General features: G+C 53.7%; 31 protein-coding genes across 31 annotated transcripts; 15 read left to right on the top strand and 16 right to left on the bottom strand.

The window, feature by feature from the left end:
- Nucleotides 1–3,209: 3,209 nt before the first annotated feature.
- COL26b_004443 (uncharacterized protein) lies at nt 3,210–5,633 on the bottom strand (the record flags this gene model as incomplete). The annotated part of the gene is made up of 2 exons (XM_053177320.1): nt 3,210–3,922; nt 3,998–5,633. The coding sequence occupies 2 exons, from the start codon at nt 5,631–5,633 to the stop codon at nt 3,210–3,212; spliced, it is 2,349 nt and encodes a 782-aa protein (XP_053038679.1).
- Nucleotides 5,634–6,780: 1,147 nt separating this feature from the next.
- On the top strand, nt 6,781–10,513 carry COL26b_004442 (uncharacterized protein; the record flags this gene model as incomplete). The annotated part of the gene is made up of 3 exons (XM_053177319.1): nt 6,781–8,595; nt 8,663–8,940; nt 9,001–10,513. The coding sequence occupies 3 exons, from the start codon at nt 6,781–6,783 to the stop codon at nt 10,511–10,513; spliced, it is 3,606 nt and encodes a 1,201-aa protein (XP_053038678.1).
- An 855-nt stretch (nt 10,514–11,368) lies between these two features.
- Nucleotides 11,369–12,001, top strand: COL26b_004441 (uncharacterized protein; the record flags this gene model as incomplete). The annotated part of the gene is made up of 1 exon (XM_053177318.1): nt 11,369–12,001. The coding sequence occupies one exon, from the start codon at nt 11,369–11,371 to the stop codon at nt 11,999–12,001; it is 633 nt and encodes a 210-aa protein (XP_053038677.1).
- Nucleotides 12,002–16,761: 4,760 nt separating this feature from the next.
- COL26b_004440 (uncharacterized protein) lies at nt 16,762–17,570 on the top strand (the record flags this gene model as incomplete). The annotated part of the gene is made up of 2 exons (XM_053177317.1): nt 16,762–16,782; nt 16,839–17,570. 2 exons carry the CDS (start codon nt 16,762–16,764, stop codon nt 17,568–17,570), a joined length of 753 nt encoding a protein of 250 aa, XP_053038676.1.
- A 1,039-nt stretch (nt 17,571–18,609) lies between these two features.
- On the bottom strand, nt 18,610–20,041 carry COL26b_004439 (uncharacterized protein; the record flags this gene model as incomplete). The annotated part of the gene is made up of 5 exons (XM_053177316.1): nt 18,610–18,701; nt 18,769–19,187; nt 19,413–19,792; nt 19,876–19,946; nt 20,008–20,041. The coding sequence occupies 5 exons, from the start codon at nt 20,039–20,041 to the stop codon at nt 18,610–18,612; spliced, it is 996 nt and encodes a 331-aa protein (XP_053038675.1).
- Nucleotides 20,042–21,973: 1,932 nt separating this feature from the next.
- On the top strand, nt 21,974–22,939 carry COL26b_004438 (uncharacterized protein; the record flags this gene model as incomplete). The annotated part of the gene is made up of 2 exons (XM_053177315.1): nt 21,974–22,109; nt 22,182–22,939. 2 exons carry the CDS (start codon nt 21,974–21,976, stop codon nt 22,937–22,939), a joined length of 894 nt encoding a protein of 297 aa, XP_053038674.1.
- Nucleotides 22,940–24,342: 1,403 nt separating this feature from the next.
- On the top strand, nt 24,343–25,239 carry COL26b_004437 (uncharacterized protein; the record flags this gene model as incomplete). The annotated part of the gene is made up of 2 exons (XM_053177314.1): nt 24,343–24,438; nt 24,673–25,239. 2 exons carry the CDS (start codon nt 24,343–24,345, stop codon nt 25,237–25,239), a joined length of 663 nt encoding a protein of 220 aa, XP_053038673.1.
- Nucleotides 25,240–26,510: 1,271 nt separating this feature from the next.
- On the bottom strand, nt 26,511–28,116 carry COL26b_004436 (uncharacterized protein; the record flags this gene model as incomplete). The annotated part of the gene is made up of 6 exons (XM_053177313.1): nt 26,511–26,905; nt 26,976–27,293; nt 27,353–27,522; nt 27,578–27,650; nt 27,716–27,975; nt 28,055–28,116. The coding sequence occupies 6 exons, from the start codon at nt 28,114–28,116 to the stop codon at nt 26,511–26,513; spliced, it is 1,278 nt and encodes a 425-aa protein (XP_053038672.1).
- Nucleotides 28,117–29,703: 1,587 nt separating this feature from the next.
- On the top strand, nt 29,704–29,970 carry COL26b_004435 (uncharacterized protein; the record flags this gene model as incomplete). The annotated part of the gene is made up of 2 exons (XM_053177312.1): nt 29,704–29,921; nt 29,958–29,970. 2 exons carry the CDS (start codon nt 29,704–29,706, stop codon nt 29,968–29,970), a joined length of 231 nt encoding a protein of 76 aa, XP_053038671.1.
- A 1,674-nt stretch (nt 29,971–31,644) lies between these two features.
- Nucleotides 31,645–38,172, bottom strand: COL26b_004434 (uncharacterized protein; the record flags this gene model as incomplete). The annotated part of the gene is made up of 3 exons (XM_053177311.1): nt 31,645–35,478; nt 35,544–35,644; nt 35,703–38,172. 3 exons carry the CDS (start codon nt 38,170–38,172, stop codon nt 31,645–31,647), a joined length of 6,405 nt encoding a protein of 2,134 aa, XP_053038670.1.
- A 1,233-nt stretch (nt 38,173–39,405) lies between these two features.
- On the bottom strand, nt 39,406–40,759 carry COL26b_004433 (uncharacterized protein; the record flags this gene model as incomplete). Its single annotated transcript, XM_053177310.1, has 3 exons — nt 39,406–39,734; nt 39,845–40,566; nt 40,647–40,759. The coding sequence occupies 3 exons, from the start codon at nt 40,757–40,759 to the stop codon at nt 39,406–39,408; spliced, it is 1,164 nt and encodes a 387-aa protein (XP_053038669.1).
- Nucleotides 40,760–48,455: 7,696 nt separating this feature from the next.
- On the top strand, nt 48,456–50,006 carry COL26b_004432 (uncharacterized protein; the record flags this gene model as incomplete). Its single annotated transcript, XM_053177309.1, has 1 exon — nt 48,456–50,006. One exon carries the CDS (start codon nt 48,456–48,458, stop codon nt 50,004–50,006), a length of 1,551 nt encoding a protein of 516 aa, XP_053038668.1.
- A 554-nt stretch (nt 50,007–50,560) lies between these two features.
- Nucleotides 50,561–52,664, bottom strand: COL26b_004431 (uncharacterized protein; the record flags this gene model as incomplete). Its single annotated transcript, XM_053177308.1, has 2 exons — nt 50,561–51,393; nt 51,449–52,664. 2 exons carry the CDS (start codon nt 52,662–52,664, stop codon nt 50,561–50,563), a joined length of 2,049 nt encoding a protein of 682 aa, XP_053038667.1.
- Nucleotides 52,665–57,463: 4,799 nt separating this feature from the next.
- On the bottom strand, nt 57,464–58,804 carry COL26b_004430 (uncharacterized protein; the record flags this gene model as incomplete). Its single annotated transcript, XM_053177307.1, has 3 exons — nt 57,464–57,628; nt 57,851–58,388; nt 58,497–58,804. 3 exons carry the CDS (start codon nt 58,802–58,804, stop codon nt 57,464–57,466), a joined length of 1,011 nt encoding a protein of 336 aa, XP_053038666.1.
- Nucleotides 58,805–62,479: 3,675 nt separating this feature from the next.
- Nucleotides 62,480–64,176, top strand: COL26b_004429 (uncharacterized protein; the record flags this gene model as incomplete). The annotated part of the gene is made up of 3 exons (XM_053177306.1): nt 62,480–62,634; nt 62,702–63,860; nt 63,937–64,176. 3 exons carry the CDS (start codon nt 62,480–62,482, stop codon nt 64,174–64,176), a joined length of 1,554 nt encoding a protein of 517 aa, XP_053038665.1.
- Nucleotides 64,177–66,021: 1,845 nt separating this feature from the next.
- COL26b_004428 (uncharacterized protein) lies at nt 66,022–68,423 on the top strand (the record flags this gene model as incomplete). The annotated part of the gene is made up of 4 exons (XM_053177305.1): nt 66,022–66,146; nt 66,204–66,263; nt 66,333–68,081; nt 68,228–68,423. 4 exons carry the CDS (start codon nt 66,022–66,024, stop codon nt 68,421–68,423), a joined length of 2,130 nt encoding a protein of 709 aa, XP_053038664.1.
- A 433-nt stretch (nt 68,424–68,856) lies between these two features.
- COL26b_004427 (uncharacterized protein) lies at nt 68,857–70,056 on the top strand (the record flags this gene model as incomplete). The annotated part of the gene is made up of 1 exon (XM_053177304.1): nt 68,857–70,056. The coding sequence occupies one exon, from the start codon at nt 68,857–68,859 to the stop codon at nt 70,054–70,056; it is 1,200 nt and encodes a 399-aa protein (XP_053038663.1).
- Nucleotides 70,057–75,180: 5,124 nt separating this feature from the next.
- On the bottom strand, nt 75,181–76,437 carry COL26b_004426 (uncharacterized protein; the record flags this gene model as incomplete). Its single annotated transcript, XM_053177303.1, has 6 exons — nt 75,181–75,476; nt 75,538–75,732; nt 75,788–75,901; nt 75,954–76,094; nt 76,143–76,221; nt 76,279–76,437. The coding sequence occupies 6 exons, from the start codon at nt 76,435–76,437 to the stop codon at nt 75,181–75,183; spliced, it is 984 nt and encodes a 327-aa protein (XP_053038662.1).
- A 1,562-nt stretch (nt 76,438–77,999) lies between these two features.
- Nucleotides 78,000–79,007, top strand: COL26b_004425 (uncharacterized protein; the record flags this gene model as incomplete). Its single annotated transcript, XM_053177302.1, has 1 exon — nt 78,000–79,007. One exon carries the CDS (start codon nt 78,000–78,002, stop codon nt 79,005–79,007), a length of 1,008 nt encoding a protein of 335 aa, XP_053038661.1.
- A 266-nt stretch (nt 79,008–79,273) lies between these two features.
- On the bottom strand, nt 79,274–80,133 carry COL26b_004424 (uncharacterized protein; the record flags this gene model as incomplete). The annotated part of the gene is made up of 3 exons (XM_053177301.1): nt 79,274–79,539; nt 79,616–79,839; nt 79,901–80,133. The coding sequence occupies 3 exons, from the start codon at nt 80,131–80,133 to the stop codon at nt 79,274–79,276; spliced, it is 723 nt and encodes a 240-aa protein (XP_053038660.1).
- Nucleotides 80,134–82,449: 2,316 nt separating this feature from the next.
- On the bottom strand, nt 82,450–84,114 carry COL26b_004423 (uncharacterized protein; the record flags this gene model as incomplete). Its single annotated transcript, XM_053177300.1, has 1 exon — nt 82,450–84,114. The coding sequence occupies one exon, from the start codon at nt 84,112–84,114 to the stop codon at nt 82,450–82,452; it is 1,665 nt and encodes a 554-aa protein (XP_053038659.1).
- A 9,208-nt stretch (nt 84,115–93,322) lies between these two features.
- On the bottom strand, nt 93,323–94,454 carry COL26b_004422 (uncharacterized protein; the record flags this gene model as incomplete). Its single annotated transcript, XM_053177299.1, has 2 exons — nt 93,323–93,861; nt 93,917–94,454. The coding sequence occupies 2 exons, from the start codon at nt 94,452–94,454 to the stop codon at nt 93,323–93,325; spliced, it is 1,077 nt and encodes a 358-aa protein (XP_053038658.1).
- A 784-nt stretch (nt 94,455–95,238) lies between these two features.
- COL26b_004421 (uncharacterized protein) lies at nt 95,239–95,735 on the top strand (the record flags this gene model as incomplete). The annotated part of the gene is made up of 2 exons (XM_053177298.1): nt 95,239–95,314; nt 95,374–95,735. The coding sequence occupies 2 exons, from the start codon at nt 95,239–95,241 to the stop codon at nt 95,733–95,735; spliced, it is 438 nt and encodes a 145-aa protein (XP_053038657.1).
- Nucleotides 95,736–96,791: 1,056 nt separating this feature from the next.
- On the bottom strand, nt 96,792–97,892 carry COL26b_004420 (uncharacterized protein; the record flags this gene model as incomplete). Its single annotated transcript, XM_053177297.1, has 3 exons — nt 96,792–97,088; nt 97,143–97,335; nt 97,396–97,892. The coding sequence occupies 3 exons, from the start codon at nt 97,890–97,892 to the stop codon at nt 96,792–96,794; spliced, it is 987 nt and encodes a 328-aa protein (XP_053038656.1).
- A 4,944-nt stretch (nt 97,893–102,836) lies between these two features.
- On the bottom strand, nt 102,837–105,075 carry COL26b_004419 (uncharacterized protein; the record flags this gene model as incomplete). The annotated part of the gene is made up of 3 exons (XM_053177296.1): nt 102,837–104,012; nt 104,066–104,890; nt 104,947–105,075. The coding sequence occupies 3 exons, from the start codon at nt 105,073–105,075 to the stop codon at nt 102,837–102,839; spliced, it is 2,130 nt and encodes a 709-aa protein (XP_053038655.1).
- Nucleotides 105,076–105,775: 700 nt separating this feature from the next.
- COL26b_004418 (uncharacterized protein) lies at nt 105,776–106,684 on the top strand (the record flags this gene model as incomplete). Its single annotated transcript, XM_053177295.1, has 2 exons — nt 105,776–105,928; nt 105,983–106,684. The coding sequence occupies 2 exons, from the start codon at nt 105,776–105,778 to the stop codon at nt 106,682–106,684; spliced, it is 855 nt and encodes a 284-aa protein (XP_053038654.1).
- Nucleotides 106,685–106,952: 268 nt separating this feature from the next.
- On the bottom strand, nt 106,953–107,728 carry COL26b_004417 (uncharacterized protein; the record flags this gene model as incomplete). The annotated part of the gene is made up of 2 exons (XM_053177294.1): nt 106,953–107,301; nt 107,352–107,728. The coding sequence occupies 2 exons, from the start codon at nt 107,726–107,728 to the stop codon at nt 106,953–106,955; spliced, it is 726 nt and encodes a 241-aa protein (XP_053038653.1).
- Nucleotides 107,729–108,282: 554 nt separating this feature from the next.
- Nucleotides 108,283–110,006, top strand: COL26b_004416 (uncharacterized protein; the record flags this gene model as incomplete). The annotated part of the gene is given in 2 exon segments (XM_053177293.1): nt 108,283–108,407; nt 108,422–110,006. 2 exon segments carry the CDS (start codon nt 108,283–108,285, stop codon nt 110,004–110,006), a joined length of 1,710 nt encoding a protein of 569 aa, XP_053038652.1.
- A 313-nt stretch (nt 110,007–110,319) lies between these two features.
- Nucleotides 110,320–110,633, bottom strand: COL26b_004415 (uncharacterized protein; the record flags this gene model as incomplete). Its single annotated transcript, XM_053177292.1, has 2 exons — nt 110,320–110,348; nt 110,420–110,633. The coding sequence occupies 2 exons, from the start codon at nt 110,631–110,633 to the stop codon at nt 110,320–110,322; spliced, it is 243 nt and encodes an 80-aa protein (XP_053038651.1).
- Nucleotides 110,634–111,201: 568 nt separating this feature from the next.
- COL26b_004414 (uncharacterized protein) lies at nt 111,202–114,579 on the top strand (the record flags this gene model as incomplete). The annotated part of the gene is made up of 2 exons (XM_053177291.1): nt 111,202–114,341; nt 114,399–114,579. 2 exons carry the CDS (start codon nt 111,202–111,204, stop codon nt 114,577–114,579), a joined length of 3,321 nt encoding a protein of 1,106 aa, XP_053038650.1.
- A 599-nt stretch (nt 114,580–115,178) lies between these two features.
- Nucleotides 115,179–116,141, bottom strand: COL26b_004413 (uncharacterized protein; the record flags this gene model as incomplete). Its single annotated transcript, XM_053177290.1, has 1 exon — nt 115,179–116,141. One exon carries the CDS (start codon nt 116,139–116,141, stop codon nt 115,179–115,181), a length of 963 nt encoding a protein of 320 aa, XP_053038649.1.
- Nucleotides 116,142–116,466: the final 325 nt, after the last annotated feature.

Here is a 116,466-nt window from a genome sequence, read left to right as displayed (position 1 = left end):
CGCCAAGCAAGAGTCAACACTGAGGTGGCAACGATCATGGGACAGATAAACAAGCGATGAACGTCCCTAAGGGTGCTCGGCGGCGTCTGGAATGGTCAATGAAATGTCAACTTCCAGCTGGAACCCGGCTATCCGAGACCGTGGCCTGGCTGATGAGCTCCACACATAGCCGGAGTCATTGGAATCACAGACTCTTCTACATCAACCTCCAGGAGTGTTCAATAGCTTACGGGGCCATGTTTACCATGCGATAGAGGCCCAGGTACGGGCTACGATAAATCAAGGAAAGAAACAGGATTGATTAAGCTCTATCATACAATTCTTCATGTTTGTTTATCAACGCTATTAGATTCACGATGATAGGTGTTCGTAAATTCAGGGTTGATCAGAGAAATAGTCTTGTCATTAGGTTGGCAAGGTGTCATGCAGTCGATCTCATCAGCTATCTATGTCGTACCACTAGGAACAATGTCATCTTGCCAACATTTTTCTCTGCCACCCGATATTTTCCTATCAGACCGTGCGCTGCAGTACTAGACACCAGGCCTGACAATGCTGAGACCATTACCCACGGAACACAACTATCCCTCTTGACGATGCCTCCTCTAGAGCTCCAGCAGTGGCATCGATTCGTCGCCTCCTATATGAGTCGTTGTTCATCGTCCATGAAGGTGGTCAAGTGCTAGTTCCCGCGAAGTTTGTGAGGAACGACTCAATCGCAGCTTTTGCTCTCGAAATACCCTGGTCCTTGGCGGCCAGAACATCGCCGTTCTGGTAGGAGACTCGATGCATATTGCCTTCGGAAGAAAGACTTTGTGTTTCGAACTCGACTTGACGGCGTCTTGCCAGAGTCGCCTGCGATTCGACTGAATCGTGTGCGTGGGCTGCGTTTGCCGAATTGACCCTGTGGATGACAAGTTAGATATTTTATTTCTTATGTCGTTTTAAGACTTAGAGAAAGAGGAGACAGCAGGATTACCTCGAGTGGGTTGACTGTGCCGACCGAGTACTCATATTCACTGAGCAGTTCAACACGTTCTTCTTTCTACAGTTCAGAAAGGGAGAAGTAAGGTCTCCTTGAAGTGAAAGCACATGTACTGGTTCGTGCGTCTCAAATTTCAGGTTGGTGATGGTTATCGCGATGAATTGCAAGATGAAAAGACAGGAATGGGCATCAATGCTTTCAATGCAGATTTCGTCGTGCATCCATTTCCGCCTCACTGAAAGTTTGCTGAGAGTCACACCGCATGGTTGCATGGCGTAAAGCCTTAGATCAAGATAATTACTAGAATTTATATTGGGGAATACTTTCATAGTATGCTAAGTGAGATCGCATCGCATGTGGGCAAGGGTTAGGGTGATTGTCTGTATCGGGCGTGTGCTAAGTGAGATCGCATGTGGGCAATGGTTGATGGCTACCTACCTAACTATCGTTTTAGGTGTAATACAGAATGAGGGGTTTCATGATATAATGAAGAGCTACCCCGAAGCTAATTAAAGCTGGGGAGATATTTTGAACATATTCTCGTTAAAACGATCAGCAGGCGTGGGTAGCCGAGGTCATTAATCAATGAACAACGGTGTGTTCACTCGTACTATGGTTGATCTAATTTGTCCATTGAAACTTCAGTGGATTGTGAACCTGAGCTCCTCTGAATTAGTTGTAGCGCTGGTCTGGGATGGCTAAGCGCCTATGGGTCGCGTAGTTGTTTGATTCCCTGCGAATTACGATTTTCACAATGATGATACGCTGCGGTAACCAACGGAGTCCTTTTCCCCTTCTAACTTTTCCTTCAACCAACGGAGGAAACTCATCTTCGGGAAATCTATACAATTTGTTGTATGTCTTTGGCACAAACTGCTTAAATTGAAAACATTTTGAAACACAGACTGAAAGTCATGAGGTGTTTCACTCGAAGCGGCTGGTTAGGACTTCGTTTGTGATAGGGCGGTTGAGTTTTCTAGAGCAGCATCCCTACCGCATTCAGAGTTCCGGTTTTGACAGAGGGATAGGTCGTGTCTAGAGATAACTGGCAGTTCATGTTCGTACATGTGCCATCCTCTGCTCGAAAACCGGCCTGATTGTTTCGAGCAATCTTGCGCTGAGTGCTGTGAAACAGGTTCAGTCAGCCGATTGATCCTTCGGCGCAGCCATCACATGACGGGGTCTATTGGAGGACCAGCCAGACGCCAGATGTACACATACAACTTTACACTGGAAACCATTGCATGTATGTATGTATTCAAATTTATGTTTGCTAGATGAATGACTGGGTCCAAGAAGATCCTGATCCAAGAAGACGAACGGTGCTGGTCGGATTTATGTGAGGCATCTGGCCACCCGTTCATGACCTCCCTATATCTCACCCATTTGGATTATCTTGCCTGTGACTGTCAGCAGACACCGAAAATCCTTCATAAATTCTCAAAGCATCTGGATATACCTGACCAAAACAGCTAGTTGTGGGATGAGACGTTCAAACAAACCTCTTCTCACTCTCACATGACCCTGTACGCTAAGCCTGGGGTTAGTGATGCAACACTTGGCAGCGTGAGCATCTCTTGGATCGCACGTTGGAGTTCGGAAGGAAATGTTAGTATTAGTATGTACACTCTCAAGCGTCCCCAACAGGCATATATTGATCTAAAATGACTCTTCTAGCGGCCCCTTTTAATGTCTTCTAGCCGACCTGGCGGTCTGACCACTGACATTCGGGTTGGTGTGAGTCAGAGAAGAAGGTATGGCCCCGGCGTTCTAGTTGCAGTAGCAGCATGGAGACGGGAGATCTGAACTAGGCCGTTATAGCAATAGAAAGAGAGTTAAACCATGGTAAGTTAAAGAAATGAAACACGTTTTTCAAAGATGACATGAGTGCTTGGCAGTATAACAGTAAGCTGCAAACGAACCGTGCCGGCCCCGCCCCGACGCTGCACAGGAACATACAGCACAGAATCAAGAATTGGAACATCGCTGGTAGACCAATGGAGTGGTGGGCGGAAATAAATTATAGCGGGCTATATTAGAGTAATCTGCTCCAGAGATGGACATCAGGCCGGAAGACCTCAAAGAATGGCCGCTGTGTGACTCACGAGCGTGATAGGACGTGATTGCGGTCAATATAGCATTGTCCCAAAAACACCTCCCCCTCCCCCTCCCCCGATATTTAGCAATCCAATCTCAGACGCGCCTTTGGAGCAGACGAGGACGCCTAAACACCAACGCAGACGGCATAATCAGGCCACAAGTTCTGGCAATCAGACCCAAGCGCCGGGTTCCACTCGACAAACGTCGCGTAGTCGGGAATGCCGTACTCCTGCTGAATGCCCCAGCACCCCTCCCCAGACTGGACGAGGTGGTACTTCTTGCAGCTGGGCGTGATCCCCTCCTGCGTGGGCCCAGGCGGCTCGACCGGCTCCGACCCGCCGGGAGACGCAGGGCCTTGGACGCAGTAGGCGTACGTCGGCCACAATCCCGAGCAGTCCCCGTTGAGGGCAGGATTCCACTCGTAAAAGTCGGCGAGGTCGATGCCGTTGGCGTCGGCGATGGCCCAGCACCCATCTCCGGACGCGGCGACATAGTACTTCCGGCATCCCTCGACGATCCCGGGCTGCGTCGGGCCGGGGGGCTCGACGGGATCGGTGGGCGGCGTGCCCGAGCCGGCCGTGTCCCTGACGCAGACGCCGCGCTCCGCGTCTTCGGCGAGGTCGGCGTAGAGACCCGCGTCGCAGTCGGATTCCTCGCCGATCCACGTGTTCCACCTGACCAGGTCGCTCACGGTGATGTTCCTGTCCTCGGCAATGTCCGCGCACAGGAACTTGCCGGCGTTGAAGCCGCTGATCTTGGTGAAGCAGGCGCAGCCCTCGACGGTGCCAGGCTCCGGGGTCTCGACGTCGAGGCAACTGCCGTCCGAAGTGTCAGGGGCTGCCGTACGTGTTCTCGTGTTAGCATACGTTTCACAAAAAGGGGGGAATTCATTGCTCTTAGGAATAATCTCACCAGTCGTGTTGCCGTACGCTCCGCAGTATCGGAGGTTGGGCTGCAAAACACACGGATCCACGTTTCTCAGGCTCGGGTTCCACTCGATGAAATCCTCCATCGTGATCCTCTGCGCCGCGACGACGTAATCGCAGGCGTTGATGTTCTTGGTCAGCTGCGGCACGTCGGGCTGCTGGCTCTGGTCCTTCTGCAAGGGGACTTCGACGTGCTCGACAAATTCGCGACACCCGCCCGCCTCGTCGCGAGAGCCGGAGGCGAGAGGGTGCTCGACGACAGGCGTCTCGCTGGGCGCCACGGTCTCGATAGCCGGCTGCGTGGTGGTGACGTAGTCGGGCGGCGTGAGGGTGTAGGGCGGGGAGGTGGAATAGGGGTAGGAGGGGTAGGTGTTGATGTCGCCGACGGGCTGGACGCAGTAGGACGTGTTGAGCCACAGGTTCCCGCAGCCGGGGTCGTCGACCGACGGGTTGAGGAAGAAGAAGTCGCGGAGCTCGACCGAGTTCTTGATCGAGATCATCTGGCAGTAGTCGCCTGTGCGGATCTCGTACCACGCCGCGCATCGCTCGTTTGACTCGGCCTTGGCATTGGAGGGCCTCGGGACTGCCGTCGCTGGCGGCTGCGTCGTGGTCGGCGGGCCGGAGGGGACGGCGGTGGCGTCGGCCAGTGTCCTCCCCGGGGGACTGACGCAGATCAGGTGCCCGACTATGTCATCGAGGTTGGTGCAGAGGGGGCTGATGTTGGGGTTCCAGGTCAGGAGGTGCTGGGCCTGGAGACCGGGGACGGCCTCGAGGATGTCCTCGCAGCTGTCGTCCCACTTGACGCGGTACTGGGTACACGCCTCGGGGAGGCAGAGCTGGGTGCCTGGGACGAGGTTCCTGCAGCCGGGACCGGTGATGCCGGCCCTGATGACTGCGTTGGTCGACACCTTGCGCGCCGTGGCGATGGAGTCGCACGTGTCGCCCGGCTGGACGGTGTAAGGCGAGGCGCACGCCGGGCCGTCCGTGGACGTCGGCGCGGGCTTGGTGGTGACGGCGTACGCGGCAGGCGTGGTGAAGTCATAGCCGGCGGCGCCGCAGCTGGCCGTGCGGGACTTGAAGTCGGCTGCGAACTCTGCATCGAAGCCAAAGGGCGAGTTGAGGAGGACCTTGGCGGTGCCGAGGGAGCAGCCGGAGCAAGGGCCGGCGGCGGTGCCGTTGGCCAGGTTATCGAGGTACACCTCGTCGCAGTACACGCCCGTGTTTCCATCCTGGGCGCAGGATAGATCATAGGCGTGGATCATGCGGTCGACCATGTAGGTCGCGGGATACACGACCCGGTCAAACTCGACAACGTCGGTCTCGGCGCCACAGTCCGAGGCGATGGTCCGGCGGGCGGCAGCCAGGGACGACTGGCAGGTCGGTGTGCAGAGGGCCTCCAGCATCTGGGACTCGAGGCGGGGGACGGCGGCGGCATGGGTGGCCAGGAAGCCGGGACAGGACTGGACCGTCGTGTTGAGAGCTTGGTAGCAGCTCTCGCTGAGCCCGGGGTAGTGGGCGTAGCCCAGCTTCACGTCGGTGAACTGTTGAGCGTCGACGAAGTTCATGAGAGCAAGCAAGTGAATCGCAAGGGGCAGAGCCCACGAGCGAAGAGACAGGTCCATCGTGGAGAAAGGGGAAAACGAGCGACGGAGACAGCAAAGAGTCAAAAGAACGTAAAGATGGGCTGTATAACGAGCATGAGACCCCGAAGGTGCGAGGGTTCTCGACGAGAAATTTCTGGGATCAGGCGACGCCGCCATAAAGAGGGAAGTGAGATGGCCCAGGAAACGAACCATGATGCCTTCTGCCATCACAAGCCCATTCCAGTCCAGCTCGGAACATGACATGTCCGCCCACATCCCTTCGTCACCTGCCGACCTTTTCCTCATCCCATAGTATGTCCCCCTATTCTCATTATCACGAGGCCTCGAAAGCGACTGATCTAGGCTTGAATGTGATCATAACCCATATCAATAGCTTATCCTGGCAAGCTTTCATGGGTCGCACCTCGGTGCAACGCTGACAAGCAACGCTGACAAGGCCGGTCATGGTCACATCCGGGATGGGCCTCTGTCTTGCCTTGCCCCTGCATCCCGCAGCCCTCGGGCTGACCCTATTAAGTCTAACTTTAACTCTATCCGTACTTTTAACCAAAATCGCCGCGATGTTCCCGACGAGGCTGATGCCTAAATGCAGCCAAGGCTGACGCTTGATGCAACGCTTGATGCAGCCAAGGCTGTGTGGCCCAGGAACAGCATCACAAGATTCGCCCGTCAGCAGCTCACATGCAACTGTGCAATTTAACGAGGGTCGACACCCTATGATGATCCTTCCTGGTAGTTTTCATCGAGCTTCCTCTATCGGAAAGGCATGAGCCCTAAATGAGGGCGCGCGATATTCTCACGAGACATCCGTATATCGCTCAAATGACGGGCGAGCTACTGCCAAGTAAGACTCCGTCAGACCAGGGTAGTATTCGCTTCGAGTCCGAGCCAGAGAGAATGTCGGATGATTCCCTGCGTGAGCTGAAAATGGAAGGACCCTGAAATGCTGGGAGTTCGCGGTTCGGGACGAGCAAGCCACAATACCGTCGGCCGACATCGTTCGTGGCTCTTTCGTGATAGTTGAGCTTAAGAGCACGCATCCCCAGGGCGGCCAATGCCCGTTGAAACCAGGCTCACCCAGACGGCTCACCTTTTGACACTCTTTCCTGAGGTCGACGTTCGTTCACTTCTTACTTATCGTGGGACACGATCCATCCCAGAAACCATGGCATCATCCATTAGGGACCGCCGCTCCACTCTCTTTACCCTCTCTTCGCTCATTCCTCTCTTCTTTCTTGCCTTTTATATCGGAAGCAGGCATGAGAGCGCTCCTGTCGAGCTAGCTCACCTGAGTCCCAGGGCAGACAACTCAACTGCTCAGCCCGTCATCGAGGCCACCACCTCTTCCGCTTTCCCTGCTCCGTCTGGCAACCTGTCCGTCTCGGACGCGGAGGCCCCCTTCGGCCTCGCTGTGCGTCTCGACGACGATCCCTATACCTGCGGCCCAGGCCGCCCCTGCTCCAACGGCGCCTGTTGCGGCGCCTCGGGCAACTGCGGCTATGCCCCTGCCTACTGCGGCGCGGGCTGCCAGTCCAACTGCGACGCCAAGGCCGAGTGCGGCCAGTACGCCGTGAACCCGGGGCAGACCTGCAAGCTCAACGCCTGCTGCAGCGAACACGGCTTCTGCGGCACTACCTCCGAATTCTGCACCGAGGGGTGCCAGTCTAACTGCATCCTAGAGCCTCAGCCCCCGGGCGGCTCGCCCAAGGACGCCGCCATGGAACGTGTCATAGGCTACTACGAGTCCTGGAGCTACAAGTCAAAGTGTAACCAGAAGTCGCCCTCGGACCTGCCCCTCAAGGAGCTTACCCACCTCAACTATGCCTTCACCTTCATCGAGCCTGAGACCTACGAGATGGTCACCATGGACATGAAGCACGAGGATGACCTATGGCAGGTGACCGTAGACAGTAAAAAGTACAACCCTAATCTCAAGGTGTACGTCGCCGTCGGCGGCTGGACCTTCTCCGACAACGGCACCGTCACTCAGCCGCTGTTCGGCGAGATTGCCAGCACCCAGGCGAACCGTCAAAAGTTCGCCGACGGCGTGGTCAGGTTCCTCGATAAGTACGGCTTCGACGGCCTCGACATCGACTGGGAGTACCCCGGCGCTGGAGACCGCGGTGGCAGGGATGAGGATACCCCTAACTTCGTCTTGCTGATGAAGACGCTGCGCAACACTTTTGATCGGTCGTCCCGCAAGCTCGGCCTGACATTCACCATCCCCTCGTCCTTCTGGTACCTGCGCTGGTTCGACATGCCCGGGCTGTTGCAGTACGCCGACTGGACCAACCTGATGAGCTACGACCTCCACGGTACCTGGGACCGGGACAACCCTATCGGGGCCATCGCGCAGGCACACACTAATCTGACGGAGATCAAGCTCGCCACGCAGCTCCTCTGGCGTGTTGGCGTGAAGCCTGAGCAGGTCGTCCTGGGCTATGGCTTCTATGGGCGCGCCTTTGAGCTTGCGGATTCCAGCTGTACCAAGCCTGGATGCCCATTCGCCGGCGGTGCCAAGAAGGGCCCTTGCTCCAATGAGGCCGGCATCCTCATGTACTACGAGATCCAGGCCATCCTGAAGAAGTTCCCGGACCTCGAGCCGGTGTTCGACAAGGAGGCGGCGGTCAAGTACATCACCTGGGACAAGAACCAGTGGATTTCGTATGACGATGCCGACACGTTCAAGCTCAAGCTCAAGTGGGCCAACGAGATGGGCTTTGGCGGTTCGATGATCTGGGCCGTCGACACGGACGACGACAAGTTCACGGCCATGAGCGGGCTGATGGGCCACCAGGTGGCGCACATCAACACCGATAAAGTCGAGGCTCTGGAGATGACCAGCTCCAACTTGATCGAGACCATCAAGCTGGAGAACGGACAGGGCTGCTACGTGTACAAATCTGACGGCTGTAGAGAGGATGGACACTTTGCCTGCCCCAATGGCGAGAGCCTGGTTGCCGTCGACAGGCAAGGATGCGTAAGTGACGCTGTTGACAGGGGTACCACTGGCGAGGCAGACGTGCTGACTTTTGTATGTGTTGTAGGGCTCTGAAGACAGCAGCAAGGGCATGCCGGTCTGCTGTCCCCGGGACTCGACAAGCTCGTGCACCTGGCGAGGCACGCCCGACGACGGTGGCGTCTGGGGTGACTGCAACGGGCAGTGCCACACTGGCGAGACTGCCGTTGTGTCTTCCAAATGGGGAGGCTCTCCCTCGGCCGACACCAAGTGGCCGCGCAAGAACTGCGCGCGGGGGTCCAAGGTGCTCTGCTGCGAAGCCCCCAACTTCAAGAGCATCGTCAAGGACTGCTATTGGACGGGATGGTGAGTTCCCCCCGCCTCTGTGATGGCTTCACATCTGAATAGGGCTGATTTGGTTTGTAGCATCCAGAGCAATGAGTGCTCCTCGACGCACACGAAGGTGGCGACCAAGACGGGAGCATGCCCCTTCAGCGTCGTGCAGAGTTACTGCTGCCCCCGGGACACGGGACTGTACGAGTGCGGGTGGCGCGGCACCTCGCCCGACTGCGTTGACGGCAACTGCAAGGCCCTGGACAAGGACAACAAGCCCCTGTACGAGGTGCAGATCGACAGCCACGCCAGCGGTGACTCGTACAACGCCTGCAGCTGGGACCGGGAGAAGGCGCTCTGCTGCAAGGTCCGGGTGGAGGTGCCCAAGCCGTTGACCTGCACAGTCGACTCGTGCATGCTCGACTACAACTTTTGCTCGCAGACCAACCGCGACGACTGGGGCAACCACATTGAGCCGCGCGATGAGGACAGCGAGACGGGTGTAGCTCTGGCCGAGGCGGCTAATGCTCAGAAGGGCCCCGGGGTATCGCTCGTGATTCGGCAGGAGGATGGCGAGTTCCAGATCCTTAACAAGCGCGATTACAAGTGGCTGGCGTCCTTCGGCATCGTCATTCTCCAAGAGTCGCTCGCATACCCTCCGCCATCACAGCTCATGCGCAGGCTCCGGGAGGGTTTGGTGAGGGTGCTCCGTCGGTGGGCGACGCAGTCGGACCATTGCGGCGACCCGGGGATCGAGGCGCTCGACATTGACCTGGACAACGACGCGCCTCCTCCCGACCGAGGGCAGGTAGAGCACACGATTCCGCTGGTCATTGTAGGGCGATTCGCTTCAGTGGCGGAGCACGGTCGGATGTGGGCGGCTCGGCCGGCGGGATACGTACGCGAAGACGGCACAACGGTGGGACAGGCTCATCCGCAGGGGAGGCTTACGACGGCGCGGCGGGTAGGCAACCAGAACTTCTGGCAGAACATATGGGGCGACCCGGCGGGGCTACCGGCGAATTTGCCCCGGGTGACGCCCGACTCTCCTGATATCCGGCGGCCGGTGGGGCGGCTGTACGAGGCGCTCGGGTCGACGACGCACCCGACCGAGTTCACGTTCTTGCAGGACAACATCAACGGGGTCAAGGGCCGTGTGGAGATATTCAACGCGCCGATGGGGTCGAACCTGTTTGGAAGGTTCCTCCGGGACGCGGTGGACCGTAGCAACGACTCGCCGCTGACGGACATCATGTCGTTCATGGCGCCGCTCCGCGAGCTGGTGGCCCTGTTCGGGTACCTGCGGGACGACGACGTGGTGACGAGCATCGACAACGGGGCAGCGCTGTTCCTGGCGCAGCTGCAACAGCTCGAGCTCAACCTGCCGGACGCGCGCGGTCTGTCGGCGCAGTGGAACGAGTTCTACCCGTCGTACTTTCGCATGGTGACCGAGTTTGCGCGTACATGGGCGCGGGCGCGTATCCGGCAGGTCAGGCGGGTGTACAACAGCCGCAACAACCTGAACGCGCAGCACAGGGCCGAGGTATTGGCGGATCTGCAAGAGATTGAGAATGACATTCCCAACTGGACGCACCCGGCCGAGTGAGCATGCTGGCTCCGAGAGTGATCCGTAGGAGACTGGCGTGTCGTTTAGAGGGGATGTGATGGTACCAGACGTTTATCTGTTGTTGGTGCCGGGCTAGTAGACAGTTTACTGTGTAGAAAGAGATTTCTTGATTGATGGATGGATGGATGGATGGATGGATGGACGGATTGATGCATTGGAGAGAAGTAATAATCATCGCGTTGGGAAGGAGGTTTGTTTTTGACTGAAAGTGATGATGATGACTTAGTGGGCAGGTAGATGGGTGGCTTACCCTGCCACGTGCTGCCAGGTGTCCAGATACTGGTAGATTGATAACCTTAACCCCAATCGCGCGCCTGCTCTGCTGGCACTCACTCTTCTTGCCAACTGCCTGACCTACCTACCCTTAGGCAGTTTGGTAGGTACATTGTATATGGCATCATCTGCGACACTGCAGGGTCTAATGATATTGATCGGAGCTGAGCTCCAGGGAGAGCCGAATGTCACCATACCATATCATGTAATGTGGCCTACATGTATTTATTACCTACCTAATGTAATATCTCGTTTCTCCCCTGCCCGTTAGCTGCCCTTGGCGGCCCGCCAGTGTCACCCTACTGCATTTGATAAACAGACTACATGTAGCCTGTAGTTGCCATGTAAGTGTTCCAGCCCAAAGTCCACTGAATTAAATACTCTCATGCATCCTCCAAAGCCAGCATGCGCTCACTGCCTAGGATTGTCAACCAGCACCTCCGAACAAGCAACATCACCATTGTCCGACGACTACCGACCCAAGCCATCGCTTCGTCACCTGCTAAATTTTCCCTTACATTTCTTCATCATCATCACCACCGTCACCATCACCCTCACGCCATGTCCTCCCCACCACCCTCAGACTCGGGCTCCGACATATTTAAAGCGGACGACGACGAATTCCCCGAACCAACACCCGAAACCAACATCCGCGACTGCGGCTATCCGAAATGGGGCTTCGTCATCTACCGCACAACCTATTCCCCCGAGTCAACCTCCAAATGGGACCAGTTCAAGGCCCTCGTCCTCTCCAACCTCCGCAAACGCATCGCCGACTCCCCCGCCCCGGAAATCCTCCAAAACATGGACTTCATCTTCGTCGACGACCCCTCCCTGGACAACATCTCCATCGCCGACCTGCAGCGCCGTTTCCGCACCTGGGTCGAGTCCGAGGGCATGCTCCCCTTCAAGCCCAGCCAGAGCGACCCGCAGGAAATGGTCTACGTGCCCCGCGGCGCCAGGTACGAGTTCTTCATCATGGTCGATGAGCTCGCCCTGGCTTCCCCTTGCGTCAAGCTCGTGCGTGGCTTTCCCGAGCCCGAGAATCCGGGGGAGGTCGGGCGCGAGCACGCCAAGGTCTGGCACATTGCTGTCGGAACCGAGCTGTACGATGAGCTGGGCGACCCGAATGCCCCTTATACCGGCCGCTATTACAGGTCTTTGCCCAGCCACCTGGTCGCTCAGGGCTATTAGTCACGACGGACGTGATGCCCAAGTCATCCACGGCTTTCAAAGGACTGCAATGAGTCCCATGAAGCCCCAGGCGCGGCAGACGTTCTTGACACTTACTTTGAAGCGCGATGCCATGTACACAATGGCACCTGTGGTATCAAGGAGCTTCACCAGCTCGTAGCCGACGCCCGCGTTATCGCCTGTGACGATAAAGACATAACCATTCTGGGGCCCGACGTGTTCCCCCGTGAAGGAAGGCTTGGGGGAAGAGTGCTGCGTGCGCCAGTTATACAATGCGACAAGCGACATAGTTTCAGTAGCTTGATATCAATATCACTTCAGGCTAAGGCCTCGATTCAAGTAATGGATCAATTCAGTCGCCATGGCCCGCCCATTGAATGGGTTGTAGCTAATACATCGCTATGTACATCCTCCTCCTGAATCAAGATAGGACAGACTGTCAATGTGATGGCCACCATACCACCGCGTCATGTAAAAACGGCCGCCTCGTTGTACGGTTCGTTGATTCAAGTGCTGGCTCCGCTGATGCAACCTTGGGGTCATCCGCCAGTAAGACAAGGGATGCATGAAGTCAGAGGCTTTTAACCGCGCCTTGCATCGCATACCTCGATTTGGTAAACGACGCAATCGTTGTAGACTGTGTTCACATCTGAGACTGTAACCCGGCAGATTGATATCGCTGTGGATTGACCGAGACACCTCAGGCATGTCTGCTATTGTTGAAGTCCTTGTCGAAGTCTTTGATTGCCTTGTGTGCTATCGCCACACTCTGACACTTGGCAGCGGAGGCGCCGGTTCGGTAGGCGACTCGGTGCGTATTGCCGTCAGCAGACATAGTTTGTTGCTCGAATATGACTTGTCGGCGCTTTGCTAGAGTCGCTTGTGAGTCAGAAGTAGGTGGGTGTGGTGGCTTCGTCGCATCGCGGCTGCGGATAAACAGTCAAACGTCTCGTTCATTTTCCCCACGGACGGTTCGGAGAAGAGAGTTGCCCAATCGTACCCAGTGTTCGCTGATTGTCCTGAGCGAGCGCTCATGGCTGAAGGGAAAGATTATTATGTCGTTTCTTGTTCCAACTTCGACAGGAACCTTGGCTCAGAGGTCAACGTGAAAGGTGTAGGGCCGGTGCTTGTCATGCCTTAGTCGTGGTTCAAAATCCAGGCAGCTCGCGAATCCCACAAGGACTTTATCAATCCATCTCCCACAGTCCGCCAAGCCCGCCAACAGCTCAAGACTCGGTACTTTGGAGCGCCTCATTACCAGCGGGGAAGTGTTTGACGTACAACCGCTCATGTCTAGCGTCTCGAGGTAGCATCGAGTTCGAGGGGTCCGAGGGGAAGATCTTCCGTACCCCGCAAGAACGCCCGGCCTGGACTTTGAAAGTGCAAGAATGCTTGCCGGCTCGTATCATTTCCTGCAGAGGCAGCCGCATTTTGAGAAAAGCGAAACTATATCCCACATTCGCTTTGCCAGAATTGCACGAAGAGATGTTGATTGGTTGAAAATGTCGGTGGTGAGAGCGTATCCTCCTGCGGGGGGTGATCCAGCGACGGAGTTAGTGACAACAACAAGGGGGTGACATGGGTAGCAAGTAGACCTCTATGTCACAATGGTAGCATGCAGCGACCGCAACACGTTTTTATTTCTCAACAATGGCACCGTGTTGCCCGGCTTCAATCCCCGGACACTCATGACTGATGAGAATGAGCCACCGTTTAGTTAACCTTTACTGGTATGAAAACGCGAGGCACGCCGTTCCCGGTCCCGACCCGGGGCCGACCACCGATCGCCGCTCCGGCCATGTAAAGGCAAATGTGGCACCGGATCACGGTCGCCAGCGGGCAATTTGCCTCCGCCCCCGGAAGAAAAGAAAAACGGCAGCAACAGACTTTTCAGCCATTTTGAGATGGAAATTAGTGCCACGAATGCACTAACATCGTGACATTTCGAATACTCCGGCTTCCATGCCGTCAACGTACAAACTTGTAGCGTTAAACCCGGCTTGGTGGCAGCCTCATCTTGAGGGCGGCTTGAATTTGACGAGATCCGACCAGCATCGGTCTAGCCTTCGGTATGCGCGGTACCGACGACCTCAGCTCGGCGTGAGCAGAGAGCGGTGACGGGATGTTCAATCGCTGTCCGATTGGTTCCGTGCGGCATAGACATCCGCAGCTTGGAGACAAAATGGAAGAATGAGGAAGGATCAAGGAAATCGTCGATCGTGTTGGCCCTGGTGTGTCGTACGGCATCGACTATTGGTTTCAAGTTAACAATCCAGGTGCTTTTGTCCGAGTTGATGCCATCCAACGGTGATAGTGCGATGGGAGTGACGTGTCGTACGCTGCATGGCTGAGGGTTGCATGCAGTTTTCCCGTGCCTTAGTCGTCGCCCGACTAAGGTGACCCCACTCTTTGCCTTGCCGCGATCAAGTTCCCAGGGGCATGCGGCGGAAAATCTGAATCGTGATGCTGCTGAGAAAATCTGCCTCGGAGGGACGATTCGGTTGCCTTGCTTGCCTGACTGTGGACGGTTGTTCGTTCGCAGCTTTGGTTCGCCTTCGAGGTTTCGATCGGAGCAAGTCGAAGTATTGCAGTGAAGGAATCCACCATGGAGCTCGATAGCAATGCTTGCTGAGTAAGGACCATGGCCATGGGCAAGCCACCCGTGAATCGAAGCTCAGCTGTGCAGAGGAGGGTTTGTCGTAGAAAGAGCGGAAAATATGGTAGAAACAAGTCTTGGACTGCGCGTGCGTGATAGTGTTGCTCGCAGCAGCAGAAGATTCGAAATTGAATGGGAAGCTGTTAAGCTCACTCGAGGACGGTGGTGGGAGTATCGCTGACTTTATAGATTCATTCTCGGTCAATACAGGGGTATCTGGTTGGTCAATCCCAGGGTCGCACCCAAATTGTGAGCCAATCAGATACCCCAGACTCACCGAAATCTGCAACCGGATCATGCAGGAAAGCCACTTTTCGGCTGATACCCATCCATTTGACGACCGCGACTACGCCTTTTAGTGCTGCTGATCAACAGGGAATTTTGCCGAATCAGACCTGCTCAGTGAAAGCCCAGTTTGCAAATCGGGTAGCCAATCATCATCCGAGATCTCTTTAACGCCAAAAGTCGACCTGTGGACGTCAAATAGATAAGGTAGGTAGTTAGCGACTTTGTTTTCAACGCTTGAAAGCTATCATCAGTCCCTTAATTGCTGTTAATCATAAGAATTAGACAACAATCAAATGTGTAAAATGATGATGAGCATGAAATCCGTGATTTTGAAGCCTCTGAAAAGATCAATCTAGACAAGATACCTTAGCGGTCGGCTTCAGGAGCTGGGCCAATCTTAGTCAGCCAACTGTTTGTTGCGTTTTATAGAGCTCATGAATTTTCAGTTAGCTACTCAGATGTACTAAGAGCGCTCTGGGAAGTCACGCATCTCCCGTACTCATGAGAAGACTGAAAGACATGATTATGGAAGAAAGGTAACCCCGCAAGTGCAGCTTTGTCTTCGTGGCGGGCAATGAAACAATTGGATGGGAGTCATTCATATTTCACCTCAATCTGCAACCTGAAGAAAGTACTAGGATTTTCTCAAGGAAAGAGTATACTCATGGCCAATCTTGCTAGCACTCGCAGCTCAAATTCACGGATCTTTCTTTGCGATCCTCAGAGATTGATGCAAAGTTAGGTCTGAAAGTTGACTTGCACTAACACATCATGGCGCTTGTGCTGGAGGTGTCTGCAGGGGTCAGGAATCGTGTGCGATAATAGCCTTGCCTAGAGCCTTTCTTGCATTCCCGAGAATAACAGATGATATGTGTGCTGCGACGAGAGTTGCGGAATAGAATTTTCAGGATGTTGTAGAGCTTCTAGTAATGTCAAATATGAAATAGTGATTTATGTTTCACAGAAACTTGGCGCATAGTTGAAGGGGGTGGCTCCGCCTTATTATCCAGTATTTAGAGGAGGCATCGTGAGTAACAGCAGTTCTTGAGATAAGAGACGATGTAATTATCCGAGGAAATTGTACTCATGTATGCCAAGTTAACAGGCCTTGGAAAGTTGCTATTCATCTTTTGGAAACCTCTATACTTTCTTCACTTGCTTGCGCGAGCTAGCTACATTGTTACTATCTTGCGAATCAGAAAACCACAGAATAAGAAATGAAAGTGACTGGGGGCTTGTTTGACTTGAAGCAGCTGGTAAAGACTTCCTTTATGACTCCAGTCCTTCTAGCTCTTGCCATGGGTATGTAAGGTGGTTCGTAAACCATGTACGGGAACTAACTAAGACACAAATTCGAAGAAACTTCACCCGATCTAGCTCAAAGTCGAACTTTCTCCAAAGACTTCTACTGTAACATATATACAGGTGTCGCACTCGCAGTCAGTATGGGACAACCCACGACCGGATGGGAAGAGTTTGCACCTATTCGCTTCAGGTGACCGGCACGCATCGTTCACCGCCATGGGCAAGATTTCTACCCTTGCACCCACTTCTGGGACTCGCCCCCGAGCTGTCTACATCACCAGAGGCGTGCACGGGTGTACCTCTCTTCAAGGCAGAAAGGCCAGTCTTCACCTTTTGTTAGACTCCGCTGTTCTTCTTTCCAGTTGCGCAGACAGCGATGATGGAATGCTGTGGCATATTACTCCTGGAAGATACCAGCAAAGTCCAATGTTACCAGTGTGGAGACGGAGCGAAGTTAGTGTTAGAATGAGCCATCCGAATCTGAAACAGCTCGGACAGTGTTTTCACTCTGATGCTTGGATTGATCGATTTGGTAAGATCTTGGCTTCTTTGAATCACAGGTGCTAATTCGTCCGCTCTTCAGCCCAGAACGCCATCCGGTCTCTTCAAGTCGAGAACACCGATCGCTCAACACAGCAGCTTGCGGGCCAGTTTTGTTCCCGGCTAGTAGAGTTTCTACTGGGGACATGGGTTGACGTGGATCCCCCTTCACGACATAATTTGCGAGTGGTATTGAAGAGCAACCACGCTCACGGTCCGGCAGTCTATACACGCAGTTCTGCCATCATCGATCATTCCTGGGAGCCCGATGCAAGTTCAGAAGACAGAAAAGATGACGAATCAGGTGCCAGCGAGCTGGACTCCATCGTGTCTCAATTTGACCGCGAATCCGACAGCGACTATGATCCCGACAATGATTTTGAGGATGCCCTTTCTTATGCCTCATCTGGATTGTCGGATTACGAGTCTTGTCTGGAGACAACGAGCGATCTGGATTGGGACGAATACAGTGACACAGGCGGCGATGAAGACGGCGACGAAGATGACAGCCTCGCAATACATGATGCCTCTTGTTGCCAAAGGAAGTACCAGGCGGTGCGCGCCGTATTCATGATCTGGGATTTCCCCGGCTTCGTCCGCCTGGCGCATGGTCCACATACCGTCGAGCAAGAAATGGAAGACCCGATGGAATCCTTCAGGGCCTACAACTACGAAGTGGAGCAGTTTACCATTCCTTCGCACAACCGAGCCACGAGACTTCTGGGAAAGATTCGCGAGTGCAAGACGTCATTGAAAGCTGGAAACAAGCAAACATACTGATTCCTCTGCTACAATGGCCACGGCAACATCGAAGGCGACGGAAATGATCTCGTGTTGTGCGGGTAAGTGAATAATGCGACTTCGCGTCTAGGCGTTTGTTTCCGTTATTCTAACCTACTGAACATGTTGCCATCCATGAAAATACCAGCTAATAGCTTTTCTAGTGAGAAGTCCAAAATCCACTGGCAGGACATCGTTGAAGAGATCTACGACTTGCCATGCGATGTCCTCGTCGTGCTTGACTGTTGTCATGCTGGTGCATTCGTTCAGAACCGGAAGGCTCGCAAGCCATTTCTCCCGCAAAACTGTGGGTTCATCAAAGAGATCTTGTGCTCTAGAGGTTTTGAGAGAACGGCTAGTTTCGGGGGACGGTACTCACTATCGCCGGTGATGAGCAAGACGTTGAATGAATTTCGCCATCGAGGGGGATTGAATGTCGGTCATCTTTTCGAGGAGCTTTGCTACCAGAGGAAAGAGTACTACCAGAAGTTCTGGCAGCATGAGACATCTAACACTCCCGTCAAGCAGCGACTGATTGAAGGTCGCCCGGGATCAATCCAGCTGCACCCACTACCTAAGCCAACTAGTGCTCCAACGAATAAAAGACTGGCTTCAGTAGCGTTTCCTCATTGTGGCAAGCAGCCGCCTATGAGACGTCAGAAACTTAGAGCATACGAACCCCAAGGAGAATGAGAATGAGGTCCCGGGCAAGGAGAAGCGGCAAAGCTACATACCTATTTGAGGTTGAGCGCTTGACGGTCTGCATTTGTGATAGTGTTAGCTTCGTTTGATCTTTGTCCTCGATTCTGCTGCACAGAATTTCTTGTAATCGGTCAATCCATTGCTAACTGTTGAGTCTGGAGACGTCCCTCTCAATCTGATTGTCTATGTTTGACAACACTGCTCGCAACGACTTGGCTTTTAGTGATATGGTCAAGACATTCATCAGGTTAAGCTAATACTTGCGAATGGCTTGGGATTGCACTGTAAACATAGAGCTAAGGACCATCAGCCCAAACTGTTGAATTCACCAAGACGCTCACTTGCTGTAAGAAACCTCGGTCTCGTGTGTAACGTTGATTTCCCTGCCATCGAAGGCAACGGAGAGATTGGCAAACGACGAATCGGTGTCTCTATTCCTTTCATTCGATAATTTGGCCCCAACAATATGAGTGCTCTGTCTCCCCCCCCCTCATACCTCCTGATTGTATGACGATCTCTCGATGATTCGTAGCATCCTTGCGGAGAACACGTCCTGACCACAATTTTGTCTCATCGTCCACCTTCCCCGAACCTCCCTCAGATATGTCTTCCTGAGACTGGAGCTCGTAAGATTCGGATTGCATATTTCTTCGCTTCTTGTTGTTCTCAATGACAGTGTTGTAAGGGAGAGACTTTATGCCAGTCCTGTTGCTGGAACCTGTAATACGCGAGGAAATGAAGCTAGGGAGGTACCGCATGAAGAACGGCTTGAGACCCGGCACAGACGCGCATACTGTGCCAGCGTTGGCTTCGACAAAGGACCAGTTGAACTGTTCGGCAACGTCCCAGCTATAGTCCAGACTCTTCATCAAAGGAGGAAGAATTATGGTACGCTTGATTGCTGCGGCACAGACACTACAGTAATGTCAAGTCAGCTGCTCTGAGTCATTGTTACAAGTCTTCGTTATCTGCGTGGATATCTCACTATCTGTTCAGATGATGACGGGACGAGGTGTGCAACACCAATAGTCTATGGCATTGCAACATCCCGCCCGTGTGTCTGTAAGTGAGAAATCCACGGAAATAATAGGACCTCTGTGAAGTTGGGATTTGGTGCAAGCGACTGCGGGAAGAACTCACAACGTTCCAGTTGCGAACAGCAGAATTACCGACGCTTTCTGCCGCCTCGCCATTTGAAGAGGGATGACAATCTTCAACGGCAGCATAAGGATAACGATATCCATAATAATGTTGGCGATACTGAGAACCATGTAGACTGTCTCCTTATCGACACAGCTCGCAGTCTTCAACGCCACCGCGTCCCATGAAGCATAAACAGGGCGGCAACCGAACAGGCTGAGCAACTGATACGCGATCGAGTATGCGGTTACGATTCCGATTAACGTCATGACAACGATACGGAAGCTCTGGTCAGGACATAGTCGTAGGTAGAGAAACAGAAGTGACAGTTTTGCCAGAACAACAGTGAGGGAGTAGGTCATGGTCGTGCAAGTGCCGTACTGCGGGATTCTGTTAGCATAGTGAGCGCTCGGAGACCAGACAAGAGTTGGAGGTCGGCAGAAACGTAGACATCGCAACTTACAATCAGAAACCCGGGATCATAGTCGGCATATTTGACCTGCCAAAAGTGGGATCCTACACCAAGCTCAATCACTGAAATGAAGATATCAGCAACTGTCAAACCATGAAACAGTTTTTGATCTACAGGACGTACTCTTGAGGCCAGTGGCCAAGAACCCGAGGCTCATGATCATCGAAGCAATGATCAAATATGAAGTTTATGTCAGCTTTCACGACATAATCGAATGACCGATGTACTTACAATCATCGATTCCCAAGCTTCGCCGCACAATAAGCGCTCTAGTGAAGATTCGCAGCACAACAAATACCAAGGCGACGATGGTGGTAGAGATTCCTGCAGCAACCATGCCGGATCCCACGCTGCCTGCAGCAAAGCGATCCTCCCCTTCCGGCGGATCTATCATGTAGACGGTCTCCGCCCCGGAAGCCATTGCACAACCTCTTGGGTCCAAGATTCGAAATGGTGCGTAGAGTAGAAGTGAAAAAGAACTTTCAGAACTAGCCAACTGCAGCAGAAGAACCAAAAGAAAAGGCAGCACGTTTTTGCATACGCAGAGGCTTTGTTGGCTCTAAATGAACCTCATGATATTTGCACTGACGCGAACACCAGTCTAGGTGGCAAGGATAGATTCCTTCTTTCGACATCAAGTGTCTGTTTTGCCGTTCTACCTCCGTCAGATTAGACGGCTGTCCTACCTCTGCGTTCGCTAACGATTCTCCCGAGGCTGCGGCCACTGGTCAGGAACCAACAAGAACTTGGCCAAATCCTGGCCAGCCTTCTCAGTCATACGAGTATGTGGGGAACCAAGTAGTTGCTGGTGATGAGATATGATACAGGGAGCATCGTCGCGGGGAGCGGGGAAACGCTTCCGCGAGATCAATTTGATGCGCGTTTTGGCTGCACATGTCCAGCGCATTGAGGCTTCTTCAATTTCCTGGCTGCTTCACATCCAGATTATCTTGGCCTTCGAACGAATTTTCGTTATGGAGCTTACGACCAACTAATTGGATCAAATCTCTCGGTCAACCTTACGCTCCTTCGGGAGCATCTATCAATGAACGTGAAGCAGACGTCGGTATTGGTGCCTAGTTGTTACATATGGAAAATGTTCAATCAGATTGCTCTGGAATTCTCGCTGGCGAGGGGATCACTTTCTCAGGTTGCTTATTCCCGGAATCAAAGGTGTTGGCATGATGGCACTCAATGTGTATTCCGGATTCGCTATCAGGCTTGGATGACAATCTGCTCGCACCAGGACGGATGACACTGACAAGGGTTGCATTTTCCCAAGATAGACATTGCCCAGCGCTGTTGGTGGAGGATCCGCGCCGCAGTCTGCAGGGGATGCGTTTAATCTTGCTCAGTTCACCCAGCACACTGCTAAAGGCCACCAGTAAGATGTGCGAAGATGGCAAGACATTGGAAACAAACCCACATTCTGGGTCCATTATCTCGCTTAGGCTCTGTCCTGGGTAGCTAGTAAATCAGTAAATCAAGTGTGCAGCAAACATATCTAACACAGCAAATGCAGGCATCATATTCAGCTGCCCAGATAGGAGAGCACCAACAGCGTCATTTCATTCGCCAGTATCAACATTCGTGGCGGAGGGTAAGCCTAGATCGTCGGTTGTTGGTCTGCGAGCCGGTCAGTGTGGACCAAGCGGAAGCGAGGTCCAGAGTCAATACTCTGGGCGGCCAGAGGGCCGTCTCCAATGCCTCACCGTCGCTGGTCCTTCGTGGCCTGCCTTATTTCCACCGCATGTTTGCTTGAGTGGGCCGGAAGATCCTTCGATATGGAGAACCAGGTTCATCTCAGGCGTGGATGCTGGGGTACGAAGATCCAAACATTCATGGGTGGGTGACGCTGGGCATGCAAGAGACTGTTGGAGCCGGGGTCATAATCGTAAGACAATGCAAGAAGTTCTAAGACACTTGTCCTGGTGGGTTTTGCAAACCAGACGGAAAACCAGACCGTAGGGCACGAAGACGGTTTACTTGACATGCGGCCTATATCTAGTATTCGCTCCTCGATCCTAGGTGGACTTCAAGCTCGAGAGTTTCCATCCTCGAAAGCTTCGACTTTCTGCCTTTGCCCACCATGTCTCGAATGCAGACCGATGAAGAGAAGCACCCGGAGCTTTTCAAGCCCGACCTCAACATTGACCGCCGAACATGTAAGCGAGTCGTCCCATTGGAGGTCCTGGCCCTTGGCATGTCCAAGACGGGTACATCATGTAGGTATCCGCGATCTCCTTAGAGATCGCCCCCAATACTCTGGAGCCCAGGCTAATGACATGGACACCCAGCAATGCAACGGGCCCTTATGATTCTCGGCTACGATGACGTTTACCACGGGTTTTCTATGACATCCAACATCTGCGAGGTCCCGCTGTGGACCGAGGGCATGCATGCGAAGATGAACCCACAGCCGGGTCAGAAGCCCTTTGGTCGCACTGAGTTCGACCAGCTGCTCGGCCACTGTGGGGCCGTCTGCGATCTGCCGCCCAACTTCTTCGGTCCGGAGCTGGTCAGAGCGTACCCTGACTCCAAGGTCGTCCTCGTTGAGCGGCAATTCGAGTCGTGGTACAAGAGCTTCGACGAGAGTATTGTCAACGTTGCTTTCAACCCTGTCTGGAGGACGCTTTCGTGGCTGCGCGCGAAGTATGTCGCGGAGATCGACGACATCACGTTCACCTGGCTGCGGTACCAATTCAACTCGGACACCAAGGAGGGTATCTTGGCGAACGCTCGCGAGGGATACAAGAGGCACTATGACACCATCCGTAGGGAGACACCACCCGAGAGGTTGTTGAACTACAATTTGAAGGACGGTTGGGGCCCGTTGTGCGAGTTTCTGGGAAAGCCTATCCCTGATGTGCCCTTCCCGCATGTAAATGACCACGAGGCATACCACGAGAAGCTTCAGATCATTATCAAGAAGGGCGCAAAGGCTTTTGCGCGGAAAATGGTGTGGATTGCCGTGCCGGGTCTCGTCGGAGCTGCTGCTTATTACTTTGGGACCAAACCTGGCATGATCGAGCACGCGATGCAGTTCCCGAAATAATTCAAACATGTGCTTTTTTTACATTCATATTGAGCCAACTTATCATTGGTGTGATCAAATTCCATCGTTCAGATTGATTAGAGCCTCTCCAGTTTCAGATTAATTCTCATCGTGGGCCGACAGGCACCAGTGACAATGGGCTGGGAAGCCGCTTGTTTCGCTGGATGCTTCGATCTCCTTTGTTCCAGTTCTTTGGGTTGGAAATGCATCGAAGGGAGACTGTGCTGCTGATAGGTGAGTGAGACATGGAAGGAGTATGATCAGGCAGGTAAACTCGCCCCCGACGCCTCCTTCCTTCCCAGGTGTTCGCAACCAAACACCATTGGGCCACCATACTCAGGACTTGGATTGATTTCCACGATTTCAAGATGTGCATCTGAAATGATAGATCTTGCTCTTCATTTGGTTCGTACTGTAATAGTTGTGGACACGATAGTGAGATAGAAAGAAGGGACATGGTTTCACCTTCACGTCGGGTGCCAACATGATGAAATGGAGGGGTTTGCAGATGTCTATGTTAGCAATAGAATTACGCATCAGGTAGAAAGTAGGGTGGTACCTGAACCTCTCCTGCCTGCCCTTTGCCTCAGTGCTTGTCTGTTGTACTGGCTTAACACGTGGACACCCAGAGTGCCTGCCATACCTACTTAGGGAGGTTTGTGTCCAGAATTGGCAACCGGCGGGTGGAGAGGTGACAGTGAATATGCCGAGTGTAGCCCAAATGCTAGCTCAACACCAAGTTATACTATCCAACGTTGGGGCCTCTGGGTTTGATTCTCTTTTTGATCACTCCTTTTTTGGTTTTGTTTTTCGTTCCCTGGTCTCATAGGGGTGCACCTGCTGGAAGTATCGAGATATTTCACACAAAGAAAGCTGCGAACAGCTTGGTCTGGATCATACTGGCTTAGAAGCAGCTGCGACTTCCCAGTGCTTTCCAAATCTGGAGACATCAAGAAAGCATCAAAGATTTTCATGACCCAACATTTTTGCAACACTTGAGAATCACCCTTCCTCAGGTTCACAGTCCGGGAAGTAGCAGCCTCTCTTGATGCCCAGCACTCAGGCCTCTTTCCTGACTTTCTTTCAACTCTTCCTCTTCCGCTCACTTCCATCGTCTACTAAGCACATCCAGTCAGGGCACACGATAATCTTCGCTCCTGCCCTAACTGAAATCTCCGCTCTTCCCTTCCACAATTGCTCTGCCTGGAAATTTCTCTTTTCTTCGAAGTCCATCTCTTGCCAGAGTTTTCCCACCTTCCCTCCACCACCCACCTTCACACAAAAACAACAACACACCTTCTCACCACTCACTTCTCATCCCCATCTTCATCCCATCAACACTTGCACTTCACTCTTTGCACCAACAACTCAATCTCCCACCTTGTACTTCATCACAAGTCATCATGTCTTCTTCGGACAGCGCCACCAAGAAGGCTCTCACCGAGAGAGAGCTCGAGATTCTCAAGAATGCATGGAACTGCATGAAAACCCCGCCTGAGGTAAGAACACACCCTGCCCATCGAGATCACTTCCACTTTTTCGTCCTCTCCTGTGGTTTCATATTCTACCTTACTATCGTCGTTGTCGTCGTTGTCGTCGTCTCTCGTCGTCATGGTCTCTCGTCGTCCTTCGTCGTCGTCCTTCATCGTCGTCCTTCGTCGTCGTCCTTCGTTATCATCCCTCGTCGTCGTCCCTCGTCGTCCTCGTGTTTTTAATACTGACGGTGTGAATAGATCGACTACCCCAAGCTCGCCGAGGCCTGCGGCATGACCAACCCCCGGTCTGCCTCCAACGCCTGGAGCGCTATCAAGAAGAAGATCTTCGCCGACATGCCCGCCCCTGTCGCCAACGAGGACGGCACCGCTACCACCCCGGCCAAGCGCAAGCGTGCCACTCCCCGCAAGAAGGCCGCTCCCACCCCCTCCACCGAGGAGGACGACGAGGAGGCCGACGAGCTCACCAACGCCACCGAGGAGAAGCTCGTCGTCGAGACCCCCGTCAAGAAGAAGCGCACCCCCGCGAAGAAGAAGGCTGCCCCCGTCGCCGCCAGCCAGGGCGACGCCGATGCCGAGGACACTGTCTCCCCTGAGACACCTGCTAAGAAGAAGCGCGCCACCCCGGCCAAGAAGCGCACCCCTGCTAAGGTCAAGAAGGAGCAGGAGGAGGCTGCCGCCGCCGCTGAGGAGGAGGACGAGCTCACCACTACTCCCCAGGAGGAGTCCAAGTTCGAGGTGAAGGAGGAGGCTAAGGCCAAGGAGGACGTCCAGATGGAGGGTGGCCAGGACAGCGCTGAGATCTAGACTTCATCTGTCTTGCTTGCTTTGGGTTTCCCTCTCTGTCTTGCACGATGATCACGACTTTCTCTTTTTCTCATATGGTATTCGCGTTGGCTTTCAAGCGGGTGTAGCAACTCGGCTAGATGGGCTTATTTGGATGGCGTTTGGGATGTGATATCGTGGTTCTTTTGGGATGGACACATGGTTTGGTCACGGTATGGCTCTCGAGAAGAGCTGAATTTTCGGATGGTACCTTAGCTTGATAAGATCGGTCAAGAAACTGGTCAGGAAGTAATCGGATCAAGCTTTACACACATTTCGCACCATGGTGATTCGACTTTGCCGAGTTTTCTATTCCATCGTTGGCTCTTTCCTTCGTCCATGCCGTTGTTCTTCCCCAGGAAGGACCTGCCCATCATGGTTATCGTACTTCCGAAGCATCAACAAAAAGGACACCAAGCAGTAATTCCGATGATGCGCCTCATCAATTGAAATGGCATGCTCGAGCCCTGAGTCCAAAAGACAAATTTCGCTCATAAAACAGTCCAAACCACTAGCTGTTGAGGGTCTCGTGAGACCCGCATCAGGCCGCCCTGGCTGGAAGGGATGTTCACATCCCTAGAAGCGCCTCCCTTTCTTTTTCCGACCGCCAAAATCACTTCGTCAAGACATCTTCATCAAAAAGCAAGTTATCTTCATCAAAGCGCATCCAAAAATGGCTCGAATCGTCGCCCTGCTCGCCACCATCGCCGCCATCTCCGGCGTCGCCTTCGCGGTGACCTGCACTCCGAGCGAGACATACTGCGGCTCCCGTCTCCTCAAAATCGGTCTGATTCTCATGTCCTCCCTTCAAAATCAGCGTCGAAGCTAATCGAGAACTGTAGACGCGAATAATCGAAAAGCCGTTAAATCTTCGTTGGCTGCGGGCAAGCAAGTCGCCGACGACGCCCACGTGAGCCAGTCCGTTTTCTGGTGCGTCCCGTCGGGCGTGCCTGCGGGCGACTCAGGGCTGCTGTTCGTCACGTACTGCGACCCGGCGAATGCCTGCCAGGAAGGGGGAGCACTGGGTGGTGTCGGCGATGCGTGCTCTACTACATCGAGTACGACCTCGCCCAAGATTCGTCGGTAGACCAAGAGGGTAAAATGTTTCGGGCTCAAAGCATATATACGATCTCTCTGACAGAGCACACGCAAACGAAGGATGTATAAACAAGCCATTTTATCTATTCACACTCTCCTTTAACAGATATCGTTCCAACATGCATGATACATGGTGCTCAAATCCAACGCTCCTTCTATTCCTGGATGTACTTCTTCAACCCACGCAGCCTCTGCTTAGCAGTCTCAAGCACGTCATCAGGCTTGCAGACCGCAAAGCGGATGTAGTCCTCGGCAATATGCGCGTTCGAATCGGTGTAGAACTCGGTGGGCGGGATGGCCGCGACGCCGACCTCCTGGATGAGGAACCACGCGAGCTTGAAGTCGCGCGGGCGGCTCGCGACGTGCGCGGGGAAGGGGTAGTCCTCGGGCAGCTTGACCTTGGCCATGTTGACGAGCACGAAGTAGCCGCCCTCGGGCTCGGAGTAGGGCATACCGAGCTCCGTCCAGACCTCGTTGAAGCGGTCCATCTTGCCCTTCATGTCCTTGATGGTCTCGTCCCAGAAGCCGTGCTTCTCGGCCTCTTCGAAGCCTGTGCGATAGCGTGTCAGTTTTTTGTTTGCGGCTTCATTGTCCCACAAAAAGAGGAGGGGATCACGTACCGACGGCGCAGGCCTCCTGCAACGGCGAGACGGAGGAGTAGCAGATGCGGGTGTGTGCAGCGGAGACGTGCTGGATCAGCTCGGCAGGGCCCATGAGCCAGCCGACGCGCCAGCCAGTGGCGTAGAAGTTCTTGCCGGCGGAGCCGACGGTGATGGTCAGGCTCTCGATCTCGGGGGAGAGGGTGGCGATGCGGGTGAAGGGGACGTAGAAGAGACGGTCGTAGACCTCGTCGGAGAGAATGATGATTTCGTGCTTGACGCAGAGGTCACCGATCTTTTGAAGCTCGTCCTTGGAAAAGACCTTGCCGACGGGGTTGTCTGTGTTGGGAGTCAGTGGCCATTGTCAGATTGAGATGACCGTGGCAGGGGTGACAAACGCGGTGTGTTGAGGACAATCATCTTTGTCTTGGGGGTGATGGCGCGCTCGAGCTCGTCAAAGTCGATGGTCCAGTTGGCGGCGGAGGAGGTCTTCTCGCCGCCGTCCTTGGGAGGATGGAGAGGCACGTAGGTGATCTTGCCGCCGGGCATCTCGATGTTGGAGATGTACCTGTTCCAGAGTCAGCACTTACATCTCACTTCCACCGCTTTCGGTGCTATCTCACTGGTCGAAAAAGGGCTCAAAGACGATGACCTCATCGCCAGGCTCAATGAAGGCCATGAAGGCGCTGAGCATGCCTGGAACGATCGTCAGCAAGTCTTCGTCCTAGGAGATATCTCTCAAGGGACGGAACACCTCTTACCCTCATTGGCGCCGGTGGTGATGGTGACCTCGGTCTCGGGGTCGAGCTTGCGGCCCCAGTAGGGAGAGTAGGCGTCGGCGATGGCCTTCTTCAAGCGCGGGCGGCCCTTGGTGGGACTGTACTGGTTGCACTCGACGCGGTCCAGGGCCTGCTTGGCGGCATTGAGGATGAAGTCGGGCGGGTTGTAGCCAAAGAAGCCCTGGCCCATGTTGACGATGGGCTGCTTGGGCGAGGCGGCGGCGGCCTCGTTGACGATGGACCTAGCGTCAATGGTCAGCACCGGTTCACGTTTCTGAGGGTAAGAGTCACTGCTGACTCCTCATCGAGGTCCTATCTCACCAAACATCCTGTCTGCGTCCGGCGACTCTGGCCGCGGGCTTGATCTTGCTGCTAAGACTCATCGTGGCCGTCGCGTGGAATCCTCTTCTGGCGGCGCTGCTGGGGATGCGAGACCGGAGGACAGGGAGGAGGAAAGAGTTCATGGAAGGATGGAAAGAAGGGAATCAACCGGAGGCAGGACAGGACGGCATTTGAACAGACTACAACTTGCGCCCTCCTCAATTGAGCTTCGAGTTAGAAGTCAGCGAATTGCACGACGCTGATTGCTTGACGGTGCTTGGGCCCCATTCGGTGCTGGATTACGCCATTTGCGACCCGATTTTCGGTCACTTCTGTGGCATCTGCAGCGGGGTGAGCCGCCCGTTTGTCGGTGCGCCGCTGTGGCTCTCTCTCTTTTGGCGGGGTAAAAATGAGTGAGGGGCACTAAAGCCGGGATGATGACATAATCACGGTCTTAATTCCGATTTTCCCAGTCCCGACTTCGGCTATTCACGGTCATGACTTGGCATTCTTTCTTCAGCTTCAACCAGAAAAGACATCTTATCACGATGGTGTTCTACAAGCCTCTATGCAAGTGGCCAGCGCGCCAAAAGAATCCCCTTTAAGTTGCATCTAATATGACGACAGCATTTCTGCCATGGCAATACGGGGAAGCTACCTAGCTGCCTGTCATCAAGAGGTCCAATCATGCATACCCTCGCCAAGAATAGCCCCAGACTTCGACAGAGTTCGGGCGAAGCTACCAATTACTTGTGAAATATTATTAACCACATGCGCAGCAAAATAGCGCAACTTTGTTTTGGACAAGGTAGCAAGGCGTTTACTTGAACACTGCCTAGCGAATTGTCGAAAGCGATACGCCTTGATTCAGCCTACCCGCGGGTGCCCGCGAATCGGACGGTGGATATGCAGAGACAAGCATCAGCCCCCATCGCAGATCTTTTAGTTGAGACTACTGCCAGGAACACCAACCCCTCCCGCGTCTCTCTCAATCAATGCACTCCCATGAATGGCATCCTACTTGTCGCTACTGTTTCTGCTGCCTTGGAAGGATTCCGTCCCATGATGAGTTCGGTTCCTACACGGCACTTACCCGCCATTTGGGAGACAGATGCAGGGGGCTCGTATCGTGAGCTAATGACATTTGTAACTCCAAATTCTTTGGTGAGAGTCTCCGTAGATGATCATTAAGCCGACGACTACCTAGGTAAATGCAGCGAGATTGTTGTACGCATAAGTACAGCGTCTCCCTGAAACAGTGACATCTCTCACGTCAGCCAAAGTCCTTTTGATAGATCTGCATGTAAATCCATGCCAAGTATCGACGATTTGTTAAGTCGGGCCTGTGAGTATGCCTGGATACTGTAATGTTTGGTGGCACGATGAGAAGGTCAAGGTTTCGCGCTTCATCTAATCATCATGACATAGGATGCTCAGCCCAGGGGCTTCACGACCGCAGCTCTAGGCTTCAGTAGTTACACCATTTGAGAGGGTCTCAAAAACATATAAAATGACGGCTTGTTTTCCACTTCAAAGCTGTACTCATCCAGCATCAGTATCAACATCTTCATTTCTAAGCCTCAACAATTATAATAATCTCGATCGGTTCTCTGTACCTTCCATCAGCATCTGACATCCACACCTTCAACATGCAATTCTCTATTACCACGGTCATGACCGCTGCCCTTGCCTCTCTGGCTCTCGCAAACCCTGTTCAGCTTGAGTCTCGCCAGGACCATTCCAAGGTCTCCTCCTTCAGCGATGACCTCTGCACGAACGGCGAGCAGGTCTTCGAGGTCACCGGCGTCGGGGCCCGTCGCTGCATCCCGGTCTCCAACAAGCGCTCTATAAAGGTCGCTGATAAGCGGTAAGAAACGACGGACCTTTTTTTCGTGATTTTTAGTTTACTGATATGAGAAACAGTGGTTGCACAATCAAGACATGGAGTGGTTCCAACTGCGGGGGCAGTGACTTCACTCTTCCCGATGGCGATCTTGACTGCCATTCCGTTCTCCACGCCGCGGTGGAAATCATTTGCTAGAACTTGGGGACCATCACATACAAGACTGCATAAAGATATTTGGGAATTCATAGCTTATCCTCGCGGCGCACATGGAAATTCTTAGTTACTCTCATTAACAACTATGTTGGATTCAAACGTAAAGTCCAAGCGTTATACTAGCCGGGCAGTGTCAACTGGCTATCCACGCAGTGTCCAGATCAACGTGTGTAATCCATATACTCTGCTGGACCCCTGGACATCTCTCGGCTTGTGTAGTCGCTTACGCTGTCACTGTCGTCGTTGTCGCTGTCGTCGTTGTCCATCGTTACGGTCTCTCGTCCTCATGACTTCGCTAATCCTATTGCTTTCCTTGCTATGGTTGTTGTTTTGGAAGTACTGAGTACGCTACCTTGAGAGTCATAGCGGACCCTGTCCGGCTAGCAAGATTCAAGTATAAACCCACAGCAAGCATGTTGTGTCTCCTGATTTGTGCATCTGAAGTTCTAGGCGGATGTAGACACTAAAGGATGAGTACTTTCCATCAACTAGGCGTACACCTTGCTGGTTGAAATAACTCGATCAGCCTCCCACACCCAATAGGGACGTTCATTTCGTGGTTTTGACAACTCCCTTGATAGCCCAGGAAGAAAATTAAACCGAACCCTTTCCCCTACAAAGCCAATTTATCACTCTACACACCACTCGGCAGCCATCATGGCAGACCTTCAGCCGCCGACTGATATCAAAAAGCAAGAATCAAGTGAACAGGATGAGTCTAGGGCTTTTAGTTCGGCACATCCGGGTATCAATGAATGCCGGAACCATACTGGCATGGCGAGGTTCATCTGTCGTCTACTCACAAACCTGCGAATGTACGTCAGACCCGGCTGTCACTGTTTTCCCGCTGATTCATTAAGTAGATTCGGTTTCCTCATCTTGTTCTCGTGGCTTGCATACAATGTAATGGCAACGATCCGCGTTGGAAATCCATTCTCGAATGCATCGTGGTTCGGTGGAGACATGGCTCTGACATGGGTCTTCACGATCTTTTACGCCGAGAGGCTTGTATACTTCCTCTTTCATTAGGCATCCAGAAGTTCGTTCTGAACTGTTTTTGTCAGAATACCTAGACGAAGACGAGCCATTGCTGGCGGAAGTTCTTGGGATTCAGAGTCTAGATCTTCATTTCTGCCCCCATTTTTTAGGGACAGCTACACGGAAACCTCATGAAGACCGGGAAGACTCAGTCCCCTTAAGACTTTCTAAGACTTTCATCAAAAGGTGAAATTAGGATTATAGGCTACCAGTAGGGACTGTGATTATGTACAGCACCGTCCTGCCTTGACGCAACGCGAATGCTCTGAGACGAAAAGTCGGCCGTAATCTATGTTCTCGAAGACCTCCAGGAAAGACAATGAGTTTTGCTAGCCGGGCAGTGTCCCCTATGACGTGTATAGTAGTAGAGAGACCAACGACGAACAATAGCGATGACTACGGCGATAACGACGGTGATGCTTTAGCACGAGCTACGGATTACGCGCGCGTGTGTGGACAATGTCCGGCTAGAAAATCTCAACACAATGGACCATCAGGACAGTCCAACATAATCTGCCAACATATCCAGCACCTGATTGTACAAACGACTCTGGGCGATCAGGGTCGGGAAGAACCTCAGAACGTGAGGCTTCAAAGTGGTCGCGAGATTTCCCCGCGAATTAGCATCGCGTGCAAATGGCTCCAGCTTCTGGATCAACAGCCAATTGCTGCCAATGTCGGCCAGCAGGGTCGATGGCTTTTGTTCCTTGGTATACATCGCGTCCCTTGTGCGGGATTCAATCTTCTCGGGTATGCGACTAACATATGTGCAGCGATGCAGGATGCGCCAGGCCTTCGTGCGTGCATTGCCGGTTTCGTTCTTCAGTCCTTCGCGCAGAGTCCGCAGCAGTTGAGCATTGGGCTCCGGTGACTCCTCAAGCCAGACATGGTTCAGTACGTGCTCGAAGAAAGTGTCCGTTGCCTCCACGCTTGGCTCAAGCCAAAAGCTCATCCACCTATACGCATCAACGGCACCAGGTGTCTTGAAATATTTGCCGGTGCCCTTGTCCTGGTACCTGATGTCGACGGATGGAGGCAGCTCTGTGGCTAGCTCAAAGCCTTCCTCTGATGACTTGTCCTTCGTCGTCACAAAATTGAAGTGGGCGCTGAACATAGCATCAACGGAACGGTTTGCGTTGATATTCATAACCGAAACCTCCTCCTCGCTCGAGTCAACTAGGCTGGTTTTGGTGTCCAAGTTCCCCCCAACCTCGGACTTGACCATGTCCAGGGTTGAGTTTGTCTCTTGAAACGTTCCTCCGTCTGCGGTCCACACGTATGCATTGCAAATATTTCGATGCGTACGTTGAGGGAGTTCATCGGTATAGAGCAGCGACTGGCGGTCATATTCGCCTTGGAGTTGTTCCTCAGCCCGACGAATACGCTCCCGGAGTGCGTAAGCTTCCGTCGGCTTGAAGTATGACGCATCCTTTGGGGCCGAGGACAGCGCAGGGTAGTCCAGGTCGTTGGTCGCACCACGACGGCCGTCAAGGCAACCCTGTTTGGTGTAGGTAGGATTGATCTCAAAGGAGACAAGGTTGCGATCTTTGGGAATGTCTGGATTGGGTCGCATCTGGTAGGCGACGACAGGCGCAATCGACCCACGCATCTGGAGACGAAGCGCGAAAACATCCGCGACCTCACTCTCAATGAGAGCAAGACCAGTGTTGGACGGCTCAAATCCTGCCTGCTTTTTGGTATCGTCGCCGTCCTTCCAGACACTAGTCAACTGGACGCCCATCTCCATGTTGATGTTCGTCGACGATGCGTGGACTTCGTTGTTGACCATGCCGGCCGAGACATCGACGGCGCGCGTCCTAGATACCCCAATACTGCCCTCGGCTATCTTTGTCTCGACGCCCATGCCTGCCTCAACCTCCCAATCGATTCCAGCACCCACTTTGGAAGACACTTCTTCACCAGTGCTTACTTCCGCTCTCGCGCTGTATGTGTAGGTGCATTTTGTGGTCTGTTTAAATTTCACAGATGACGTGGGTGTTTTGTCTTTGCTGATGAAGGAATCAACAGGGACAGGTGGGGCGCCTTCAATGAAGCCAACGAGGGTTGGCGAGGTTTGAACCTGACTGACCCATTCAGTCTTCAGCGCGCCGATACGAAAGCCTGTCACTAGACACCATTCGCCGTGCTTGTCAATGTAGGCGTAAGCTCGTTTATAACTGCCTTCCATTGTGCCGCTCGCACTGATCTCCATGTCACCATACTCGGCCACAGAAGGTCCAGCAACAATGGTGGCCCCTTGAGGTGGGTGGATATCGGGTCTCAGTGTGTGGTCTACGCAGGGGGAATCCTGCCCAACAGGTGCTTGGGATGATACTGCGTTCGCTTCAGATCCCAAGAGCGGCGTAAGATGCCAGCAGTTGGCTGAAGTGTCTGTGAGCACAGCATGCGACCCCTGAGGCGAATTCCCGGGTGAGTTAACCGCCCTCTCATCATGGAATGGAAGATAGACAGCAAGATCCGCTGTGGTCTCGGTCAATGAAGTGTTCATTGAATCGCAGATGTTCTCTCGGGTTCGCGGCGTATTCCAAATGCGCAGCTCGTCAAATTCGCCACAGAATCCCGGCCCGGGGCGAAGAAATCGACACTCCTCGTTCCCGTAATCCATCAAAACGTTTCCGATTGACAATTGATGCGGTCCTGTGGGAGAAGCCTGCTCAAGGAACCTCATCTCCTTCGCCTCTGGCTGCTTATGCTTGACTTCCGAAGCATTGATGTGAAACGAGAGCTGGGAGTCTGGGTCATACGGACTGCGAACCCAGCTCAGCTCACCCTGGAACTTGCCATGGTTGCGATTCAGATCATCCACAAGACTGACGCCTCCTCCTTCGCGGCAAGACCAAGAGCCGATCATGCCGTTCGTACTTTCAGAGGCAGCGCACAGCTCGAACGCCGATTCAGGAAGTTTAATGGCCAAGGAGTACAGTCGGATGGATCCAATTGCGCCTCGTAACCCGCTTTCTTTGGCCCACGACGCTCCACCGAGAGAGAGAGGTGCCTGATTCATTTGCACAGAGCCGTGAATCTGATGACCTCCATCTTGGCGCTTGAAGGCAACTTCATCGCTTTCAAGAGCCTGTACGCTCCTCGGAATCATCTCAAACTCCACCCCTCCCTTCGAATTCCACGCACGCATAGTGACCTGCTGACACGGCCTTGGGGGCTTGCTTCTCGGTGGTTGGCCGGGCTCCGAAGGTTCTTTCTGAGACACTTGTACGAGCTTGCGAGACAGAAAGACCTTGTATGCCTTGCCAGCATCGAAGGCTTTTGGTGATTTGAACACACACCGTTGTGGATTGGAGCCATCCTCATCCATAGCCCAATAGGAGAGTTGAAGTCGGTTGCTTGAAGAGACCTTGACATTCAAGGGTGTTGAATTTGCATTGCTGTCACCTTTCACAAGTATGCAATGCTCCCTGTTATCGCCTTCAGACTTCTTGTTGAGTTTAAGTGTGAATGCCAGCGAGAAGTCGGAGACATTCCACTCTTCCGATTTGCCAAGGTCAACGTAACCCTTGCCCGAACTCATGAGGGCGAACACACTTTGGCTTGAGCAAGCAAAGTGTGTCCACTCGCCGAACCTCAGGGCAGAGGGCCGGCTGACTGCAAATCGCGCCCCGTTGACGTTGCCAATCACGTCGAACGCAGCACCTCTCCCTGACGGCTGAGTGATACCAAGCACGAAGGTCTGTTGTTCCTTGGCCAACCCCTCAGCGCGTGGCAACCGCTCTGACGTGTAAGCGACTGCGATAGTATTGATCGATTCCGGTTCAACCTTAATCCAAGTTTCGAAACATATGCCAGCGCAGGCAGCCGTCGCCACTGTATCCTCCAGCATGGAGTAGCATTTGGTGCGACCATCAAGTCGGAGAGCAGTCGAGCGAGGTGGGGAACCGAAATATGGGCTCTGGCTGCTACCGCTGATGAAGCTAGTTCCAGGGACTTGGATGTTTGCTTCCGATGCTTTGGCGACCGCACCGCTGATCACGGCCGATGGGGACCAGGCCATGCTCACGATTCCGGATCCAAGTGAGAAATTGCCAGCAGATTTGCCTTCGCAGGTGACCAGGAGTTCATGCTGATAGCCCTTGGCCGTCACCTCTGCACTTTTACCAGGTGGGCTCCCTCTCGGTCTCTGATCGTTATATAAAACGGCCACGAGATTCTTGTCTCCAGATTGTGCGTCTTTGAGAACAAAGTAGCTTCGCATACCGATACTCAAAAATGTTCCTGCGGTAACGGAGTTCGTGAGAACATCCAAGAGAGCAATTTCAGTTGGCGCTGTCTCCATGTCTGCGGAGCCGTTTGTCTGTTTCATGGAGCATATTAGAACAAGGCCGAGAGAAATTCAACATGGCTAGTAGGCAAACTCACGGTAATTTCTACCAGCTGAGCCACATGGCCGATAGTACGTGTTGTCGCCAGTTTGGTGCCGTTAATCAGGCTGCACAGCTCTTCCAACTTTGAAGGAACGCCTGAATCGTTTCCAATTAGCGCAGAACATGAAGCCCAATTCGCACAAAAGGTTCTTACCTGCCCACGTCTCGACTATCTTCTGTCCATCGACCATGTTGGCCGTCAGCGTTAAGTTGAAAGCCAAGTTCTCAGGCGCCCAGGGGCACAGATCCGTCTGAACGACTACGTTCTTCGCGTGTTGAAACTTGCTCGTTGCCAGCAGGCCCTCGTTTTCACCGAGAGTCGATGCACAAAGCTCCGTGGCCACAGCCTTGCGAGCTATGTTGTAATTCAAGGCTGAGAAGTGCCCCTCCCCGGAAGCTCCTCGTGACTTGAAATAGACTGTCACGGTTCCTGTGGCAGATTCAAAAGCATAGGGCGCCGAGGGCTCACACCCAACCGCATCAAGGGCAACAACTCCCCCAAAGATCTCCATGCCTTCGCTTCCGACATACAAGAGAGCTGTTGGCACATTCAATCCCACTATGCCGACCTTTGCGCTGGCAGAATTCGAGGAAGCGGCCGTTAGCGCTGGGGGGTTCATCAAAGCTGGCGTGTCGGCAAGAGTGCCGTCAGATAGCAAGCCGAAGTCGAGGGCCGCCAAACGCAGCGGTGAGACGTCAGTACCAGAAATGAAGCAAAGGAGCACTCTGGCGCCACGCTTCATATGCTTGGGCTGCGCACCATCGCCTGACTTTTGCTTCGAACTCGATCCCCCTTTCGAGTCGGTCGTCTTCTTCTCGGAGACGGCGACTTGCTCGTTATAGACTGTGGCGCAAAGACCGCCTTTAATCTGCAGGGGAGCAGATACACGCAGTATCCGTCGCGAGAGTCCATAGCTTGACACCATAGGCGCAGCTGATCGAACCCAGCTGTCGGAAGACGGTGTACTATATTCAGGAGAGACGACAATCAGTTCACGACGATTGGCTGTCGCGTCGAAGGCGGTCGTGCCGGAGTCTTCGTCGAAGTGCCAACACGATTCCAGATCAGGCTCTAGACCCGTGGCGCGCTTATACATCCTATCTTTGATAGCAGATGGATGAAGCGGACGGCTCCAAACACGTACTTCGTCGAAGAGCGCTGTGAAGTAGCTTGTTGGCCCCTTTGGTTGCAATCCGATCCCTGAGAACGAGCCAGGATGGATACTGCTGATGGCGGAGCCTGCTGCCGCTCCGTTGATTGCCAGTCCATAGGTTGACGTTGTCGGGTTGTAGGTGACAGCAATGTGGTTCCATTCATCTGCCTTCAGAGCTATTTTTGATGTAACGATTGCCTTCTTCTCACAAACCAACTGAATGGTCAGTCGAAGTTCTTCATTGATGAAAGTCCCCGGACTATTGTCTGAAACACGAAACACTGGGAAGCTAGAGTCCTTTGTCGTTTCCTCCGTTTCGTTGTCGGCGGATTCGGGTTTCACCCAAGCCTCCAAGGTGAAGCCATCAAGCAGGCTCGAGAGGTCGACAGGCTCTCTCAGCCGAAGCCCTGCATCTCGGCTCAACTCAACGGCACGCTTCGACGCCGGTGTCTTGGGCATGATGGGAACTCTCGCTTTCGAACAAGTTCCGCTACCGTCGTCTTTTGCGGCTGTGCAGGGGCCTGGGCCATTGGCGAACACCTTGATGGTTGGATGTGTATGCGAGTCGCACGTGTAGTAAACATGTCCGTGGAGGTCGAACAACCCGTTGGAAGCTACATCGGTGCTTAAACACTCGATCTGTTCCATTTTGCAAGAATAAGCGAAGATCATCCACTTAGTGACATTATTGGTCACAGTGGGTGCTCGAAGAACGCAAAAGCGACCGTCGACAAGGTCTTGAACGAACCGAAGTGAATGCGTAGGTTCGTAGAACGGCTCATCATTGATGTCTTTGACACGAAGTGTATCCTGCTCATTTAGCGGGATCTGTTTCTGACGGCTTCGCTGGTACCGTGTCTCCAAGGGCTGACTGAGAGTGGAGCCGACGAGCGCAAATCGATCGCAAAGGAGGTTGTTGTTAACCGGTGGCTTTCCGTCATGGCTCTCTGACATGAATTGATTTGGCCACTCGCCCTCCGCCAATGCGCTCTGGCGGAAGACATATACATATCGGCCATCGGACAGGACTTGGAAGTCAAAGACCTTCTGGTTCATCAGACATAGGGAAGATGAGAGCCATTGGTCCAGCTTCTGCTTTTGGCTTTGCGAGCGAATGACCTTTCGGTAGCTTCGATCGACAGCTGGGATCTGATAGACGGGAATTGCTTCTTCGCCAACGACCCTGACCTCAGACGGAAACTGCAGCCTCTTCGCACTGCTAGACCAACACTGCGAGTCGAGCTTATCAGTATCGGCGGCTGCCGTCGTAGACTGGCCCTTGCTGGTCGTGGCCCCGTCCTGGAGATCAAGAATTGAGTAGTCGAAGAAGAATGAATTGCTCTGTGTCTTGCCTAAGGCTATGGCTATGGTAACGCCGTTGTGGGTGACGAGTCGAGTGCAGACGTAGCGACCATTCAGCTGGGCTGTATAACGTTGCAAATTCGGCTCGAGGATATCTTGAAGTGACATAATGAATCTGGATATTCAGAGAAGTTGCTTTGAAGTGTAACGGTGGTTGAGTAAGTGGTTTGTGATGTTCTCGACGTGCTAGAGAAGTGGAGGTTTAAGATAAGATAGATGCGTGTATGCTCTCTTGGCGCAAGGACGAAAGCTGTCCTTGGCCGCACGTTCTATGTACCCGACATTTGACCTTCTTTTACTGTGACATGATCGGAATACTATTCGTTCGTTGCAGATAGTGTTACCCTGTGAGCTAGCAAATCTGGGTGCAAGTATTTGGCTTGGCAAAGCCAAGTTGCAAGCCATCTTGAGACAGTGCATTCGTTTGGTACAACCATGACGCCGGATTCAGTCATGCACAGTAGTTAACGCGCACTTGCTGGCGTTCCAGGCGTTCAACCGCTCGTGGCGATCCATCCCACGGCCACGTTAAGTGCAGCCAGAGGGCAATTGTCGCGATTAGCAGCCGCACGAGGAGAAGTTTTCCAAGAGCGGAGTGAATTTGGAGAATCGGTCGCGCCTGAGCTCTAGCCTAATGGCTTGAGCCCTTTACGTCACCGTAGTCATTACAGTCGGGATTTGTGACTACTGACCAAAGACTAGCTTTCTCTTCTTAGTGGTGAACATGTGTGTCACCGTGCACTTGCGACATGGTCCCATGAACGCCGCCCCCTCATCACTGCCACCAAGGCTGAAGGAATATCGAGATTCGCAATTTTTGATACGTATTGAACAATATATCGTCTTGTTGCTTATAGTGTGTAAGATGCGGCTTAGAGATGAGAAAGACTTTGCTCCAGTTTGCGGGCTTCAATTAAGTGACAGGGTCCTCCTTTTTCGTCAAGTGATGGGTTGTTTCAGCAGAGACGTGGTTCAATGGCATCAGGTGTGACGAAATCGCAAGCAATACACACATTTTTATCGAGCCAGATACCAACGCCCCGTGGGTAATACGGTCAACAAGAAAACACCAACTATCAACTAACCTCAACTTTCGCCTGGAAGGGGAAAGATGGTATGTAGCCGCCGTGATAGATATTATCTACGTTAGCAAGAACTATCCTCTTCCGCCTATCTTGCTGCGGAATCCCCGCCCGAAAGACGTATTCGAATTGCGGTGGCATCTACTCTCCTGAACTATTCACATTACAGTGGAGTTCTGGCACGAGTTTGATAAATATCAGGAGAAACAGTAAAAAGAGAGTTATGAAGGGAATCATCGACAAGACCTCCTGCACGACCCTACACCTGAGCAAGAGCAATATAACACCCCTTGCACTGGAAAAAGCCTTGCTCGTTATCCCAGGTGTTGAACTCTGCGTACACCCTCTTCTCGTCACAGGTCGCATATAAATCTACTTGGAGATTTCTGTCGGGCTCCACATCAATATGCGAAAAAGCATAGAAGAGTTGAGCAGGTTTCTCCTTCATTGGGAAGTTATAATCGCTCGTGAGTTTCACATCCTTTGTCTGGCGTTGACCGAATGCGATGTCGAGAGGGCCGGAGCGGATAGACCACTCATCTGGCTCGTGTGCAACCCAAGAGGCCGTTATGTTGTAGATATTGGAATCTGAGAAGCGGAAGTTAGCCTTCAGATTGAAAATGTAATATATCGGCACCAATACAGATGTTTTAGGGGCTGTCCAGACAAAAAGAGAACGGGGAAGAGGAGAGACTAACCATTCCAGGTCTTCAGATGGACTGTAAAACCGTTCTTATCAATGTCCGAAGGCGCCACGTCGATGCGCACGACCTTGCTCTCTTCAGTGTCAAATGCACTAATGAAGACAACGACATTCGGGGTCTGATTGAAAGCTTTCCCAAAAGTCTGTCGGGTCCATCGCTCGTTTCCTCCAGTCAGACTGTCCCATCTGGCGCTCCCAGTCTGAACTCTTTCATCCGCCGGTTTGAAGGAAAGAACGTTGCAAATGGCTGCGTTCAGGCATGTCTCGTCCCAAGTTCCCATTTTGACTGTGTACCCAACGCTGTCGACGTTGGAAACCTCGGACTTGAGGCGAAAGTTGGCATTGATACCCATGTCCACTTTGCGAATGCCAGTCACGATGTTGGCGGTACAAGATGTGCGGAAGAAGTGTTTGGCGATGGAATCTTTCGAGAAGTCGGATGTATCGCATTGAAAGAACGCAGCCTCCAAGACCTTGGGATATAAAGACTGCACGAGACTTCGAGCCTCTTGATCTATGAAACAATTGCCTTGTCGTATTTCAGTTGTGCTGTTGACTAGTCGAGCTGGGACATCATAATGCATGATCGACTCGGGGTCCGGTAGCTGGTCACATCCTTTGGCGTCACGGAGCAGTTGAGCGTTGAACGTATCGCACTCCCGTTCAAGTTCGACCTCCTTCCATGATAATGGCCACTGATTCAGCTTGGCATGAGGCCTAGAACGCTGTGTCAGTTCACTGCGTAGTTGCGCAATTCTGCTGTTAATTTCTTTATTCAATCAGGAGGCTTTACTCACAGCCCAAGAGCGTGACCAAAAAGATGAAGAGCGAGTCTCTTGATAGAGGCGTGCGAGTACACAGCCTTGGAGCTCTTCCATCCCCCAAAGTTGAAGTTCATCGTAGGCTCCATCTGTGAGGGAATACTATCAGCTGCCACGGCCCCGATGCAGCTCCAACTTGGCATGTCGGTCCGAAATGATATGCGAATGTCTGCGAGCTCGCCAGCGCGAGCCTCTCTCAATTCAAGCGTTTTCCCAAGCTTACTAAACCACTCGTTTATAGCTTCTTTGACAATGTCGATCGCAAACTCGGGTGTCTTGCTCTCTTTTCGCGGTATGATCGAATAGTTGAGCTGTGAGCCCCGGGGCCATTGTACAATGGTGTCGATTCCTTCAGGGGAAATTATTGGGTAAACCGGGTCGCCTGGCACACAAAACAACGCCGGTGTGGCGTTCATGTACGCGAAGCTGGGCGTCTTGGTGATGATAGAAGTAGTAGACATACTGGGCGGTTGGGTTTGTTCAATCTTCCCTCAAAATTCTGTCGATAGACAATAATTTTGTAGTCAGTGTTGAGTGAAGCAGGCTTGATCTGTCGAGACTATGTTTGTATAGAAGCTGGTCGTGGTGAGCATCCCACACAGAATGCACATGCCGCAAAAGTCCGGCGCAATAAAGTCCCAAGAGGGCTGTACTTTTACCGTACTACGCTCTTCCTCATTGCTCCGGAACGGCGTCTAATCAATAATGCCTCTACTCCAAAAGCCACTTCCCACTAGGTGTAGCCCGGGATGGCCTAGACTGCTCTTAGAATACATGAGGATGGTTGGTCTCGCACGTTGATCCAGTACTTCTCGCCGTTAAGCACGATCTCTTGTTTTCGCACAGTAGGCCCAGGCGACTTGATGATCGTCTTGTGGCTGTGGAAGAATGACAGCTGAACGTGGGATCAACAGACTTCCCCACGAAACCAAGACATTGATCCCCTACCTACTACCCGCCAAGAAAGGCCGGCCATATTAGCCACTCGGGTATCATATCACCTTTCGGCTAAAGGCACCGGACACAGCAAGGCGTTTAGCTGTTCGAAACGTTTGCGTAGGTGGCTCTTCATGTGGAGGAGGCGGCCGCTAAGGTAGAGCTTGAGTTTTCGAAGATCACTAGCTAATATCGCCACGAGGTGCTAAAGCGGGCGCCGGACGTTCAGCTCTTCGCGTTGGCGCCCTAGTAATACCAGTCTAAACTAAATCTCAACTTCAGTCGCCCATCATGCTGTTCAGCTCCAGACCTTTTGCCAGTGAAAATGGAGCTCAAGGTATTCGCGTCCAGCCTCTTGCGTAGATGTTTTAGGCGTTGGGCCTTGGCACATTGGCAATCGAAGGGGCCACTAAAATGCGCATATCTCGGTACTTGAGGTGATCGATCTGCTTCCATGGCGATCTTGGCGCGGGATGTTCCGTGACCCGGTGAGGGATACAGCTGGTGGCGGGGGCAGTTCCAGTGCGAAGAGAGGCGTTGCGGTTACATGTCACATGGGAGTCCACCGCTTGAGCGGGTATAACATGTCACACAAGCACCTCAGTGAAGAGCGCAGCGGATGGAACCGGTCGATCATGCTAATACCAAGGAGGTGAGATGACGTGAATTGTCATAGAGTCGCGATGGCGTCAGGCCGAGGTAAAAATAATACTTTCTCCTTCATAAACGTTTTGATAGTGACCCCCTTGGTGTATATGACCCATGAGATTATAAAGAGGAGATGGTAACAGTGAGGTATCTTATTCATTACAGAAGCGTCTACGAGGACGTTTTCACTCTTCCGGAAACCTTTCGAAGAGTGTCTATCATCCCCAACGTCTGCGATCTCAGACCATAACAACTAAGATAGTACTAGAGACGTTGCTTATCATTTGAGCGGAATCATTCTGGCTATCCGGGCGGATCGTGATGATTTTTTACCAACGACATGGTCGATGTTAATAACGTTGACGACCACAATAACGATAACACCAGCAGTAGCAGTGTTCATAGAAAATGATACGACAACAAGAATACTAAGAAACTAGATGTTACCATGATAAACAGGTCCAGATAGATAATAAGTGGTTCTTTGCCCTGGTTAGCTAAAAGCATCCGTCCGGATAGCCAAGCTCTCAGAGAACATCACGGGTACAATAATTGTCCAATCAGACTCACTTTTTCCGCTGAAGATCTTAGCAGCGAATACATTGCCCCACGCAATATCCCAACAAGGCGCTGAATCTCAACGATAAATCAATGCTCTCCAATATTCATCGACCAAATCAAGATTACAGAAAAGACTTGACGTTATCTTAACATTCGAAAGCCCACCGCGTCCGCCCACCAGAAGAATAGCATGATTGACATCACAGCTCTTTGTCGGTTAAGCCCAAGCGGAAGATCGTCGGGATGTACCACTTCTCCGATTTACTGAGTTCAATGTGCCCTTTGGCTTCCTAAAAGATGCATGTTAAGGGAGACCTTGGCCCTACATGCGGGATGTCAGACTCACTGGATCACAAATGCATGCATTCCCGACATGGAACTTGAACGGGCTACATCGCCTGACGGTAACGTAGATACACCCTATGTTTCCTGATTGGTTCGCCTGTTTATAACGGCTTTTCGCGAAGCAGAACCACAGCTTTCAAACCCAGAGAGAACCCATCTCAGCTTGCAGGAATAAGATGCTAAGCGCCCTGGTGGGTAATAAAGGGCGAAATGATTGGGCAGATCCTGCACACGTGAGGTGGCTCAGATGGCAGATGGACCAACACAAGTTGTGCCCTTGGCATTAGGCAGCATTTTAAAGATTCTGAACTCCCTTGTTTCCCGGAGAAAGCCGCTCCTGATTTTCTTTCTTGTGAGACATGATAATATTCCCAGACTCTAGGCTCCGGCATCACCCCTTCCACCCATTGGATCGTGCCACGAGAGGCCAGGAAATAACTCAATTCAATCAACATGGAGGTGCTCGGCGCCGTGTCGAGTGCAGTCGCCTTGGCAGAAATCTTCGCGAAAAGCGTACTCACGACAAAAAAGCTTTGGGATGAGGCACAAGATGTCCCTGAAGAGATCAATCGACTGATGAATGATCTCACGCATTTGAAACCGATGCTGGAAGAGGCCGAGGCAGTCTTCATCAATCAGGCTCAAAACCCATCTACCGATACGGCTCTACTACTCATGCATAACTACAAGGAGGTGTCTGGAAAGCTTCACCTATTGGCTGCGGATTTGAATCAACGGATTGTGACAGCGAAAAGGGGGAAGAGGAACTTGATGAAGCTGAAGGCAATGTTGAGTAAGACCCTGATCCAACGATATCGATCAGAATTAGACAGCATCTCCCGGACACTTTCGTTTTTCTTCAATGTGCATAACTTGCACTCACAGAGGGAGTCACAAGCCTTGCATTTGCAATCTATTAGCCTCCACAGAAATACGGACGACAAAATTGGTCAGCTTTTGTGAGTTCAAGAAAGTGCTAGGTGTATTCACGATGTTAATAGTGCTATTTAGGTCCTTGGTTCAGTCTCATCTGCTGCTACAAACCGTAAACAATGTCCAGCCCGATCGGCTTGGAGAAGACCCAAACAATTCCGACGGCCGCATGGTGGAAGACCTAGTTGAGAAATCAAACTTCAACGACCTAGTCCAAGGAGGAAGACGTCAGAGGAGGCAGAAGCCAAAGCCGATCGCGTGGCGCCAGCGACGCTTGTTGGGCGGTTACACCTACCAGATTTCAAAGCATCCCGGAAAACCGACAGCACAAGGTCAGTGCGTACGTTTCCAATGAAAAGAATTTGTTCCTGACGTAGAGAAGTTCTTCAAGTGCGGGTTGAACTCCCATGGTGCCTGTCTGGAAGAGCCTGGGACTTTGAAGCATACAGTAGCCCAATGGGGTGGAACGCGTCAATCAGACCTTGGACTACCCGTCCGAAAGGCGATCGAATTTTCGACCTTGTCAGACAAGGCTCGTGGCCTGAAGTCGCAGAGCATTTGACTAGTGGTCGAGCGTCCATACTAGATCGCAACGAATTTGGTCATTCTCTCTTGGATGTATGTTGCTCCTTAGTTGAGCAGTGGTACCGCGATGCAAATCACACTTGGAAGCTGATGATCAAATGAACATACAGATTGCCTTGCGAGAAAGCAACTTTAGTGTTGCCAGAAGCCTCGTAACTATGGGCTTTCACATCGAAGGGTCGGGACTGCTGGAAACTATTGAATACACTTGGATTCAAGCGGATCGCCATCAAGACGATGGCGTTTTGCACTGGTTCAAGTTTGTAGCTGAACTTGGGCTTCTGGGAACTCTCAGCGACAAGTTGTTCAGCCTTGAAAATGTCCAGGCTCTAGGCCTTGTTTATGTCTGCCACTACGTTTGGACAGTTCCTGGACTACTAACACTTTTTGTTGGGGAGAGAAATGCTGTCAACGGCGAGGTTTCGATTTTTGAACTGTTTCGAACCCTATTCTGGGAACAGACGAACCCTCAGCTTTTTCTCAGACTCTGTCGCAACAAAAACGTCAGCCCACAGTTTTTCAGAGAAAGCATACTGAAAGGTACATGGGCGGCAAGACTTGCCAACTTCACTAGCGAATATTTCTACCTCGCATCTAGACGACTCGGTCCAGACAGTAACAGATGGTCGGACAGAGAGGCTGACGTGACAGACTTTAGAGATTGGAAAGAGCTCGCAGTATGGCTTCTGACGGATATCTCGATGGATGAGCTAGTGTGGCAACCATCAGAGAGCTCAGCCTCATCTGCATCAAGTCTTTTTTTAGACGGCCTGCAAAACAGGATTGATCATCCGGGCTTGCGACACGAATCAACTAGTAATATACGCTTGAAAAAGCGTCAATTAACTCGGACCATGATATCTTGGCTTGAGGACGTCCATGCCTCAGGTCATGACTTGTCAGAATATGGAAGGCACCAGCTAGCGATCTATGAATCTAGCCATAGAAGCTGCACGCGCTGGTGGAAGCTGAGTATGATACTGCCGGGAGACCGTAAGTGGTTGTATGGTCCACGACTGATGTCGTTTACTTTTGGCTCTCGCCCTCAAGATTGGGAACTGATCTGGGACGCTGATGTCGAGGAGTTTGTGGGAGACTTCTGGGAGCTAACCGAGAATCCGCCTCTCCACCTTCCAGGAGCATACCCGGAAGATGACTGAATGTACCGGAATACGGAGGGAAAAGCTACTGCAATGGGTTCTCCAAAATAGAGAAAGCGATCTTATGGTATCCCATTAAATGTTTTTTCTTTTCTTTTTTGGTGCGATTCACAACAGATTTATTGCATCTTGGAATGTGGTTTAGGTAAAGGTCTTTGTCGGTGGATTTGAACCTAAGACTCTATTTTCGTTTGGGGTTCATTTGCAACCTTGCAAAGAATGTAAGATCACTACTCAAGGCTTTTTTCGTGTTAGCATGCCTCGGAAGTACGAAAGAATACTAGAGAGAAGACGTGAGAGAGAATGTGCAGGGTTGCCCAGCCTGTCACCTCGTAACGCCCCGGGATGTGTCCAAATCAGACGTTGACTCCAGTCCAGTGCTTTGTCTCTGATCCCTTGAATGTTAGCTGATCAACGACAGGCTACGTTTGAGCAAGTCCAGTCTCTCATGGATCGTGTGGAACTTGAGGAGTTAGAGAGTAGCTAAGTTGCTTTTGCCTGGGAGGTCAGCTGGCCACCTTTGCTGAGTAAAATGCAAACATCAAAGTTCTTGCTAAGCATAGGTAACAGAGAGATGGTCTCCTACTTCAACCATAGAATGACCTTCAGTGAGGGACGAAAAGATTTTAGCAAGGCCTAAAAGCGCCGAGGATGTCGAGAAAAGCCGAATAGAAGTGAGCCTCAAGAATGCAGTCTCTGTTCTAAATCTCCACCACATCCCTTGGCATGAACAACCTTGCAACATAATGACAGACTTCAAGCTTCACACTGAAATATCAGGCGACTGCTTTCCAAACGTCATAATTATTTATCTTGGGACTCCCGGTGCCTTGGAGCCTTTTCCAGTCGAGGACAGTTCTGAGAACCCAGTATCAGCAGCATGACCACCGCTATCTCTGAGTTCGCTCATCTCTCCATCTTGCTCCTCACACGCCCATAAACAGCTGCTTTTTCTGGAGACTAGACATGCCCTTCGTAAAATCGCTGAATACCCCCGCATAAGCCATAGCGACCATCCATGCCCCTAACAAGCCCTCGAGAACCAGCAATTTGATAAGAACTTCGTCTTCGACCTTGAATTTTGTAAAATGGCATCGAGCAAAGCTAGTGTTTTGAAAATAAAGATGATGCTGTCCCCTGTCAACGATCTACGTCAGGCTTCAATTCACCGTGTAAAGGCTTCTTACGGCAATCGACTTCGGCCAATGTCGTAGACAACGCCGAGGATGCCATTGGGTCTTGGCTTGCTCCTAGGCTCCGGCATTTCATCGCCTCGATTGCCGTCGTGGACTGTCAAGATGTCGTTTAGTTGCTTGTCCATGATCAGTAATTTCAGCCGTGTGTTGCTTGCAGATGTCGGACTAGGTTCTGAGCTTCTGAGATGAATGACCAAAGAGGTGAATGGAGATGATTTACTTGAACCAGTGCGGAGTAATCGCCCGGCAGAGCTTCTTGAGCACATGTCTTCTGAGTTCCTTGAGAGACATTAAATTCTTCTTTGTGGCGCACAAAGTCTAAATTGATTACTCAGTCTTCTTGGAGGCTCTCACTACGTTCATTTAATTGCCTCTCGAGACTGCGGACAAAAACTCCGGTTTATTGTTGAGACCGCCTATTATCCGTATGCTAGCCTGGGCGACTACTTCTCCTGTGTGCTTGCTATCATCGTTACCGTTGTAATCGCTATGGTCGTTACTATTATTATCACTATTATCGTCGTCATCCCTTGTTATCGTCCTTATCAAAGCAAGTGCCTGATTAGGAAAAGTAGTCGCTTTAGCACAGGAAAAAGAGATAGTTTGTTATTTCTCCATGACTGCACTGATAATAGATACACAAAGTCGACATCCCGGGCGCGTGCGACGACAACGTAACGCAGCTTGCGCCGTGAAACCAGCTCGAGCTTAACCAGCCAACCTTGTTCATCCTCTGCGACTTCAGCAATGAATATTTTGGAGGACACAAAACGCCTCACGTCCAACCTGTACTAGAATGTGTCAAATTATGACGTTCATCCATGAAATAAAAGCTTGCGTACGCAACCCAAATCCCCTGCCCCTGCATCAAACGGGCTCCCAGGCCGGACGCAGGCACACCCCGGTCCAGCACCGCTGCCGTGCTCCGATCGTCAAGCTTTGCGGCTGCTCAATTGGTCGCCCGAGAAGCGGGACGCCTAACAAGCTGGGCGTGCCGTCAGCCGGCCCCGAAAGCGCGCTAAGCCCCTCCTGTAAAAGTTTCCCGAACAGCTGCCTCAGCCTGGCGCAAACTCCCATGTCGACGAGCCGCATTTTCGCGTGCGTTTCCACCCTTTCCACCACCCACCCACCCGGGCCAGCAACAGGGAAGCTGCATGATCCCATCCCACATTCGGGGAGGCGTAAGACGTTACCTATCTCCCGCTGTGTGACACGACACGATACGACACACGGCACGCCGCCTCGAACGGACCAACAAAAGAGACAACACCTCCCGCTGCCTCACCTCGTGGCAACCTCTCCGGCCGCAATGCCTCCCCCTCCACAGCGCCGTCGACCCAGCGCCGACGAAGATCTCCTGCTCCTTCCCATGCGCTGAAGGATTCCAACCCAGCAAATCAGCCCCCCGAAAACCCGCGACAATGATCGCCCTCAACTCCCGCCTCCGGAACATCCTCCCCGCCGTCTTCCTCTTCGCCCTCGTCCTCGTCCTCGTCCGCTTTCGCGAGAGCATCACCACCACCGACTCCCTCTTCAGATCCTCCTCCGGCGATGGCAGCAAATCCTCAAAACCAGCCGAGACGCCGCGCTATAAGCCCGCGCCGACGTACACCCCGCCGCCCGTAATCGACCCCTTCCCCCTCCTCGCCAACACCGCCTCCCCGCCGCCGCCCGTCCCCGCGCACAACCGGCCCCGAAAGGATGTCCACAAGGAATACGGCCTCGAGGCCATGCCGCCGCTCTTCATCGGCTTCACTCGCCAGTGGCCCATTCTCCTCCAATGCGTCGCGAGCTACATCGCCGCCGGCTGGCCGCCCTCCTCCATCCACGTCCTCGAGAACACGGGCGTGCAGATCGCCAACGCAAGAAACAAGCTCTCGCTGCAGAACCCCTTCTACCTCAACCACACAACGCTCTCCCGACTGGGGGTGAACGTCGTCCAGGCGCCCGCGCTGCTCTCCTTCTCGCAGATGCAAAACATGTTCCTCCACACGGCGCACGCGAATAACTGGCCGTACTACTTCTACTCCCACCAGGATGTCGTCGTCTTCTCCGCCGAGGACGGGCGCGACGACACCCACCGGCCCGGCGACCGCCCCTGGGAGTTCTACTCGGACGCCGAGCGCGAGGAGGTCATGAACCCGCCCGCGGCGGGCGAGAAGGGGTACCGCACCATCTACGAGAACTGCCTGCGCGACCTCAACACGACGCTAGAACGCAAAGAGAAGTGGGCGTTCCGGTGGTACCAATACGACCACCTCACGCTCGTCAACCGCGCAGCCATGGACGCCATCGGCGGGTGGGACTCCCTGATCCCCTACTACGCGACCGACTGCGACATGAACGCGCGGCTGACGATGGACGGGTGGACGATGAAGCACCGCCGCGTGGGCATCGTCAACGACGTGTCGACGCACCTGCGGGATCTGGGCGTGCTGTTCCGCGTGCCGGGGGCGAAGGCCGAGTGGGTGGACCCGAACCCGCCGAACCCCGCGGACGTGAAGAAGGAACAAGAGGCAAAGGCCAAGAAGGCTGCAGAGGAAAAGAAGAAGGCCGAAGAAGAGAAGAAGAAGAAGGAAGAAGGGGAGAAGAAGAAAAAGGCAGAGGAGCAGATGAAAGCCGCCTCCCGCGACAACGCGGCCTCCAAGCCGCAGGCCGACGACCTCGAAGCAGAGGCCGGCGCGCGGGAGTACTTCCGCTCCGTCGTGGCCGTCGTGCTGGAAATGACGAACTACAAGTACAGGGGCGGCAACGACCACAACCGCAACTCGTGGCAGAAGAGCCAGCGCGGCGGCGAGGGCGAGCCGTACTACTACAACGCGGAAGGCTTCGCGGAGGCGTTCGAGGTGCTCGTCGGCGCGGGGCGCAAGATCTTCGAGATGAAGTGGGGTCGGGGCGGTTGCGATATCGCGGAGGGGTTTGGGCTGAAGGTTGCGGATCAGTGGAGGGTGTTGCCGAAGGAGGGCAAGTGAGGATGTGGCTTTAATGAGGAGGATTGGCCAAGAAGTAGAGTAGATGTGCTGGAGAGCAGAGTAAAATTAAGGCGCCGGAAGGTATGCGGAGATTCTAGATGAATTATATCGATAGACATGGGTACGCTCTTGTCTTTAAGGCGCAATGTACAAACATGCACAACACAAAAACACATATATGATGACGATGAAGGAATGATATTGGCATATGTGATCATGTCTTGGTATTCCGTGGCCAAAGCCATCTATGCTAACTCACGCACGCAAGTCTATCGCTCATATTCGAGGGAAGGCTTTCTAGTGCTGCCGCCGCCATGCTCATGCATACATCAAACAATAAAAAGGAAAAGGAATAATTGGGAAATCGTACACGTGCTCTCCAAATGCCCACCAAGACGCCATACCCGTCTATCTAGGTATCCCGGGATCCAGAAAAGTTCAAAAGCAAAAGCAAGCACACACGCAGCTCGGGGCCGTTCTAGCCGCACCGTCTGCGAATGCTTCAGATACACTCCATCCATACATACACACACTACACGCATACGCTCTCATGCTTATGCCTGGGAGGTAGCGTTCCTCGCCAGCGCACCGCCGGCCTGGATCTCGCCTAGGCCGACCTTGATGCCGCCGGAACAGGCAGCAGCGGCCTGGGGCTTGGAAGGAGCAGGGAGGGCCTTGGCACCGCCCCCGCCGCTGCTCTTCAGCATGTCGTCGCGGGTGACGCCGAGCTTGTCCTGGGACAGGCCCATGGACTGCAGGAAGCGGACGGTCTCGGACCACTCGGCGGCCTTGCGGGCGTCAGACCAGGCGAGCTCCTCGGCCATGACGTCGATGACGCGGGGCAGGGCGCGGAGGGCGGACTCAGCGTCGAGGAAGGCGAGGCGGGTGCGGCGGGAGATGAGGTCGGTGGCGGTCATGGCCTGCTCGGCGCGGACGCCGTGGCGGATCTCGCCCTCGACGAAGGGGAACTCGGGGAGGATGCGGGCGGCGGAGACGGCGGCGACGGACCAGGCGCGGTCGCCGTAGTTGGTGGCGAGGTGGTGCGCGACGTCCGGGTCGAGGGAGAAGTGCGAGATGAGGTGGCCGGTGAGCTGGGTGGAGAAGCCGTGGGCGCCGAGGAGGGGCACGCGGGTGGTGATGCAGGAGCCGGTAGTGGTGAGGCCGGGCAGGCCGGCGCCGGAGATGTCGGGGAGGACCAGGCCGGACTGGGGCTTGAGGTTGAAGGCGGAGATGGCTTCGTCGACGGCGTCCTGGGCCATTTGGCGGTAGGTAGTCCACTTGCCGCCGGCGCAGGTGAGGAGGCCGGAGTCGGAGACGGTGACGAGGTGGGAGCGAACGAGGGATTCGGTGTTCTTGGCCTTAGGGTCTTTGACCAGGGGGCGGATTCCTGTGGTGTGTTAGTGGTGTTTGGTGAGATGCGTAGGTTTCAGGACGCAACTTACCAGACCAGGCAGCCATAACATCAGAACGGGACAGAGCAGACTCGGGAGTGATCATCTTGTTGACCTCGGACAGGATAAAATCGATGTCCTTGTCTTGCGCGATGGGCTCCTTCTCGACGGCACATGCGGTATCAGTGGTTCCGGCGAGGGTGGCACCCTGCCAGGGGAGAACGAAGATGACGCGACCGTCGGACGAGGTTTGCAGCAGACCGATACCGTTGGGGCAGATGTTTCCAGGGAGCATGATGTGGGCGCCAGAAGCGGGAGCGACGATGGACTTGTGGTTGGGGTTGTCCATGCGCTCGATGGCGTCGGCGAAGGGACCGGTGGCGTTGATGACGCCCTTGGCGCGGACGGTGAAGGACTCGGAGGCGGGGTTCAGAACATCGCGGACCTTTGCGCCGCAGATCTTGCCGTTGGCGTTCTTTTCCAGAGAGGTGACTTCGACGTGGTTGGCGACGGTGGCGCCGTACAGGGCTGCGGTGAGGGCGAGGGAGACGTTCATGCGGGAGTCGTTGTGCTGGCCGTCGTAGTAGGCGAGGGCGCCAAAGAGGCCTTCCTTACGGAGCAGGGGGAAGGCCTCGAGGGCCTTGGACTTGGACATGAAGTAGGAGCTCTCGAGGCCCTGGGAACCGGCGAGCAGGTCGTACATCTTGGTGCCGACCCAGGCGTAGGGGGCCCAGTACCAATCCTGGACGGGGAGGACGATGGGCAGAGACGAGGACAGGTGGGGGGCGACGGTGAGGAAGGTCTTGCGCTCGTGGAGAGCCTCCTTGACGAGCTGCCACTGGGCGTAGTCGAGGTTCAGGATGGCCTTCTCGAGGTAGCGGACGCCGCCGTGGACGAGCTTGGTGCTCTTGGAAGAGGTGCCGGCGGACCAGTCGTCGCGCTCGACGAGGGCGACCTTGAGGCCGCGGGTGACAGCGTCCAGGGCGATGCCGGTGCCGGTAGCGCCGCCGCCGATGACGAGCAGGTCATACTCGGCGGAGTCGGAGGCGTGGGCGCGCAGGTCGGCGAGCTGGGCCTCGCGGTCCTTGACGGAGGGGAAAGACGGCGGAACGATGCGGCCCTGGGCGTCGCGCTTGAGCTCGACGAGGGGCTTGTCGACGGTGTGTGAGGTGCGGTTGGAGAAGGCCGCGAAGCCGACGACACCACCGGTTGCGACAACGGTGGCGGCGGCGATGGGCTTCGCCAGGCGGGAGAAGCGCGAAGCCATGCTCCCAAGGTTTTGTAACGTCTTTCTTTTGACTTCGTATGCTCTCGGGGGAGTGTTGGGCCGAAGTGTCCAGAAGGACCGAGAGGGCGGCGGTTGGAGAAGGGCGACTTTCCCAGTGACAGGTGGGAGTCGCGGCGTCTTCTCTACGTTGGTGATGTTGTGTTTGTTGCTTGGGATGCGACAGGTGGTGTTCCTGGTTGAGAAGGGAAGGGAAGAGGAAATAATAGGGAAAGGGAAAAGGCGCCACGGGCTCAGCTTAAGAGGGTCAGGACCAGCAAGGTGAATGAGGATGTATAGGCATAGGTATAGGTAGCGTAGATCGGTCTAGGTAGAGGAGAGGTTCGGGCTGGGCCGCCTCACCCGCAACTTTGGGCTTCGATTCGTGGAATGACACCCCGAGGAGGACCAGGAATGGTTCCGTTCGGCGCTACTAAGAATTTTCCGTTGGTCTGGGCAGGGCAAACAGATGCATGCACAGAGAATGAGGGAAGAAAAAAACAAGAGGTTAAGTGGGAAGGGCCGGCGGATGGAGGGGAGGGGGGGATCAATCGGAGATCGCGTCGTTGCTCTATGTGGGAATCCGGACGGGAGCTCAAGGGTGGTCACTTTTGGCTACCTTTGGCTAGGTAGGTACTCGTCTCAGTCCGTCCTTCCTTACGCAAATAGCAGCACTCGGGGTCACTCGCATTCACCACCTCCAGCTACCCCCACGTGGTGTCAGGCCGGTCGAATCTGTGGTCGTTGGTCTGTCAGTCAAGGCCTCGTCCGTGCTCCTGCTGACCCTGCCTCACATCGCATTCCCGAGTCACTGCGACGCACCGTCTTGCTGGTGGTGGTGGTGGTGGTAGTGGTGGCATTGCACACTGTCATTGCATTGCCAATGCTGAGGCCGTCATTACACCAGCAGCAGATAGCTCTCTCTCTCCTCTGCGGACCTTACTCGAGCTCCAGACTGGTACTTGACGGGTCTGACATCATGGGTGGTATAAACGTGGCACTGGCACCGAGCTCAGACCGAACAAAGAGTGACTTCACCCATCAGTGGCCCAGTGGGTGACTGACTCTTCGGCGGCGGACCACGACCATGGAAGAGGCAAGGCAGCGACCCGCTTGTTCGTCCATGGAGATGGAGAAGTGGAAATGAAAATGGGGAAAGGCACGAAATGTGTCGGGGCCCCGGGGTGATGGGCGTTGGCATTGGCAGGCGTTGCAAGCGTTGCGGTGCCATCCCATCCGTGTGGTGTTTCCAGTCAGAGCCTCAAATGTCATCCAGGGGCCGTCATGCACCTCGGTGTTTGAGCCCCGAGATTGGGTGTCTTCGGTGATGAGTCGGCACTCTTGAAACGAACATCCCTGTCTCGGTCGTTTCGGTCCTGCCTGCCGAGTCAGAGGCTAAAGAAAAGAAAGAACACAGAAAAATTGCTGCAGAAAAGAAAGAGTGGGTCCGTCTCGCAATGATCGGCGAAACCCTCCGAGCCCACACTGCGATGGGGAAGGTGGAAGTGGGGGCCCGGTTCCATTAGGATCCCGTCCCCTGTCTCGACCCTTTCCTTCTCCTCCTCCACCTCTGCCCCCTCTCTACTCCGATTGCAACCACTCAATCGACTCCGTCCAACTACTCCTCACTTCAGCCACCCCCTTCTCCAACTCGCTACCCCTCGGTATTCTCTTCCCGTCCCTCCCTCACCACGCGCAGAAATCGACCTGCCTGCTGGATCTTACACACGCCTATGCGGCCAAGCAGCCACGCTTGCACAATCTTCAATTCGGGCCGCCCAAATCTGCGTCTCCTCTCTCGTCTCCATCGTGGGATGTTTGCCCACTCAGCGCCACGCCATTTGGCACCCTTCGTCTTATCCCTCGCGAGACTGAGGCCGTCCCAGGCCTGATTACTCTGGGTCCCGTCGCCGTCCAGAACTTCAGGCCCGATTACACAAACGCCGAAGTTCGTCTTAAGAAGAGCGGCATGCCTCCTAATGCGGACCGTTTTTGGCTCCCGAGATGGACGGCAAAAAAGGCTCGAACCATCCGTCATCTTGGGCGTCCCAAAGCCATGGCTTCTTTCGCCGTCCATACCATCCAACACGAACGACATGTCGCCAAGTACGCCAGAACCTGCTTCAGCCTACCGAGTCGTTTCCCATGACCCAGCTATTCCCGCACCTTGCCCACTTCCATCGGCCGAGATCCGGGCACGAGTAGCGCTACTTCGACGGTGTACAGTACCTGTACGTACACACGGCCAACTTCCCCCATCAGGTGCTGGATGGTAGGGAACATCGCTGTGTGCAACGCCTGCCACACCACACCACAACGCACATTCAGCAGCCGTCAGCACGCACACCCGCCGTCCGTCGCCGCCACTTTTTACCGCACCCCGACTCCATCTACGCGGCAAAGTACCTCGACCGTCGCCGAACATCCCGGGCCGCTGCGCTGTGCAACGCGTGGAAAAGTGGACGAAGGAACATAAGCTGGCCACGGTGGAAACGGCCCCAAAGAGCCCACCGCCGGCCTTGCAAATGATCACGATGCAATCATTGGGATGGCGAATGATGCTTCGTGTCCCAGGCTTCCCGGTTTGCCTGGGTTTCGCTGCAGCTGCTCGACACTCGAAATACACGCCATCACCCTCGCCCATCGACTTACACGCAAGACAGCACTCAGCCGTGTACTCAGAACTACCGTTCACTGCACATTCAAGCAATGTTTCGAAACTCGGACATTGCTGCGCCCCACGGCTGCTGATTGCTTCTCATCCCCGAGACCTATCAATCTGAGTAATCGGCACCAATGCCAGGTCCACGGCCCATGACGAGCTGCCAGCATGCCACCATTTCGTTGGCTGCTGGGCACTAGTCTGTCTGACAGCGCCATGCTACCCCGCGGGCACCCCAAACCTACTCCAAATACGCAACCTAATCTTTGCGATGTGCAGCCTTCGTCGATTCGTTGCACTCTGACTAAGACCGCTGGCACGCTGGTCCATCGAGTCAGACCCCGCGAACCTTGGGGAACCCCCAGATTCCTGGACGTCGACCATTGTCGATTCGAGGTTGCTATACACAGTCGGGACATCGTTGACTAACACGCAGAACAGACACTGACAGCAACTCGGACAGCGTGGCATGGAACACTGCCCTGATTCCACCCAAACTCTCTGGTCACCCGCGACAATGCCCTCATCGAACCAGGACGTGTTCGTGGGATGCGTCTGAAGTGGCTTCGATATCACCTTCGTCGCCACCCGTCCAATCCGCGTCCTCTCCCGCACCTGCTTGGACAGAGAGGAGTTCAGGCGGACAAGCTAGCGCCAACTCTGCCCGTTTTTCTTACATCGATTGCGCAACACCCACCACTTCTCCACGAAGCTTGACACCTGGCCAGTCCGTCCGATCTCCAATGCCAACAGCTTGGCGCGGGAAGACTCGTCGGTGACCGTCAACCGCCGGACGCGCCTCCGAATCGTGCAGCCATGCCTCCGAGCGAAGCCATCGGAGCTATAGGCCCAAGTCTTCGCGAACCCCCTCGTCCGTCTGCTGCCAGATCCACCGTCTACTGCCAACTCGAGCAATCATACGCGCAGGTTAAGCTGGCTGGGTGAGCAGGAGTCCGAAGCAGCCATCATCGGCTACAGACGGACGGGGCCCCGCAAGCCACGATGCACTCAAACTGGATTTGCATGCGCAATCAATGCTACCGGAGAACAATCTCAAGGCCTTCATTCGTGAGTCGTGGAGGCCGTCATCTGCGGCCCCCATGCAATTGCCACACTATTGGACCTCTGGACAAGTTCCAGCTGCAAGACCATTCCAGAACCTCAAGCCCCTTGCCCTGTCATTGCATCTGGAAAGCCATTCCGGCAGCATGGCTCGCTGTCTTTCTCCAGGCCCAGCCCAGTGGGTGGCTTCTGCTTTCCTTCCCCAATCTGTTGGGGCAGGTTGGGGGACCCCGTAATTATTTTCCTGGCTAAAATCGCCGACACGACGGAAGAATTCCCAGGGCGCCAGACATGGCCCGCACCTCGGGGCGTCGTGACAATCTTTCAGCGAACCAAAATCGCAGGGCTTGCAAAAACAGGGCGATTCAGGGTCCTCGTTGACGCCTGACAGTACTAATTGACTGCAACATCCGTAGTCGGGCGCGCGCCTCATCTCGTCTCGCCTCGTCCGTGGTTTTGTTTTTGACGTGAATGGCTTTTGATCTCTTCTCTTCTCACGTCTTGCAACAGCATACATTTGTTTGAACTTGAAATGGTATTGTGATTGATCAATTCTTTCCTCTCTCTCATACTTCATGCTGCGAGCGAACCCGATAGCAGCGACAAGCCTCAACTCAACCCACATCAACACCGCAGAAAAAGATCGACACCGTTCATTCCGCCTCCAAACACGCCCGCGCCCATTCAACCCAGCGGAATAGTTTCGCTTGTCCAACAAGAAACTGACACTTGACTCTCGACATCCAAGCAAGCAAAAACAAAAAGCCAATTCATCAACGTCGCTTTTTTCTTTCGACCGTGAGGTTTTTGTTCGTTTTTTTCGTTTTGTTCCGACGAGCGGTGAAGGGACCTCTCACTCCCAATGGGAGCCCAAATGCCTGGATTGTCCCTCTCTCTCTCATCCTCTGTTTCTCTCATGGTATCATTGCTCCCGATCTTCTCTTTCATCTTTTCCCTTACTGTCTCATTCTCATGAATCTCTGGTGACACTTCATACCGGGTTTCTCTTTCTCAAGACCCAGGGACGTAGTCGCACTCGAGTTGAGTGTCAAACGACACAACGCAAGAAGCAGCATGTTTATACCTTGCTGTTATACGTGTTGGACCAGACTTCACGACGGGGCTGGAAGAGGCGCTTGAGGCCAAAGTAGGGGCTGTTGATGGGGCTCTCGCCCGTGTAGAGGAAGACGTCGTACAGGAAGCCTCCGAAGAGGGTGCCGAAGAAGGGGGCGACCATGGGGATCTAAATTCGACGTCTATCGTTAGTCACGGGACTTTTCCACGGAGAGAAAAGGGACTTTGGTGGTGGATGGATCTCGGGATTCTCGCCACGCAACGGAAACAACGCAAGACCGAACGCCCATCTCCGAGGCAGGGAAAATACGGAGACGACCGAGGCACACGACAAGCAGGGCAAGAAAAAAAAAAGAGATAGGGGAGGATGGGGGCAACGACAGCAACGTACCCAGAAATAGTATCCACCGGCGGACCACACCTCAGGACCGTATCCGACAATGTACGAAACCAGGCGGGGGCCAAAGTCACGAGCGAGGTTGATGGCGTATCCGGTCTCCCAGCCCCAGCAAGCGCCGATGCCGAAGATGAGGAAGAAGAGAGCCAAGGGCATGAAGGGCCCCGCGGCGCCGTTCGCCGGATCGGCGAGGGCGAAGATGACGAGCTGGAGCAGGCTCGAGCAGATGAACTCGGAGAAGAACATGCCGGTGCGCGTCATGAACTCGGCCGGGTATGTGCAGAAGATGCCGGCGGTGGCGTTGGGGCCGGAGACGGTGCGGATGCCCTTGCCCTCGAAGTTGTCGATGGCGGACATGTAGTTGCCGTAGAGGATGAAGGCGGCGGCCATGGCGCCGAGGAGCTGGCCGATGAAGTAGATGGGGAACTTGCGCCAGGGCATGCCGCGGTACACGCAGTTGGCGAGTGTCACTGCCGGGTTGAGGTGGCCGCCGGATTTCTTGCCGACGTAGACGCCCAGCATGACGCCCAGTCTGGGGAGATGTCAGTACATGCTGTGACATCAATGACGCGCTCTCTCATCGATGAAGTCACGATGAAAGATATGCCCATGTAATGAACATCAGTCTGCGAGAACTTACCCCCAACCCCAGGAGATACTCTGGTAGTCACCCTTTGTCGAATTACTGAGCACGACCTGGGCGACGACGCCGTCGCCGAACATGATGAGGACCATGGTGCCGAAGAACTCGGAGAAGCCGTCTTGGAGGTTCTCGCGCACGCGGGACCACCACAGCTCTTCCTCATTGGGAGGCGTCATGGTGCCCGCGGCGTGCTCCTCGTGCGTCTCTTCGCCTCCCATCTCGGACTTGAAGACTGGAATGTGTTGCTTGCCGACGGACGACGAAGACTCAGACACCGATTCCGCTGTGTGAACCACGATGGACATTAGAAACACCGCGATAACGGAGGGATACTGTCAAGGCAGGATGACGACGAAAGCAGAACGTTTTGAGTTTTTGATGATGGAATAGGTGAGAGTTGACAACGCCAAGCAAGAAGGGAAGGGAGAGAGAGAAGCAGAGAGAGAGGGAGAGGAGAACGCGGGGTGGTGAAGATGAGACGAAGGGACGGACGATGGTCTGGCCAAATATCATCCCACGTCTCCCATGGGGAAGAAGCAACTCTTATGGTCCCCACGGGCTGATCACATCCCACGGGGCTGGATGACCGTTGCACCCGATCCGCCGGGTTGACAAGCTTGGGGAAAGAGGAGATGGAGGAGAACGAAGAGGGGGGCACGGGCTTCGGGGGTTGCTCGCAAATGCACGAAAGCTTGACGCTTACCCATCTTTGATCTTGGGTTACTTCTCTTCCTTCTCGTCCTTTTTTGTTTAAACTTGCTTGCAGTGTGCTGCCGACTCTCGTGTGGATCTTCCGGACCCGATGAGACTCTGATGGTCAATCTTTTGATGGGACACACAAGGTGGTTCCTAATCCTTATCCCACCCCCGGGATTCAAGCAGCCACGAGGCTTCGAACGCAGGAGATTGGCTCCTGCTTCTCCTGATCCGGATCTTTGGGATACCAGCAAGTCGGTTACCGACGTGCTTCACGAGGGGAAGATACGAAGAAGGGGGGGCGTGTATCGTTGGTACGCGGGCCTTTGCGGATGAGGAGGTACGGGAAAAGCGAAAAAATCGAACGATGTGGGCAAGAGGAAAAAAAGAAGTCGCTCAGGTGGCCTCGGTGTTGCAGAAGGCAGAGAAGAAAGGCAGACAGAGACGGTGGGACGAGGGGGATGAAGGGGAGTGCGATGCAGTTCGGTGGCTCACACCGAAGTTGAGGTGGTTGACGGGGACGGAGGAGACGTTATTACGGACGACGGCCGAGGTTTATTCTGTGAAGGAATTCTGGATCTGGAGACTGGGATCCGGGGCACCATGGAGACGTTCCTTTTCGTCTCCCCTCTTTTTACCCCCTTCTCTTCTGGTTTTTGCTGCTCGCAGGTCTTTTCCGGGGTTCGCCAAGATGCGGACGGGACACACACACTCTCTGCTCCTGGGATGGGGATACGCAGGCAGAGTGGCAGGACCAAGACGCACAGGTTGCGCAAAGTAGAGGTACAGAAACGTACGAAACCCACACACACCCGCGCCACTGATAGGCTTCACTTCCTAGCAATTCAGCAATGCAGGGTGTGCCTGACTGCCTCTCCTCTGGCGCATGGAAAACGCGGAATGGGTGGTTCTCCAGAGGTAAGCTTCTGGGGCGGTTCCCACGTGTGGAGAGGGGCGTCGTGGGACCGCAAAAGATTTGAGCGCGTGAGATGAGGACCTTTGCGCCGCGGCCGAGACAAGAGGAGCGCAGCTTGCAGAGGGTAGGTGAAAGAGGCTGGATGGAGTTCTGGCCGAGGATGCCAAGGTAGGTTTTCGGTGCGGCTTCCGGGAGACCCGTTTTATTCGATCCTCCGTCCGCTTTTTTGCGCAGTTGCTTTACTGATTGCGGCGTCGTATGCAACTCTGTCGTGCAAGGCGCTGCAGACTCTGCATTTGCATCTCAGCTCCCGAGGTTGTTTGGCAGTTTGCTGTTCTTTCTCTACTAAGAAAAGATCTGGGGGAAAGTCAAAAGGTCGGCTGCTGGGTAAGTTTGCCTCTCTTCCCACCCGGAACTTCGTGGTCTTACCCCATTAATACCGATGAAACTTTGACTGATCAGATCGAAGATTGCCGCTTTTGATGATGGCATCCCTGGACCAATCTGGGGCCCGGGCAAAGGACGCCAAGGGTTCAGGGTGTGGAGCACCCTCTCTGGTCTTAGCCCTCTCTCAATCCGACAGTGACGAGCGGCCGAGAGAGAGCCCACACCACTCCCGAACTATGTAACCGCCGCGGCAAACGTCATACACGGACGGGTACGTCTAACACCAGCACCACCACCAGCACCACCAACCACCGCAGCCGACTGACCTCGCAAGCAGACAAGTAACACGTCGTCGTCCTTTTTCTTTCTCTTAGTCGACAAAAGGTTTCGATTACTAGCCAATTGGGCCAATGACGTGAGCTGCCCACACTGGCTCCCGCAAAAAAAAAACGAGGAATCTTGAGCCGCGGCTCGTCGCAAAAAAAAAAAAAAGGAGGCTTATCCCATCTCACGCATCCTTGGTCTGCACTGCATCGCGGTTGGAACTTTCGCCTCTTTCCCCGCAGTTTGTCGTTCGCAGACGGACGAATAAGACTGATGGTGTGAGCGCGAGTGTAACGTAGTGGAGGGGAACCAGGTCAGCATCGACGGTTCTTGACCAATTTTGACAAGATGACAAGCGGCTTAGAAAAGTTCTAGTCGTCGAAGCGCACGTCGGCACATGATCTGGTGCATGATCGGGTTGGATTGGCGCGTTCAATTGGGAAGTCGAAGCCGTTGGTTCGTTTCAACTCGTTTGCGATGCCATGTTGGTTGGAGACACTGCTGTGCCGCGCGGCGGCCATGTCCGAACGGACTTCTGCCCACCCTCATGTCCACGAGATCCTCATCCCATGCTGCTCTTTTCCCTCAAAGCCGCACGTAAGAGGCGGGGGATCCAGCCCGTTCAGCTCTAGCCCGGCGAGTCTTGGACGGCCTTGGTCTGCAAGAACTGGTCCAGGTTGTTGTGGGATCGTGTGCCAGTCTAGTAGTTCCGCACGCCAGTGACACCACACACACACCGCGGGCTATCCGTAGCATCCCGTGGGACCATCATCTCGTCTGGTCTTCTCGTCCTTCTTTTTTCGTGTGAAGAACCCCGCTCTTCGGGCGACCGGTGCTCGAGATAACGGCCGGCATAAGGCCGGACCCACCGGCCGTGGAGTTCGCCCCGACGCAGACCGAAACTGATCTCGTTGCACTGCGCCTGGGAATGACATCAAGCCCGTCCTCCCCCGCTTTTACTCGCTGTTTGCGGCCGACATTGCCTGCTCCCCCCTCGAACCATCGGCCGACCAGCTGCGGCTACTCGGTGTGCCCACCCCGAATCCCCATCCTGCTGCCATCCCGGAATTCCTCGCGTGCAATTGATGAAGGATTCGGCTGCCTGTCATTGAAGAAGTACTTGCATCCGCATCCCCCCGTTGTGACCCGTTCGCATGCCCCAGTGGGGGATGATCCTGCATTTCCGGGGCCCCCTCGTTGACAGAGCTGCGGTTCTCCCAGTCCGGCCTGTTGGTGCTCATCTCGTGACATCTCCACAGATCTGGGGATGGGGTAAGGTAGGTAGAGATGGGAGAATGAGGGGTAGCTTTTGTTCGAGAAAGCTGTCTTGTTCCTGTTCCCCATGGAGGGAGCTAACCCGACGCCGCACCTAAGCTGTTGGAGGAGCTGAGCTGGGTTTCCCACATGCGCCGCGCACATGGTACTGGGGCCGGAGGGGAACTCACTACAAATATTTTGTCAGCCCGTGAAACTCAAAGCTCAACCGTGAACCTGTGCTCCTCTCCTTCTTCCCTCCTCACCTCGTTCCTCAAGATACCCAATTGTCCCTTCTTCTCCTTCTTCAGCTCATTGCGCCCGTCGCCGTCGTCGTCCTCGTTGGTGCCATTGAATGCTCTCGTCCCTTCTTCCCAGGCGTTTCAAACTCTCCTCCAACAAAATGTCTTCCTCTGCCGCCGCTAACGGCCAGAAGCCGTCCTTCGTCGGTGCCATTGACCAGGGCACCACGAGCACGCGATTCCTCATCTTCAACCCCCACGGTGAGGTCGTTGCGACGCACCAGCTTGAGTTCAAGCAAATCTACCCCAACCCTGGGTAAGTCGCGCTCTCAATTGGGTAGCTCTGGTCGCAATGGCGCGGAAAGCTAATTAGTTTGCGACAGCTGGCACGAGCACGACCCCGAGGAGCTTGTCTCTTCGGTTGAGGCGTGCATTGATGGCGCTGTCCAAGCTTTTGAGACTCAGGGCCACTCCCGCGACCAGATCAAGGCTGTCGGCATCACCAACCAGAGAGAGACCACCGTTCTCTGGGACAAGACCACCGGCAAGGCTCTGTACAACGCCATTGTTTGGACTGATACCCGTACCAAGGACCTCGTCCGCAAGCTCAAACACCGCCTCGGCGCCAGCGAGCTCACCCAGCGATGCGGTCTTCCCCTTTCCACATACCCCTCCGTCGGCAAGCTTCTCTGGCTCATTGACAACGTTCCCGAGGTCAAGGATGCTTACGAGCGCGGTGTTTTGGCTTTTGGTACAGTCGACACCTGGCTGGTCTACAAGCTCAACGGCGGCCCGTCGCGCGATGTCTACGTCTCCGATCCCTCCAACGCCGCCCGTACCATGTTCATGAACATCCACACCCTGCAGTACGATGAGGACCTCATTGACTGGTTCAGAATTGACCCCAAGAAGGTCAAGCTGGCCAAGATTGTGCGCTCGTCCGATCCCGAGGCCTACGGTACCCTGGCCAACACCGCCCTGAGCGGTACCAAGATTACTGGCTGCTTGGGTGACCAGTCCGCTGCTCTGGTCGGCCAGAAGGGTTTCACTGCTGGTCTTGCGAAGAACACATACGGCACTGGATGCTTCCTGCTGTACAACATTGGCCCTAAGCCCGTTATTTCTTCTCACGGTCTGCTCACCACCGTTGCTTTCGACTTTGGCCCCGGCAAGACCATGTACGCCCTTGAGGGCAGCATTGCTGTAGCCGGATCTAGTGTCAAGTTCCTCGTGGACAACTTTGGCTTCATGGAGTCGTCTTCTAAGCTCAGCGCCCTCGCCGAGACTGTCGAGGACAACGGCGGTTGCACATTCGTTACCGCTTTCAGCGGTCTCTTCGCTCCTTACTGGATCGACGATGCGCGGGGTACCATCTTCGGTATCACGGCATACACCCAGCGTGGTCACATTGCTCGCGCCACCCTCGAGGCCACCTGCTTCCAGACCAAGGCCATCTTGGACTCCATGGAGAAGGACAGTGGCGCCGCTCTCACCGAGCTCGCCGTCGACGGTGGCATGTGTAACTCCGACCTCGTCATGCAGGTAAGAATAAGCCCCGGACCTTTTCCGAGCCTCGGCGCGGAAGGAACAAAAACACAGGCGCTGACCCTTGTAACAGACCCAGTCCGACATCATTGGCATCCCTGTCAACCGTCCAGGCATGCGCGAGACCACTGCCCTCGGCGCGGCCATCGCGGCAGGCTTCGCTGTGGGCGTATGGAAGAGCTTCGACGAGCTCAACGACGTCAACCTGGAGGGTCGCACCATCTTCAAGCCCCAGATCACGGACGAGGAGGCTGGCAAGCGCTTCGGCCGCTGGGAGAAGGCTGTCCAGATGAGCAAGGGCTGGTCAAGCTAAAAAGATTATTGGAGGCCATCTTTTCTTTTCATGATTAATTTTTTTGCCATATACCACTGTGTTGCTTGGGGAATCCCATCACGACGGCGGCGCGAATGAGGTTTGGCGCCTGTTGGAGACAGCTCCGAGTTGTATCATAGGTACCATGAGGGAATGACGCATTTTTGCCTCTTTGTCGAAACGTGTGTGTTTGTGTGCTGGATCTCGTGCTCCATTCGTGTGCGCCGGCCTGCAATGTTTTCAAGACTGCCAAGTCGAGGTTTTCAAGGAAACCCGCAGTCGCAGCATCATCGCGATCCATCTCCACGTGCGGAAGTTCCCTGTAACGTACGGATGATCGGAAGGCGGGCTGTCCCACGTCTCCATCGTGCCTTTGACTGAGTCGTGAAGGCAGCGGCCCGCAGGGAATTGGTCGTCATTGCTGCCACCGTGGAGGACATTCCGCGCCTCTCGCTCTCCTCGGACGAAGACCGCGGAGGGTCGCGGGTGACGATCGCAAAACCACCAGCCATCTCATATGGTGCCCCGCGGTGGGAGACATCGTCGAAGCCACTGCCGTGGCCCCCACCTTTTGACGGCTATGAGACCGCATGGATGATCCTCGCAGAACCAGCCTTGACAGGGGAAGGCAACGAGCGGGGTGCGGGTTCGGACTGGCCGGGGTGCGGCGCTGTTTGCCAAATAGGGTGGGAGTTTTCAGTTGTAAACTTGGAGACAATGAGGGGAATAGATGGCGGTAACGCGGTTCCTGCGTCTCTTTTGCTGTACCAAGAAGCTGTAATAGTACCTTTGTTCCGTCTGCCCATTGTGTGTTGCGACAAATGTCTTCGGAGATGACCCTCGTTATCGTAATCGCCCCCCAGGGACTCGCGGCATTGGGCGCAACGATCTCCCCTCATCCGTTCCGTCCATCCCTCGTTGCCGCGGGATGACTTACTGTGCAACGGTTTTTCCGTGAGAGACGAGGGCGCAGCGGCCACGGGACCGGTTGGTTCGTTGACTTGGTTGGCGCGCGACGGCGGCGCGGCGGAGTCTTTATTTCTCTCTTCCGCCGTCTTCCGTAGCTTTTTTGCGACACCAGATCCAAGCTCTTATTGTGGACAGCAAGTGGGCCCATGACTGGACCTGGACCGGTTTTCTTCTGCGCATCCTTCTTCTCTTTGTGTGTCGGGCGAGAACACCGAAAAGCCCCGTGGCTCGCTGGCACAGGCACCTGTGGTCAGAATTTCTTCTCACTCAGACACACCACAGCGCTCAGTTGCCTGCTGTCATCTCGCGGACAAGCTTTCCCGACTCTTTTCCCCCTAGTCTCGTCGAATCTTTGCCTCTCGCTGAAGATTCGGTAGTCTCTCCCTCTTCTCCTGTTTGCCGTATCGTCCCCTCAGTCTCGACCCTGTGCACACCACCCTCTTCAGACAAGCCCTTAGCGCAGCACTGCAGACAGACAGACAAGCTTGCTGCAGGTTCGTGCACTCAACTGGAACCAGCTGCCCACGTTGCCTGGCAAAAGTCCAAGACTTTGCCCTCAACCCGGCCAACCACGGCGGGCAACGCCGGATTATCCCCATATGCGCATCCAGCTGCTGCGGCGCATCCTCCACCATCCCGGCCGGCTGAGGCAATTCGTTAGCCTGCCTTTTACTGCTCGCTGCACGCCCGCATCGCCTAGTGAAATGACCACTTTCTGACATCAAATTCGGCCCTGCTACTCAAGGCTCCATCCAAAAGGGCCCTGATAAGAGCAAAACACTTCACTTTCTGTCAGAGTAAAAAGGGGAAATGTGGAGTTCCCACGAACATGGGACAGACATGATAGGAACGAATGCAAATGCACGTCCGCAATCAATGGCCGAGGAGGAAGCGAACTCGGTCTTCAGTCACGACGAAGGCTCGAGTGGTGATGAGACAGCCAACAATGGCTCGGCCGGGCCACCGAGAAAGCGCAAGAGGGAGAAGCACCAAAAGACGTCGTATGTTGTTTGCTTGCTGATGGATGACGCTGTAACACCTGGCTGACCGCGCTTCAGATGTGAGCTGTGCAAGGCGAGAAAGGTGAAATGCGATCGCGCAGAACCGGCCTGCTCATGGTGCGCTCGACACAACCGCACGTGTGTCTATCTTGAGAGACAGAAGCCTGGAAGCCGCATTGGATTCAGTCTCGAGCTTGAGGCCAAGGTCAACAGGCTCGACGCACTCCTACAGGCTCTGGGTCGCCGAGTGGAGGACCACATCGCCAATGATCACGTCGCCAATGGCAACACCCAGGCCCTGTCCCCGGCCATCAGTAACCAAGCATCATCTCAGGTCGAAGGATTTCATCATGATGGGAATGGCGTCAGTGCCGCGACCGCTATTCCACGGTCAGCATCAACAGCGAACGGGAGGACGCCGGCTTTCTCGAGTCCCTTCTGGCAGGGTGGCGATGCTCAGGAGGCCCTTCAGAACGGTGACCGAACCTCAGTACAGGCTCTCCTAAACCTCTCGGCTAGTGAATCTTTCAGTCAAACAGGTGCATCTCCCAGCATTTCTGGGCCTCGGAAAGATGCATCGTCGTTGTCGACTGTGTCAGAGTTTCCGCCACACGACATGCTCTACACGCTTGTCGACCTGTACTTCAAACACTGCAACACATGGTGTCCTATTCTTGACCGCAAGACAACATTCGGCGCCTTCTTCGGCTCGACTTCCCTGACCGAAGCCGACCGTGTTCTGTTACACGCTATTGTAGCAACGACACTGAGGTTCATGAAAGATCCGCGACTATCACCCGAGATGCGATCTCATTACCACGCCTTGTCGAAAGGACGAGTCCAGATATACGCGATGGAGAATGTCAGCATCGCGGCGTTGAGAGCTTTGGTCATTCTGTGCTTGGATGAGCTCGGTACCTCCAACGGGCCGCGTGGTTGGAACATGCTTGCGCTGCTCTCACAGAACGTGAGACAGCTTGACTTGTGCGAGGAAAGCAGCGTATACCTCACGGCCGAGGCCGAAGATACACCGCATACCGGGTCGATACGAAGAGTTGCAACAGGGCGTCCGGAGTCGTGGATCGAAGATGAGGGCCGGAGGAGACTGTGTTGGATGGTATACCTTCTCGATCGATATGCAACGATCGCAACGACCACATTCGAATTCATGCTCGACGACAAAAAGATGAAGCGCGGGCTTCCGTGTTCGTACGACTTGTTTTCCCGAAATGTGCCAGTCGAGACGAGATCATGGAGCCCGTCCTCCGATCCGACAGCTCCTCCAGCGATCAACAAGCCGGACAACTTGGGGAGCTTCTCGTATCACTGCGAAATTCTCCGGATACTCAGCAAAGTCCACGATTTTCTGAAAACACCCATCGACGTAACATCATCGGGCGAGATGGCCGTCTGGCGCAACACATACAGGTCACTAGATGGTGCGCTCGACAACTGGTTGCAAAGCCTGCCGAGTGAATACAGCAGGATATCGGCGCTGTGCCACTCCGATCCAGCCAGCCGTGTCGCGAACTGGTTCATGCTGCATAGCGCGTATGTCACGTCGGTGGTGCGCCTGCATTCCTCGGCTGCGTACCCCACCGTGAGATCTCACATATTCGTCCCGTCACATTATGCAATGCAGCGATGCCTGTCGGCCGTGCAAAGTCTCGGCGACATTGCCCAAGACGTGTTCGAGGCTAATGGTCTCGACCTGCTCGGGCCTCCTTTTGCCTTCTCCCTATGGGTTGCTGCCCGGTTGCTGCTCGTCCATGCCGCAACCGTAGGCTGCCCGGTTGATCCCAAGATTGATTTCTTCATCGAAACCCTCAGACATGTCGGCCAATACTGGGAGGTGGCAAATAATTATGCCAAAATCCTTGCTCGAGTAGTCCAGCGAGGACGTCAAGGCGACATGAACTTTACTGCCATGAGAAAGTCAGTATCCCGTGTTCGCTATCCCTCCAGCGCCCGGACTTTGCTGACAGTGTGATTCCCAGGAGTGCTCATGATTTGGTGACTTTGACATCCTCAACACGGCGGTCTGGTTTGGAGCCCACATCGACCCAGGTAACGTCGTTAAGCGAGCTGGACAACATCGACGTGTTCGACTTCTTCAATTATCCGAAAATGTCGGACCCACAAACGAGAGCCACCAACGGCCAGACCAATATTTTGCAAGCGCAGGCCATGAGCGGGCTAGGAGGCGATCCCATGAGATGCACAGGCGTACCAGACCCAGAATCAGACTGGCTGGGATTCAATACCCCTTTCAATTGAGGCGGTGTCGGCGGATTTCGCGACCCGCGAGGTTTTTGTTGCCGGGCTTGACGTGTCGTGGAAGACACCACAATACCACTTGAAGAAAGCTGTGGCTGGCGCTGGAGGATTGGACTTGGAAGAGGCGTTTCTGGGGCGCTGTAACCTTGATTATTGATGGATCTCCTGTGGCTTCGACATACAGCCGCAAGGGAGGTCGGCCCAATTGAATTCGCTGATCCCCGCACAGCTGACGAGACACACTCCACCGTGATTGGGCTCAGCCACTGGCCGTCCGTGTTCGCCATGACGTTGAAGTTGAAACGTTGTCCCCTGTCCGCCCTCAACATCTTGGAACTGAGCTTCACAACCTGCAACGATCTCATCAACCATTGAAACTGACACAATCCATTGTGAAGAGACGAACATACCACTTTCTACAATTTAATCAAATATGGCGCCAAACCAGGGTCTCGTGCACCTCAAGGAGTACGACATCAAGGACAGCAATGTCGAGCTCATTGGCTCGGACATTGACCATCGCGTGAAGTACAACTCCGCCGCAACCGAGCCCGCATGGAACGACGGAAAGGTCGGCCAGGAGGCAGGCCTGCACATCTGGCGCATCGAGGAATTCGAGGTCGTCCCTTGGCCGAAGGAAAAGTACGGCCAGTTCATGGACGGCGACAGCTACATCGTCCTCCACTCGTATAAAGTCGGCTCCAAGGACGATGCTGAGAAGCTAGGCCATGAGATCTTCTTCTGGCTCGGAGCCCACACGACGCAGGATGAGGCCGGCACCGCGGCGTACAAGACGGTAGAGCTCGATGAGTTCCTGCACGGCGCTGCGACTCAGCATCGTGAGGTGCAGTCGGCGCCCTCGGATGACTTCTTGGAACTCTTCCCCAGAATTCAGATCCGCTCAGGTGGTGTTCGATCAGGATTCCGCCACGTCGAGGAGGATGAACCCAAGGGAGAAATTCTCACGCTCCTGCGCATCTTCAAGAACCCGTCCGTTGGTGCGAGTGGCGTTGTGGTGCACGAGGTCGAGCCCACGTGGAAAAGCTTGGACGACGAAGACGTCTTCGTGCTGGACACTGGCGACAAGATTTGGCAGTGGCAGGGCAAGAGCTGCAGTCCGATGGAAAAGGCCAAGGCTGCTCAAGTCGTCAACGACATGACCCTGGCGAAACACATCGATGTAGAGGTGTTGACACAGGAGGAGTCGAGGTCCCGCGTCATCGTCGGCTTGCTTGGCGGTGACGACGACACCCCCCAGTCCGGATTCAAGTGCCCCAGACCTGTCAGGTCGGCGTCCAAGGCCCACGCGGGCGAGAGGCCCCAGAAGCTCTTCAGGCTGAGCGACGCATCTGGCGAGCTCAGATTCGACCTAGTCAAGGACGGCAGCAAGGCCTCGATGTCAGACTTTGATGGCCAGGATGTCTTCCTTTTGGATGATGCGGGACGTACCGTATGGGTGTGGGAAGGGCAGGGTGCGAGCAGAGGCGAGAAGGCAAACTGGCTAAGAGTCGCCCAGGCCTACATTCGTCAGTTGCAGGGAGCAGACGAGGCCAACGAGGCGCACCTCACGCCCGTCGCCAAGGTGGTCGAGGGTAACGAGAGCCGGGCTTTCAGGAAGGCCGTCCAGGCGTAAGAGATGGACCGGGGTTGTCGAAGTATTAGAAGCGTCTTTTCAGGCGAGTGGTAAATCGAACACACGATGTATTTGTTCTCGCAGCGTTTGGAATTGATCGAGGAGACGCGACCTCATACTTGAAATGTGTGTGATCCAGTTTGACGTGACGTCGAGAGACGCGGGATCGTTGAGGCAAAGGTTGTGAAGGCACATTCCTGCCCTTTGCAGCTTCCCTCAGTGTCATCGATTCGGAATGGAAGGCGGTGGGTGAGCTTCTGAAGGAGGCACTGCAGGAAAGCGCGGTCCTGCTGGACGGTCGTCGAGGCAGGTGGAGTCCTGCCTCAAGTAGAGCAATACCTCACGCTTGCCGTTTATTATTCACAATTCACGTCCTTACTGATTGCTCGATCAAAACAGTGCTATACAAGATCTAGATACTACGACTATCGTTGGTTAGTCTTGACGTATGAAATCAAAGTTCGCTAGGAAGGAAATTGCCGTTCTGACATCCTGATGAACACTCCTGGGTGCTCCGGAGAAAAGACAAGAGCATAAGCGATAACAGGGCAACGTAGCCAATTGAAATGACGGTAAAATACGACAGAGCCAGTAGAAACAACAAAAAATGACAGGAACAAACAACCATCTGCCCGTTCAGTAGGGCTCTGCTCCACAGACTCCAAACTCGGTACTTCGACACGAAATCATGAGACCCTAACACGGGTATTGGGTGGCTCGTCGTCCGACTCAGCCGAGCTGGAAGGTCTTGCTCTCTTCTCTCCTCTGGCCGCCGAAGGATCGGGCAAAGAATGTAGCATGATTGGCCGCCGACGTCCAGATATCATTCGCAAAAGACCAGGGGTGCAGGTTAAGGGCGTATCTGGTACGTAAGTGTCCCTTGCCCTGCATATGGCCTGTCTATGCAGCAATTCAGTGTCCAGGTCCATTGTGTGAAGATGGCGGTCCAAGATGTCAGCGATTGCGTACGCCAGAGCGTTCTCATGCCCCGTCATCGAGACATTCTCAAAGCCGGACGCGTTCAAAACCCACTTGACGTAGTCTTTGTTGCTTGCGATGAAGGGTTGCAGTAGGTCTTCACTTAGCGCCGATGCTCCAGCAAAGCAACAGTCGAGAATGGTGAAGACGTCGGTCCTGACTTGGAGAATGGCCTTTGCTACATCACTCCAGCGGACACGCGTGCCACCGTTTCGATGAATGTGGCTTTCAGTTAGCAGGGACGCTCTCTCTAGAGAAACAGAACAGATGTAGGCTTGTGGCTGGGATGGTATCACTCCTACCTGGCAAGGGTCAAGCGATTCTCACCATCGGGCCATGAACCGCCATGCCCATAGTACCAAATGATCAACAGTGTGTTCAGGTTCGGGTTTTCCTTGATGTCCGCAGCAGAAGCGCGAATCTTGCTTGTCAGGCTCTGCAAGGGCTCGGATTTCGGAATTCGGAACTCTTCCACCTTGTAATTGTAGGATTCGAGGGCTTCCCGCGCTCTTATGACTGAGGGTATGTTCTTCCCACCTGATTAGTAAAGCTCGAATCTTGTCGTACCGCTTTTGTCCTTTTGTGAAAGGTTGAGGACCTGACGCTGATGTCGACAGTGAGGAGGCGAACAAATCGTCCCCTTCGCGATCCGTTTCTTGTTCTGGAATGAAGTCAGAAAAGGCGGTCAACAGAAGGGGGCAGATCCCAGTACTTGGAGACAGCTGCTTGGTGGTCAAGGAAACGTCATTCAATAGCTCGTCCAGAGGCCTAGAGCTGTCGTCCCGAGATGGTTCCGTTTCGAGAAGAAGCTGGCCAAGCTCTTCACAAAATAGGATGCATTCATCTTGAGCTGAACCCGAGTTCTTAGTTGCTCTGACATGCCTCATGGCTAGACGGGCTAGTGACCAAATTAGAAAGCAGTTCAAGTTGCGCGAGAAAGGGAGATACTTGCCGAGACTGTCAATGGCAGAATCTTCGATCTCGAAATGCCCAAGTAGGTTGGGCCTGAAGCGCTGCCAGGTGACCTCGACTTGAACTCGTTTCCATATCACCGGCCGTGAGCTTTCTTCGCGGGTGGCGTACCAGACGATTCCTTTGCTTTCGTTGATGGGAATGACGAGAAGTGCTTGGGCGAAGTGAACATGGAGCTTGATACCGTATAACGTATGGGATACTGCGGGGCCCTGTAGGCGACTCAGCATGTACACTGATCGAACGGGAGTACGCCTTGGGGACATAATTTGCAGCTGCCGTGATTTCTCCACCAACTTAAATCAACTTGCAATGATGTTTTGAGATCAGAGGGTATTAGAACTGTGATTAGCATGGTTCTGGCGAGTGTATTTGTATGTACGGCTTTTGTCTCACCAATGTGACGATAGGTGGTTGATCTTCAAGAGGAAAAGTCAGGGAGCTGTCACCAACGTTTCACTCTCAAGCGGCTGCTTGTGGTGCATTGCCGAAACCTCCATCGTCATTCCGTCGGGAGCTCAGTTTGATTCCAAACGTGTCTGTTGAGCGCGATAGAGTCAAGATTCAGTCTCAATAAGACCCAATGGCCCCAACCTCATCACGTGCCGGTAATGGCCGTGATGTTTCGCGCATAAGCTGAACCAGGGGAAACGGCCCTTTGACAAGTTCCACTAAGTTTCTCCAGAACCTGAGTTACCATTTGTTGTTTCATGTCAGTAAAGAACCCTAAAATAATCCCTGGAAATGCTCCAAAAGAAGCATCTGCAGCAACTCAAGCTGATTAAGCTCTCCCTGCAACATTAACAAAGGCTGTGGGTGTATGAAGGGGACTTAGAGGCAACAAGCGCGTAGGATTCGAAAAGACACGAAGAAAACTGTTTTCCTAGAATATCCGGGAATAAGCTAACCGAGAACATTTTAAAGAGAATGCAAACAGAAGGTCAACATAAGAAACGGTGCGCATTAGAACGTACATTGTTCCCCATCCTTCCATAGGTAATGATAATTAGTAGCTATGTATCCACAGCGCCCTAGCAAGCACCGAATGAAGACGAGAATGCTGTCAGTTGTAAGCCTGAAATAGTATCTAATGTTGACATTAATTTTATACGCGATGTTGTTCAGCTTAGCATGCAGCTATTCTCAGCACTGATCAATCTATCTCTTCTGCTTGTACCCGTGACGCATTTGTTGGCAAGGGTAGACTTCTATCAACATTCATCAGCACACAACGATATGTCTTATCTACCAGTATTCGCAGATGCTGGTAGCCATCGCCGAATTTTGTGCCTGCTATTCTGACAATTTCCACCAAGACATCGATCGGACCGACATCCATTGCTGACCAAACACTGCTTGGCGGATGCGGATTAAGTGACAGGACGTCAGCTAGTGAACATCCCACGTCAAAAACTTTCTCCAAAATGGCAACTCCGTTGGCTTCGAAGGCCTTTGACGGTAGTAATCGGGAAATGAGGACGGTTTCGCGGGCTATCGACGAAGGATAGCTGAGCGACATGCTATCTCTACTATTTATGCTGCTTGATAGTAGGGATTTTGACACGCAAATCTTCCAGACGATGATCTTGAGCCACTCTCGAGTAACTAATAAGTCTGCTTGCTGTGCCTCGGGATAGTGCGATATTTTGGCAAGACAGGTCGACAATTTGTCCTGCAGCCGCCTGAATTGCGCTGCCTTTGTCGTTTTCAACGCCGGAGAAATAGGGAGGTTCATAGTGGTAATAAAGTCGAAGTCAAATGGAAGGAAAAGCGAAACCAGGTCAAGGAACCCTGCCAGAATCTCGGCGTCAGGACTAAGAGGATCGACTTCGGGCAGGTTTATCGTGGGTAGTAGCGTCAGTGGTCTTTCTCGCTGTATTGTGAAAGACCGTTCCGTGACGAAGAGCGTCCAAAACATCCGTCGAGCATATGTAGCCACGGTCTGATCTCTGATTTTGCTGTATGTTGCTTCTTCGTGGAGCCGAAGCGTTTGCAGGATTGTAACAGATTCTCTGAGATAAACCCACGCGGCATTCCCGTTATTGAGACAGAAGAAAGCATGCGAGAGAAAGAATGACGTGTAGATGTGCGTGAGGGATAGACTTTCGGCAAGATGAATATGCCGTCTTGCACGAAGCGTTTCCTGAACGAAGAATTCGGGCGTTGGGAGAATTACGCTGGGCTGAGCAGACGATAGTAGATATGCTGGCGTCGGTTCAAACTTTTGTAACAAAACTTCTGAATCCAAAGCTATGGTTGCACAGCATGATGTCAACAACCCGTACTTTTCGGGTGACTCGGAATATGTCGAGACGCATTCTTCCATGCAATTGCGATCCAATATGGGCGTGATGGGATATTTTCGTGTGAAGTAAACGTCCAGATATCGTCTGAACAGGTCGGCTGAAACTAGAGGTGACGGTCGAAATTCGACCTGAGTTTCGCTCCATGATGCGGCTTCCGTAGTTCGAGCACTGTCGGAACCTGTTCACTCCGACTTAGTTGCCGAACCTGGAGTAAGTTGCCGCCCGATGATGATATTTACGCTTAAGTCGTGGCCCTTTTGGTCCGGTCTTCTTGGGCACGGCGTTGTAAGTACAGTCAACCCTCGCCAACCGACAGTTCATGCACGGACGGCGCCCGTCGCATCTAATCTTGCGGGTATGGCAGACATCGCATGCTTGTCGTATTCTGGAAGACGCCTTCCCTGCCGTTGGATAAGCGACTTTGGGCGGCATACTCACCGTTCGCGTCTGGGAAGCAACGCATTCGAAAATTTTCTAGATGGTTATATTGTGATGATGAACAGTGTTTTGGAGAACGGACTTTTCGTCAGTCCTTTCTTATCGTCTGAGGGCTAGATTTAGACTCGTCGCGACGGTTTCAGATTAATCACCTATCAGCGAAAGATTCAACGACGAGCGTAACTAAAATAGAGTTCGATAGACCATTCTGCCCGAGTACGACAACGCTAGGGAACCGACGCCTTCGACGAGTAACAATTCCGGCAGGCAAACGAACATCAATGTTCTAGGAAGGCCATTGGAAGAGAACATGTGGTCCAGGTCGCTATGCTTTCTTAGAGCCGGGCTTGTCTGAAAGTGCCGAACAACACTAGTGAAAAGTTTCATTCATTTGACACCTAAAGCGTGGTTGCGCACTCCACAGCCTGATTTAGTGCCCAACCAGAGCCTGGTGACTGGGGCCATATCTAGTTCCATGAGGCTTAGCAGCGTCAATAATCCTCCTCATCTCCTTCTTTTCTTCCTCTGTCAACTCCACATCTCGAGACGCCCAGTTTTCCTCGAGCCTCTTGGCTTTCGTTGTACCGGGGATGGCAATCATGCCCTGAGCAGCGACCCACGCGAGGGCGATCTGGGGCAGAGTGCAGCCCTTCTTGTCTGCAAGCTTCTTAATCTCATCGACAATAGCCTTGTTCTTGTAGAAGTTCTCTCCCTGGAATTTGGGAACTGTTTTAACCAATGTCAGCACGGTGCACATACAGTAGTCACTTCAGACGAGTCAACTAACCACTGCGACGGAAGTCATCCGGGGCAAAGTCGTCCGGGCTCTTGAACGGGAAATCGTCGACCAGCCAGCCATGACCCAGAGGACTATAGGCGACATACGCGACGCCCAACTCCTTGGCGGTGTCAATAAGTCCGTCGGTCTCGTGGAGAGTCTCAAAGGCTGAGTACTCTGCTTGAACCGCATCAATCTTGGCGACTGCGTGTTGTTAGCTTCTTCTGTTGAATCTGGTTTGAGATGTGCCGAAACTCACTAGAGTTGGCCTTGCGCAATGTCGCAGCTGAGCATTCGGACAAGCCAATGTACTTCGTCTTTCCCGCCTTGCGAATCTCATCCAGTGCAGGGATAGACTCCTCGAGTGGCGTGTCTGGTATTCGAGTTAGCTTAGAAATTCAAAAGACTTGGACAGAGTGACATACTAGGGTCAATGCGGTGAAGGTAGTAGAGGTCGGGGGCGAAGCCAAGTCTCTCAATGGTTCCCTCGACGTATTGCTTGATGTGGGACGCAGAGTTGGTCACTCCACCTTTTCCAAACACATCAAAACCGCACTTGGAAGCGACTGCAAACAATTAGTTCCAGTCCAAATTGACGAGTCTCGTAGACTTACTGAAAACCTTATCGCGAACGTTGTGTTTCCTAATGAACTCTCCAAGGAGCTTCTCGTTGACACCTGCTTGGTAGACCACCTAGATGAAATAATTAGAGCCCGCAACTGCGACTGCGAAAGCTCAAGTAACACTTACAGCAGTATCCCAGAATGTGCATCCCAGCTCAATTGCCTTCAGAAGCACGGGCTCAGCCTCCTCAAGACTCAAGTTGGAACCGAGACCAAAGCTGATACCCATGGCACCAAAGCCAGGGGAAGGGACCTCAATGTCTCCGAAAGCTAGTGTCTTGACCATTTTGATGGGTTGATCAAGTGCCGTTTGATAGTTGAATTGAATTATTAAATCGCGTGTGCCAAGCTCTTTACTGACAACCAAACAGAGAATGAAGCTTGGCAACTAGACCTCTTTATATATAACAACAACTTGTACGATTGAGACTCTCTTGATGACGTACAGCGCGCGGGTGAATGAGAGAGCGCCGCGATGCACTGACGGAGTTCCGGCGTTAACATGCGGGTCGCTGACAACCTGGCAAACCGGCGCCACAAAACACGGCATCGGGACCACCCGGCGGCAAACATATTGGGGCCCATGAATCGGATTACCGAGTAGAATGTTTTCGAAGACCGGATTTAAAGCTTTTACCCGCTGACATGGACTTAAGATGGAAATATCAATGATGTATTCACTGCAATTGAAGTGATTGGTAGGTCTTCTGTCCGCCATGAGTGACTGAGATAGTCGGGATCATTGCCCGCCCCAAGATCTGGTAAACGCACGTGTTTTAGGTATCCTGTATCTTATTAAGAATGCGGATTCCCAGAAAATGTCTTTCTTGGCCAGGATTGAACGCCGCCCGTCTTGCCTTCCCTTCACTACATAGATTTCTCACTCAGCTTCTCTCTGTCATCACAGATGTATGACAATGAGGATTGCAGTCTTACAATCCGACATGAGAGTCCCCATCCTGTCGGGATTGATGACTAGTTCCATTTTCAAGATGATATCTAAGGGCCCATGAAAATCGGTGCACCCGTTTTAGGCGGGCAGCAAAGCTCTGCGAACGCAGTATCGAACTGTCATCTCGGACAAGGGCTTCAAATGCCTCGGTACCTATTCAACGAGATCGCCTATCTTTCCTGTGCTAGAGCGACTACTTTTCCTGTGGCTAGACTCTACCTTACCATCGTTCCCTTTATTACTTCTGTCGTCGTCATCGTTGTCGTCGTCGTCGCTATCACTGCTATCGTCTTCAATAGGAGGGAGTAATTGCAGCCACAGGAATGCCGCGCAGACATAGGAAAACCAGGTGGTCTAGGTGATCCCCTATCCAACGGACCAACCCATCTATTGCACTGACTATGGGACGTGTTGAACTATTCAATCTTTGTTCTTTTCGCCTCGCCCCGTGGATGCCGTGGAAAGCGCGGGGCTGGATGTTTCCTACTCACTGTGTTCCGGCAATTTTGCCCCGAAGGCGTTAATTCTTTTTACTGACGCTTGCGCGGCGGCTCGCTTTAGCTGGCAGGGTCAGTAGTTTATTGCAACGAAACAAATTTTGTAGAAACAATAGTAAGTGGTGAGCTGCGGACGTCTGGGCCCATTGAATCGTGTGCACCTTGAGGGCTCGGACTTAAAGTGCAAACACCGTTCATGTCATCTTGCTCAGAGTTCAATTCACGACCAGCTCATGGCGATTTGTGTGGATACCTAATATCTCTTGACCAGGTTTTTTGGACCTTAGTGCTTCTTTGTCGATACCGCGGCTTCATGCCATAAAAGCCAGTACTCCCCCGACTCGATATCTCTCGTCAGGTCTTACCCCTGAAGTCTGCTCAACCAGAGATCCCCCAGCCATGTTTGTTCCGCATACTGTTCTTCCGGCCTTCGGGCTCGCCGTCCTCTCTCTGGCTGCATCAGTTCACTCTCTGCCTTACAGCTATTGCAACGGCAAGAAAGCGAACGTGACGTCGGTTTATACGGTACCTGGCACCACAACACTCGAGAACCTCGCAACGCGGCGCAATGGCAATATCCTCGTCGCCTCCATTTCATCGCCGATCCTACATCAGTTGTCTCCTACGAACGAACACCCTCCGATTCCCGTTGCCAGCATAGACGGCGTTACCGGTCTTCTTGGAATCTCCGAGATGGAGCACGACTCTTTCTACGTCGTTGGATCGAACCTGACGTCGACTGAGAACTCTAACGGAGTGTGGAAAGTCAATCTCCGCAACTTCGAAATTTCCCGAAACGGCACTGTCACCCAGCCTGCCGAAGTTTCATTGGTCCAGCGCATGCCCTCAGCAAAGCAGCTCAACGGCATGACCCGTCTGGCAGCGAACGATACGAAGAACCTTCTTATTTCGGATTCAAGCGCGGGGACGGTCTACCGTCTTGATGTCGAGACTGGAGTCTTCGATACGGTTCTCGAGGAGCCTGAAATGGCTCCGTTGTCTACCGGTCTCAGCATCGGCGTCAATGGCATTCGCATTCGCGGCAGCGACCTCTTCTTTGTGAGCTTGGACCAGGGTCTGTTTGCAAAGCTTCCCATCTCCCTTGCCGATGGATCGGCAGCTGGGCCTGTCCAGGTTCTAGCCTCAAACATCACCTTCGGCGACGACTTTACGCTGTCAAAGGACGGGAAATGGGCTTATGTTGCCACAAACGGTCCTCAAGAGGTTCTCAAAATCGATGCAGTTAGGGGCGGAAAGGATGTTCTCGCATCCTCACCCTTTCTGGGGTCTGCGTCGTCCGTGGCTTTGGACAGATTTCAACCTGAAAGGATTCTCTATGTGACCGGCGCGGCAACGGCGGGTAATAGTACTATTGGCCAACTTTCTAGGGTTGCCCTCCAGTGCTGAGGCGATGTCAAAATTCATCATTTGCGAAAGGATAGCTCCCGACACGAAGGATAGCTCCTGGCATGTAAGGCGGGGAGCGACGCTTGACCTACCAGAAGAGTGTGTTGGCGAGGACCTGAGGGGTGACAGGGAAACTCTAATTGTTAGTACTTTCGATATGGCCGAGTCACGTTAAGGTTGTGAGGACTTCACAATCCTTGTGCAAATTGTGTGCATGAGTGGCCTTTGCGTTATACAGAATGAAAAGGGGTATTTTATCCATGACGCTATCTAATGGTTTTCTTTCGTTGCTCCCACCAGCTGTGTAGTGGAGGTGCACCTGAGCACAAAATGTCTATTGGTGTGTCCAAGAGGAATTTGTCGATTACTTCTGGCGGGGCGATACCGAGGTCGTCCAGTCGAAATAGACGTTGTCCGAACTTCCTCAACATTGCGGAGAAGCCAGGCACGACTTCTGCTACTTTGAAGAGTTCGTAGCCTCTCTCGAGCATTCCAGTGCCTGTCATCGTGTCCATGATCGCCCTTGCCGCTCCTAGTGAGCAAAAGTTGTTAGCAACTGTAAACTTGAGACCCGGATTCCGGGCTGTAGCCAAACGTCTGTCACTTACCGATGCCAAACCTCTCCATCTCTGTTTCCGTTTCGATGATTTGATACTTCGTAAACATTGGGTTGGTTGTCTCCAGCTTCCGTGCTTGAACGTGCATATTGTAGAGACTGATTTCGAATGGGGAACCCCGAGTGGCCCAGACAGTCCAAAAGTCCTGGTTATGGGTGTTCTCCACGTATTGAACGAGATCGTCGATGACTGCCTTCTCAAATATCCACTCCACGCTGAGAGAAGAGTACGAGTTAGTTGGTGTGGTTGGCAGTTGGGTCCGCGAATCTTGCCTACCTCTCCAAGTTCCAGAACTTCTGCCCAAACGACTCAATGTCCCGATTGAGTACGTTCGCAGAGCTGCCTATGATGGCTCGCATGAAGTCGGTGTTGGTCATTTTAGACCTGAATATTGTTGGGTTCTTTATGTAACTGTCGAAAGTCTGCCTGATGCTGAACGGCTGCACAGCAATGGCTTCGGAGTCCAACCACAGTGCCCAGTCATACTTGAGTTCCATAGCCGCGGCCATCTTTTTGATTGTTTGGTACTGATATTTGTTGCGTTCACTTATCAGCGCCGAGGTGTCTGCGCCCGTGATCTTGCCTTTAGTCAAAGTGTGAAAAACTGGCGGCAATATGTCGAAAAGGTTCACAATGTTGAACTTCGGTTTCGGTCCGTTAATGTTCGCCGGTGGTGTTTGGAATATGCTAAATGTTTCGCCACAACTCTTCAGACCGTTCAAGGCATTTTGGAACTCCTTCACCTCATTGGAGTCAGAAGCGATTACGTGGATGTCGATTTCTTGGTAGTCGGTGCACAGGCACATGAATGACTGGAAGAACTCGATGGCCAGCGGTATATGTTTTGTCTAGATGCCAAGCATGTTAGTCCATCAGTACTCAGCATCAGTGCCTTCCCGTGAAGAGAACCTACGTATGTTGGAAGGATGATGGCATATTTCAAACCGTTTAGTCCGGCCGGTTCTGCTGTTGTTGAATGACTTGGAATCAGTGAAAGAGTCTCGCCATCGTCGGTCGTATTCGTTGTCGCATCGGTATTGTGCGTCGACTGGTAGTCATGTTGTGTCTTCGAGTGGCCCTCGGTAAAGTGAAGAGAGCCCAAATCGAATTGTGGCCATAGGTTAAGGCTGAAGAAAACCACCAATATTACCAAACAGCTCAAGCAACTCAAGTACACGATGCGTGCCTCTCGCGCTTGCACTGAAAACCTCTTCGTCGATATCATGATCGCAAGTCGGCCATCTGTGGAGGGATAAAAGTTTCTGCCCGGAGGCAACAACAGACGGTTTCTGCACGCTGTCCTTCATCCTATATAACGCTGCCCACGATAGGGTTGCTGGCGTAATCGAAGTTTCCATCCTCCTGCTCGCAACCTTGAACTAGGAACTGGCCCGTCAACTCGTTGTCAAGGGTATATGGACTTGAGTTGAGGGGCTGAGTCTTATCGCAAGTTGATGGGAAATGTCGATGTACATTTGACCGTTTCAGAAATGAGACCAAGCTGGGGTTCAACTCATGATATTGACTTTTCTGCTGAAACGTTCGCATTCCGTCCATCCCGTCTGGCTGAGTGGCCCTTTCACCAAATGTCCGTCCCCCACAACTCTCACCCCGTCTTCTCTGTCATGACTTCGGCGAACGGCAAACCTTCATGACTGGACATGTCCGCTTCACTGTACACGTCTAGGCTCATCCTTGCTCTCTCCAGAGCAACTGACAAAGGGCCACCCTCCGCGGCGCACCCCTCATGCTAGCCGGCGCACCCTTCGGTGGCTGGAGTGTGGCTAGGCATGTGTGAAGTCCGCTGCTGTACTGCTTTACTAGAGGCTGTCGTGTAAGCCTTGCTTACTCTGCCCTCTACCCTCCGGCCTGCCCTCCTTCTGGGTTTCGCTCTGCTAGCTTGCCCTAAGCCCTGCCCTCTATAAGTGAGGCCTTAGAAGCAGAGGAAGGCCAGCCAGCAGAGGGTAATCTAGCAGGTGAGTAGCAGAAAGTAGGATAAAGACCGTGTTTTCACAGTAACACAGAACTATCGCGAGTTTCCTAAGCAGCCAATCGCCAGTGATTACCTCAGCGTCAAGCCACCGAAGGGTGCGCCGGCTAGCAGGAGGGGTGTGAAATAAGAGCCCCCTTGACAAATTGAAGCGCTCCTTGTTTCCCCTTCGCTCCCAGGCTAAGCCTTGAAGGCCCTATCCGCGCGGCTAGTATCCGTCACACAAGCGTCACCTAGGTCGTCGTTGAAAAGCTTGTTCCTCACTTGGCTATGCGGAGCAGGCCAACCCCTGTCAGTGAGACCCCAGGTTCCAGAACGTTGGACAGGTGTGTATGGTACGGGTGATGGATGAAACCCATCATCTGTTCAATGGTGTCTTCGTCTTGAGAACCGTCTGAACGGCGCCCTCATCTGCGGTGGGATCATTGCAACGTAAGCTAGTACGCGATTCCGAGCGTCATTCGGAAACCGATTCGTGCTAAAACTTGACAGTAGATATCCTCTGCCGACCCAACCGAGTCCGATATTGATGCTTCGACGGATAAAGCGTTCAAGGCTTCCATGGTGACCAGGACAGGCCACCCACTTCACGGAGTTTAAAGTTTCCCGGCCCCCGCCTTGTGTCTTCTGAGAGCGTTGTAAGTGCGCCCACCGGCCTGCGCTTACATCGTTTGCAGGCGAGAATAATAAAGTCTGAAGTATTAACTCCAAAGTTTGAAGGGCACTAAGAGTAAGACAGCAAATGGAAGAGAGGAGCGTCGTAATCCACTGACTACTTTGGATCAATCAAGGAGAAGCATACGATTATTTCCAAAATCCTGCATCATTCAGCCCTTTATAAGTCTTCTCCACCATCCTTCGCCTTGCCCGAGTGATCGGATTGCCCAAGGCGATCGACGTAGCGATCTTTCATAGGCGCACTCTCGTAAGCATCCGAACCCCCCGCTCTCTGATACCAGTAAGCCACCACCGCGTACAGACAGTCATTCCCAGGCCCCCAATTGTTCGGCTTGTACTTCTCGATGTACGCTTCAAAGCTCTTGTGAAACGGTACATCGTCGCATACGTGAAAGCGACAGACAGAGGTGTGACCATTGGCGTCCAGTTCCACGTAGGGCTGGCAAGCGTAGGCACTGTCGAAGGTTGGGAAGGGCGGTTCGGCCGCCCACGCATATCCAACGTAGTCCTCGGACCCTGTTCCGAAGGTCGACGGGAACTTTTCACCGTCAACGAAGAACTTCTCATCTCCTTCTCCCCACCACCAGTCAATTGACTTCTCGCCGCCGACGCCATACCACCAGTCTTTGGCCGGCACTTTTGGTTCTTGCCAGTGATTCCAGACATGCATCTGCACTCCACAGAAACGACCAGGGCCATCGTCCAAGATAAGGAGTGGCCAGTCTATGTCTCTCCCTTGGCTGATGGGTCGCTCTAGGAATGCGTCTCGGTGCCACTTGGCGTGGAACCGTAGCATGTCCTTTGCAGACTTTTCCAGCGGACGGTGGCAGATCGTTAAAAAGAGTTTTGCCTCTTTCTTCCCATCGTTTGTAATCTTGAGCAGAGCACGGTCGGAGAACGGCATGAACCAGTGACTGTAGAAGCCGCCACCGTCCGTTGACCCTTGGGTTAAAGAACGGTAGGTCTGAATACCAGGAACACTTCCGAAGAAGTCCCCGAGTGGTGCCCAGACGCTTGGGGTCTTGTCGTTGTCCCATATGATCTGGAAAACCAGCTCGCGTAAGATTTGAGCAGTTTCCTGGTGAGACTCTGGAAGATCCAACGGAACAACCCGCATTCCAGTAATAGCCCTGTTTCCAATGATCTCCCGGACGGCATGTGTCTTGCCAGGTGGGATGGTAACGGTGAGGGTCTCCAACGTGTCATCTTTGGATCGTGGGAGTGCGGACCATCCACGCTGGCCGAGTTCGCGATCAGCAGCGGCGAGCGCTAGACAAGCCTCTCGGTCAAAATTCCCATCAAACCGTGGCACTTTCGTATCTTTAGGGAACTTGGTGTACGTGAAGTGATAGTATGCTCCCCAGCCGGGACCAAGACGAATCTGTGCATACTTGTTGTAGGGGATGGGGATGAAGCAATTGCGGCCTCGTGACAAGGTCGGTGCAATTGAGGGGAAGTTGAGCGGCATGCCTTGAAACCGATCAAAGAAATCTCGGAAAGGCATGTCAATCACCGGCTTCTCATTATCTCTGTCGTCGATGAAGACCTGGATGCGTCCCATGTCAGGCATCGCAGACCAAGTTCGCCAGATGACTCCTGGGCCTTCTTGCTCGAAAGCGACGACCCATTCTCCCTCCTCGCGGATGATGCCTCGGCCATCGTCATTTGCATCCCAGTCGATGTAGGTGTCGGTATCCGGGTCGTACCGAGAGCGACGGTCATAGCTCGACATGCACCCACCGCGCTCCTCCGCCTCGGGCGGTTCCGCAAGACGCTCGAGGTCGTAGAGCCTTCGGACAATATCAGGATATGTCAGCTGCATTTTTCTGTTTTCTCGTCGGGTCCTCGAAATAGATGGACAACCTAGGATGAGGGGTCAAAACATGTTGCTCAGGTCGGCATTGATGCGGTTCCCGAGGTCTTATACAGTTGGGGTAAAACAACCCGCAACTGCACATGACTAGTTTTAAGGTTTGTAACAGACAGAGAACATCACCCCTGCCATAGCCAAAAGCGTGAATGGTGACATTACATCAGCCCATTCTTGGGTCATCCGTAGCTCGGTTACGTTGATGAACACAGGTGACAGGAGGGTCAAGCGTGGGAAAGCCGAGCAGCCATATGACATTGCATTTAGGTATGTGTATGATTGGCATCTCAGGCTTGGGATCAAGCCACCCCCTTATTTTTAGTGATGTCAAGACATCACACAAGTGCCATCTGATCCCCAACTAGCAACCCTACGTACTCGTTATCTCAGCCATTATCTATGGACTTCTAAGCCAGCAACGCTTTCAACAAGTTCCAAGCCAAGCTTCTTCTCACGATTAGTGAATGCAAGTAATTAAGACATCGCTTAATTCTCCTATGTCTCAGTGGCTATACTTCCTGTGCACTTAGTAACTTTGATGAGGATAATTGTAATAGACGACGACGATAGACGACGACGATAGACGACAATAACAGTAACGACAATAGTAACAAAAATAATAATATTAGTAGCGACGATAGTAAGGTATAGCCACAGGAAAAGTAGTCACTCTAGCACAGGAAAATAAGGCCGTCCAGTAATTAATGCAGGTAATCCTCGGCAACGACCTACGAAAGCAAATTTACGATATGGCCAGTTGATTCATAACAACATTGTCTGATGGGTGTTTTCCATGTTCATTTCTGTGTATGTGTATCTGAAGCCCGCATGGACAAGTAATACGTCAGATTCTATGATGTTAAACACAAAGGTGTTGTACGAGAACTTGCGGTTCCAGACACACGGCCTTCGCAATTAGAATCTTTCAGTCACGGACCAATGGTAGTTTAACAATAGTATTGTGGTTTAATCCATGGCTTATTGTGTAGCGGACAAAGGCAAATAACAGCATGAGTCCGTTGTTTCAATGGCTCAGTCTGGACATAACCTGCAGCCAAGACGCCTCATTATCTTCGTATCACAAATGCATTCATGAATGAAACCCTCAAGGCCTTCTCTATTCTACCTTCCTACCATATAAACACGTCCTGAATGTTGTTGGGTTTCTTGGCAGCCACAGACCCACATCATCCCACTTACCAAAACATCAACCCGAAGCAACAACCAAGCATCATCTCAACCAGCCTCGATTAACAGCGAAATGTTATCACAGACTTTGTCACCAACTTCTCCGATCGCAAAGCTCGAGGCCCTACCTTTTGAACTTCTGCTTCAAATTGCAGAATACCTCGCACGCCATGACCCTCCCTTACAAGAAAAGTGTCTGGTTGGACAATACCTTGCCAAGGGGGACGAAGAACGAAGTGAATGGACCGGAAAAGTTTGGGAATTGACACCGTCTCTGGACATCAGATATCCTGGTGAGTTGTTGGTGTCTTCGTTCCAAGTCTCGGATCTACTCAACTTGGGGAGGTGCCACTCACGGCTGCAGGCAGTCTGCGCGGAATTCGTCTATCGTCAGCCGAATTTGGTTGGCAACAGAAAGGAAGGTCTCCCAAGATTCCTTCACACCATCACATGCAGAAGACCCGAACTCCAAAGCTCAGTCACCGATTTGGCTGTGTCGTGGTTGAGATCCGGGAACTCTGGCCCTGGATACAGAGGCGCGGACATGATCAAGAAGTATTTGCGACCAAACTTGATCAATCTCACCAACTTGAGGGCCCTAGACATTGAGAACCACCCATCCGACGGGACAGTATATCTTTCTCGATGGTGTGCTCTACTTCCGCACTTTCCTGCCTTACGTAGACTGTCAATGAGAGGCTTTCGCAAACAGCTATCAAAGCTCTTGCCTCGGCTGCCGCAGGTTGATGAGGCATGGTTCTATAATTGCACGGTTTCAACCAAACCGGAATGCCGGCGAGTTATCGCCTGTCTTCCAAACATTCGTACGCTAGTCAACTTTCGCAGCCTTCGACATCTTCCTGAAAACGCCCTCGACGAGATTTCGAATAAGCTGGAGACCTGTGCTTGGCTTGTGCCGTCGAAGAATATGGCTGATTGCAACAAAGGTCTGCGCCGATTCACAAAACTGAAACATCTGAAGATCATGGACTTGGAGGCCTTTCTCCAAGGCAATTTCGTCAATTTCTCAGATACTCTGGAGACATTGGAGCTAGTGCGCGGTCCCGCCTCAATGTGGCATCACGGTCCGTTGGATCAAGGTTCCTACACCAGATTGCGGTCCCTTCTTGTGCAGCTTGCAACCCAGTGCGCGCAGATATACAAAACGATGAGGATTGTTGATTTGAGACGCATTTATGCTGACCTTCTTGGTAGCCATCCGAGCATCCGCCGCGCGATGCAACTCTTCAGGTACTTCATCGAAGATAACTTCCTCGAGAACGGCAGTCAACTTCTTCTTCGCGGCGAAGATAAACCAACGCTGGGTAGCAGCTTCCGCTATAGGCTACCTGTTCCCTCTTCCTCATTAACTGGTTAACATGAGTGAGTGATGAAAACGGTGTTGAAGTTTCCTATCTCATCGCACTAGATAGGCGAAATAGTGTAAATTGGCTCTTTTGATGCTCAACATTTTTGCCATCACTTCTGCCAATGCCTCCAAAGAAGCTTCTGCATCTTCTACATGTGCTGCACTGGATTGGATTCATCGTAAGTTGGTGAGAGTGAGGTCGTTGGCAGGAATTCCAGTAGACCTTCGACACCTGATCCTACCCAATGAATCTTTCACCAAAGTGTTTCTGTGCATAACATCGTACACGCCATTTTCTGATCCCATGATACTATGTGTCTTCATTGTCATGTTCCTCAAAAATTGAATTTTTAGGGTAGATCCTTTCGCCAGTTGATGTAGCTTCTGTCTCAAGCGAAGCCGCTGCATTCCACTTACTTCACGACGTGATCGGCAATACCGATTCTTGATCTTGCTGTTCTCCGGTACCTGAAAGCTATAATACGGCTTGCATTCATTATTAAAGCGGCATTTATTTCGTGAAAAACTGACAACCATCAGTCACGGCATCAGGAACCTGAGTGACAAGAAGGGACACGTTGCATTGGTTTGATAGATGACCTGATTATACGGACTTCTGTTGAAGTCAGGTAGCATCTATGCATGTTATCCCTTGTTCCGTCGTCTTCATTGTCCCTGTTGCTGTCCACGCTGTCGTGCTCTTGGTCGTCACAGTCTCCATCAACTGCCACTTGAAACTAGTGAGATATTCATCCACTTTGAGCTCAAGCTTCCTCTCTCAGCTGACAACCCGATTGGCCTTGATGTGTACCTCGCGGCCGGGTTGTATGTCCAAATCCGATCTCGCCTTTTTAGAAGTGACCCCAGTCATACCTGCAATGTCACCTGCATTGCAGGGATCATATTTTGCTCCGATCTCAGACATAATACAGATCATAAAAGGGAACGTCATAACTGTGATACCACTCCTCCTGCGTCAAGGCACGATCCCTCGTCCACTGCTTTCTTTCTTTCTCATTTCCCTCATAGGGCCAACATACTCTGCCACGTAGCCTGTCCTTGTTTTTGAAAGGAGTTCTGCTCGGGACAACCAGGTCTATATGAAGTATGGTTGGACTCAGGTGGATCCCCAAATTTCTTGTGGTTTCCGTCCATTTTGTGTTCGTTTCCTTGTCCATTCGAAACTCCCAGGATGATTCAATTGTCATCTTTGCAGTATTTCCTCTCCTTTCATATCGGAAGAAAAATTGGTGTTTATTCTCCTCGCAGTGCCACAACTCCATGAGCTCCAGCTTGGGCATCCTGCTTGCCGCTCGTGCAGCAAGATGCAGCAGTTTGTTGGCGCGTGTATACTTCATTGAAGCTCCAAGCCTGGGCGATGTAAGAGCTAAATGTCTCAGCTCTGGCCAAGGCTGAGGGCCTGCCGACAAAAAGAGATCCAGAGCATCAAATACACACGTTGCGTAGAGCGTTTCAAGCTGACGACTTGCCTTGGCCGCGGCCGTTGCTATGTCAAATATGTCTGGCGCATCGGCTCCGGTGTGCATCCAAGGATGGCTCTCTTGCCAAAGAGATACCCTTTTAACTTCCTTTGGCATCTCGGTTAGAAGCGTCCAATACGCCAGACCAAGCAACTCATCATGTCGCTGGTCCATCCCACGCCAAGGCTCGTAAACAAGCTCCTCGACATTTGGTAACATTCCAATTATATATTCGAGAGCTTGTGGAGATGGGGTTCTGTGGTGTTGCAGGCTGATGGCAAACCGCGAGACAGCCGAGATCTTTGCGCTGCTTAGAAACTGCAGGTCGTCGTTGTCGGGAAGAACGAAGTCGAGGAGATTTCCAAGCATCCGTTGCGTATGCTCACGACCATGATCCAGGCTGCGCCTGTCTAGAGACTGCAGCCTCTGCGGGTCGTCTTTGTCGGAAAGACCAAAGTCGAGGAGATTTCTAACCGTCGTACGCATCTGCACACGGCCATGGTTCCGTTGGCTGATCTGTTCGACCCGCTCTCTTCTTCGTGGTGTCGGTACCATTCAAATCGTGCAAATTATTCACGTCCAAATTCTTGAGTCTGAAATTTGGCCAGGCATGCAGGGTATCGCTTGGGGAACTTGCGCTCAACTCAAGCGATAGACCGCCACATCCCTGCCATCCCGAGAGGGTCTTGAAGAGGCTCAGCAAATTCCTGCTAAATGCCTGGTTGTTGAGATGAATTGTCGTCTCGTCTTCTGCCACGCCGTAGTCCTCGGGCACGTACTTTTCCAACTCCACGTGGAGATGGATCTTTTTGACGAGTCCACATCGGTGGCCGTGCATAATGTTACAGAAGTAGGCCACTTCCTCTTCTCGAAGAAGATTGAACGAGTCGTAGAGGAAGCCTTCGAAAAATACCTGCCATTCTTTGCAGACCATGGAAAGCTCGGGGAACCTTCTTCTCTTCGCATCGGTTCCGGCAGCCTCGTCTAGAACCGCCAGACGGAGTTCTGTTGGCAGTTCACTCCATCCTGTGAATGTAACCACGGTTGTGCTGGTTCTGTGTGTCTGGCACTCTGTAGTCTTATTCGCATGCCCTGTCTCTTTAGAAACGCCGGCTGCATTTTTAGTAGTGGATTCGAGAACTTTTCCGGTAGTTTCCGATGATTCGCTGCGGACGTTCATTTTTGGTGCTTCCAAAATAAGGAAAGTTGATGATGTTCTATGTGTAGTATGATGGTCCTTGGTGTATCAAGCAGAAAGGCTTTGCAGATGTCAAATGAGAGTCAACTTTGTGGCTACTATCAAATCTATAGGTCATGTTCTCCAAAATGTCTCACAAGGTCAGTCGTTTTAACGTTTACAAACATGAGGGGCAGGAAGCTTTATGAAACTAGACCTTTATGGTCTCGGGACAGTTAGGTTACCACCAGTCACTTGTGAACTTATCAGGATGGGTCACTCTACGGTATACCTTGAGAGTGGTGCGAAGGACACGGAAGCGTCATCATGTACAGACTCACGGGCATGGCGGTACTGGATGAAGCTTTGCTGTATTAGGATAGCCCTGTTACAATTGTTGAGAAGCATCGTCCGGCTGATTGCAATTCTTTTCTTTGAGTAACTCAATACCTATTAAACAATGATAGCTGTTGAAGATCTTGAATGCAAATAGTAGGAATTGAACTAAACTACACCCTTACACGGGCTTGAGAGGATGTCTTTTCTTCGCGCGTCCACTCTAGATGCGAATTTCCCCACATGACGTGGTATGCTCACAGTCACAATCACAATCATCCTCGCTGACCTCGAAATCTGAGCCCCTGTCGGAGCTGAGGTCATCAAATTCTGACATGCATTCCTTATCCGTTAGGAAAGAGTCGTTACCTATGTCCTCAGGCTCCTCTTTCATCGTGCTGGAGGTTGATATGAGTTCATGATCAGATAAAGTCTCGTCCTGTTGAAGCTCCTCTTTAGGTTCCCGTTCAGGTTCCTGTCGAGGCCCCTGTTGAGTTTCATGCTGAGATTCCTGTTGAAATTCCTGTTGATGTTTCTGTTCATGTTCCTGCTCAGGTTCCTGTTCAGGCTCCGGTTCAGGAGCCTGTCGGGGATACTCAGGAAGAATACAAGTGACCCCAATTTCTTCAAACCTCTTTTTAGCAGCGTCAAACACGGGTTGCGCCTCACATTTGTACGTCCCCGGCGACGGAATGTACTCGATAGAACTGACATCCACCACCCGAACGCTCGTGTAGTTCAGTTCACAGCTCTCCGCCAACCTCCGAAGCATGCGTTTCCAATCACCCAAATTTTGTTGCGGCTCGTCCGCTTCTTCATCCCATATCCCTTCTGCGGGATATACATATTCCACAGTTTCCAGAGTAGAAAAAAGGTTGGATGGCTCCGAGCAAGCAATCTCCCCTGCGACTAGACTGTTGTACGCATTTGACTTAAGGTGTTTTAGTTTCTTCAGACGACGAAGGGCATTCTGGCAGATGAGCTCGCGGCCAGTACCTGTCCACACGAGCGTGTGGAGAGTGTCTGCAAAGGGCTCGAAGACGTCTTCCGGGATATGGCCCCAGACATTCTTGCTGTTCATGATGAAGAGGGTATGCAGAGAAGGGAATTTCTGGAACACTCTCCTGATTGAATTGCCATTGTTGGCGGAGTGTCCCAGCACCGAACATTCGTTAAAATGAGCCTCCTTGACCTGCGGTAGGTAAGGAAGCTCGCATTCCATGTACTGAAAGCCTCTGAGAAACAGGTGGGTCAGCGCCGGTAGCTTTGGCAGCAGTTGATACCATTCCCAGCGCTGGCTGGAGTCGTGGCAGATGTCAATTTCGAGACGGCGTAAGTTTCTCAAGCCCCGGAGGTCATCATAGAGCTTGTTCCTGATTCCCCATTTCCATTCAAAGGTGTCATGGATTTGCTTTCCTCCCGGGCGGCAGGTGTATCTTACAGAAAGCCTTTTGACCAGCGGCTGAAGGAGCTCTCCATTCCGGGCAAGGGTGTCCAAGGCGTTCCATATTCTTTCGTATGGAGCGTCTAGAAGAACCACATTGCGGTAGATTTCCCTATCGCAGATCTCTGACACTCTGGGGTTTGTCCTCGCAAAGTTGAGCAGGTCGTTGTCAACGTTGAAGGAGAGCCATTTTGGAACGACATGGGCCGCGCAGAATTTCTCCAAAGGGTTGGAGTACCCGACGTATCGAGCAACTGACCAGTATGCTTCTGTTTTATCGCCGCCCTTTCGTAGCGCGTATTGAGCTTTGATGTCGGAGGTTAGGTCGGGAAAGGTGATCCATTTTGGAATGAGGTGGCTAACGATCAACGCCAGTATCTCAGTCGGGAGCGTGGTCAAGGTCGATTTGATTTTCTCTGAGACAGCTCTTTTAAGCGTAGAATCGCATGACAATGAGATTATTTTTGGGTTAAATTCCAATCCTGGAGTTTGTCGCGGGTTTGTCGGGCTTTCGGCGCAGTTAGGGCAACACATGGCTGCTTCTTTTGGACGTCTTAGTTGGTCTTTGAAATGAATGGAGAATTTTCTCTACGAGTTTCGGAGATGTGAAAGGAGAAACCATCACGGCATGTCTGCTAAGTTTGCTTCGATCTATATACGTAGCGGCGGGGTCCATACCCTAACACCTGGATTGTTGGTAAGAATGGCCCCGGAACTCAGTGTGCAAGGGTTCCTTAGTTGAGCAACAGATGATCATTCACTATCCAAACGCTCAATTTTGTAACTATTCTATTCTAGAAAGTATGGAATGGTTCAAGTAGAGGGGGTTTACAAATAGACTGAGGTTGTGTTACACGCGTGTTGTATGATAAGCTTGTTCACTTGAACACGTAGCAGGCAAGAGGCGAAGTTGTTTCTCTGTTACAAAGCAAAGCTTTGTTTCCAGAAGAGTCCTACTGCTTTTTAACACAAAAGGTCTGAAATGCCAGCGATGAAATGATCATTACCCGGACGGTTGGTTGACGCGTGACCATTGAAAAGTTTATGAGAGTCTGATAGAATGTGCGGAGGAATGGAATGAACATGAAAGAGATTTTCAAGTGAGACGCCATTTCCGGCTCGAGTTTCTCGAGACCATTAAAATGACCTTGAGGCAACTTTTGTTATGAGGAGTTCAGGCTATGACTGAGTGTGGCGCTTCGGTCCAGCAAGTGAGTGTGGCGGTTCAGAACCACTCCAGGTACATCAACAATAAACATCAAGCATCCAACGTGTCGGTAATTAGCAGCTATCTTCAAACTCCTGACACAACCTCAACGACACCAGCCTGGTGACAAACAGGGTATGTGCGGTGCCACGCCGGCCGGCCACGTGCCGCGCAACCGACGCCATTACTGTCCCGCTGGTCCATTCGGCCAGGGCGAGCGTTCGACTTTGCATTATCCTGAGGGGTTGTTTGCTAGCAGGATCGTCCAGGACTTTTATACTATTTTCCTTAAATAGTAGAGAGTGTGAATCGAAGTGCCCGGATAACTGTTTCACAAATTATGCCCGCGTTGGTGAATTTGTCGTAGTCGTTCATGGGGTTTCGAAGGAGCAGTCCAACGGTCATACATCGGAACCTCAAATCGGACAGGACGGGTTCTGGAGGACGTACCTGCATGTACGCCACACGCCGCACATCTACCAATTCAGGGGGGTTCTCGGGAGCGAACCTCGCGGAGGTTGTTAATTGCAAGCAAGGCAATATCCTCGACCAACAGAACATTGCATAAGGGCTGCGCCGTAACTATCAGCTCAAATACGAAGACATATCGTACATTATCACACATAAAACGGCCTCAAATGTCTACTCCTCACCTCATATTATTCCCCCTCCACCTTCTACTCTATCATAACAGCAGACGGGGGCTTACTGGTCCTCGGGAGGAGGAGTGGAAAGATAAAAGCTGTTATAATAATAAAACAAGAAAAAAAAAGGAAATACTTCCTCGTCAATAATGCCCGTCACATCCAACGTAAAATGCTATTGAACCCCCTCGCCCCGAGAACGCCAATGGAAAAGGAACCACCACCCACCCCCCCCCCCCTCCCAACCCAGAGCGGCAACATTTCATTTCACAGTTCTAGTAGTCTCTCATCCTCATCCTCATCCCCGGATCCAATCAACCCCTTCCGACGCCGTACTTGTCCAGCCTCTTACACGACGGCATCTCGTACTCGTCCGCCTTGCGCATCTTGTCCGGGTCCTGGAAGAACCACCCGCTCGCGGCGTCGTACATGCGCCGCTTCGCCATCATCTCGTTCTCGCACTCGTACCGCAGCGTGCGCACCAGGGAAATCTCCGCCGTGCGGTCCAGCTTCTCCAGCTTGCCCTTGGTGTACGACTCCACCTCGGCCGGGTTGACAAAGTAGCTCGCGCCCAGGTTCGGCGTCTTGCGCTGCAGCGTGTACGCGCCCTTGGGGTTGTCGTACACGATGTTGGGCGTCGACGGCGTCGAGCCCCCGCTGAAGAGCGACGAGATGAGCGGGAACACGAAGAGCAGCAGGATCGGCAGCAGGCCCATGAGCGTCGACATGCCGCCGCCCTCCTGCTCCGTCGCCTCGCGCGGTCTCCTCCGCGGCCGCGCGCCGCCGAACTGGTGCACCCGGAACCCTGGCCCGCCGCCAAAGTTGAAGACGAACTGCGGCCCCGTGTCGAAACCTGCGTTTTGTCAATTAGCCCTTGTCTCTGCAACCCGCACACTGAGAATTCTCACCTCCACCAAACGGCCCGCCTCCAAACCCACCCCCAAAGAACCGCTGGAACATCTCCTCCGGCGTCATCTCCTCCATCCCGCCGCCGAACCCACCACCACCTCCTCCGCCTCCCCCGCCGCCCCTCTGCCGCTGCGCGAACCCACTAAACGGGTTCTGCGCCTGCGCCTGCCCGAAGCGCGAGTCCGGGTCGGTCCCGAAGCGGTCGAACTTCTCCCTCTTCTCCTTGTCGCCCAGCACGCTGAAGGCGCGGCTGACCATCTTGAAGGCCTCGTCGGCGTGCTCGTGGCCGTTCTTGTCCGGGTGCGTGAGCAGGCTCTGCTTGCGGTACGCCTTCTTGATCTCGCCGTCAGAGCACGTCGTCTTGACGTCCTCGAGCCCGAGAATGTCGTAGAAGGCCGTCGGCGAGCACTTGCGGATCCGCAGCACCGCCGCCTTCTGCTCCACCGTGTAGCTGCGGCCCTGGTTGCCCTGGTTGTGCTCGCGGTTGCGGGCGGCGTTGCCGCCCGTGTCGGCCCCCGAGGCTGTTGCGCTCGGCATCGTGGCCGTGGGTGTTGTTGTTTTGTTTTTGCGGGTGGTGGTGGTGCTGTTGCTGGGTCGATGCTTTCACCGATTATTCAGGTCCGATTGCGAGTGCACGAAAACAAACAGCGTCGTCGAGGTACTTCCGTGCGATCGTCGCGAGGGTTGTATGTGACGTCGTCGAGGGGGGGTGCTGCGCGCGCAGTGTCTTCGGCTGATGCGATGATGATTGGTGGTTTTTGCGGCCTATCTGGCAAGATGGGCGATTTTGGCGTTGGACAAGGCTGCGTGGGAGCTCCGGAACGATTCCCCGCAACAGCTACGACCAGGTTTCCGAAGAAGAGGATGCACGCAAAAGCCCGCGTGATCGATGCTTTCGTGTTGTAAATTAGGAGCGGCTTCCTAGGGAAGAGATATCTAGGATTTCGTCGAGGAGGATTGTGTCGACCGTTGTCTCGCGGGAGCCAAAAAAAAAAAACCGTGGACCGTCCTACAGGAGAAAGGAACAAGACACTCTGCAGCAACAGGCCCCCAGTCGCAGTCCAGGCCACTCGCAACGTCGAAGTTGAAAGAAACCACGGCCCAGCTGATTGGGTGCGGCTCAAGCTTAGTCAACCGTGCGCAGGGACCATCTCTTATCGATAACCCACGTCACTTTTTTGGGGTGTGGGGAGCAATTGGTAGCTCTACGAATTGGTCGGGGTCTAGCATCACCACCACCATCATCATCATCGACACTCACTTTCTTCACCTCCAATTGCCTCGTCGGAACCGGGCCCAGTCCTCCGCAGAAACCACCACAATGGCCTCCGACAGCAGCACACCAGCAGCCGAACAGGCCAAGAACACCCTCCTGCAAAACGTCCACGAGTACGGCAGTACGCAGCCACCCCTCCCCTCCTCCCGCACCACTTTTCAACTAACACCAACACCACAGCAAACCCCCTCCCGCCCGCAATCCACGCCATCCTCATCGCCGCGCTGCACGGCCGCCCCCTCAAGCTGCTCCCCTTCTCCTTCGCGCCCGCCCTGCTCTTCAGCAGCTACGTCAACCTCGCCGGCTTCCCCACCGACAGCGCCGGCTTCACCTGCGCCCTCTCCGGCCTCTACGCGCTCCTCGCCCTGCGCCGCCGCCAGCCGCTGCGCGCAAAGTTCACTGCCCGCGGCGCCGTGCGCGGCGTCGCCATCGGCATGGGCTTCGCGAACTCGGCCGCTGGCGCGTGGGTCTACGCCAGCGGGGACCGGAAGAAGGACGAGGCCGAGAGGAAGGCGAGGAACCGCTGGGGCGGAGACTCATGAGGGGAAGCTGTAGTTGATGAAGACGAAGAGAGCCCGAAAGAAAAGCATGGACGAGCAAGAGCTGGGCGCGGCCTTGTAGACGATGCTTGGCCTGCTTGGGATTCCGTTTCTCCTTGGGTTTGTGCCTGGTCTTGGCCGCGCCTCGAGCTGACACGACCCAAGATGCCAAGCCCAGGATGAGCGGGTTTAGCGGCAGTAGGGAGATGATGTACGACTACAGACGATGTCTATCAGACAATGGGAGACGTCGAGTCATGAGACGAAACGTCGACATGCGAAACGGCGTCTGGGGGAGGGAGGGATCGACGTGGGAAATGCTCCGGCAAGCTCCAAACCACGGGGCCTGGGGACCGGACATAGCATAAATAGCCTCCTTTGCAAGAGTGCATTTGTATAAGCATAATCTCTAAAACACCAATGTAATAAGACACGCCAGTCATCACATGAAGCCAATGATATCTGCGGAGAAGAGTCTTTTGCTCTTGCTAATCGGCTGCCCACCACCCTACTGTAGCTATTGTACAACGCAGGAGAAAGGAAATATCTGTCCTTGACTGAATGCCAGTTCTGGTGAAGCCTCCCCGTCCTTCCACGAGTGTCAAAAGTGTAACGCCAAAAGGAGACATCTCAGCTCTTGATGAGTCCCCATATTCTGTCTATCCACACAAAGGAAAAGAAAATGCAGCCGCCATTCCCAGGCCCGGGCAGCCTATAGCTGTACCTCGAGGCAGATATGAACGTCCCAAACTTTTTTGTCTTTTTCGGATTCCCTGATGTCTTTTTGGTCCCAATCTTCCCCGGTTACGTCGACCACTTTTTCTGTCGATCAATTCTGTGTCTCGGCAGTTTCTTGGACTACATAACTCTCCTTTCTTCCACTCGCCTATGCTTTCTCTCTTGTCTTTGTTGTTGCAAAAGGGGTATTGTTGCCCAGCTATGAGGCCCCGAGTTTCTCCCGAAGATACTGGCCGCGCTCCACCGAATCCAGACTTCGGCAAACATCCGCCCAACGCCAAGAATTATGCAAGGGCCCGAGAGGTGCGACAAGGCGTCTTGTCACCTCACGTCTTTGACACGCCTAGCCGTGTTTGTCATTCTATGTCCAGACAGCAGCCAGACAAAGACAACAAAGACGCTGAAGAGGGTGACCCGCGCGAAATGGCGTATGCGAAACCTCATGTTTGCCTCGTGGACGAACAAATTGGAGAGGTCTGATAGGTCAAAGTCTGTGAGGTACTTGATGTCGTTCTCTCTGACCTTGGGTTCGGCGTATGTTCGATACTCATCCACAATGTTGGTCAGCTCCCAGCCGGTCACCTTGCGGATCACGCCAACCACACAACCAGTGCGGTGCTGCAACCTTGTTAGTGCCTGTGTTCAAAAGGTAGTGAGGTGTGGAAAAATTACCTTGCCGTGGTTGCAGTGAATGAGAACCGGGTGGTTCTCGCGGTTGAGCACCAATCTTAGAATGGCCTTCATTGTGCGAAGGGGAATAGCCTCCTTCTTTGTGCCCTTCATGTTGATGACATGGTGTCGGATGCCATTGCTGGACATGAAATTCGTGTAAGGCTCATCTACATCGTCCTTCTGAACCAGGGTGCTGTTCCAGTGTCAGCCAGGTCCGGGGAGCCATCAGGATTTTCAATGGGATTCAACTTACACAATCGACTTCAGTCCGAGGTTGCGGATGAAGCCAAAGTCCTCGGGCTTAGGGTAACTACTCCGGTAAACTCCCGGGACAACCACTCCAAAATTGATGGGTCGGCCGTCGATGGGCAGGACTCGCTCGATGCCCGGAGATATCGGGGCCACTAGGGGCGCTTGGAGCTGGTCCGCGACCTTGAGCAGTCCGTCGTCTCGCCGCACGGCACCCTTCTCGCCGCCACTCGCGGCCTTCAACAATTCTTCTTCCACTGACAGAATGACTTGCTTCTGCACGTACACGTCCATCGTGGCGTCGAGGGTTGCGACGGATTCGCGCGAAGCTTGTCGCGATGGTCCCTTTGCTTGGTAATTTTCGGCAAGCTCGAGGGGGATCAGGTCGTCTTGCTTGGAATTGCGTCGCGCGGGCCTGTAGGTTGGGTCTTCTTCTGGGTGGCCGCCTGCGTCCTCGAGATACATTCTTGTGCTTCGTTTCGAGACCATTTCACCAGCCATATGTGACTGTGGGGTGACTGATGCGTCGTAGGGGGGTTCGTGGTTTGGAGACTTGCTCGCGTGACTTGTTGAGGATCGCGGGGATAGGTATGGCGGGGGTCGATTTGTCGATTTGATTTCAGGTTCGGAGTAGGGTAGAATAGGGTAGGTGGTCGTGTGAGCAGATTGGTAGAGCGGTTGGTTTGGTGGAGGATTGCAGTTGCGAATGTCAAAAGGCGTGTGTAATTGATAGGTCGGCGTTTCCTCTCGGGGGGAAAGACAGACAAGAGGCGTGTTGAAGATATTCCCCTTTGCGTAGGCTTAAAGGATACAGGCGAAGACCTGACGGGCGGCAAGTTGGAGGTCCATCTTGTCGAGAGCAGAGGGTGTAGTTGGGTGTGGTCTTTTTGGTGTCGCAAGGCACGCGGGCGAGAGTGGTGTTGGTCTTGTGTTTTTCGCAGGGCCCCTCGGTGACGGACTGGATTGACAAGCGGAGATGTGTTGTTATTTCTGCTCTCTCTCGGTACTGGTTCAGGGAGGCAGAGAGGTAAGGTAGGTTTTTGGGGAAAATGAGAAAAGTGAACCCTGGAGGGAAAGCGCGGGAGGAGCGGGTTAGTAAATGAGCATCGTAATGGAGTGAGGAGCGTGGATGGTGAGGCGGGACGTGGGCGGAGGAGGCACAAGACACCGCCGTGGAAGTATTTCTTCGCGGGAGACGTGGTGAAGAAGTACAGAGGTACCTGGCGTACCTACCACCTACCCGGGGGGGCTCTGTCTGGCTGCACCCTGTGGCCGTACCTTGTGCTTGGTGCGTGGTGCTTGGCGAAGAGGAAGTGAATTGGGGAGATCAGCCTTGGGGGCGTCTCAGGTTCAAGGCCCAGGTATTGGCTGAATTCTGGTACGGTAGGTACGAGAAAAGACGGGCTTGGCTGCGACCTAGCTGGTGGGAGAGGGGAGCGGAGAGGGCAGCCAGGGCAGGACCAAGAGGACTCAGGAGGAGTGCAGACTGCAGAGGAGAGGAATGCTGAACTCTGTCACTCTCACACACACTGGCTGGGGAGGATGGGACGGGGGAGGAAGGGGTGGGGTGGTGGCATCACAAATTTGGGGAATGCCACACTGAGGGTGCTGGAGAACCCGGGCAGCCAAGGCAGTCCAGCGGAAGGCACCTGGAGACCGGAGACCTGCTCCGAGGAGACTTCCCTGAGACCTCCCTCAATGCCTGTGGATGACTGATGAAAGAGAGGTCCATGGATGGAAGCGAATAAAGCCCCGGGCGGCCACTGGCGGACCCCTGTGGGGCCTGGCCTGCGGGCTGGACTGGACCGCTGCAGGGCCGACTGCAGGACCGCTGCTGGACAGTGGGCTTAGGTCGTCCCAGGGCTGTCGAGGCCAGCCCCAATGCGGTTACGAGGCGACGCGGGACATGAGCACCCCAGGTACTTTTTTGCGCGAGGCCACATACCAAAGCTACCTTGATGCTGCTGAGGGCCATCATTACCGACGGTCGACCTGAGGACTCAAAGTGACCTGCTGTGGGGGTGACGCCGACGGCCAATGGTCTCGGTCGGTACGTACCTCTCGCCAGCCGCAGGGTGCGCCCACTAAACCACAAACAAACAAGGTGCGACTTTTGGGGGGAACACCCACCCAGCGAAATGCGCCTTCCTCACCAACTCACTTTGTGTGTCGATTGTGCTGCTGCACTTTGTATGAAGAAGTACCTCTGTTCACTGAGGCATATGTAAGCTTCGGTGCCGCCAAGGGAAAGAGGCAGAATAACCTGGAAAGGAGGAGGGAAGCGAAGCGTGGAAACGATACCTACTGCGGTACGTATCGCCTTGATTGATGCCCTTGCCAGACGTGTTATTCTTAGCATCCATTTCTGACGGATCTCCTGCTGTGTATCCGTATCCCAGACTCGACGCAATGCTTTCTGTACAATGCATCCGTACGCAGTAATGTGCTCTGCCTTGGGAATATTCCAAGTCCCCAACTTGCATCACCCTGGGACCGTTTCCATCCGCTGGCCGCGCAACCGCCGAGAATGTCCCGTCAACGTCTGCCACGACGGCATGGTGGATAATGGATTTCCGGTCCTTGCATTATGGCGCGTCTGTTTTCCCCAGTAACAGGACCCTTCTGAATGGGAAAGAGAGTGCAAAACCAGGCAAAAAGGGTTGACGATCGTAGTGTGACGCAGCCACAGATCGGCAGGTGATTTTCACCGCATCTCTGCCCATTTGCAGCCACCAAAAGACACAACACAGTCAACCACTCAGCCACACGAGGAACGCGGCGACTACCGATCGTCTCGGCCTGCCTGCCCGCGCAGATGTACGTTTGTGTGGTGTGGACAGACCTCTTCGGACGGCTCAAAAGTCTGGTGATCCCAAACCCTTTTTGCTTCCATCCCGTCCCTCCGCGGGTGGCGGTTTCTGCTGTCGTTGGCAAGCAAGGTAGTAGTAGTAGTAGCATGTACCTACCAACCTTCACTACCATTTTTGATGCGCGTCCCGGTCAATTAAGCTACTACTACGCGCACCGCGTATAAACGATCAACGAAATATGCTTCCCACCAGAGTCGTATGCCAGACACCCGACTGGCCGCTCTGTAACAGCGCCGTCGACCGCACTACTGTGTGTTGTTAAACGACTGGACCAGCAAAGTCTACAGGGATTCTCCAATAACGCCGATCGCCGTCCGCGTGAGCACTTGCTTCCCCTGTATTCTGGAGAACGAGGGACTTGCTCAATGTTCGAGTTCATGCCTGAGCTTGACAGCTGGAGCTCCTGCAAGAGAAAAGGGTTGTGTTCAGAACCAGGCGCCGCCGTCTTCCGGCCAATGCGCCAGTGACACCCAGCCACATCGACAGCCTCGTTTCGATCCCCAGAGACACTTTGGCGTAGCCGTACTTGTGTCTCTGATCGCCGCCAGTCAAGCCTCAAAACGACCGTGGCGTCACCTACCCGCACAGGGGAAGGGAACGGAAGAGTCATCTCGACTCTGTGCGAAACCGCCCGGTACATTCCTCGTCCAGTCTCGCGCTCGCATCTGGCCTGGCCGTCGTCACTACAGCCGGGACAAGACGCACCTCTTGAACATCCTCCGACACATGGGCTTTTTTCTCTCTCATTCCGGAAGAAGCCCTACAGCCCTCTAGGTATCACAACTGTCCAAATGGCCATTGACACCATCTTACGTCACACGCCCATGAACCCCGACATTCCCATCTGTGTTCTTGCATCCGCGGCCTCAGGAAATGCGGACAATCAAACCCAACCTCCTGGAACCGGATAAGCGAGAACAAGAGATAGGAGGGAGAGAGATGGAGGGATTACCTCATCACCACCCCACGCGAGCCGCCTCCGTCACAACACCAGTGACGCCGTCCTCCTCTCAGTCTCACGTCGTCCAATGCCCAGCTAGCCCGAATCAAGGAACCATCCCTTCAGCTCTGTCATCACCAGTTACACAAGAAATCCAGGCACTGAACATCGCATCCCATCCCCAACTGGCAACGAGTATTCCAACAGTACCAACAGCGAGTATTCGTACGTGTGTGCACGTAGCCTGCCCGGATACCGGCACCACTCCCAATGGGCCCTGCAAACGGGTTCAACGGGGACCAAATCCGAACCATGCAAAAAAATAATTACAGTGAACCGTGTCAGTGACCTCAATGTCCAAACTCCAAACCTTCAAGGGGTCCTGTCCACCCCCCCTCGGAGAACTAGGCTGATCTCACTCACCGAAGCCCCTCCGGCGAGATTGCCTTTTCGGCACCGAAGGGAAGCAGGCCAACGAGAAGAAAAAAAATTGCAACTCTGTCTGTCTGTCACTGGACAACGATCAGGGTTCCATGCGATAAACCGCGACACTGCGTAAACGCCGTAAAGACTATGCGAATCCGGCAGGCAGTCATGCTTTACTGTCGTGTGCAGCAGCACGACAACAGAAAAAAAAAATGCCATAGTTTATTTTTGACAGGATGGTAACTTTCGTGAACCTCGTCTACCACTCTCGCCGCAATCTCGGCGCTGAAGTCCCAAATGGCCCAATCCAGCAACCATCAAAAAAACAAAAACCCACAGCTGCCAAAACTCACAGTCCACTTCCCTCCAGTGCCTTAGGTACCGTATGCCTCCACAGAACACCGGACACGCCTCTAGTCCCGGCGCCGCCTCACGCGCTACTGCCAAAACCATGCGATGAACGACCCAAAAAAGCCCACGACGGCGTCCGCCAACAAAACACAAACCAACGCTGCCAAAAACTTGCTTGCTTACCTACTAAAGGCCGCGCCGGCGTCCTCGGAAGAGGCTCCAGGTCTCTACTACTGCGTAACTGGTGCTGCGTGAAAAGTGCCCACCGATCCCCGCCAGCGGCGCTGCTTAACAATTAAGTCCGGCGCGGCGGGATTCGGTCTTGACTCGACTGAAATACGGTATCTGAATAGTAGCTGTCTGTCTGGCTGTGTAATCCAACGGCGTCCGGCTCGACCGAACAAGCTGATGTGCCCCCCCCCCCTTCTCCACTAAAACTCGGGTCAGACAAAGAAAACTTCAATCACCGGGGAAGCGGTAGATGCAGAGACTAGCACGACTAGGTAGAGAGGACGCGTGGGAAGATGCCGGTAGCGTGCATGATCTCGATTTCTATCCAAACCCAGCTGGCGTACCAGCTTGTGTGTCACTGTTCGACACCCCTCCAAGTGCATTCGTGCTCTATCCGTACAAACACAGTATAAGCGGAGAAGAGGAACAGTCAACAGAAGAAAATGCGGCCGTGAGTGTACATGTTGGTCGCTAGGACAGTGCCTGCAACGCGGATGGATGTATATCCCGCCCTTCTATCCAGACTCTTACAAACGCCAAAAACCCATGCTTATGTTATGCTCCATGCTACCCGTCTAAATGATCTGTCCCACGGCCTCCGAAGCTGACAATCACAGCGAGCGGCTCTCAGCATGCTGCGTTCCACAACTCGTGTACCAGCATCCCAACAATGACCGCGGCGCCAGGGAGGCTCGAAGTCGGCCCTGACATGCGACTGTCCCAAATCTGCAGCGCAAAGTGACACGCCACGGCCAGCTCGCCGATGCCCAGCGACGTGTTGATGATGGAGGCCCAGCTGGGCGTCGGCTCGCGGCGCATCGTTCTGATCGCGTCCCCGGTCAGGTGGATGGCGGTAGCCATCGTCAGCATCATCGCGCCGAGCATCACGTCCCGGCTATACGGATATGACGCAGACGTCGCGTGGAGCCACGCGGCGAGGAGGATCGCCAAGGTGAAAACGTCCAGCAGGCGGCTGTTCCGCAGCCTGGCACTCCTCGCCAGCGACCCCGCGTTCGCTGCCTGAGCTTTGCGATTTCTTGATTGAACGTTGCCGTGAACGTCTTGGTCCTCATCGTCTTGGCTGAGGCTGAAGCTTGTGTTGAGAAGATCGGCGAGTGAGCTGCGCGGATCGGTGGGATTGGATGCCGAGGGCGCGAAGAACGTGGGCTGCGCAAATGCCACGTCCTGTAGACCCTCCTTCTGGGCACCTGACGATGACTTGGCCGCTTGCATGCTACTCGTTGCGAAGATGGACTTCCTCTCAGCCGGTTTCGTCAAGAGCGGTTTTGGCCCGTTGCGAAGGCGCTGTGCGGGGGCGATCGGCGCGGGAGGCACCTTATACCAAAACGGGCTTGAATTTGGACCTTGCTCAGGCTGCCCGAATACCTGGTTCGGCGCCTTTGGAGGTCCAAAGTCGTTGAAAGCTCGGTGTTTGGATTGTGTAGGGGACCAGTCCATTTCCTCCGAGTATTGCACCTGAGACTGCGGCACCTGCGGTTCAGGGGTGCCAAATCCAAAGCTGCGGTTGCCTACCCTATGCTGCAGCTCCCGCTGGAAGAGCGCTGGCGAGCTGGAGCCGACGCTCGTTGGACTCGGAGGGATGCCTGTTCCCGAACTTGACTCTGCCAGAATATCGTCAAGCAGGTTCGACATGGTTTTTGTACCCTCCTCCTTGCGTTGTGTTCGCGGTCTGGGTGGGGATGACGCAGGGGTGCCTGTTGCTGGTGTTCCTGTTGCTGAGGAGGTCGTCTGAAATAGAGGAGTCGTATCGATACGGACTGATCGTTGTGCGAGGACATAGATCTATATTCATGTTAGTGCCTTTCCTTCGACAAAGTGAGTCCTTCTCTACTGACCGCCATCATCAACAACGCCATCAGCCCGTGAAGGCTCATCTGTGCGCTCTCCTCTGTCGAACGACCACCCTTCATCTCTGTCATTTTCATCGCCATGAATCGCGTGAAGAGAATCAAGCCCTGGAATGTGTACCACTGGCCCAACCCCAGGATATGGCGAGAAAAGCCACGGAAGACCTGCGCGAACTTCGGATTCCACCACACGCTCAGCCCATTCGCCCAGAGACTCCAGTAAATCAGTCTCTCAGGTTTGGGCAGGACCAGTGTCAGCGCCAGAGATAGCCTCTGAATCCATGTTGATTCTGCATCAGGGTCTCGCAGAGGTCCTTCGTCCTGTCCTGCGAAGACGACCGCAAGGGACGCAAGATGCCACATGTACTGGCACACGATCCCGCCCAGCCAGAGCCACCTCCCAGCTTTCGCTGATACATCTAACGGCGTAGTCTTCTTGACCGTGCGATTCTGTCGACTCCTGTCCATCATCCGTCGCAAGTGATCCGTCCGCGCCGTGTAACCGGCCTGGTCCAGCCTGGCGTGGACTTTCGGTTCGCATTCGGCGCATATCTGGGGGTATCGTTGCTCGAGGCCCCTCCGGAATTTGTACATATTCCTCTCAAGCTCCGCATATTCGGGATGGTCTGGGTCGTCGGGAAGGTACTGCGCTAGGGAGCTTGTGAATAGGTGCTGGTTCTTCAGACATGTCGCGCAGAAGATGCTTTGCGAAGGGCTGGAGAAGTCGGGCGATTGTGACCGTGGGATCGCATAGGTTGTTGGGGCCGGTGTAGACGTCGTCTTCGCGACAGGGGGATCGGTGATGTCGCCATGCTAAGAGCAATTTCGTCAGATGAAGCCACACCTCACGATGCGCCAGGTCGACTCACCTCGTCCAGGTAGTTGGTCGCATCGCAATGTAGACACAGGAACTCGCGGATGAAGCCGTCGTAGCGCGTCGAGGAGCGCTTTCCGCAGTAGAAGCAGGTCAGCAGTTTGCGCCCTCGTAATTGTGCCATTGCTCTTTGAGGTGGGAGGCTCCTCGGCCTGTACAATGCATTTATGCAGGCTGGCGGGACGCGGTGTTTGGCCGATAATTGTTGTTCGCTGGGAACTTTCGACGTTCTGCCGGGCGGTCTGGCGGGCGTTGCAAAGGAATGCAGGGGAAAGGGCAGGGATCCCAGGGAACCAGCAGGAACATGAGGTCATTCCTCTTTGCGTGTCGGGAACCTCGTCGTGGCCTGGACTAACAGCTTGCGCTAGATGGCAGGTGCCATTGTCCAAAATTGGCATTCTGCAGGGACTTTCGAGGCTTCCCCACATTCTTCCAGCAACAATCTTAGAGGCTCTGGACCCTGCACTAACAGCTGATGGAGGCACATCGACACTGAGCGTTTTTCACCTGAAATCACCTCTCCTTTTGGATCTCAATAGAAGATCCAGAGTCAGTAGGAGAGGACACCTACAACTATCATTGTTCCCTTAATTCTTTGTTCGAGTCTACGCTAGGATCATGAAAGTCCTGTAGTACGGTAAATTTAGCGAATTAGACGGTTGAGGTATACTTCAAACCAGAAAGCTCCTACCAGCAAATAAAACACGTTACTCATATATCCATCTACCTAGACACAAACTCACGACGATCCACCAGTACAGCCATCTCACAGAAAGGAATGGTGGCGAGCAACCAGCTGTCCTGATACCTCGAATTACCTCAAGATGGCAAAAGATGGCAAGCCCGCTGCATCAACCCTGCTTTTCATCGTTGGGGCGCTCACCACCCTTGCATTGAGCCTGGTCATGACATCCTCCTGGAAAGCTACCCTGGCCACCGTCTTCTTGAGTGTCGCCTCACTCCTTATTTTCGTCACGGTAAATACTCATAATTGCTCTGTTCCAGAAATACCATCAGCTAATTAGCTCCAGACCCGCCATCTGCAAATTCAACGAGGCCATCTTGGACGCCCAGTGGAACTCTCCAATGCCGTCAATCAAGCCAGCTCAGGGGTTCTGAGGGGAGCGTACTTCCTGGTCGTCCTTGGCTCAGGCGGCCACACGAAAGAGATGCTCGCCATGATGGAGATTGGGTTCCCCCATGTTCCAAACATGCACCGACGGTATCTCATCTCTAGTGGTGACACCATGTCCCTAAAGCACTTGGACGCATTCGAGCAGGATCTCAAGGCTACGCATGGCGAGCAGCAGGCTGGCACCTACGACTTCCACATCGTTGCCCGAGCCCGCAAGGTTCACCAGAGCCTCCTTACGACTCCTTTTACCGCCATCCTGTCTGTCATCCAGATCTTCCCGTTGCTTCTGTCGTCCCCCTTTACCGGCGCACGGAAGCGACAACAGTTTCCCGACATCATTCTCACCAATGGACCCGCGACGGGATTCATTGTCGGGTTGGTTGTGTATTTGCTCAAAATGTTTTGCGTCATCCCCGAAGATACCGCACAGGTCCTGTTCATCGAGTCGTGGGCCAGGATCCGCACTCTCAGCCTGACAGGCAAGCTGTTCCATCGTACTGGCATCGCAGATATGCTGCTCGTACAGCACGAGAAGGTTGCCAATGCATACGGTGTCGCCAATGCGGGTTGTATGGTCGTGGGAAAGAGGCAGACTTAACCATGCTGGCTAGGAAGCAGTCACCAGTATTCAAAGACGGTAGAAGATCAAGAAGAATATAGACTTGACTTTCTGACTCAGACGACGACTATCGCTGATATCAGCGTCAGTCCGATTCAGTGACCCCGCTATGGCTGAGACGCCCGGTGACGGGCCTGAGAACGCAAATCCAAAAGTAGAGACATCATGGTCACCAGTCGTTATGAGGCATGCCATATTATACAGATTTTTTGTGGTACATGTGCTTACAGGAGCCGCCGCGCTCTGCTTACGCCTCCGCAACCTCCGCCTCGGCATCTGCTTCTACAGCAGCATCATCAGACTTCTCCTCCTCGCCAAAGGTAGAGTAGCTAGCTGTACGAGATGCCTCGAGCAGAAGCGCGCGCTGGCTGGCCCATCCCTTCCATGTCTCGAACTCCTTGTCCTCCAAGTCCTGGCCGATCTGCAGCTTGTTCTTGCCAAAGTACGCACCCACATGCCTGGCCTCCTCGCGGGCGACACGCTTCTCAATCTCTTCTTCCTGACGCAGAGCGTAGAGCTCCTTTCTCGCGGTATCGTACGCCTTGTCCTTGGACATGCCGTGGCTGTGCATGAAATATAGCTGGCGCTGGACGACACTGGGTGGGCGTTAGCTATGAAATGATGAAGCATCACCTGATCAGCGAACCATTCACCAGTCAATGGCAGACCGGGCTGGCGCAGGCCCTTGCTCCAGTCGCATCTCTGGTAGTCCTTTCCGTCCGTCTCTAGAACAATTTTCGGGCGTGCCAGCTCCCACGGGTGGTCTCTGTAGAAGGTCGTTCGCAGCGCATCTTCCTCGTGCACTATCCTCGGCGGCTTGTAGATGTTGCGCGGCTTGCGCTGCTTGGAGCTGGCGGGGGCGTCGTAGTTGGTGATCGGCCTCGTGAGCGACTCGGCGGGCGGGATGTCGCGCATGGCCTGGAACCATGGCGGCTCTTGGACGCGGTAGCCGGGGAGGACTCTGGATTTGATCTCTAGGCCCATGGCCTGGTAGACCCTTGCGGGCCGGATTTGTCGACCCATGGTGGCCTGCGAAAGGTGTCAGTAAGAGACCTACAAACGTGAATCGCCAATTGAGACGTACTAATTTGTTCAGGAAGTTTGCTGTCGAGACCCCGGGCCAGACTCGATGCTACAAAGCTCCAATTGCGAATTGAGGTCCAGAGTGCAGCTCAGAATTTTGGAGCGGTCGGCCAATCCTAACGCCGTGGCCGGCCGGCACGGCCCCACCCTCTGCGAAACAATTCCCAATCCAATCATCCTGGAGCTTTTGGTCAACCAGCTCAAGCTTCTTAACCTTGCGGTTGGCCTTTTTCCCTCGCCTCTCCGCTCCTCCTGTCTTCCCAACTGACCGCCGTCTCGCGCTCTTGGATGGGACGGTGACTCTCTGGGCCGCAATGCACGACAGCCCATGAAAGCTCTCAGCCGGATTGACGGGTCCTTATGCGGCGCGATCCTCTCGACTCGACCCTCTGCCACCCGAGCAGCTGCAGTTTCTTTACGCCCCGAGCTCCGAGACGAAACAAGACCTCCGAGGGCGCCGGCTGCTCCCCGTTGCCGTCGTGATCTCCACAGACATGCTCGCACACACGGAGCGCACTGCCCGCAGACGGCCTCGTGGCTGCTGTCCACCTTCTTGCCGGCGCCCTCCAGACGGCCGCGATCCGCCCCTCCCCACGAAGCCCTGCCCTGCCGCCAACGGGTACAGCGATACAGCAATGCCGCTGCCGCCGCTTCGGACCCCGAGTCCGAATCGAGCACGAAGGTGGTTCTGAGCAAGACGCAACAGAGAAAACTTTTGCATTTCGTCGGCAATGCCGATATACGCAACGCGGGGACGGTGGAGGAACACCTGGAACTCGCACGGGACCCATACTTGAACCGATACGCCCAGCCCGAGCCCTCCAAAATCGAAATCAGCGACAGGGAGGCGGACAATCGGTATCCATCATTACAGCAAGCAGTCCGCGACGACAAAAGCCTAGGTGAGCTGCTGCAGAGGCTTAACGAGGCTGTGAACGTAAGGCTGTGGCATCCTAGTAGGGTAAGCCTGGACGCCATATACGACTTGTACTTGACGCTGCCGGAGCCGAGGATGATTCAGATGCCAGCACACTTGCGACATCGGTTGCTCAAAGCGTTCGGCACACCAGTGAGGAGAAATTCAAAGTCGATGCTGCGCTACTTTTCCCTCATCGGGGAGGTCAAGGATAGTGGTATCCCGTTGCGACGCAGCGAGTGGAACTTTGCTCTGTCGCTAGCAAGCCGATATGTCGGTCTCACGACCACAACGGAGACCGAGCATACCCTGCAAATATGGAAGGAGATGGAGAGGGATGCCGGAGTACAAGGCAACGACGTCACATTCAACATTCTCTTCGACTCTGCTTCCAAGTCTGGCAATTTTGAGCTGGCGGAGATGATATACAAGGAGATGCGGTCCCGGAATATCGAGTTCACCCGGTACCACCACGTCAGCTTGATACACTTTTTCGGCCTTCAAGGGGACGGGGACGGCGTACGGGCCGCGTACAAAGAGATGGTTGAGGACGGCGAGCTCGTGGACTCGACTGTTCTCAACTGCGTGATAGCGAGTTTCCTGCGATGCGGCGAGGAGGCCGCAGCCCACAGGGTCTACAAGCACATGAAGCAGGCACACTCCAAGGCGGCCCACTTCCCCGACCGGCACTGGCACACGAATGGCATGATCCTTCAGGTTCTCAAGATGTTCACAACGATTTCCAAGAAAGTCCCGGAGATGCGGCCGCAGCTGCAGGAGCTCTCGGATATGAGGCCGGATCTGCACACTTACAAAGTCCTCATCAGTCACTACGGGACCAAGGGAGGCAACCTCGAGAGGATTGCGCAGTACCTGGACGAGATGAAGACGTACCAAATCCCCGTACATGGAAGCATCTTCATCATGTTATTCAAGGCGTTTGTGACTCACGGCGGTGTTTTCGAGAGCGAATGGAGTCCGAGGCGTTTGAATGCCGTGTTTCAATCGCTTCTGACGGCTCTCGATAACACACCCTGGCAGAGCCAGGCGAACGACGCACACGAGGGTATCTATCTCGACACATGGCTCGTGATCTGGGCTCTCCGCGCCTACAGAAAGTGTAACAAAAGCCACCAAGCAGTGCTGGATGTGTACGATCAACTGAAGTCGAGATGGCTACTGGGTGAGGATCAGGCCCAGTTCCTGGACTCCTACGTCAGCCTTTTGCTCGCTGGAAAGGATCATACAGTGTTCCCGAAATTCGTCCCGAAGCCCAAGTCCATTAGGCATCGGCGCGTGTAAACATTACAACTATAGACCATGATACCAATAACTGTAAAATATGATTTCACATCTACCTACCTTGGCATGCAATCTAGCAGGTGGTCGTGGCATTGTGCGAGGTTCAGTAGCCAACTCGCAGGATCGTAATATGAGATCATCAGAGCGCGGGGTTGCAGTCACTTGCAGAAACATATTGGTGTAAAAGGTGGTGAAAAGGAATCGCTGAGGGCGAAATGCTCTATTTCTGCTCATGTACAAAGCCGCCCCCGGGTCCAACTCATTCCATGGTGTACACTCGCGATCGACTCAAGAAAAAAGCGATTGTGCCCATTTAAACCTTGGGCTTGTAAGTTTGCCAGGCTGTCCCCTCGTTAGCAAGCACTTTCGATATCGGTTCGGCAGAAGCCGGAGGGGCGGAAAAAAGGACGCACCAGCGATGCCGAAGGGGGCGAAGAAGCCGACGGCGGAGTAGGTCCAGAAACCGGCGCCGAACCACTTGGACTTGGGGTTGAAGGGGATGTTGGAGTAGGGGCCCTCGGGGTAGTGGTAGGGAGAGCTCATCTGGGCGCGGGTGGTGGTGAAGCCGCGGCGAGCGACAACGGTGCGAATCTGGGGGACCGCGCGGGCAGCGGCACGGGCGAGCATCTACGGGCGGCAGGTCAGTATCAATTGGACGGCGCGAAGCTCGGGGGAGGCCGTGTGTACTTTGGCGGGTTGTTCTGAGGCGATCGCGACGCGCAATTGGGGGAGACAGAGGTTTCGTTACGGTGTTGAAGTCATTCAGAAGGGTGGTCTGAGGTGTGATCCGGCTAAGCTCCAAAGATCCTCAGGCCGGGACGCTATTAGGTAAGCACACGTGACCTTTCGCGGTGTGATGTCCAGTCCTGCGGTCGGGATTTGCAACTGGTAGGAGCGCGACCGCCTGCCGCCCTGAGCCATTGCCGATTTTTTTCTTTCCTTTTCTGCCTGATGGCCCACCCTCCAGGTGCACTGACCTCTAACTTTTTTTCCCTGGCACCTGTAGTTGCGATCGCAGCAGGCAAGATCGAGAGAGCTCCTTCTCGTCTCTCACCACTAACGCCGTTGTTGTCGTCGTCGTCGTCCACAGTCGTCGTCGTCTGCCATCGCTGCCATCCCTTTAAGACAATTGTTCTACCAGGATACCCATATTACCACTGTCAGTACGCTTGTCACCCCACCCAAGCCGCCCGCCATGGACGAGCTTTTTGACGTTTTCGACGCTCCTGCTGGGGCTCACGACGAGTCGCCCAGTGAGGCCGAGCCTGAGTCTCAGCCGCCTAAGTCGCGCAAGAAGGATAAGAAGAGCAAGAAGCGCAAGGCCGATGGCGAGATCAAGAATGGCGTCGCCCTTAAGCAGGAAGACGCGGACATGCCCGACGCCGACGAGACCTCTCGAGACGGAGAGGATGCCGATGATGCGGCTGCCACGTCCGACGACCAGCACGAGAGTCACAAGCGCCGAAAGAAGGAGGACGAAGCTCAGCCCGTCTTGACCGACACCTTCCAGACTGCCGAGTCCCGAGAGGTCGCCGGCGCAGCTACCTTCACCAAGGCCGAGGACGAATCTCTCGTCCTGTCCCACAACATTCAGCATCAGGTCGCCTTGCCTCCTGACCTGGACTACGAATACGTCCCTCTCTCAGAGCACAAGCCCCCGGCCGAGCCCGCGCGGAAATACAACTTTAAGCTCGATCCTTTCCAGGCGCTGTCCGTCGCTTCGATTGAGAGAGAGGAGAGTGTGCTGGTCTCTGCCCACACGTCCGCCGGAAAGACGGTTGTCGCCGAATACGCGATCGCCCAATGTTTGAAGCGAAACCAGCGCGTCATCTACACGAGTCCGATCAAGGCCCTTTCCAACCAAAAGTACCGAGACTTCGAAGCTCTGTTTGGCGACGTAGGCCTGATGACTGGTGATGTCACGATCAACCCCACCGCCAGTTGCCTCGTCATGACCACCGAGATTTTGCGCTCCATGTTGTACCGCGGTTCCGAGATCATGCGCGAAGTTGCCTGGGTCGTTTTCGACGAGATCCACTACATGAGAGATAAGACGAGAGGTGTGGTCTGGGAGGAGACGATCATTCTTCTTCCCGATAAGGTTCGCTACGTATTCCTGTCCGCCACCATCCCGAACGCCTTCCAGTTCGCCGAGTGGATTGCCAAGATCCACCACCAAGCGTGTCACGTCGTTTACACCGATTTCCGACCTACTCCTCTTCAGAACTACTTTTTCCCCTCTGGCGGCAACGGTATCTTTTTGGTGGTGGACGAGAAGGGTGTCTTCAGAGAAGGCAACTTCCAGAAGACTATGGCTTTGGTTGAGGCGGGCAAAGGCCAAGACCCTTCCAACGCGAACGCCAACTGGAAGGGCAAGGGTGCCAAGAAGAACACTCAAAAGGGTGGCCAGGCAGCCGACATGAAGTCCGACATCTCCAAGATCGTCAGAATGATCATGCAGAAGAGCTTCCACCCTGTCATCATCTTCAACTTCAGCAAGAAGGAGGTCGAGAATCTGGCCCTGAACATCTCTCACTTCCAGTTCAACAACGACTCCGAGCAGGCCATGGTCAAGACTGTCTTCAATAACGCTATTCAGAGCTTATCCGAAGCTGATCGTGAGCTCCCCCAGATCCAGAACTTGCTTCCTCTGCTGCAGAAGGGCATCGGTGTGCATCACTCCGGTCTTCTCCCCATCTTGAAGGAGACCATTGAGATTCTCTTCCAGGAGTCCCTTATCAAGGTCCTCGTTGCGACCGAGACATTCTCTATTGGTCTCAACATGCCTGCCAAGACTGTTGTCTTCACTCAAGTCACCAAATGGGACGGCGTCAAGCGAAGACCGTTGACCCCGTCAGAATACATCCAGATGTCTGGTCGCGCTGGTCGTAGAGGTCTGGATTCCCGTGGTATCGTCATCATGATGATCGACGACAAGATGGAGCCGGACACCGCACGCGCTATCGTTGTTGGTGAGCAGGACCGTCTCAACTCTGCTTTCTACCTCGGCTACAACATGATCCTCAACCTCCTCAGAATCGAGGCTATTTCTCCCGAATTCATGCTCGAGCGCTGCTTCCACCAGTTCCAGACCGGTGCCAGTGTTCCCGCTCTCGAGCGCGACCTGATGGCGCTCCAGCAGGAGAGGGACGCCATGTCCATTGCCGATGAGGCCACCGTCAAGGACTATTATAACTTGCGGAACCAACTCGAGCAATACACCAGCGACATGCGTGCCGTGATTCAGCACCCGGATTACTGCATAGACTTCATGCAGCCTGGCCGCCTGGTCAGAATTCACGACCCAAAGAAGACCAACACTACTCTGGGCGGCACCGATTACGGCTGGGGTGTTGTCTGTGACTTGGCAAAGCGTAAGGCGAACAAGCCTGGAGAACCCGAGTACCCCCCTCAAGAGACCTACTTCATCGACGTCATGATGTTCGTCGACCAGAAGAGCAAGCCGGCTCCTCAGGTAAATGAGCGCCCTTCGTCTGGCGACATGGCCCCCGGAATGATTCCTTGCGCCAAGCCCGACGAGCCTGGCGAAGGTGCACGCTTCGAGATCATTCCTTGCCTCTTGACCTGCATCAAGAACATCAGTCAAATCAGAATTTTCATGCCGAAGGAGCCGAAGAGCCAAGCGGGTATTGAGGCGGCCAGCAATGCTCTCAGAGAGGTTTGCAGAAGATTTCCTGACGGAGTGCCTAGCCTCGACCCGATCGAGAACATGGGCATCACCGACGACTCCTTCAGATCTCTTATGAGGAAAATTGAGATGTTGGAGGCGCGTCTGATCACCAACCCTCTCCACGGATCTCCCCTACTCCCCGAGCTCTACCTGCAGTATCGTGCCAAGGAGAAGCTGGGCGAGCAAATCAAGGCCAAGAAGAAGGAGATTGCGAGACTTCACAGCATTGCTCAGATGGATGAGCTCAAGGGGCGCAAGCGTGTCCTGCGCCGTCTTGGTTTCCTCAACGAGAACGAGGTCGTTGAGCTCAAGGCCCGTGTGGCCTGCGAAATTTCATCCACTGAGGGTCACGAACTTGTTCTGGCTGAACTCCTATTCGACCGTTTCTTCAACGAACTCTCCCCGGAGATGATCGCATCCGTTCTCAGCTGCTTCGTCCTTGACGAGAAGCTTGAGACCGCAGCCCTCCGCGAGGAACTGGCCAAGCCCTACCGCGAGGTACAGGCCAAGGCGAAGCAGGTCGCCAAGGTTAGCAGAGAGAGCAAGCTTGAGCTCAACGAGGATGAATACCTGGCTGGATTCAAGTGGCAGTTGATGGAGACTGTATACTCATGGGCCCAGGGCAAGCCATTCGCAGATATTTGGTATGTAATCCCACCCGAGCAATATGATTTACGCACTAACACCACCACCACCACCAGCAAAATGACCAACGCGTACGAAGGATCCCTGATCCGTCTCTTCCGCCGTCTGGAAGAGCTCATGCGCCAGATGGGTCAGGGTGCCAAGGTTATGGGTAGCGAGGAGCTCTGTCAAAAGTTCGAGGACAGTCTGGCCAAGGTCCGCCGCGACATTGTTGCCGCCCAGAGCTTGTACCTCTAAAAGGTTTGTTTCGGCTTCGTCTCCCATTGTTTCAGCAGCTTAGTCTACTCTAGCATTGTCGTTTGTTTATGTAGCCTCGGGGGTTCCAAAAAGGCGTTGGCGGTTTAGGTTTATACCACGTAGAATCTTTGTGTGCGCGGATACGGGGTTGTAAGAGGCTTGCAAGACAGTCCTTACTCCATGGCCACCAATGAAGCAGAGTAATGGCCCTTTTTTGCTCCACCTATTTGTGTGATCGTGTCGAGACCGCCCATATGGGGTTCAGACATACTGCTACATCGCTAGTATTATCGTCGTCATCACTGTTGCTTTCGCTGTCGGTATTGTTATCGTTATCGTTATCGTCTCTCGTCGTCGTCCCTTGCCCACGTCGTCCCTTGTCGTCGTCGTCGCTGTCGCCTCTATTTTTATCATCCTTCTACTGCTGTCCTTAACCGGAGCAAGTCAGGGGCTACACAGAAAATATAGTCACGCAGACACAGGGAGATCAGGCAGTCTCATCATGTCCTGTTTTCGCCTCCGTCCTGCAATGCCCTGGTATCGTAAAGCCACAACCTAACGCCGTACCTAAAAGCATGTCCTTCACCAATCCCGTGCCCTCACCGGTCTCCCGAAAATGCTCTGATCACGCCAATAATGATGCTCAAAGTCACGCCGAACCCGATGAAATCCTGCCAGCGTCCAGAAAGCATGCTTCCCTCCCTCGAAAGCCATCCAAGACACCCGAGCGGCCAAAAGAACCCAACAATCATGCCCTCAATCAGCACGTCCAAAACCCCGCTCATCACGCCAAACGCATCGTCGCCGCCGCCGTCGTCTCCGCCCTCGCCGCCCGCACCCGCGCCGCCCGGCAGCGCGCCCTGGGCGTTCGTGTCGATCCACGCGTCCTCCATCGAGCGCATCGTGTCCGGGCTCGGCATCGTGTCGGGGGTGTACTGCGCGGCGCGGATCTCGCGGAACTGCAGGCGCAGCGCGTTCACCTCGGCGGCGGTGAAGCCCGCGTTGAGCAGCCTGTCGAAGCCGCGGGGCGTCGGGCGTTGCTGAGCCTGCGGGTGGCTGCTCCCGCCGGGGGACGAGCCATGGCCGTCGGGTGCGTTTGTGCCGGAGGTGGAGTTGGGCTGGGCGGAGGGCGCGAGGAGGGCGGCCTCTGCCTCGGCGGCGAGCTCGGCGTCGGTGAGGCTGTCGCCGATGCTGCAGTTGACATAGACGCGCGGCGGGGCGGCGTCGTGGGCTTTTGCTTTGCCCTTGCCCTTTGGGTCGTCTGCGGAGCCGCCGCCTGGGAAGGAGGGTGTTGTCGGGGTGCCGGAGGTTGAGGAGGGCGGCGGCGGGAGGGGTCTGAGGACGGAGGAGAGGGCGGACGCGTCGGGGAGGATCTTGCCTTGGTGGATGAAGCGGAGGCGGCGCTGGGAGTCTGGCTGGGCGAGGCGGGAGCGGATGAGGTGTTTGAGGGCGGCGACTGTTGTTTGGGAGGGGGAGGGGATGTCGAGGTCGAGGTCGGGGAGGGAGGTTGTGAAGCGGATTCGGAGGAGGAGGGGGGGTGTCCAGGGGCGTGGTGTTGTCATTGTCGCATTGTTGATTTGGTGAGCTTGAGGAGGTTGAGGAGGTTGTGGTTTTGTGCTGGGTGATGTTGGAGCTGCGGGATGGATGGAGAGCTGTTGGACCCTGGAATGGGATGACATCGCAGGAGCTTATCGATATGCATATATCGGGCGTATGACATAATACGGTCTTTGACTCGACTGACATTCTGACAGATCATCAGTATGGCCAATAGCAGCATAATGAATGTGGGATAAAAGTTGGTTGTATTGCTTAGTGTAATCTGCTGGTCCTGCAGTAGATCTATATAAACGATTGGCGTATATCCCTTGTAAGGCAATCCTGGCC

This window comes from Colletotrichum chrysophilum, assembly GCF_026319265.1.
Source record: "Colletotrichum chrysophilum strain AFK26 chromosome Unknown scaffold_27, whole genome shotgun sequence".
NCBI classification, from domain to species: domain Eukaryota; kingdom Fungi; phylum Ascomycota; class Sordariomycetes; order Glomerellales; family Glomerellaceae; genus Colletotrichum; species Colletotrichum chrysophilum.
This window is presented reverse-complemented; position numbering and strand designations above follow the sequence as displayed.